This window comes from Anas acuta, chromosome 1, assembly GCF_963932015.1.
Source record: "Anas acuta chromosome 1, bAnaAcu1.1, whole genome shotgun sequence".
Lineage (NCBI taxonomy): Eukaryota > Metazoa > Chordata > Aves > Anseriformes > Anatidae > Anas > Anas acuta.
Genome location: NC_088979.1, coordinates 149673287 through 149817465, shown reverse-complemented (window position 1 = coordinate 149817465; position 144179 = coordinate 149673287). Strand labels below are relative to the sequence as shown.

Genomic DNA, 144179 nt, shown 5'->3' with positions numbered 1-144179 from the left:
TAAATAATCATTCTCCGCTAGAGGGAATTATTGCAATGAGTATTTTGGAATCTGTGCTTACAGCACATACTGTACTATAAATGGAAGGAATGGAAGGGGAAAAAAGACAGTTATAATTGGCCTATGGATTTTGCAGTTGCTCTCTCTCTCTTTTTTAATAAATGTATACAAGTATGCATATATATTGAATGTACTGAATTATTGCTTCTTCATGGCTTCCTCTAGCCCCTTCCAACACTAGAGAGAAAGAGAAATGCTGTGAGCTCAGGGTATCTTGATTTTAGGAAAGCCATGGGAGAATCCCAGGCTTACACATACACTCTTTAGTTTCAGCATCCTACATAGCTCTTCTTCAGGTAATGGAAATGGTGTAGGTGTAGTGCCACTGCTTTTGGAGTGAGCTCCATAACTGTGTTTGATGTTAGAATAAAGTTGGTGTTGATGGGTTACACTTCATCTGCATCCAGAAGGTGCACTCTGCATCTGTGCAATTCTGTTATTCACCACTCATTCCCAAAGCAAAAGAAATTAGGGTTATTTTTTTGATAGCTGACCTAGAAACTCAAGGTCAAGTTCTGCTGCTTCTTTGTAGGATGTTACATCACATCCATTACTGTAGCCTCCAAGCAATTTTTCATGTCAAAAAAAAACGAAGTCACTAATCTCTTATAGAGTTTATGGGGCATCTGACAATTTACTTTTTTGGGGTCATCACTCTTTAGGGATAGTTGTTCTGTTTGGAGGGAGAGGGAGTGAAGGAATGAGGTAGGAAGAATAAAGATTTTTGTATTGTTGGGATCAGTGATGGCAGTAAAGTCCCCTCTAAGGCAAGCATACTAACATCCCTTAGAGGCCTCCAGAGTGGGAGTGCACTTGCTCCCCACTTGAACAATTTCCACAGAGACTTCCCTTTGATCAGAGCTGTTTTGTTGTCAGTTCTCAGAGGCATCAGCTCAGAAGAGCCCAGCTGTCACCAGGGGTCACAGATTGAAATTTGGTCTTTCACGGAGCAGGGATTCAATCCTTCAGCTTCTTTGAAAAATAAGACTTTGAATTGATGTCAGAGGCTATCCGTGAGCTAAGGAAGGGACTAGAGCAGAAGCTTTGCATGTTTGCTGCAGCTTCAGACATAAAAAAAGCAGCATTTTATATGAGCTGGAATTGAGTGGCATCCTTAAACTGAGGTCCAGATATGGTTTATTCTAATAATCCATGCTGATGCTGATAAATGCATATATTGTGTTAGCCATATCCTACCCCTGGGAGGAAGAGAGAAAGTTGCCTTGCAAGCTGAAGATGAAAAACATGCATTTTTAGAAATTAATGTAAGTCAGTTGCCCAGGCTTAGTGAAGAAAATTGGCTGGGCTCTGGAGCTTTGCACCATCCTTGACAAATGGACTTCATCAATGGAGCCACCCTCAAAGCACATTTGGCCCTGAAATGCCAGCAGGCGGGGCATTTTATTTCAAAGCTGTATCAATTCAGTGAAACCTTCTGTCTCCAGCCTGGCTTGAACTCTGCAGGTTACAAATGCTCCAGCTGTGGCAGTGGATATATTACTGGAGAAGCAGCTTATGTGGGTTGGATATAAAAAGGGGAAGAACTACTCTGGTAAATAGAGAGTGGGAGGGGTGGTGGGAATGACTGCTGTGCCTTGGGGTGCTGTACTGTCAGACTGCACCATACGTTAGGTGTTGCTGGGCATGGAGAAAACACATCAGAAGGCAAACATTCATATACTGGTTAGGTGCTTCTGGCTCAACAAGTGATCTCTGTTTAGGAACCAGCAATCAGTCCATGCATTGAGGGGTGTTTGGATGCAGTCATGAGTACCAGGATAGCTGGGGTGGGGTGGTTTGGAGGAAACAGACCAGACAGCTTCTAAGATTTTAAAGGCTCGGTGGAGAAAATATTTCCATTATTATAACTTATGCGTGTGGTTACACAGGGGCAATTCTGTAAGGAGCTAAGTGGTGAAGTATCACAGTGTGGTGTGGGGAAAATGACAGCAGATGTCCAAGGAGAGGATGGCAATCAGGAACAGCTAAAGGCTGGGCAATCCAAGACCTCTTCTCAGCACTGGCTGTGGAAAAGGCTGCAGAAAATCTAGTAAAGGGAATGTGAGAAAGTGGTGATATTGGTGTGGGTCTTTGTGCAGAAGAGGTGCTGAGGGAAGACAGATGCGAGATGAAAGAAGAGCTCCAAACAGATCTGATCTCTTGTTCAACACAAGACATAGGTTTTCATGGGGAGACTTCTTGTGGAGTCTGGCATCTCATGTTGAAAGCAGCTTTTACAGAAAGGCATTCAACCTGACTACCATTTCCCTGGGTATTTTGTTCCAGTGATTAATCATCTGTGCTCCTAAGAAGCTGTGCCCCATTACTGCATTGGATTTTCTGGGCTTCACCTTTGGGTAATTAGTTCTTGTTATGTCTCTCTCTGCTAGATTAAAGATCCCTTTTGTAGCCAGTATTTTCTCCCCATGTGGGTAATTATACCCTGTAGCCACACCACTTCTCAATCTTAGTTTTGATTAACTAAAACAGATTGAGCTCCTTGAGTCTTTCCCTGAAAGGCAGCAGGCTCTTCTGTTCTTTCTTCACCTGCAGTCCTTGAATTATATTGGATGACTTTTCTCTCTTTCTATATCTTTCTAAAAAATGGATGGCAGAACATGACTCAGTGTTCTTCTATCAGCAGTACTCATTGTGGGACATCAGCCATGCCATAACTTTTTTTTTTTTTTTTTTTTTAAATCAAAACCAGGAAGAAGCAAGCAAACAAAAAACAACCACCTTGAACTCTGAACTCCTGCAGAAGCTCAGATATAAGTTGTGTTTGTCCCAAACAAATCATGTTCAGTCTTTGTCTGTTATGAATATTAGTACTTTGGGGGATTTATTCCATGGCTGACACAAACTTTGTAAGTGTCACAGGAAAAAAACAAAGGTGCTTTTTATTGTTGTTGTTTTGTTGTGTTTTAAGTAGTCCAGAAATCCAGATTATTACTTTCTTAACTGTCAATAATTTAGTCTTCAGGTTGTGATATGAATTGCTTAAGCATCAGACAAAAAATAAGTTTGCTCCACAATATTAACTGGAACAATTCAAACACATCGACTGTTTTCTATTCCACATTCATTTGTTATACATAAGATGTCGTCTTATTGCTTTTGTTAATACATTATCATCAAATAGAGGTTGTCTAGGTGCAGATGAGCTGCTCTTACAGACACATCATTATTTTTCAGGATCCATTGCCTTTGGAGTACTGGATTTCAAGACTTTAATGTTGTATAAACTGAAAGGCTTATGCTGAGGTATGAAATCACAGGCATCACAGTGCATGTTCTTCAGGTAAACCTAATCTAAAGCAGCAATCACCTAATTCTGATATAATTAAAAATAGACAGACAGGAAGATAGAGACAGAAAAATATTCTAACAGAATAATATCTGTTGTTGATGACACACTGAAGGAAACATCAGAATAAACAGATTTAAGCATGGTTAGGAGCTTAGATCATATATTATTTCTTTCTGTTTATCACACAAAAGGAAAGGCTTTTTCTGCCAAGCTTGTCTGATTGCTTGTGATGAGATTTGGAGGGCTGCCTTTTGAACAAATGGAGGTTTTTCTCTTCAGTGATCCCAGTCTGGGTGCCTAAACTGGGCATCAGTGAAATGTGACACAAAGCTTCCTTGATCACTGAGCGGGCTTGTGGAGGAAGGTGAGATGAACGGTTTTTGAGAACGAGTGTGAGAGGCACTTTTGCATGAAACAACAACAAAAACGCTGTCCTGTGCTGTACACTAACTGCCCCATATATGCCATAAAAAAATCAGGAGTTGGGAATTTTTTTTCCAATGTCACTCTCCATGGAGGGGCACAGAGAGATGGGAGCCTGCTGCAAGGCACTCAGCGTGAGCCATCTCTGTGCTGACCCACGTGAGCACAGCTCACAGCTGGAGGTAATACCTGCTCCTAAAGGGTGCCTGCAGAAAGATGGAGCAAGCAAATGACACCCCCATTGTACAGATGGCGAGCTGACACACAGATGGCAGTGGCTGAAAAAAAAAAGACATAATGGCACACAAGAAATGTATGGTTGAGCAGGGACTTAAGCATGGTGGGTCTTCTAGGTCCCATGCAGGGGCTGCTGCAGGGGTGGGAATGGCGTGATGGTAGCAGGGACGGGGGACTGTCAGGAGCAGGGTCAGTGTCTCAAATCAACCCCAGGAGTTAAAACAAAGTCAGCAGTGGGTAGGGACTTAAGCTGGACCACCAATAACACACAGACCAAAGCAGTGCTGTACTTAATCAGTTTAGATGCTGCCTTTGCCACAAGCCAGCACCAGGGTATGTGAGACTCATATGCTCCTACCCGCCAGCCTCATGAGTGCTTTTATGACCAGTCAACTCCCCTAGGCCGTCAGACACAGTTGTCTAGAATAATCAGACAGTGGAGGGTACAGGAAAAGAAAGAGAAAGAAAAGAAAACAAGGTAAAGAAAGGAAATGAGAAAGCGCTTTGATCAAAGCCTTTTATGGATAGGATTTATTATTATTATTCTAATACCTTTTACCACAGCAGTATGCCTTTTTCAGGCAGAAGATGCCAGCTGGGACAAAACAGGTGCAAAGCTGGTTCACTTTACAACGTGGATCCTTGCCTAATAGGGGCTGAACTCCAGCCATCAAATGCATTTCAATTAGATGCTCGTTTTTGTCCCTGAAATATCAGACAACTCCATGATTCAGCCAGCTAGGCACATCTTCCAAGCGCAGCCTTTTACACTGCTATAGGTCTAAGCAGGCTGTGCCAGGACCCACTCCCTTCCTTTGGCTAGTTCATTGCTCCCATAGGAAACAGATTTGGGGAGGGAAGTACAAACACTACAGGGTTTCTGCAGAATAGCTTTGGAAGAAGTCCATGCCAACCCCTATCTCCCCAGCCACTTCACTCCAACACAAGGAGCACTGGCATATAAGAATTTGCATACTTCATCCTAGCGAGGTGAGAAACAAACCTGAGTTTCTAGGGCATGCTCCAAAGACCAAAACTGAGCATCAGCAGTTTCCTTGGAGTCTAGAGAGGGTCATTACTGAGAGGCGTATTCCTGGAAACTGAATTGGATTTTGCCAGCTCAAGCTATCTCAGAGCACAGGGAATACTGTCAATAATAGTTCTTCATCTGGAGCCTGGTATCTGGAGAGACTGTTGCCTCAACTGTTTTCCAACAGGCAGTAAAGTGATTGTCAACTATACCAACATCAGGTGTGAAACAGCAGAGTCCAGGATGTAAGGAAACAGCATCTGTGTGTCGTGGTGACTAAAAGAGAAGTACTTTTTGGCAGGATTCAAGTGACCCTGCAGAGTCAAGGGCAAGACTATCAGGCAAAAGCTAGTGGACAATGGCAGCAATATCATCAAAACAGTTTCTTATCAGCAGACCTTACCTTCCTTTCTGCATTGTCTCTCCTAGCTGAGTGATGCTTTTCCATCAAATGAGGCCAGGAGAAGGAAAGAGTGCAGAAATGGCCAGGACTGCACACTGCACCTGACTCAGAGTTTTCCAAGCTAAAATGTCACATTTGCTTCTGGGTAGAAATGGGTATTATTATCCTTCTTTTGCAAATGATAAATTTCAATAGCTTTTTCTAAGTCACAGAGCAAACTCTGGCCACAGCTGAAGCAAGCTGAAGCTTACATTCACTTTAATTGCACATTTTAACTGTTATTAATAAATAATACTATTAAGGGGAAACCTAGATGTCCTGGCTGCAACAAGAGATTTGTTATGGTTCATTGCAAGCTAAGTTTACAACAGATCTGTAATCATTGTAGAGCCAAGTAGACAAGATGGAAAAAAGGGTATTTTCTTATTAAGACCTAACGAAGGAGTGTCCTGCCTAAAAGCAGTTTTTGCGTAACTGAAATTTTGCCATGACAAATTTCAAGTTTGACAACAAATTCCTCTTTTCCACTGAGAAAATGGAAATGACAGCTCTAGAGCTGCCCGCCTGGCAGGCGTTTGTCAACTTTGTTTTCTGTCTTCAGGGAGGCAATGGAATCAACAAGAGCCCTTCTGACAGGCAGAAAGTCAGCAAGCCAAAAAATAAAGTAATAAATTCTGTTTTAACTTTTCTAAAGTGTGTGTGTGTGTAGGGGGTGGTGGTGGGGGGTGACATTTGACCCTGGAATTTCACTTCTATGGAAAGCATTTGTATTTACTTCCTCCCTTCCAAGTATTTGGGGAGAACAAGAGCTTTGTGGGTGGTGCAACAGCTGAAGTGCCAAGGCACATAACAGATTGCAAGCCAGGATTTCCTCAGTGATTGTGGCTGCTGAGCCTGACCCAAGCTTTCATAAGAGTTTTTGAGCCTTTACCTGAACACTAAAATAGCTAGTGGCATTTTAAAAATCAAAATTATAAAATAATTGAGTAATTTAGATCAGAAAGGACACTTCGGAGTCACCTTGTCCAAATCCCTACTCAGAGCAGGCCTGACATCAAAATTAGATCAGGTTGCTCAGGACCTTATCCACCTGAGCTCTGAAAACCTCTCAGATTGCACAGCCCCTCTGGGCCACTGTTCTCTAGTGCTTAACCCCTCTCACGGTGAAAAGTTTTCCTTATAAGAAATTGAAATTTCTGTTGCAAACTGTGACCTCTGCCTCTTGCACTTGTGCTGTACATCCCTTTTAGTAGCAGAAGACAGCAGTTAGATCCCTTTAACCTTATCTTCTCCAGACTGAAAACAAACAAACAAACAAAACAAAACAAAACAACAAACAAACAAACAAAAAACAAAAACAGGTCCTTCAGCCTCTCCCTGTGTGGCTCCCAACCATGTAGGTGGTCCTCCATGAGACTCTCTCCAATTTGTCTCTATTTTTCTGGCCCCAAATTGGATGTAGCTCTCCAAATGCAGCATTGAGGTCGTCAAGTAGAGAGGAATAACCAGTTCCCTGGACTTACTGAGGCAGGGCTGTTGGATATACAGAAGTGGCTGGAATGGCTCATGCCTTTTAAAAGGGATGTGGATGGGTGTGCAGGGACCAGGAAAACAAGCCTGATTCCAAGACAGTGCTCAAAAGAGAAGTCCTTATACTGCTATAAAAGGCCTTATATTGCTATGATATGCAGAATGGAATTGCAAAGGCAGCAGCAGAAGCTGCATTGCTCTGGATGTTTTCAAAAGAAATAATTCAGGCAAAATTGGTGGGGTTAAATATTGGCTCAAGTACCAGACATTCAGAAATAGTTGTAGAAATGAAACCTTCCCTTCTGGTACAGAATGCTACTTTAGTGCAGTATACTGTGTAACCAAACATGGTTTATGATGGTTGCCCCATTCCAGCTAATCTTAACCTGATTTAAAGGTGTGTAATGTAACAGGGAGTGTAAAAGTAGCATCACTTACCAAGTCTATCATTCCCTGGTAGGTTAGCAGACACTACTCACCACAGCTTATGTTCCCCGCTCTTTAGTTCAAAGGAAGTTCTTCACAGTGTGGGTTAAGTCTATGAACTGTAAATCTCCTTATGGTATGCATTTTTGGCCAAAGCTATACAAAAATACCTTGGTGGTTTGCTAGGGCTGAGTGCATTAGCCTTTTCTCAGTAGCCAACCACTGACTTACCAGCGTGTCCAACAACAACAAAGGAAGTGAAGAAAAAAAAAAAAAAAAAAAAAGTAGAGGATTGTCAAAGCTGTTGTGTCAATGTGGCAATGATCAGAGCCAAGGTAAGTTTCAGTATGTGGAAGGATCTGCAAGGTGAGGGTGATAACTAGCATAAGGGCAGTGAAGGCGAATGTCCTCAAGACAGCAATGTGATCAGGGCCATGTATGCAACATACTGTGCTCTCACTCTCTCTTTCTCTTTCCCCTTTCCTTCTTCCCCCCTCTCCCCAGAGAAAGACAAATCTAGCTAAGTGTTTTCATAGGAGCACTGCCAGTAGAGACCCTGGAAGGACAAGCCAAACCAGCACGTCCCTGGAGTACCCTGAATATTCACACACTGCTTTTTGCTAGGCTGAGCAATGAGAAAGAGAGAGCAATCCATTACTTAATCTTGCTGCCACTCTGAGATTGTTCCCTGCAGTATATTTTACAATGCTTTGTCCAGGCTGGTTTTAAAACATCCAAGTGATGAGACTTCCACCAGTTTACTTGGGGGAGCTGTTTTACAGGCTAACAGACATCACCATTAGCACTATTTCTTGTCACATGCATCAGCAGCTCTCCCATAAATAACTGCTAACACTACAGCTGCTCTACGGGTCCAGGGAAGGTAAAGGAATGCAACTGCAACCAGATGGAGACAATTTTCAGATAAATAAAGGAAAAAAGGAAAAAAAAAAAAAAAAAACTCTGGCTCCTCCAGGAAGGTATGAGGAAAGTACGGTTTTTAGTTGGGTTATAGGCGCTTGAAAAGGTGTCAGTGAAATAACTGGTTACCTCCGTGCTCATCCCTGAACAAAGGTGGCGTAATCTGGCAAGGCTTATTCACAGAGGGTTGCTGAGTTCAGCTGTGCCAGGATCTTGTAGAGCTGGCTGGACTCCTCCATTCCCCTGTGAGCCCACCCTAAACTAAATTACCTCATGTATATCATAGGGTAGGAGTCTAACTAAGAAAGTTACTGAAGAGCAGCTTAGAGTCTTCCCTGTTATTGCCATTTCACCTATGAAAATGGATATATGACCGAGAGAGTAATGTCTTTTTTAATGTATCTTACACTATTCTATTGAAAAATCATTTTCTGTGCAAATTCTCCTTCTGCAGAAGTTGGCACCAGACACAATGGGTGAAAGCTTACAGTCCTGCATGCAACAAGGTCTGCAGTGTACTGCAGGAAGGAAAAAAATACATCCTTCCTGGTGCCTACTGGCACATCAACACCTTTGGTAAGCCACAGTGTATTCAATACTGATAGTGGCTGTGGCATCAGCAGGTGATTTTCAAAATTCCTTGCTGCAAGGTTTCAGTCAAGGCCTCCACTTGTGCCCTTTTGCAAGTAACTCAGTAGTTTCACCAGGGCACTGCCACCTCTGCTTCCTTTGTTCCTTGTTTGTCCACATATCTCTGAATGCCTCCTGCAGATGGTATTTCTCTTAGAATATAGCCTCTTAGTGAAACTATTAGCAGGCTGGTGCATACAGCACCAGTGATAATCTCACTGAATAACAGACCCAACAGCTTTAAAGACAAGGTGATGCCTCCCTCACAACAGCAGCATGCTCTGTGGGGAGAATTCAGCAATACAGAGCAGCCCACAGTCTATGGCTTGAGAGAGAGACCCCATCTGACCTCAGGAGTCTGTTCCCTCATCTCACCCATGCAGAATGGTTCATTAACTCTTTTCATGTAACGGGACCAGTATAGTTGAAGCAGTCCTGGAGCAATGCTTCCCTGGGGGTATTACTCCACATCCTACTAGAAAGGAAGAAGTTTTTTTCTTAACATTCAAACTTCAGAAGTTTGTCTTCTCTAAAGTTCATCCTATTATGCAACGCCCCATTGTACTAAGCCTGCACGAAGTCTTCCCCTCTTGGGATTTTCCTTGAATTTATTTAGAAGTGATTATCATATCTCCTCTTAGTTGTTGCTTTGCCAAGATGTACATAGCTTGCTCTTTTAATCTTTCCATATCAATCAAGCCTTCCTGCTACCTAATAATAATTGTGCCTCCTCTCTGAACTCCCTCCAGCTTTTCAATATCTTTCCAGCTATATGGTGCTCATAACAGCACACTAGATGCCAGCTGCATTTGCAGCTGTGTAGAGAAGGCGCTTCGTTCATCTGCTGTGTTGCAGAGCATCTCAAACTAGATTGCCCACCTGTCCTACTGTCTTTCATTGCCACACTTTCAAGAGCCAAGGAAAAACAGGCTTCACTGCTGGAGACCTGTCAAACCAGTGGAAAGTCTCTCTGGATGTGTTATGCCATGATTCCCCCTAAGAATTGGTACTACACTCTTCAAGGAGCATGCGCTGCCTATTTCTCAGGGGGTGCTGACAACACCATTCTGAATATGGATTAGTTGCTGCTCTCTGTTTTGGTCAGGCTTTTTGTAGCAGCACCATCAGAGCTACAAGCTCTGCTTGAAGCAATGGTGCAGAGCATCTACAGAGAAAACAAAAATTGTTTTGACTTTTTAAAAAGCTGTATGCCACACTTCAAAATCTTTTCTAGTTTACTTATTTACCGCTTATTCTAATAAGAAATGTCTGTGATTTATGCTAAGTCAGAGCATTCAATTACAAAGCCTAATTCTAAAAAACATAAGTGTGTGCCCAGGTTTCCATCAAAATGTTTTTGGTATGATGCAAAGAACTACCACTGAGAATATAAAAAAATGCATTGTGTATACTTGTACTACTATTTAGGGAGCAGTTCTGAATTAGGGTTGAGAGAACAGCAGATGTCTTTGGCTTCTTCAAGCATTGCAATCTATCAAATAATTGGTCTGTCAGAGAAGTGAAATCTTTGTCACTAATTGTAGGTCATGTTAGAAAATCATAAACAGAGTTGTAGGCAAAAGAGAAACAGAAGAGAAAAATGAGACAATGACAAAGAAAAGATGGGAAGAGCTTTCTGGTTTGCTAGCATCTAAGCATGAATAAAGGGGGAGATAAAAGAAAAGTATGAAACCTGAGATAACAGAACAGAACAGAATAGAATGGTTCAGTTGGAAGGAACCTACAAAGATCATAAAGTCCAAATGCCTGAGCACTTCAGGACTAACCAAATGTAAAAGCCTATAAAGGGCAATATCCTAATGTCTCTTGAACACTGTCAGGCATACTCATGCTAAAGAAATTTTTCCCAATCTCCAGTCTGAACATCATGATGCAGCTTTGTTGCCTTTCCCATGTATCCCATCATTGGTTACCTCCCTTTCCTTTTGATATCTTTGAAGAAGCACAGACAATGTTTAAAGATGGTTTAAGAGTTGTCCATCTTCACAGTATTGGAACCACCAGAAGAAGACTGTTGCCACAACATGGGTAATAAAATACTTTGTCTTATGCCAGATTACACAGTGTGATAGTCATAATCAACAATTTCTGCTGGGTCACTTTGCTTTTTTAGGCTTCCTTTAAAACTGTTAACAAACAGTTAGCATTCATCACTTGAGGTCTGTAATTAAGACTGGATGCATTTCTGAGAGATAAATTCTTGCAGAAGTTAGAATACCTGGCTTCTTGGACGAATCAATTTATTTGGCCTGTATTGTGAACGGAATGAAACTAAATGAACAATATAGTCTTTTCTGGCTTTAAGGTCCCAAACAGATCTTTCTCATTATTTTTCCTGAAAATATTCCAATAAATATTTAGAAGTTGCATAACTTCATTTTATTTTATTTTTTTTTAAGAATAGTTTTCAGCCTTTGCTCCTCACTTTTCTCTAAACGTTTCTTCCTTTTTATTCACCCCTTCTAGTATTTGAAATCCCCCCTTCCTCCCAGCATTGAATGTGAATTTCATTAATGCGCTGTTTATTTTTCTTCCAGACCAATTAATGAGGGTGATAAATGAGATAGGACATAACACCAATCCCTGTGGCACCCCAGTAGTTACCTCCCCCAAATTAAAACACTGCCATTTATCATTACCATTTGCTAATGTTCTTTCCGCCAATTTGTAGACCCTGTGGCAGTACTCCTACTGAAGCCGATCTGAATTAATTATTCAAGTACATTCATGGGAGATGCAATATCAAATACTTTATGGAAAATGAAAATGCAGTATACCAACTGAATTTCCAGTAGGCACTACTACTTTAATTCTACTAAAACCTTTTATATCTCTTTGTGAAGATTTATTATTTTACTGTTTGTATTTTAGTGGTGCCTGAAGGACCCAACTGGGCTGAGGACCCACTGTCGTATTTGTTACTAAAATTTTATCACCAGTCATTTAGTGACTCTCTTTCCTCCTCCCCTCTTTCATATTTGCTTCATTTTAACCCCAAGGATAGAATTTAAATTAATGGAACTGTAATTTCCAGGATTACTCACAATTTCTTTTTTTGGAAGTCAGGTACCTATTCTGTGTTTTGCATATTTGCTGCTTCCACTTAGTCTCTCTCAAAAAACACTTTATTATGAGTCATGTTTGCATGAAAACAGGCTCCTCTCTCTTTCTCTAGCATGCATCTGCTCCTGCTGTGCATTCCTCACTAGAGACCATATCACTGATAATCCTGTGCCTGAGAAGTCTCAGTAACTTTCATGGAGATGACTGATGTTGCACCTGGAGGATTAAGTAGGGAATAAGCAGCAGGAGCACATCATCTCTCAAAAAACTGAGACCCCATCTTGTCTGTGCAAGAAAATGTCAGAGACTTATTTAAAAAAAAATTGTAGCGGTGCTTCTTGATACAAGAAAGAAAGCCTCTACATGTCAAATGACAATGCACTGATTTAAAAGGAGAGGAAGAAGAATGGATATTTGAAAAGCCCAGTCACATCCTGAGCCCAGGGACAGGCAAGCTGTGTGAACAAACCTCATATGCCAGCTTTGGTTTTTGGAAGATTCACAAGGGGACTCTGCCTGTAAATTTACAAATTTCTTACTTTATGTTTTTATTTAAAATAAAAGGGGGCTACCTTCTTTACAGTGTTCCCTGTGTTGCCTTCCCTGGGACAACCAAGTAGCAGTGTCTGACAGAGAGCCCATCTTCCCTCTGATGCAGAAGAGAGTGCACCCCAGGCTAGATAATATTTCAAGGAAACACTGTGGAATCCTTTCCTTGGTCAAAGTGCAGAACTTGGAGGAATTATTTTCCACAGCTCCCTAAAACTGCAGGATCTACCTGACTAACCTAATCCTTCCCATTCCAAGCAGTCTCAAATTAGCTGCATTCTTATTTTTGTAAGATTCTTTATCTTTCACAGGACAAGGAACAAAGGTTGCCAGTCTCACTGTGTTCCTACAGGTGATGTGGAGCAATTTCCTTCAGTTAGGTACTTCACGCTCTGATGGCATCATCCTTCTCCTCCTCTCCTCCTTGAGGAAACAGTTGTTCAATAGCCTCTTGCCTGTGTTAGAGCTCTGGACTCATGCTAGGCGGGGATCCAGATCTCAGATCTAGCCCATTCTGCAACTGCCTATTACTGACTGTTGTTACTCCTCCAATATAAAGGGAAATATTTAGCCCCTCTCTCCCTAATAGTATTAATTTTAATCAAAAGATGCTTTGTTTCCCCCTGCACTGAAGATTATGTACAAGCTACTGATCAAAGTAGGCCATTTTTTAAGCTTTATACCCAGTCAGTAGATTTGTGCTTCTGTATCTAAAACTTTGTATTTGTACCACTCCATCTCAGCAAAGTTCCCCCCTCTGCCCAGCAAATGTTAGTATGTCCTTATTCCTTCCATTTTGGCCAATGCCATGATGATTTTAGAGAAAATCTGAAGCTTACAGTGTCATTAGTGTAATATGTATATTGTACCTTTCCAGCTTGATGGCTTTCATCCCTATCAATGGGGCTCTAAGAGTCACAGGGAGAGGAAACAACTACAAAATGAAATCTGAATGCATACTTGGTGTAAGGAGTATAGTGTACAACTACTTAGTTATAGTGTACATACCTTCAGTCAGGTATGTCCAATAAATCTTTACCACCATTTATTTTGTGGTTATGTAGAAGCAGCCATCCTGTGTCATCCTACATCCTAGTGTGTCTGCTGTCCCTCCTCCAAAACTTTGTGTTCCCTTAGATAATATTTTCCCTGTGGTGGAAGGACTCAGCTTTGTAGAGTGGGGACCATGACTTGTACTCTATTGCAAGGGGATGAGTTTTATATTTCATTAATTAACTCTGAAATAATCCCTGTACTTCAGTTCAGATTTGTTTTCTGCAGAAGCAACTCAAAAGAGGGATGTCTGAGTGTGAGTTGCAGTTGAGAAAAGCACTTAACTTTTTCCCACCTACAGCACACAGAGTAAAACCATTTCTTTTGATGATGTAATCAGGCCGTTAACCCAGAAGGGTTCAAAGCTAGTTTCTACCTGCTTCTCCTTAATCCTTGTATTATTCAAGAGTCGATATTCCACTCAAAACAATGCAGTGACAATGAGGTAGAATTGTTTTAATGGTATTTACTTGTTCTAAATGATGTGCTGTATCCCTGTCTCCCTGTTACATACAGAATCAGATAAAGAAGGGAGAAACTAAACAGCAATGCAGACAGTGAAATCAAAGAAGAGACACTCCTGTTGAGATGAAAGAGAGATTCCAGCCAGCTTCTGAAAACTCACAAATACAGAATTTTTATGGCCACCTCTCCACCAACAAGGACCTAACCATAAAACCAAAGAAAAAATCCCAAGTTGAGAGTAGTTCAGAACCCTTTTCAATACAACCATTCTACCCCCTAAAGAAAGTTTTTGGCCAAAACAAGATAATTTTCTTCTTCCTCTCACTTTTTCCTCATTGTTTCCAGATTTCATATTCCCAAATGTGGCATTTTTCCCCCTTTCAGTCAAAGAAAATTACTGAAAAGGGAATGCACTTATGTTCATTGCCTCAGGGGAGCAGGTAAAGCAGGGAAGGGGTAGAAAATTCCTGTCTACCCAGATTTATGGGAGTCTTGAAATTATGCCGTTACAAACAGATCAGTAAGGCACATGAACCCAGCTGCAGTGACAGGGCCCAGGATGTCCTCACTGCCCCACCATATGTCTCCCCTCCAAGGGTGTGAGGAGAGGCAGAATAATTCCAGTTTTGAATCTCTGCTTTCCTACTTGGGCCAGCTCTCAAAAATGACTGAAAATGATTTAGTGCAAGATGCTCTTCTACCTTTCCCTTTCTTCAAGCATGTTGTGTTGATATTATGTCCACATGGTGTAACAACAGCCCACGAGGTACCCTGCTATCTCAAACTTGTGGCCAACCATGATGATTTACATTGATGCTTCTCCATTTTCATGTTCTGTTAACTCCTTGTCTGTGATTGCTCTATATGCTTATTTGGGTCACAAAAACTTAATCCTGAAGGGGAAGCAGGTGTGGTGTTGAGGATTTTTGTAAGGAGGGTGAGATTATAAGAAACTGCCTGAATATGAGAGACTGGAATGTGTGGCTTTGTTTGGTTGCTGGTTATGAAACGTGGTTATCTGGGCTTGGGTTTACAGCAAAGGCTGTTTGCTACTATGCCCACTAGTTGAGCAGCAGCAGGTCTCACATTTTTGGTTGGCTCCTGGGAACTGTTGGGAAAGACCTGGTGACCACTGTCCCTATGAATGCCAGTGATGTAGGGAAATAAGTTTTGGAGACAAAATACCAGGATCTCTATGGCAGCTTTCCCTCAGACCATCCTGGTGATGTGTGCTGGCTAGACACATGTGGAAAGGTAATGCTGTTGGGAAAATTATGTAAAAGAGTTCAAAACCATCAAGGCAAGGTAGATGTCTGGAAAGAAGGCAACCTGTCCACGCAGTTCAAGCCACCAGTGCTGCTCAGGAGGATGCTCACATGAGGGTGTTTATGAGTACAGGGCTTTGGAGGACACATTCAGATATTACAAGATCTCTGTATCCTCAGGTAAAGCACAGGACAAACAAATGCATGATGGTGCAGAGAAGAAGAAAATGAAAAGCAATTTTATGCATACATCTACCTTTTTACTGGAAGCCTAAGAAACATGATGGGAAATAGGGATATTTAGATTTAAATGAATATACAGACATAGAAGATATATTGAAAATTCGGTGGAAGAAAAAGAAGATGGACAACATGATACCACTTTGCAAAATTATACTGGAAAGACAAAATAGGCTGTATAGATGGAGGGATGATACCATAGCCTAAAGGAAGCTTTAAGTCAAATCAGATTAACTATCAAGCAAACCTTGCCAACAAGTAATAGATACACTATGAATGAAACTCCAGTTCCATGTAGGAAAAATACAGCAATAAGACTGCATTACTGACTACCTGATGAGGACAGTGATAGAGACTGACACACTGAGGGAGATCAAGGAATTCAGAAATGAACAGAAAAGAAGACTACAATTGCCCTCACATACTGGGTAAACTCCTTTGGGGGGAGAAGTGTGCACTGAACTTTCAGAAATTGCTTGCAATCTTTATTTTAGGCAGGGAATTCAAAAGAGGCAAAGTTTTGACCAATGTACAGGACTCGGTGACTGTCACTGAGATGCTGGGAACAGTGCTGTATTTAAGCCCAGCACCCTTATTCCTCCAGCAAGAGCCAAAAGGCCCACTACTGTAGCCATGAACTTTTAAAAAGGCAAACTACAGAAAAATGGAGGAGGGGTTTTGTTAAAAGAAACTGAAATGTGTGGTTAACATATCTTAATTTTTGGACAGCACTGAGACAGTTCAAAGATACCATGTTGGATGCTTAAAGAAGATGTATATTACTTGTCAACAGTTGCTTAAGGAAGACTGAAAGCTAACAGGCCTACCTTAACAGAAGCATGAGGGAGTTTTGTTAGGAACAAGAAGGTGTTCTTCCAAAAAAAAACTTGTTTGTCCTGCTAAAAACAAAACAAACCAAAGGAACAGTAAGCTAAGAATGCTGAAATGTGGTAAGAGAGAGGACAAAAAAAAAAAAAATGTGCTTCAGCTTGTGAAAAAGCACAACCACTAATTATAAATCATGTTGCTGCATCTTAAAGACCAAGAGGCAAGAGGCTTCTAGAGTTCTAGAGTGCCTGTAAGGCCAAAGGAAGGTCAAGGACAGGAGGGATCAAAGACAACAAAATCATAGCAGAAAAACTTATATCTGTCTGACTGCACTAAACAAGAACTTGGACAAGTTCCCACACCAAAACCTTTTTTAGGGGTTCATCCTTCCATGTTGGTATGTGGAATAGTTGATATCCAGTGGCAATAGCTCACGTACACTTCTGAAAGGTGTTCTACAAGGTCCTCAGTTATAGTTCTTAAAATCTTAGCCTATCATGGGATAAAAGCGAATATCCTTATGTGGATATATAACTGGTCAAAAGATAGGAAAGAGAAGGTATGAGTAAACAGTACTTTTTTATAGACAGGTTGGTTGTCAGTGCAGCTTCTCACAGATCTGTGTTTAGACCTATGCTGCTCATGAGTGCATAAGTGATCTGGAAAAAAAAAAAAGAACATTAAGTAAGATGTTTGCTAATGCTAAATTATGTTCGGTAACCAGACATGACTTTGAAAAAGTGTAAAAGCCTCTCAATGTAGCAAGCAACTGGGCATAAAGTAACACAATGGGTAAATCTGAAGCAATGTATACTGGGAAAAACACTAATTTTATATGTATAATGATGGGTTCTGAGCTGGCCATTACCATCAGGAATGAGATCTTCAGGTAATAATAGATAGCACTACAAAAATGTCAGTTCAGGGTGCAGCAGTAGCCAAAAGCAATCAAAATGTTAGAAATTTTGAGGAAGGGATAGCAATCACAACAGGAAATGTCTTTATGCCACTAGAAAATCCATTGTGCACCTGCACTTTGGAGACTGAGTGCAATCTGGTCCCTTGGTTTCAGAAAGAACATAGCAGAATCAGAAGAGGTGCTACAAGAGAGCAAAATAATCAAAGACAAGGAATGGCTTTCCTAAAGAGCAACAATAAAATATACAAGGACTCTTCAACCTAGAGAAAAGATCATGGTAAAAAAGCATAATATAGGTCTATTAAACACAAGTGGCATGGAGAAGTCCTGGACATTTATGGACAATGTGGTTATATACTATAGAAAACAAAAAAGTACTACACACTATGATGCAGTTTTTCCAAACTTGGTGCATATCAGGTGTTTACTGAAATTATGAAAATATCCAATAATATATCTGTAAAGATAGAATAACCATTAATTTTTATAGAACTTCTTAAAACTAAAACACACTCTATATGCCTGTATACCATGATTTTATATCATAAAAAGTGAAAACTGAAATGACTAAGTAGGTTTCCAAACATGTCTATATACTCAGTAAACTGGACTGCCCACCAAAAAGTTAGCTTGTGGAGAATTACATGCTGAAATAGCATTCAAGTGATATTGTAGGAGGAGCTAATATGCTGCAATGATTTAGTTGATAGACCGAATCACTGAAAGTCCAACTGGCCTGAGCTGAAAGCATCCCAGATTGTCAGCTTGGCACATAATGGTAACAGGTTCAATATTACTTTGCATAACAGAGTTGCCCATTGCTCTGTAAGTTGAGACAAGGTATTAGACACCTGTTCATTTCTGTGCATGGTTTCACAGGTGCACAACTTGAAATGGACTCTTCTAATACTAAAAATTAGAAATCCATCAACTGTACTTGTTTATATGGATTGACACTGTAATTAAAGTTTGCACAGAGAAGTAAGTCCCTACACACATGCAGGCACACACATATGCATACAGTCAGAAGGATGGCAGTTTTTCTGGTTACTTGGATGAAATCGCTGTAATATCTCTTGTGCTCAAATAGCAGGTAGGATATACAGGGCATATGGAAAAATGAGAAATGCAGTTCCAGCCGAACTAAATATTTTAAAGTACTTGGAAATATGAGTGATATCTATGAGAACATTTACAGTGGCTTAAGGCAAGGGAGCTGGAGTTGTGAGCCTACAAAACCTAGGGATGGAGAGACCAGGGTCTGCCTGTCCTAAAGCAGTGACTCTCACAAAGTAGCTCTTACTAGAATCCATGTTTTAAACCTACCATTTTATAGATTCAGGAATACATGCAGGGGAAAGCCATTCTCCTGCTGCTGGTAGCAACTGCAGTTACTTAGGCCAATGGGATTGACTTTGTACCCTGCAGCAAAAAAATGGCTCTAGGGTCCATGGTTCTAGCGTTGCATGTGGACTTTCTGTTTGTGCTGGAAGGACTTGGCTACAAGCTTGTCACCCCTTCCCAAAACATGAGTCATGGCTGCTCCACATTCTCCCATCTGTAATTGCCTGTTCAGCCCTCTGGAAATATCTATAAATCCAGAGCAGGAGTTGTGATTACCACATCATGTGCCTCTTCCATCTTTATGCTTTGTCTTTCTGTGTGACATATCCAACTGAGCCTGATACAGAACACATTCCTTCTCCAAGTCCGTCTCAATTATTCAGTACCAGCTGGGCTGAATGCATGTGCAACCCCAACTGCTAAAGAGGCAATCCTTCTATGTGCAGATGTGTATAAAGAAGTTTCCAGTGCTTAAACAGTGTGTGTGAAACAAAATATGATCTTCAGTTTAGGCAACTGTCCTACTGATCTTTAGGGTGCCATCTAACTTGAGGCATGGGCTCATACTGGAACCTAAACTCGACTGATAATATTTACTTACAGACTGGAGCATGGCAACTTGATCTGTAGGTAAGAAAAAGCAGGCAAAGCTTGAGTGCTCCAGCCCTTCATCATCACATATTCACATCCAATACTGACCAAGACATTTAGCTGCACACAACTCTCAAAGCTTAAAAAAGTCACCCTGCCCTTTCCTTTACATAGCTGCTCCTAAGGTTGAAGTCTTATGCTGGTGGTCATAGGTGGGTGACTAAAGTAAATAAAAATTGTCTTGGAAGATGCTGAAGAGTCAGCTCAGAAAAACAAGAATAACCTGTGAATACCATCTTTTCACATGGCAATGCCTTACAGTCCTAGGAAAGGACGGCTACTTGCCCCCTTGAGTATATATATATATATATATACAAGAGGTTTTGCAGATAATTGAGAAAAGAAGGAATTTTAGCTTCATTTTTACATGATACAACTTTTAATGAGATTATTATGGAGAGAACACTTGAATAAAACACTAAGGTCATACATCCAAAGGTATCTGAGCCAGAATAGTGAAGGCTACAAGTAAGAACCGTGTGTTTAATACACTATAATTATAACTGCAAATTGTACTTCAGCCCAAGGCTTTACAGCAAAGCTGTAAAAAGTAAAATCAATTTTAATCTTTAAGGGCACTTTGCTACATTCTTCTTCTTCAAGGCTAAACCCAACTAGGTCAGTCTAGGTAGGAGTTGAAAAAATATGAGCTCTTTCTCCCTGAGCAATAAATATTATCTTCAGTATCAAAAGCTGGATTGCTACCAAGTATACTGCATGGCTCCTTGGGGAAGCTCAGCCCTGGGTCTGAGCATCTATCAGAGATGAACAAAGGCATCCAGGGCAGGGAGAAAGTGCACTAGATCAACAGAGAAGAAAATTTCTCACCCATGACCTTTGGTGATTACCAGGTAGCAGGAACAGATGTTGTTTCATTGGCTTTAATGTGGGTCCATTTACTATTGCTGTGAACGTACCCTTGGGTAGGAGGGTTGCTTATGTGAAACTTTTGTCTTGGGGTTCCCTTATTTCATATCCTGATTGAGGAATGTTCCTTTGACTTGAACGGGTACTAATCCTGCACTTACACACTACCGAACTTCTAGCCCTGGCAAAAAAAAAAAAAAACACCCTGTGGTGGATTACTTGTTCCAGTGTCATAAAGCTGAGCTCAGAGTTCAGCACTTCCTCAGTGCTTGATTTACACTGGAGATGAGGGAACAAGAACATGGACATAATTAAGTTACTTAAGTGAGCTTGTCTTCCTGAACTGCTTCTTGTGTGGTAACTCTAATCTCATCTGAAAATGACCATGTTGCTATGGTTTAAGAAATTAGGAATGGGTATCTTTATTCTCTTCTTCTACAGCTTCTGTCTCTTTTTACTCTATTGAAAAGTGAAAATGCGTTCTTGAGGTAGAATGATCATATTTCAACACAATAAGTATTTTATTAGAGATAAGCAAAATTTTTCCCCAGAAAGATCAGCCATGCTTGTTTGGACCTCCAGTGGCCATTTAAGAGTGCACTAGCTGGTAATTCAGTATTATTAGATTTGGTTGAATAATATTCAATGGATAATTTATTTGACAAATGTTACTTTTTTTTTTTTCTTCTTTTTTTTTTTTTTTTTTTTTAAATTACTCATCTAGTTTAAAAATATTATTCACAAAGATATAGGACAGAGTGAGTTATTAAATATATTCATCAAATAAGTTGCTCAACAAGTTTTTCAATATATCTAAATAAATTATTCAGCTTATTCATTATTCACTGAGTTCTAATTATTATTTTAAGCACTTACATAGCAATATTAGTGTGCTGGTGTAAGTGATCAGTGACAAAAATGACAAGTCTTCTGATGGGTCTATGATATAACTAAGGCTGGACTAAGTCACAGGAAAATGGGCCTCACACATATTCAGTGGGGAGATTGCTAATAATCTGATGAATTTGTATTAGAGATAACAGACTTGTGCTTATGATTCTAGCTCCTAGAATCAAAGAACTCCAGAAATATATATATTTAAAATTCTTTTCCCTGTATAGCCTGGGATAAACACCTTGAAATGAAAACTTGATTTAGTAATGTCAGCATGAATCTAACAGCAGCCTAAAAGAACAGCTTGAAGGACTTTGAGTCTGGAGCTATTGGAGTGTAACTCCAGACATACAGCTCTAGGAATAGATGGGAAGAACTTTATTCATCTTTACCAGGAGACATTACTACAAATCAGATCTCCCTGTAATACATTAATTACATATAAGGGATGGAACTGACAGGTTTTAGCCGTGTACTGCATAGCCTGAGGGGTCACAAAGTGATAAGGTGACCTATTCCATGCCTTTGGCTAGCATTGAAGTCTCAATGGTGTGTTGAGCATCTGACTCCACAAAACACTCAGAAAATAGTAGTGGGTGCTACTGGAGCCCACCTCCTTGTCCAAAAAAAGTCAAAGTTTATTTTTTGGAAGGAAAATTCTTCGAAGAGCTGATGAGTAATGCTTTTCTGTGAAGTTCTGTTTCTTCAGTTCTTTTCCACTACTTGAGTAGTGGAAACCAATTCAACAGAAAAGGAGAAACCAGAAAGTGCTATGCTGTTCCCCGTAAATGAGGCTTTATCACAGAGAGGACAAAATTCTTCCCAAAGCTTGTCTTTGAAACCAACACTAGAAAAGATCTGATGGCTCTTCTCAGCTTTCTGCAAAGAGGGTCAGTTATTCTGAAAGACAATTAAATTCAAAAACTGGTGAATTTGAGTGAAATAGACAAAAACTAATGTTCTGAATTGTTCTAATGTTCTAAATCAACTAATTTGGCAAATGCCAAAACTTCTTTTTCAAGTAAATATACGTTTTCCTTATTTTTCTCTAACACTGTCAGAACTGGTCTTCTCTAACTTTCTCTGTTAGAAACTAGTACACATATGCATGTGTGTACATTTTCTCCTTTTTTCAGTCTTCCCCATCTTTCACTTTTGCAGTTAATTGAGTATCAAGACTTGTGAAAAAGCATCTGATGTTACTGAACTGAGAAAGTTTATGGCACAAAGCAGGCTTTTTTTTTTTTTTTTAAATTATGTGGTACATAGCTGAAAAGTCCAAATTGTCATTTTTGTATAATTCCTTGTGGAATAATTTGTACTAGATGGAACTAGCTTCACAGTCTAGCATGTCTCTGCGGTATTCCAGTTGGTGTAAGTTTTATTATCACTTAGAATACAGGAGACAATTTACTTGAGACTAGACTGGAACCTTATAAATGCATCAGGGAGGTGAGTTGCATCCAGGAAATGCAAATTCTGCACCATCAGAAGGAAAGACTCACCCCCACCCCTCTCATTTATTTATATATTGGCCTGAAAGCTTCTTGCCAAACATGAAAGCAATCTTTGAGCACTGAACTGTAACTCTGCTGGGCTGCCTTCTCACTGATAAAACTTGAAGAAGCAATTCATTCTCTTGGGTCTATTTAAGAATTTACAGTGGAGAAAGGGGAAGGGTAGAAAGATGAGCCACATCGTACTACCTCTCTCAGATTCCTGCCTGTTTTTTTCAATAAATGTGGTGGAAATATTGATGGGTGAATGACCCATGGAGTGACAGTGTTTCTCTTCCTCCTGAATTGTCATCTTGCCACCTATTTTAGAGGATCACTTTCCACCATTGCTTTGCTTTCTGAGAGGAGAGACAGGGCTAACATCAAAGCCTCCTGAGGACTCTTCAAAGCTGTGAGCTTTAAGCTCTCAAAGACAAACCCCTTTACCCCACTTTCCTCCCCTCACATGCTTGCATACACACACAACAAATGTTTGCAACAAATTGTTTGCAAATGGTAGCACACAATCTTGCAAGTGCTTTTATTTACACAAGCTCCAGTATTTTTCAGGAGAATTATTACAATAGCTTGGCTGTCAATCTATGCCCTGAGGTAAGGAAGAAAACAGAATATGTGAGGATGGGCATTTTTTACGAGGATGGGCATAAGATGCGAGGATGGCCTGAGGGCTGCAGAGGAGTGGATTCCATTTTTTTAAAAGTTCTTTATACTAGAAGGAACTGAAAAGCATTAGCTTTTAGCTGAAAAGCAAAAGCTTTTTCAAAACTATAGCTCTGCTATGCAGAGCGAGCATGGGTGCACAAGAGTGCCACCCAACAGGGTTGGATTTGTGGTCAGAAAGGGGCCCTTCTGTGCTGCTCAAATGGCTGGTGCTTTTAACCAGAAGCACAAAAGAATGCCTCACACACAAACGTGGAGTGTCTTCTTGGCTGCTCAAGGGATATACTCCCCTCTTTCCTTCCCAGTTCCCTGAAACAGCAGTGCCACTACTCCCAACTTACTGTTGGGGCAGAGGTTTCCTAGCATGAACTAGTACTAGGACAATTACACACACTTTTCTCAATTGTTATGTGATTTGCTCAGGCTGGAATTTAATTTTTTGCTCCCACATGAGGACCCAGGATTTGGGTAAATACATTGGCCTTGATTCAGGTGAAATTATAGATACTTCATACATTGTATCAGGTGCTACTGTGTACTAAAGTTGGTGTATTCACATTCTAAAGTAACTCCACTGCATAAGATGACTCTAGACAGGTAAGACTGGCATTTTAAGGGAATCTCCAGACACTGCCACTTATGCCAGGGACCAGAAAGACTTGTTCTCTGTTCCCTGAGCCAACAACTCTGCTCCTGTTTGGTCATCATGGACAGCCTGGCCAACCAATCTGCTTTTATTCTAGACACTTGATTTTCCCAGAGAGGCTTCTCTGCACACCCAAGAGATATATGTTCAAGCTGCAGCTCACCCAAGAATTAACCTTGCCTTTTGCAGACAGTCTGGTTTCATGTGCAGATGGTGGGAAGTGGGACAGAGGGGCTGAACTGATGTAGATGTACATGTTAGATGACATGTACATGTTAGATGTACATGTTAGATGTAGAGCTTAGGGATATGGTTTAGTGGGGACTGTTAGTGTTAGGTCAGAGGTTGGACTCGATGATCTTGAGGTCTCTTCCAACCTAGAAATTCTGTGATTCTGTGATTCTGTGTGAACTGGTGTGAGATGATGAGAATTGGCAGGACTGCAGATGGAGAGCCAGCCTGTAGGGGGAACAGTGATTCATGGCTGTTGTACACTGAGTGCATCTTTAAGATTTACTTTTTAATATCATTTGCATCCAGAATATTGAAAAAAAATGGAAACACTGAAAGCCTGAGAAAGATTCATTGAGTGGCATAAAACAACCATGCAGCTTAGAAGGAAATGTCACAAGTGCTCTTTAATCCTTTCCATTCACTTGTTTTTTTTTTTTTTTGCTGATTTAGGAGTGGTGATGGAGAAGGAACTTTTCCTGTGCTATATGAACCCTACAGAAGTATCTGTCCTGGATGGGATAAAGATATCCCTGCAGTGTTCCTTTAGAACCTTAGTTTTAAAATCAAAGCAAAAATCAAGCCCCACAGCAATGACATCAATACAAAACCCTTGTGATTTATAGAGCTAATCTCAAATGGCATCAGATTGGGTCTGCCACCTGAGTCACAAGGTCTTGGCTTGCATTTATACTCTGTGCTCATTGTGTGTGAGCAGGCTGGAGGAAATGCTCTGGGATGTGTCCTTCATGAGACTCCAGCCTGTGGTCCCTTTCTCTTCTAGCAGACCTGCCTGAAGCCTAATACACTGAGGTACATTCCAAGGACAAGAAATAAATGGTCTGGCCTGTATCTCTTCCCCTTGTGATACAAGCTTGAAAAGTTCCATGAGAGAAGTTGCTTACTGGCAACAGTAACTGTGTGATCGCTCTTGGAAGTGCTTTGAAGAGAACTCAGGGAAAAAGAAAAGACTAAAGAAAACTAAATTATTTTCTTGCGTCTCAGCCTTCCCAAGTAAGATGGATGCTGTTTATTACAAAGCGTTGCTCAATGCTGGCAGGCTCCACGCCAAGGAGTACATGTACAAGAGGCTGTTTTGTAAGCCAAAAGCATTCCTTATATATTTTGGGATAAGGGACTCTGTCTGGAGTCAATCTGGATGCCTGGTCGTTTGAGATGAAGTGGCAGTTAAGTAATGGCAGATGAGTTATGGCAACGAAAAGGAAAGGGTAACCTAAAAAAAGAAATGGATCAAGAGGAGCTTGCTACTGGAGGTGATCTCCAGCTTCACTTTCTCACCTTCCTGAGCTTGACAAGCTCTGCTTGATCCACAGGGTCTGAGCTCCAACTCTTATTAATTCCTCCTGCCACAGCATCCTCTTAGACCTTGGCACCTAATTGCTCCTATGTTGCACTGCACTCACAGCCTTCCTCCTCTGCTGCATGCTGCTCTCTGTATGATTTAGCTTGGGAGCTTTATATACCCTCCAGCCCCAAACTAAATATCATGGAGACTCTTCAAGCTCTCCTCCCACTGAGATTTCAGCATATCTGGTCTGCTGCCAGGTCACTTTTCTTTCCTTCTACTGGCATTATCTCTGCCTCAGCTGGGATATGGACACATGCTGTTACAGGACCAGCATGGCTTAAAATTGCTTCTTTGTCCATTATGTCAGCAATTCACAAGTCATTCCATGTTTATTTTGGCCCAATGAACCTCAAATATAATTGGGTGCTAAAAGAAACATTTTATTTCTTTGAAATACTGACTAGGAACGTCCCTGAAAAAAAAAACCAAAAACATACCACCATAAACAACAAGAAAACAACAACAAACAACAAAAACAACATGCAAAACGAGATGAGCCAAAGCAAAACTGTCAAACAAAAAACATAAAAATTACTGCTGAGCATTCACATTAAAATCATGAACAACGGGAAATGTGATGGTTTGGTTGAAACAAGGTTTTCAAGCAACAGCCAGACCAGGAAAGTGCAGGAGGATATGCCAGCTTGTGATTGACTTCTACTGAGAAGTAAAATGCTCAGAGATGACAGCTGCTCATATCTGAACACAAATTAGCAGCACCAGTGCTGAAAATAGTAGCAAGGAAAAGTGCTCCTAACCTTCCTTTTCAATTCCACTGTTCCCTCCATTTCTTACTTCTTGGATGAAAAACTTTCCATGCTTACACCGACACCCTGTGCAGGATCTGATGAACATGCCACGCAACATGTCACACTCCACTTACCAAATGACAAGCACACATGTTCATGCATGCCATGTCTGACTATTAACTTTTCCTATCTCATCTAGGGCCAGAGCATTTGTGAATCTTGCTGTAGTTGGTCTTCCTTGTCTGATCAGATTTGCAAAACTCAAAGCATACTCCTGAATTAGATGAAGCATGAATCTAGAGGCCAGAATGACACAGTTTCTGGAAAAGCAGCCAGAGTTATAATTTCTAGGAAGTCTTTATCCTGATGCTGCCCAGAATTTGGATGTTTCCTGGACAGTCTTATTTCCAAGAAATACTTTATGACAAGTTACATCACTTTTTGTATAACTGCTAGGAGAGAATATGTATATTGGTCACTCCCTTGCTTTGTGCTAATACTGAGACATCTGTAGGTGTTGTTGGATCCTAAAGCATTTTTGGGAAGTCTAAATATACTGCATAGACATATTCTTTTAAAGGTTGTGGCTCACACGGATAAATGATTCACCAGTTAAAATGAAGTGATGAACTTTAGCCTTTTTGCAAAGAAGTAGTCTAGTTTTCAGAGACTTTCTTATTATTAATCTATATCAGATGATCATCCCTAACATATTTGTGTCTAAGGGCTAATCACAAAGGAGTGTGTGCAACATTGGCTGACCATGGTCAACACGCGTGAGAAGGAAATACTCTGAAAGCAACGTTATGCTTTGCTTTTCCAGTCAAATTGTCTTCAGCATCACCCAGTGACATCTTTCCTGTGTAAGGGTGGGTCTCAGGCTTTGTAATAATTGCAACTTGGTGGCCATGGCAGTTGATTCAGAGTATTCAGTAAATATATTGAACTTCCTGAGACAGAAAGTCTTGTTTTCTTACATAACTTAGCACAAAAATAAGGAACTTGAAGCTCTGCATGTTCCATTTTCTATGGGTGAAAAGATTGCATAAAAATGAGTGATCTTCTATCTCAATCTGAAGCTTCTCACTGACTGCACAATTTTTTATTATTTTTTTTATGGATGAAAGAGAAGAGAAAGCCATTCATTCTATGGATTTTAGGACAGGAAATCATTAGAGAATGACAGAGAATTTTTACCCTCTGTTTAAAAATCTTAATTTTCTGTGTGAAAAGAAACAAAGGGTTAAATGAAGAAAGAAACATTCAAACCCTAGGTTACCCACAAGCTCCACTTCTTGTAGAGGAGTTCAGGTTTCTGTCCAGTTTACTTCATCAGAGTGTTGAAGCTGTATTAAATCCCAGGTAAATGCCCAATTAATAAGATTATTGGGCTGCTCTGCATTTGAATAGACCCATCTACTTGACTAATATGGCTTTAATACTGGATTGAAGTCTTTCCAGGAGAAGTATTGTCAAAATCAATACATTTCCTCAAAGTTTAGTTTCCGCAAATCAGAATTTGCAAGCGAAAAAGCAACAAAATATTTTGCAAGGTGGCTGTTGGAACAAACAAGGAATCTTCCATGCTAACATTTGGTATTGACATGCAGTTCAGTGAATAAGGTAGTAAAAATATCAAGTACTTGAATAGGAAGATCCTATGAATAACTACAGAGAAAATTTGCATTTTTGTTTAGGGCTGTCTTTGCAACTGTTCTTGATATAATTCAGTCAGCTCAAATCACCTCTCTAAAGAGAGCCTCCTCTGTCAACCACAGCAGAGAGAAGCGGTTAGATAATTTTATGTGACTGTGCTATTGAACTCAGCTTCACACTGATGTTAGGATGTCCAAAAAAAAAAAAAAAAAATTAGAAAGCAGAAATAAAAATAAAGTGGAAGGCAGGGATGGCAAAATAACTGCACACATGGAAGCAAAAGGACTGCAAAACAACTTCAAGGAGACACCAGTAGTGTGGCATGCAGGGGGTTAAAATGAATAAATAAGAAAAGCCACACAGCAAAAGGCAGTGCACGTAGAAATGAAATTCAGTGCTTTTCTGCATGCCCCCCAGACACTGGATGGGGGGGGTTCACGGGGTACACATGCTGAACTTCAAGATTATGCACAGCAGTCCAGTAGCATATTTGCTCTGCTGCCTGCTGGTTTGGATCACAACCTGATGATGTGAGTTTCCAGCCCTAACATCACCCATGCATTTGCCATGGCTTGTATGCCTGATATTTCTTTCCAATAATAACTTCCCTTTAGGCACGGTTATTAAGACCTCCATCACTGTGAAATAGCTTGTGTTCAGTGAGGCAGTCTTTTAATGGGATGTGATGCTGTATAGTGGAGTTTCATCTACTACATTCAAGAAGGTAAATGATAGATTGTTTACTCCCCTAATCCATCTAATTATGGCAGCTTACAGAAAATTGGAGAAAAAGAATTTGTGCTGTAGGTGATGCTGAGAGAGATCTGAGAGCATGTTGATTTAAAAGGCCATAAAGGCATTGTCTAAAATATATACAGAGTAGCGTGCTGATCTCACTATAAGAGACAGCACTGATAATTCAATCCCCACCGGGAGACGGTCTGTTACAAGAGACCATAAAATTTTCTAGCCTCTTTTGTCTTCCTTTGAAGGGTGGGAAACTCGAGAGGGAAGCTGTAGGGCTGTCCTTATAGAGAGACATCCCAGTTTGGAGAATGTGTGTGGAAGGGGAGTTACAGCAATGAAGAGTTGTGGGTTTGAGGGGTGTGATTTCCACCTGCTGCCATGTAAGCCTGCTCCCATGCCCCCTGACCCAGTAGCAGCCCCACAACAGTGCAATACCTGTGTGGGTAGAACAAGGCTTTTGATGTCCCCCTGATGTCTCCTATTCATGCTGCACTTCACAGAGCAGAGGTGAGACAAAGCATCTGATGTTGCTTCATAGAGAAGGCACAATGGAACAGCAAAACCTCACTGAATTTGCAGGGCTGAGATTTTGAAACCAGTAAGCTTGTGAGTGTCCAATGTATCAAGTTCTCCCTGAAATGTCTTGTCAAGATCTGGCTGTGTGTCCATGGCCAAAGATATACGTGTTGTGTCCATCTCTGCCAGGAGAGGAAAAAGGAGTGCTCAGAAAGTGATGGATCCTTGATGCAGCTGTCATTGGGTCTGACAAGCCAGGGTGTAGGGTAGGAACATCTAACATCAAGATGCGGTGCTAGTGCTTCTTTCCTCACTGGCAGCTACTGTGAGCAAAGAGAATGATTTGCTCTGAGAGCAGTGGTACAAGTAAGGTATAACTTCTGTAAGGATATCTTTCCTTGGTCACTGCTTGTGGTCTTTAAGGAAGTACTAAATCTATCTGAAACATTTTATCAGGTGTCCCAAGAAGATCCTCTGTGTGGATTGACTGAGGCCTTGGCTCAAAGGACACAAAAGTGTGTCTGCTTCACACTCAAAGGGAGTCTTTTTCATTGAAACTGGTTGGCACCTCCAACATACTGGGATAAAATTCATCACTGTGTTCCAAATTTACTGGGGAGTGGGAGAGGTGAGGATACTAACACAAAGCACGGCTATGTAAACCTCTTCTAACAAGAAACCAGACCAAAATGCATTCTTGTTTTAGCTTGCTAAGTGAACTGTCAATATTTAGTACAAGCATAATTTTTCTAGAAGGCTGTCTATTCTGCAGCCTTTTTAGTTTATATACTAACTACCATTAGCAAATCTGCTAATTTGTAGGTTTGCTTTCCTACTGTTACTGCTTTTTTGCTTCCTTCAACATTTAAAAAGGCTTCTTTTTTCTCTCTACCCCCTCACATTGCCCCCACTTGCCATTATTAAGTGATGTCAGGTGCTTTTAGAGCTCATTACATCTAATTATCTACCAAATAATTAACATTTCTAATAGAAGCTGCCTGTGTTGGATCTCATTGGGGGTGCAGGAGAGCAACAAGTAAAATGTTTGACAATTAAAGCTACATTATTATGTTCTTCCTTTTACATTATCTGTTTAATAAATCCTTCACTGCTGAAATGGATAGACCAGAGCTCATTTCAGATGAACGTTGTGAAGAGCTCCAGATTCCTTTTTCATCTGTTTGCTGTTTTTGATGAAGGGATGAAAAAAGAAGCCAATTTGAAAAATTAAAGCAAGGAGTAATATAGAAAATATTCTTTCTTACTGCAACCTGCCTGCCAGATGGTCTGCCAGACACTGATACCAGGCTGAGAGAGAAAATCATTATATCTTGTAAATCAGAAATCAAAAATATGTAGTCTGTGAAGTGTGTGTAAGAGATGCCATTTTAGTTAACGGGGAATGAAACAAGGGTTTCCACAAATACAAGCAGGAAGTGCTCCAGCACGCCTTGTCATGACATGTGGCTCTCAAATCATAAAAACTCCTGCCAAGTCTGTAGCAAGTGGAATGTCTCTCTTATTATGAGGTTGCAAGAGACCAACATAGCATTGCAAAGCTTTCAAGGGAGTTTCAGTGCTTCCCTGTACTTGTGAGGAGGGTTGGGGTGCAGGAAAGTTTTGTTTTTAGGCAGAGCTATGAACTGGGTTGGGAAGCTAGGTATATGAGGGAAGATGTAGTCGTTTACATCTATGGATGATCTGAATCCTTCCAAACATGGGAAGTAAGGACTTTCCAGGCATAGATTTCACACACAACATGATTATATCAATATCATAGCACTGGAAGAGGCCAGGCATTGTGTTACCCTATGTGTTATGGCTATAGACAAAATCCATGTTTAAGTCTGGGCTTAGTTAAATTTGAAGAATGTGATAGTCTGTCCTCCCTTCACCTCTTTCTCCCAGACAGTTAAAGATGTTTGTGTGTTCTACAAGGCCTCAGTTCAGGAGGCACTCATCCTGCAGATAGAAAGTCCCATAGATCCTTGTCTTGGTGGCAAAGTATCTTGTAATCCCCTTTGACCTGAAGGCCTTGTCCTTTTAGCCATAAACTGACAGTTGTGTTAGGAAAAAGGGAGGAAGAGGAAATAAAGAGAGTCATTAAAGTTGTGTTACACAAGGATTTAGATTTCTAAAGGTAGGCTATGTGATTATGGGCCTTGGTATCCTCGATTCCAAATAAATCTTCATGTCTAGTATTTGGAAAAGACAGGCTCCACTGAAGAGATGTTTAAGGGGCTTAAATGAAAATGCTGAGCGGGAACTTGTCTAGAGGTTGTCTAGAGAAGATAACAGCCAAAGGTGTTGATGAAATTCAGCCTGTATGCACGTGTTTCAGTGACCTGCCATCTGATTTTCCTTCTAGAATGGTAAACGTGGAAAGGAGGAAAATGGAGACACTCATAAGAAAAAGAGCATTTTCTTTTGAAACATGCTTCTTTGAACAACATGAGATACAGATAGTTCAACTGGAGGTGAAGGGGAAGGTAGGAGGAAAGCAAATGCAGTGATGGAAGAGCCCACTGTCCTCTACACATCCCAGATGTTCACAGTCTTCTTTTCCTCTAGCTCCTGAGCATTAAAAAACAAACACAGTACAAATCAGCAGCTGAGACTTTTTTTTTTTCTTTTACCAAAAGGAAACGGCACCAAGCAGAATTCTTCCTTCCATATTTTATAATTTATCTGAAGGCTACAGACATCTGTTCAGATGGCCAGGGGAAAAAAAAGCATGAGGGATTTGGGCTAAATTCAGCACCACTTAGGAAAGATGCACCTGGCCTGCCATTTGTTATGTTCTCTCCTCTCTGCTTTATGATTTATATTTTATAAAACCCGTCCATTGTGTCTACCCCCACTTCTCTCCTTCTGTTCCAGTTTGATCAGATTGTAGAGGTTCAAAGAGTACTCCAGTTACTTTAATTAAACTCATTTCCCTCTGCCCTCCCTGATAGAACAGATGTATTGGAAATCCCCAGGCACCTTCTCTGTGGGCAAAATTGGACACAAAAACATATAACTGCATTAAGACAAATTTCTTGTGCTAATTGCTTTTCTCTATGTAGCAGGGATGTGCTGGAGAGAGAATGCTTCTCTGTGCTAGCAGGTCTATTTTACCACTTGCGAAGAGTTTATAGTGGTTCCCTGAATTCCTTCTCACACCACTTGCCAAAAAAGATCAAGATAACAAAAGCTTCAAGACATATCTGGCATGGCTTTGTACTTTCATTCCGTCTCCCACCCATAACCTGGTGATCCCATATCACTGGCTGGTTCACTGAATGTACCACTCCATGTCCAGTGGAGAATTGTTCCTGGTGCATGGCAGATTAGCTAGGTGACATTATCCCCCAGTTAGGTTTAAGGTTGACAATATGGACAGAGGTAAAACCAGACTTGCAGTATTAAGCCATAAGATGGGAAAGGAAAATACATTTTATAATTATGCTCAACAGGAAAGCTCCAGCTCTTGGATTTTAGCCAGCTTGTAAAGTAGCTAATTAGCCTATATGAGCCTGTCTTGGAGAGCATTTAGACCTACATCTTCCCTGCTATTGGACTTAGCTGCCACTCCGGGCTCTTAGTTGCATCCTTAACGTTCTCCTTCTCCTCCGCCTTGCTTAATGGAGATTTATTCTCCATATGTTGTTTATAATCCTGAGTTCAGGTTTGATGCTAATTTTCCTCTCTTGCAGCTTCTTTAAAACACTGCAGATATTATACTGTATGTACCTTTCCTGCCTGAAAGGAGAGCCCTTCCAGGAGAAAAATCTGCACCTCTACAGAGAATAACTTCATCCTCACTAGAAAATGCCAGAAGGTCTAAGCACAAACACCAACCCACACAGCAAAACAGCTGTGTGGCCAGTCAGATGACTTTAGCCAATCTAAGCATCATTGGCAGTCTGTGGAGGAAAGCACAGAGCTAAGAATAGAGTGGCATGGAGTACAGAGTGCTGTTGGTGTTGAGAGAGTAAAGCCCGGGTATGTGCAGAGGTTAAAAGGGGAGTAAGAGATCAAAGACTTTGTCCTTGAGTGAAGATGTGTTGTGTGCACTATGTCTATGCTGGCCTGTCCCAGACCACTGACCTTGCTCCCCAGGCAATACTCCCAACCTGTAACACACTCTGTGACTCTGCATGCATGCCAGGCAATATGTTAGTGAAACCTCAGGAATGTCCAGCCTTAGCTTCAGCCTCTGGCAAACTCTGTGCTTTATGTGCAGGTAGAGCTAGTTCGAACTTTGTAATAGTAATTTCATTATAAATATAGTGAAAACTCCTAACGTACATGGCAAAAGAAAATGAACCCAAATGGGAAATGATGACCACCTAATGGATAGACATTAAACGGGATTCCAAAGACAAACACAAAACATGCCTTTTAAAAGAATTCAAAGATGGAACATAAGAAGAGATACCCTTAAGTGTGATTTTTTCATTAAAAATTTTTCAAGCTAGAAGTGTTATACACTTCACTCTTGCCAAAAATTCCATGACTATCCATTGTGACACCAGTGACTCCAGGTCGCTAACATCAGGCCTTGAAACCTCATTGTTTGAAAGGGGTTTGTGGCTGTGTGTTATTTTTAAATCTAGAAAATATCTGCAAGCAAATTTTAATTTTCTTTTCAAGCCAATTTTCATTCTAGAGTAAGGACAACATACTAAAAATGTGCGTGTTTAACAGAGAAGGGGATACAGATGGGGGCATGTTCTGGAGCAAGCACTGTTGACAGATTTACAGGATAACTGATGAGGTTTTGGAAAGCAGGTTGCACAGGATACAAAGGACACCTTGTGCCTGTGAGGACTGTGAGCAGTGATGCGTATGCTGACAAGGTTTGCACAGCTTGCTTGTGTGTACATTTGCCTTTGCACACTACACTGGAGGTGAGAAAAGCCTGAGCTGGCATGAAGACATGCAGCTTAAACATGACACAAAAAAGAGTTAGTGATCATATATTTGCTGAAGGATTCTACAGGCTTTAGGCATTTCTGGTGCATTACAAGATAATTGCTACTTCTTACAAATTTGCTTCTTGTAAATTTATTATTTTTTTTATGCTTGGTCACAGAAATATGGTTATTATTATTATTTATGTATTTATTTAAGTTAAAAACAAGCATAATAACTTGGAGACCTCTGAGTAATGAAAGTATCTTGGGGCAGTGTTTGATGAAAAGGAAAGGAAATCCTAGTGGGGAGAGTAAGAAAAGATTCACTTGTACAAGTGTGTGGATACACTGGACACCCACAACTTTGTTACTATTCCCCAAACCCTCCCCATTTTTTTTAGAGATTTGCTATCTTTTGGAGTGCCTGCTTGGTATTGTACATGTAAATACGACATGGAATCACTGAAAACTGTGCTTTCTATTCTAAAGCAAGTACCATAAAAGTGAATGATAGCCTGGCTCCCAGAGCTGAGGGAATATCTGCCTTGAGAAAGACAAAACTGACTACATCTATCAGCACCAGCATGAATAATGCCAAATCTCTCGCACACCTGTGGGATTCTATGTGGATTCTTTGCTGTCTCTTATATCAGCTTCAGGAGCAGACTTCAACAGAGCTGTGAAATTCCTTACGTCTCTTCCTCATGCAGACAGCTTAGACTCCAGCAATGGGTGATGCTATTATTATCTTTCCGGTAACCATTACTCTTTCCTTTGCCCAGTTGCCTCTTTCAACAAAACTTAATGGAAGGTAAGACATCTAAAGACTGCTACTACTTTCATACCTGGCAGAAACTGAACAATAGCTTTTTTGATCCTGCTGATTTCTCCCAGAGATTCCTGAAGGGCGGTGTGTGTCATTTTGGGGAGGATCAGCAATGATGGGCAGAGGCAGACCTGCTCCTGCAAACTGAGCAGTTGCTGGTGCTAGTGGCAGCAGGAGTCCCAGGTCCCCTGGGCTCTCTTCTCATTAGCACTGCTCCTTCCAGTCTTTCCTCCCCATGCAGAGGAACCTAGATCACAACATCTCAGCTGTTGTAAAATTCAGATTTTCCTGCACTGCTGAAAGCTACCTAACTAACTCTTTGGCTGCCCTGTATGCAAAGCATATTTGCTGTTTTCTCCTTTACTGTGACGGAAGTGTTGTGAGCATGTGTCTGAATCTGAGGTAGCAGAAGATAGTTTTCCCAATCACAGCACCTTGCCCTCCTGCTATTAACCCTAAACATTCCCTAGAAAAGTTGGTTTTCCTTTTCAGAGATCTTACAATGCTGTGTGCACTTAAAACAATTTAATTTTAGAAGTACTCAGTCATGATGCCTTGTTTCAGGCTTTCATGTGGGAAGGAACAGTTAGAACCCACAAAGTGAAGTCCAGAGAGTGCTGTGTTTACCCAGGGAAGATACTGAGAGAATTCACTAAACAGAAGGAGACCCACTTAACTCCTTTGAGGATAATGATTTAGTTATGCTTTTGCACTTCACCAGGGTACAAACATCAACTGAACTGTAATAAATGAGGACAGGATATTTATGGCTCTGGGGACTCTCAAGATTTTGCAGCTATTTTGTGGATACAGATTGGATAGTGCTCCTAAAGCCCATAGGTGATTTTTGGAAAAGATGATCTTTATCCTTTCGTGATTAGTGTGCATACAAATAGCTCCTTCTGGAATTCACATAGTCCGTACTTATTTTTTTTTGACAAATGAGTAGGGAAAAGAAGAGGTTAGCTGTGCCTCAGAAGTGCAAATCCTGTTTCTTTCTTATCATACTTCGCACATTCTTTGAGGCAGGGGACCATGCTTTTCTTGCATGCTTACTCAGTGTGATCACCCCATTGCTTTTCTATGTCAAGTGCTACTGGTTATACAAGCAGTAAGAATAGCAATGGAAACCAAGGCTCTGATGGAAATAAGTCCATTGGAAAACCATTTCTGTCCCAGTTAGCAAAAGTAGTTTCTCCAGGTTAGCTCTCACTGACAGCACAGAAATTTAGCTGTGATTTTCCAGGTGCTGTGATACAGTGTTACTTCAGAGTATTTCACCAGAGGCAATTATAGATGAACCAGTGAAACTAGGCTACCTTTTAATCCATTCATCAAAATGTCAGATTGTCCCATATAGAGGCAAGAAAAAACATATATACATTGCATCTAGATGGGCTGTTCTGTTAGAAATATACTATGCAGTATATAAACCTTCCTGACTAAAGAACTGATCAAGTATCTGTTGCTTATTACATTGGGAAGAGCAAAGTATAAGAAACGTCCTCTTCAGTGGTTTAACTTAGCCTGTGGGCTTGCAGTTGCTTGGTAGCTCTATTTGTATGGTGTGTCTCTCTCTGGTCCTGGACTAGATGGTTAAACCATTCTAAAAAGAAATGTATTAAACGGGGATTTAAATCATTCTAAAAAGTAGTATATTAAATGGGGATGACCACATTTCGTTAAAGTGTTTTCTTGTTGTCTGAGAAATATCTATGCAGAACTTATAGACATTCTTGACCTACACCAATATCTTCAGTTTCAGAAGATTACTAAATGTTTACAGACAAATGAGTGCGATGGCTCTACAAATCACGGTGCACTAGATTTACACAATACTCTTACTCAATTTTACTCATTAACACATTCTCCTTTTGTTTCTTTTTTTTTATATTTTTTTTTATTTGTAAAAGTTGGTGACTGATCATCTCTGATGGACACTAGAAAGAAGAAAGAATGCTTATCCCAATGAACTTTATTAGACATTGAGCCCCTTATTTGATCTTTGACTTTTCCCCAGTTCTCCAGGCCAGCACAGCTCATATGAGAAACACAGCAAAAAAAAACTTTTATAAGAAAGCCTGTGGGCACTTGTGATTTGCTCTGTTGTAGAGGGAGCTGAAGGAAGTAGCTGATATTGCACGAGGAGCAGTGGGAGTCTCATCTGTTCCTCTCGGATTTTTCTAGTAGAAAGGAACTTGGACAGAAAGGAGACACTTAGATTATTTTGTCTAGGCTGCTTCCATCACTTTCAAACAGGCCATGGATCCTTTTTATAAACTGACTGGTCAAGTACTATCATCTTTGTTAAGCATTTATTTTTTTCCCCCCTAACACATTGTTGATTAGGTACCGTCCTCTGAATCCATTTGGTCTGGCACTGACATCTTGTAGATTAAGCTGACAGTAGCCTCCCTTCCCATGATGTTTATCACCATGATGTATTGCTATGCAGCCATTAAATTCTCTCTCAGACCTCAATAAGAGCTAAGTAAGCCAAGCTAGGTTCCTCTCTTACCCAGGGGAAGGCTCAGCATTTCCCTTGTGTTTTAGCCATCCTTTTCTGTGCTTATTCTAATTTACATTAATTCATCCTCAGCATGGCTAACCAGAACTGGACACTCTGCCAAGTTGCAGTAGTTGGTATTACTGTTGCCTCAGTACATTTGGAATCACAGATCTTTATTCCTCTCACACTGGTGTGCCATAGGCAGCCTGTATTTTTCAGTCATCTGCAAGACTTTCTTTAATTTGAACTGTTGATTTTAGTGTGTGACTTTCTATCTTACACTATTCTTCTCAGTGAAAAGACTTTAACAAGTTCTCTTATGCTCTCATCTTTATTCTTTGAGTTTATTTCATGCAGTGTTTCCCTACTTTTCCTTTTATATCTGTCCTATACAAAATACATCCCTCAGGACAAGCAACAATGGGGAGCTAAGGGGTAGAGATAAGAAAATCAAGACATAGGCTCTCTGGGCCCCTTTAGCATCATAAAGGATCTATATCCTTCCCTGGAAGACAAATCAGAGCCAATTTGTTTCCTTTTGCTAACTCTCATTTGTTTCAACACATGATTTATCACCAGGGTCTCGTCTTGCATCTCTGAAAAAAACACCAGATGCTTTCCACTCTTGCTTATTTCTCCAGCCACTTCAGATTCAGCCAGCATCAATTCCAATATCTCAGGGAGGGCCATGTTTGTGCAGCCTGACAATAAAATCTATATCTTTATTCACAGCATTTAGTGAATTCATAAAATGGGGTCGATGGCATCCTAATGGTTATTTCATCTCTTGGTCAATTTTAGGCAAATCCTCAGAATACAGATGCATACAAGCACTAGGGAAGCAAAGACCCCCATCACTGTGATGGCACAGTGAAGAAATGGCATGTAAATTAGCAAACTGGGATGGAAGCTGATCCCTAACCAAACAGTGTGCAAGCACTGATTCTGACTTTTCACCACAAAGAGGTGGAGAGAGAAAAAGAGCTCAGAAGCTTCTCCTCCCAGTTTTTGCTGTATCAAGGTGAAAGGCAGAATTTTGGATATGGTATTGGGAGACAAGTGTTGGAGTGAACTGGGATGGGGCTTAGAGGTGCAGTCAATTTGAATATCCACAAAGGGAGCAGACACATCTGTGATTTTGTCTTTGAACTACCTCCCTTCCCTTGGATGGAGCATGGTAAAGTGTGCATTGTTTAGGAGGAACTGGGAGTTTGTAGCTCACTTTTGAGTGGTGTTCTCTCCAGAACACGTCATGAAGGTGTGCCTGTGATGCCATATAGTCAAATTGGATTCACAGATTTCTCCATGCCCAAGTCCCAAAGCATTATTTGTTAGCTGCAGGACTACTACTGCTGCTGGAGCAGGGCCCCTTTCACAGCCACCACTTCAGTAGCTGTGAGTAGCACAGCCTCTGCCAGACCTCCTGATCACTTTTGCACTGAAATATGTGGGTTTGAGGTGAAAAGAAAGAAAAGAACACCAGAGAAAAATATTGTATCCTAGGGGTGAGGGCAAATGCATAAAGGTGATTTCTGTTGTATAAAGACTCCTCATGACTATTCCTGCATGCTTCCTTTGTGTGATGGATCTGATGGCACATCTTATGTTTGTTTTTCACAAAACAAAACAAAACCAAACAAAACAAACAGCAAAAATCCATCAAATATAGCACATAGCATTGATTCTTGGAGCTAAAATAGCAAATGTCAATACATTAAAGCAGACGGTCATTCCTGAAGGAAAGATCTCTAGGAGGCGAGTGTCAGACAAGTTTTTACTTTGCCCACAGTTTTGGACTGTGGGTCCCCTGTGACAACATCACTAATTTATCCCACCTTTTCATCTTGGGAGATGACAATCCATGAAACTACAGGCTAGGAATGGGTGCAGGGTGCAAGGTGCAAGGCAACAAGTAGGGAACTTCTAGTAGGGTGCCTAAAGCTCAGTCTCTGCTGTTCCACATCTGCTTAGCTAGCCTACAGTTTTCTCTAGGACACTGGTCCAACTTTTGGCCATTCTCATGTATTTTTTTTTTCCTATTATCTAATTTGAGTTTCCTTTATTGCAACTTGCCTGTTGCCTTGCAAAGGCTGAATACAGAAGAAAAATCACTTCTCTTGACATGCAGGCTACACTCTTGCTAATGCAGTCCAATGTGATGTCGGTCTTTCCAAAAACGAGCACTGCTGACTTTTGCTCAAATCGTTGTCCGCTGAGATGCCCACAGCTCCCTCCTGACACCAGAAATGGATTTCTTAAAGAAAGAAAAACTTATCACTTGGGGTGCCAATGTCTTTTATATAAACAATGAAAGATGAAGGAGGTGATAAACACTTCTTTCAAGTATGCTGTACAGATTTGAACCCAAACCCCAAAAGAAAAGAGTTCCTATTGAGCTCTGTTGCATGCCATTTTGAAATCTTTCAAGAATGTTTGTTTGTTATACTTCTCTTCCAGATCTCCAGGATTAATAGTTTTAAATGCTTGGATGCAAGGGTAAAGAAAAATAAATATAATTAGCATATTTTTGAAGAAATTGGAGTGCTTTTTCATCTCCATTACTGAGAAATTGAGTCTTCTTTACTTTATATAGATTTTGTCTCTGAGAGCTTTTGTTCAAATGGTATTTGCTACGTAACAAAACTTGATTTAGTGAGGGGATATGCTTAGAAGAGATGGAAGGAAAGTATTAGCATTTCAGTGGAAATTTTAATATACACATTAAATGGCACCAACACTCAGACAACTTGATGCTTTTATTAACTTAGACTCTTAGTCGTTAAATGTTTTTCTTCTACTGTTGCTCCTTCTTTTCCTGCTTATTACTCTGGTGCTACACAACACATCATTTTCTCACGTCAGATCTCCAAATGGTATAGTCTGCCTGTTTTTTTCCACAGTATGTATACTGGACTTGTGGACAACATGATGTCTATTAAAAATGAAGGGCAAATAACAATGTCAACCTCGAAGCACAAAGTAGATAAGCCTTTTCGACATGGCTATGATAGGACAGTGTGCACTAGACTGATGAAATGTGACATTGCCACTCAGTCAAGGTAAGTTCTGTTACTTGCACTTCTGCAATTAGACCTTCATCCAGTCCTGTTGGTCCTGACTTGCAATAAGTATACTAGCCAAAGGCCTGGTCCAGTTTCATATGTAGAAAGACTAACCCAGGACCACCTCCCTATGGCAAAGAGCACAATGCATTGCAAAGCCAAAAATGATTTGTCTGAATAGGTTTTGAAACATTACTGAAGCAATGATGATAAATACATAATAATAATAAACTTTTCATTCCCTATTCTGATCATCATTTTAATCTTGGTGAACATAACTTGTTTTTAGCCTGAGAGATTATATAAATTCTGTTCTTTTGTACAGTGAAGCAACAATATCATGCCAATACTAACAGGGAGCAGATTCATAGATCACAAATCAATATGAATTTGGATTCATATGGACTCCCAGAGTCTCTGGGAGTCACCAAGTCTGACAACCTACTGGAGATGAAGAACTTCGCTGAGCAGATCCTTCCTGAAGAGAGGAAAAAGGTTAGAGCTTTATTTAAAAATTGTCAGAAGTGAAGAAATCACCATCACTACTGGTGAATGCTCCAAGTTGATAATGATCCTTAATATTCCAAACTATCACCTTATTTTCAATTTGATCGTATCCACTCCTTGCTTCCTAGTCATTAGAATTTGATACTGGGGAAGAAGTCTTTATGCTCTTTTTCTCTCAAAACCAAATTCACTGGTTCTCTGTTTCAAGCTTCTAGGAAGAAACACATCATTTGACTTGAACAACAACAACAAAAAAAGCCCTTTGGTCTGTATTATTTCTTTTAAAATTATTTCTTGCTGGTCTGCCAAGACACAAGATAAGTTATCCATTGACTGCACCCTTCATATTCTGGTCTTTAAAACAGACATACCTGGAATCTGTTGCTGTTACTAGTAAGCAGTCACACAACCAAATAACACATTTACACCATTGATGCAACTCAGCTCAGTAGCTGTTCCTGAGGGAGACAGTGATTCAGGTCTTGATACAATGGAGGAGGATATTCTAAATGCAAATAGTTTCCAGCTGTTCATTTAGTTGTGTATGCTAAACTCTACTAAAACTGAAAAGATGCTGAAACGTAAAAGACAAAGAAGTTTAAAAACAATTACTGAAATTAAAAAAAAAAAAAAAAGTGAAAATAGAATAAAAAAGAATCAAGACTATGGTTACACATTTTTGCAAAAGAGCTGCTTGTCTAAGAAGAAAAGAAAAAAAAAAAAGCACACCAAACAAAATATGAGGAAGTCTGAAACAAAGAGTTAACGGGTTCAGATCAATTCTCCAGCATGGTATAATTCTCCATCACTCACTATCACTATGTTTACACCTCCCACATAGCCTTTCCCTTGCCTCTTGTTTTATGCTGTAATGGAAATGCACTGTTGGACTTCTACTGTTGACTTTATATGTTGTTTATTAAGTGTGTAGAACATATTTTGAAAGAAATATGTCCCAGGGTACATCAAGCTATGTCAGGCTGATAGGCTTTCTCATACTGTGGTAAGTTGTTGAAGCAGAATTTGCTCATGGTGAGGGCTAGAATGATTGATCTGTTTGGTTGCTTGAAATCTGTTGATTATAGGGTGTTGTAGCTTATGTAGGTGTGTGGGCAGTTTTCTAGTTTGTATTTCATTGTATTGTATAGTAGCTAGCATAAGCAAGAGGGATATTTTTAACATGTATTCTAACGCATGTTTGAACTTTAGCATATTGAAATCCCTTATTTCCTGTTTAAGGGATATATTTCTAATCACGCAGCAATAACCTCTTTTGATGCCCATAGACCTTTTAGAAGAAAATTTAACAATTAATACATGATAATTGTATTTCTGAGGTGAAGTAAAAATCAGGCTGGAAATAAGGCATTTTTAAGGCATTGTGAAATGAAGGTAATTAACTATAAACTATTTTTCACTTAATCAATTAACTACTTACCCCTAAAATATTTATAAAATAAACATTGTGCATTATCTGAAGATTGTCAGTGAGACTGCAGATCTTTTGAGTGTACACTCAAAAGCCTTCCTATGAAGTACCCTCCAGATAATCAAGTATCTGTGGACTTTGTATAGGAATTGCAAGGGGAAATTTCATAGCTAAGTAGGAGATCAAACAACATTCTCTGTACTTATATTATTTAGAGCTTTCACAGAATTAAAGAACTTTCTTCACTAGCTCTCCAAGCACTTGAAAGAAGAATATATTAGACTTAACCATGGAAACATCACCCTTTCCTTTCTCAGCTGGGGAAACTAAGGCACCATGAACTTATATGGCTGGTATTTTTTAAAGTGGGCTGGAATTTCAGGTGCCATCTCTTTGGGGTGTTCAGCCTTTGATGCACAAAGGGTGGTTAGACTAGTTATAGTAATCTGTCTGAGGTCCTGTTCCTAGCCTGCACAGTAGAATAATGGCAAAAGGAGAGCATGACATTCCCACATCATTCTTTTGCCTTTTATTGTTTTCCTACAGTGATACAAAGCTTAGCACAGTCCTCTATGCATTAGCCACTATGATTCTAGATGACTGAATGGTTCTGCCGATGTGCTTCACAGTCCTGAGGAAAAGACAGACTCTGTGTTCAATGGGTGGATCAAAGGTCCACCCTGTAGACTGAGAAAAGAGTTGGAGTCATGAAATGCAATATTTCATTGTGAGGTACCAAGAATGTTGGTACTGCTGCCAAAAGCTAAGACAATCTGTACCTTCTTCCCCCTGTCTTTTACACAACAGTATGTCACATATCTGTAACACCATGCTGTAGCAATCATTAACCGGCAACCTCTAGAAACATAGGAAAAAGAAAGGTTAGTAACATAATCACATGGAGCCCTCTCTATTCCTACCCTTCAGCCTCTTAGCCTGTCTCACAGTGCTGTCCCCAGACAGACAGACAGATATGGGCTGCTGGCTGTTCTTTGAAGGACTGTAGACATTGAGAGCTGCAACAGGTTATGTACTCCATGGTCTCCTATTTGTCCATGTATCCTACTACCAAAACCTCCTGGAAATTCCCAAGAGTCAGCATTTGTCTCCTCGTTTCTTGGAAGGGTGGTAATCAAACTCGGTAAGGGATCTGTTCTTTATCATTACATTAGGACATTTTGAGAGTAATCCAGACCCATTTCATGTTATCATACTCTTCTTGAATGTGCTAGACAATTCTTTCTCTGATAATACTTAATAGTTGCAAATATAGAGGAAGCAAGAGTTTTTGTTTATTTATATTGGGCAGCAGCAACTGTTACGTGCTAGTGGCCCATTATGCAGGGAGTTGTACAAACATCACTCACAATAAGCTTGTAGACATTTATTATATCCCTCAGGCAATTGGCATCTTACTCTTTAAGTGGAGGAAACTTTGAAGGCAGATCAAATTAATCCATGTTATAATTCATACATTTAGATCATTTTGATTAGCTTGCATATTAAGGAAGTTCCAGAGCATCCCCATGGAAACAGACACTGAATTTACTTGTCTGTATCCATCTCATAAGATGTTCAGAACAGTAGCCAGTACTCCCAGTGAACTCTTTCAGCATCACCTTGCTGCTGGGGGGCTGCTAGTTCTGGCCTGTGATGGAGCATCTCCATTTTTGCTGCCCAGAGTCTGTACAGGTCTTTTCAGATATTAGAAAATGAGATTTGAGTTTGTATTTCAAAGAATGGGTGCAGATCTAATGAGCATACTGTACTGAATTGAGATAGCCTCTCTCTTCTCATACCCACTGGAAATTGTAAACCTGTGACAAGTGCACTACATGACCACACTGTTTACATCAGTATGTTGTCATTTGCCGTTGATCTTTGTTTTCAGTTCCAACATTTTGTTCTTTTTCAAATCAGTTGGAATCAGTTTCATGGATAAGCTTTCCAAAAGCATCATAACAAACATCATGAAAAGCAAGGAAGTGTACTCGATATTAGTGTGGTTCATTTCGTCACATAGAGGATCGTAGGATCATAGAATGACTTGGGTTGGAAGGGACCTTAAAGACCATATAATCCCATCCCTCTGCCATGATCAGGGACACCGCCCCGCAACCCAGGCTGCCCAAATCTCATCCAGCCTGGGCTTAAGTGCTGCCACCCACAGTGGCACCCACAGCTTCTCTGGGCAGCTTGTGCCAGTGCCTCACCACTGCCCAGGATATGGTTGGCTTTCTGGGCTGCAAGAACACACTGCTGGCTCATGTCAAGCTTCTTCTCCACCAGCACCCCAAAGTCCTTCTCATCAGGGCTGCTCTCAATCACCCATCTGCAAAACAGGAATGTAATGCAAAACAGAGTGAGAATCCCTGCTGTAGAATTAACTGAATTGGATGCAAACTATACTATTTTTATCTGCATAAAGCACCTAGTTTTTTTGTTTGTTTGTTTTTGTGATCCATCTGTATTATACTTAGCAGCAACGTGTTATCCAAAGGTAGATTAAGTTAAATTTCTTCTCCTCCTAAGTGACCATTCTTTATAACTAGAAAACAATCCCTAACTTAAGGAAATTGTATATAAAATTTACTGCTAACATTTAGAACATAGTTTTAACTTTTGTGCAAGCAATAACAGATAATGATTCAATGGGAGAACTGGAACGTACATTTAGTGCAAAGAGAAACTTCCATTTTAAAGGGGAAAAACTGTCTTTAAAGACAACTTTTTTAAACAAAGTTTATTGGCCCACATTTAAAAGTAGGCTGCCAAAAGAAATTTAAACAGCTATAACATTGCAATTATCAGAGTATGTAAGTAACAACAGTATGTAAGAGCTCAAATAGTGCCTATAATCTTGTTCCAGAGATGGTAAAAGAAAAACAAACAAACAAATAAACAAATGGAGATGCTCTCTTTCTGAAATACAAACTTTTGTGAATTTATCTGATGGTGTACCTCATTAATGATTTGAGACACTTTATAATGATCTCGTTGGTTGCTTAAGCTAGAGTTAAGTTTGGTGTTTTAATATTTTTGTGTAACAACCATTGGTCTTTTCCCACATGAACTCCTAGGCCAAACTCCTGTTTCCACCAGGAGAAACAGGGAGGTGGCCTATACTTAGCAGTTATTGAAACAGGAACGATACCTCAGAGGTGAAACAGCAAAGCCGTCAGCCAATGCCTTACGTCAGTTAGAAAACTGCTTTTGAGATTTGCATTTCTGGTCTAGAGGGGAGAAACTAAGAACTCTCAGACCTTGGGAAATTTTTGTTCTCCTAACTCTGATGTTTCAGCTATTTCCTTTAAAACTGTTTTTAGCCATGCATGTATACTAATATCTTAACAGGGTTCCAGCTGTAATCCAGGCTCGTGTTATTCCTGTCCTTTTAAAAAACTACTGTGTTAAATATTTGTTAAATATTTACCTCTAAATAACTGAAATTTCTGTCAGTTCTTTTGCAACAAAATACCTCTCTTTTATGCTTTTTTTTTTTTTTTTTTCTTTGCTATGCACACTTTTTCCTAGCTTGTCTGTTTGATGCTTAGGTCACTTTTGCTGTCAAAATCTATTTATTGAATAAAACTGTTTTGTGTTTTTTTCTTTTTTTTTTTTCTTCTCAAGATACAGTGAAAAATGTGCAAGAGCTCCCAGTACAGGGATGTTGGTTACTAGGAAACAAAGTCCCCAGAGACCAGAGTAGGAGCACAAGCCTTGGACCACAAAGATTTATTTTGAAGAGGACCCTACAAGGGTCAGAATTAAAATAATAATAATCTAAAAAAAAGTGCTTCTGCTGAAGGACAAATTTAAAAACTGAATTGGGTGTGTATAAAACAGTTTTAAAAGAGTCTTCACTTGTCCTGAGAAGATGTTTTATATAATAAATAGACTCTTGGGGTTTCTCTCAAGAAAGGAACTGAAAACATTCTTTAGTAGAAGAAAAAAGATCTGCAGAAACCACTGAGGTTTTTTCTTTTCCTTGGTAGGAAAAAAAACTCTTGCTTAGATCTATACACAGTCATGACGTGTGTGAGACCTCTGTCTCTACATGGGCTTATACTGGTTAATACCTTCAACCTCAAATACTGAATGAATCCTTGAATATGGCTTTCGAATATGGTCTTTGTCAATATTTGTGATTTTCCTCATTACTGTCAGCTAATTGGCAAAATAATACCTTCAGGCTAAAATCCTATCCAAGAACGGTCTTCTCTACATTTGTCTAATGTTTGCATTTTATGCCCATTCAGAAAAGGAAATAGGTGGAAAATTCAGGTGGAGCCTTCTGGGAGGAGGGACAACACCTCTTGAGGAAGTGATGCCCTAGGCTAAAGTGTTTGGCAGGAAAAGAAAATGAGAATTATAGGAAAGAGTTTGTGGAGAGACTGTGAGGCAGCTCAGAGGAACATGGAGAGACCCACATCCAGGCCTTGCACTTAATGGAAAGGGACACTTCCCAGGAATCAGAAAGGACTGTGGAATCAGCTACAAATCAGTATGCTATTGCACATGTTGAAACCAAGAATCAAAGCAGGTGTCTGTCTGCAAAAACACAGTGATCACAGGAACACTTGTGTATAAGCATTGTTCCTACATTATTTTTACTCAGTTAACAAGTTAATAGTTTTAGTTAATAGCCTAAAAAAAATCCAACTTCATTGAGTTTAAAAACTTTTTGATCTTCCTTGGATGGCTTCCTATGAGATATGAGAAGAACTGGACACCATGATACCAACCTGACTAGGAGTCCTGTCACAATTATGTTCGAGATATATTATCCAAAGGTTGTTGTTGTTGTTGTTGTTTTGGTTTTGTTTTCTTTTTCCTCTGTCTCCCAGATGGCTCCCTGGATCTCTTATGAGAAAGCCCATAACTAGACTAAACATATAATATATATATATATATATATGTTTATATATAACAATATATAAACATATAACATAGACTAAAATTCTTCAGTGTGGCCTGGAAAATAAACTATGTAAGAAGTAAACCATCCAGGAGTCAATGAAGACAAATTTCATCCAAATCATTTACAGTACTGAAACAAGGCACAATGTATCGATGTTTCAGTGGTACTTATTTTAGGGAATGAATTGCAGGGTAAAGGCTTCTGTTTCAGCCCTCTGTAGATTCAACCATCCATCATCCAAAGGCATATTGTAGGTCCCAAAGTGATTTGAAACAGATGAAGAGTCCTATGCTCAAGAGTCACGAATACCACTGAAGGAGTAAGAAAATCCCTCTTGGGCCATTTCTAGAGGACTGTCAGTTGATAACCTTTTATATCTGGTCTGCAAGGACCAAGTAAGCAAAGTATTGCCTTTGGCTATTTGTCTTAGATTATTAGTCTTAGATTATTTTATTTTTTATTAGATTATTTTATTATTTATTATTTTATTAGATTATTTTATTATTTAATAATCTATTTTATTAGATTATTTGTCTTAGATTATTTGTCTTAGATAATTAGTGTGTGTGGGATTCTCTCATGTTTGAAAACAGAGAAAGGAGGTAACTGCAAGAGCCAGCTGGAGCCTGGCCCTACGAAGTTGATGCCAGGCAGTTTGAAACAAACACTAGTCTTTCCCACCCAGCAGTTTGAAGTGCTAAATACATCAAAGGCGGGCAGCCAGAAGCACTCATGGAGATATGCACATATGACGTGCTAGATACCAGAAGAGGAGCTACTCTTAATCTTTCTGAGGTGAATAGAAGAATACCAAGATCTCTTTGTTTCAAAAAATATGAAGAAGGTAGCGGGGAAAAAAAATAAGACGGCAAAGATACCTTCTACGTCTTTTAGCACCAAGATAACAGTTCTAAAAATGTTCATGGCCCCTCTGAATTGGTAATAGAGTCTTGAAACTTAAAGACCTAGGAAGGCCTCATACACACCTTAGTGTGTAAAAGGCTGAAATGCCTCTAGATGAACAAGAACTACTCCGAACTACTCCCAGACTGACCTCAAAGGAGGATGTCTGGAACCTATTTAATTCATTCATTTTCAGGTTCGAATTTGAGGGTGAGGATTGCAAATTTGGAGAGAGCAAAATTATCTCATTTGAATTTTGCTCATGGCATGACCGTGCTAAATAACTCTTAGGACAATAAATCAATAACAACAACTTAGCAGAATAGTTTTTTTGAACTGTCTAAAGATCCAAACAAATAAATGTTATGTTTTACATGAACTCATTCACAGAAAATGGCTATGAAATAGCTGGGCAACTGGTACTAAAATTGCTTAATGTGGTTGATCTCAAGGAAGCCTGGGAAAAATCTAGGAGCAGTGGCTGATCCATAGTTCAGACCTAAACTAAAATAGGTGGGTACCTCTTAGTGGACACTTGGTCCTGTAGAACTGGAAGAGATCCTTTTAAATAATTCTGGAAGCTTGAACTGCTGCCTATGAACAGCTCTACATTCATGTGCTTGGCAGGACATGTGAATGTGAAAAAAGATCTTCTTAGGCGTTAAAATACAAAGGAAGATTGAGGAAAGGTGCTACCAGCTTGTTCTTGTAACAAGTCATTTCAATTGACTGTCATGGTTTGTGGCCTTTGAGCAGCATGTTGGCTGGTCTCTGTGAAGGTCCGGCATTTGCATGGTGCACTCACTCCTGCATCCTGTGGGACATGGAGAAAATAGAAGGAAGGTGAGAATACTCATGGATGAAGATGAAGACAGTTTAATAGGTGGAGCAAAAGCTGCATGTACAAGCAAAGCAAAGGAAGAATGTATTTATTACTTCCCATCATCAGGCAAATGTTTAGCTGCTTCCTGGAAAGCAGGGGCTTCAGCATGCTAATGTTTGGGAAGACAAATACTGTACAAACATTCTCCCCTTCCTCCTCTTTTCCTCGAGCTTTTATTGCTGAGTATAATGTCATATGGTATGGAACAGCCCTTTGTTAGGTTGGGTCAGATGTCCTGCCTGTATCTCCTCCCAATTTATTGCCCACCCCGTCTACTGCAGTGGGAAAAATACAAAGTCTTGCTGCTGTGCATGAGAGCAAATTCATTGCCATAGTAGCAGGAGAAGTTTTGAAATTGCAAGAATTTAACACCAAAGTCTTACTGACCTTGTCAATCACCTGATTTGGCTTCCCAGGAGGAATCAGAGTAAGGTGGCATGAGTCCAAGAACAAACTACTTTTAAAACTTTGTTCAAGTCAAGGACAAGTTGCCAGATTGTTCAGCTGGAGGTGTCTGCTGTACTGCACAGACATTTGACATTTCATCAAGTGTAGGAAAAGTAAAAATGAAGCATATTATTTTAAATAATGCACTAATTTCTCTGGCTTGATTTTAGTTTCCTTTTCCCTACTTCATCTATCTTCTCTGTACCCAAGATATTTATATGTTTATTACTTTGCTACCTTCCTTTCATGGGATGCTCCTGCCGCTTGAATAGGCTACTAAGATGTCCACCAGAACTTGTCAGTTCCGGTGGATAGATTGTCAGGGAATTTCTTCCTACAGTCCCATGGAAATTTTCCCATGTAGGGTTTATGAACAGCCTGAGTGGCTCCCTCAACATTACTGTCCCTATCAACTACCCATGGACAATGAAGTGGCTTCTCCCTTTTGGCTTCACACACCAGCAAAACCTTGGCTTAGTCCTTTAATCCTAGTTTTAATCCTCTGCAACATTTTTTTTTTTTCTTATGTACCCAAGATGTTCCCAGGAAAACTCCACAGGACCTCAAGACCTAAGACAGCTCACTATCAGAGTTTTACCTAAGCTTCAGTGTTAATGACAATAATGTTATATAATGTTATATAATACCCAGTTTTCAAGAAAAACTTTGACAAACCTTGGAGAAGCTTCCACTTATCAGTAGAAGGACTATTTTGGAAGAAGAGACTAAAGACAGTTTATAATTAATTTACAGAAGGAGTGACCTTAAAAGAATGAAATAAGTATAAAATCTGAGAAAATATTCTGACACTGAGATGGTAGCTAGGTGTAGGTAAATGATCAACAAACATTTATGTTAATTATATGTGACCAAGGCATGAAAACACGAGAAATGGACCCATTTAAAGTAGTTGACATGAACCTCATGTCTTTTCAGCATGCTCTGCATTCCTCTAGATTTTTAAAAGGCATCTGGGCTGCTCACTTCCGAATCATCATAATTGTTCATGCATATATCCTGCCCTGTAGCAAATGTGAGTTAATATAAGACCTCTCATGCACTAAAGCATGGCTCAACTTATCTTTAATTTGCTGCAGGCAAACTATGCACACAGATCATGGCAAAGGATCATCTGATGCTATTACCTTGTTCATGAAACTGAACCTTGTACCCAGGCACTTAAAAATACAGGAAAGCTGACAGCTGTCAGTAGTCATTTGTAACTACTTTTTCAGGGATAATGATGAGAAAGAGAAGTCAGATGTCACCGTAGTAAAGTCTCAAGTGAGGCTTAGATAAATCATCAGAAATGGATCAAGACTATGTGTTTCAAAATGACCAGTTTACAGATACCTGAATCTATGAAGCTCATTGTCAGTTCCCAGACTTAAAAGTACTTTGAACTTTGAAAAAAGGTTGCTGATTATTCCAGGGGGCTCCAAACCTCCCAAATAATAGATTACCACAGTCTCCGCCTGTATCCTCAACAGTCATGCAAAGAAAAGGCAAAGGTTAAGACAATGTTACCTGTTTGAATGTTTTCTGAATTGTGTAAGCTTCTAGTGAATCCAGGACAGGGTAAGGCATTGGCCCCTCAGATCTCTTACAGGCTAATAAACCTGCGTCATTAAACAGTGATAGATTGATCACACCATGAAGATTGCTTTAAACTCTGCCTGGTGAGACCATTAGCAAACACCAGCTGAGTCCTTAAGATGTACCATTACTTTCTCCTTCTAAGGAGTGGACATGGATGATGCTCTGCCAAGTAGGGTCCAGTCCTGTTTCATTGCTATTGAATATCTTGGACACTTCATAGGCAAGGCTGAAGAATGTTTTGCGTAAGCTCATAATTGCAGAATAGCCCTTCTAAGCACTTATTCATGCTCCTTTTTTGCTATGCTAGTCTGCTCCAGGGAAGTGTGATGTCTTGGTGGGACAGATCGTGGATAACAATTATGCAGTTGTTCATTATTCGATGCGAGGCATGTGGAGTATAGCTGCCCTGTGTATTGCCAATCACTGGCTATTCCAAGGGCACTCTGATTGCTGCAGGATGACAGAGGGTCCATTTTAATTTACACTTATGAGGAGCTGGCTGTACCCACACACTGGTTAATGCGTAGGAAAGAGGTCATTCTTGATTTCTCCACCTTCCTTCACAATCTGCTCCTTGCCTCCAACACACAGTCATGCAGACAGGGTCCCTCTCTCTGGGTGAAAATCTGTAGGGACAGGCTGTAAGCGCATACATCATCAAGCAAGCATAACATGACATGGAGAACCATTTCTCCTCAAAAAAAAAAAAAAAAATCTGTGTGTTTGTGTGTTGGTTCCAAGAAGAACACATCTGAAATGGACAACCTCTTCTGCTCCATAAATCTATGCAGGAGAAGCCATAAACTTTCCTTTCCCTAGCAACCCCATCTTTCTGATGGCAACAATGAATCACTAAGGAAATTGATCTCCTAAGCATTGTCCTTTTGCACATGTTAATCATTCTCCATGAGTCCTTTTGCTGTTTGTTTCAGCCAGCAATCCTAACCAGGGCTTGGGTTCTGCTTCGAATATAGTTAGGAAGTTTTCATCAAGGGCAAGGACTCTGGCAGGTGATTTATTTTTCTTCATGTTCTGTTTTCACCTAAGCGTTACTACAAGTGCAGCCTACACATCTATGAGACAATGGTTTAAGCCTCCTCAGCTGACTTAAATGGCAGAAGGGCTTACAGTGTTGACCATAACAGGGGGACTTTTGAGGGCCATTGGAGTTAGAGAAATCTTCAGATTGCAATGCTGTTGCTTTGTTCTGCATGGCTGTCTCCTGCTGCACAAGACACAAGAAGGCTCACATGCAAGAAAACAACACAGAGCCACTTTTCCCAAAAGATTAAAGCAAAACATAGCTGTTTTCCTGGAGATCCCCCTTGCTCAGTCGTAAAAGGTGCCAAGATAACTTAAGAAGTTTTCTTCAGGTGGCACTTCCACAGCTATATCAGAGAGCATGAATAGTAAACTGGATAGTTGTCACTGGGGTCCCCTAAGTTAAGAACACATTTGCATGGGACCTTGGAGCTCAGTGGGAACTCCAATGAGTGCAGCAACAGGAACAACAGCTGTAGGCTCTGTCTCTTTTCTGGAATTGGGAATGAGTTGATAGAGCTTTAAAGGAAGGCACCCTCCAAGCAGTTTCATTTTTTGCCATTTATGAGGACATGTTTAGAAGAGGTGCTCAAACAGCTTTGAGATTGCCTCTCTAAATTTCAGGTGACTTAGAGGAGGCACAAACTCAGTCTACTTCAGAGCAATTTTAACTTCTTTCAAACTTCTTTCCCAGCATCCCTTGCCCAAATTACTTGGGACAAACCAGTTGGAAGCAGTTTATGTGTTTATTTTAGTGCAAATATATTGCTTTGTCCAGTCTCTGGAGGGTCCTAATGCTGTGTGACAATTACTCTGAAAAATTGAAATTTTTCGGTTTTATTTTCTTATGAAAGAAGCATATGCACTTATAGGAACATGACTTTGAAGAAATGCAGTCTTAGTATTGTAGTCTGCCAGCCTTAGTGTAATATTATTGTACAGATCTCACTTATTTAAAGCATCAAGGTAAACAAGGGTTCATCAGTTTCAAGTGTTTCTTCTACATCTGCAAGAGCAAGTCATTCCTGTGTGCTTACTTAGGACAAAAATAATCCAAAGCAATTCATTTCTCTGAATTTCATCTCTTCTCCAGACTTTATCACAGAAAACTGAGATCAACTACATGAAGGAATTTAAAGGATGCAGTCAGTCCCTTTTTCTCAAGGACACTATATAGCAATGGCCCAAATAACAACAGTTTCACCATATACAATTACAAGGCAAAACCCATACAAAGCTACATACCTGGTAATTGGAGCATGGCACAAACAGAAACTTTTTTTTTTTTTTTTTTTTTTTTTTTTTTTTACTGCTAAAGAATAACCTTACATATCAGCACAAGGCCAGTGAAGTCAGGGAAAGTACACTGATTTATACTGGCAGAAAAACCAGTGTTGGTGCAAACTTTAAAAATCTGTGAGGCTTTTAAGCACTGATGCAATGCTCTTTATGCTTTAGTTAGATTGCCTCCTCAGTATCAGTGAACCCTAACCAATTTAACTACTGGATCTTTTACTTCACAAAAACAGATTTATGCCTGTGCTGTGGTACAAAGCTAATTTAGATGAAAACAATGTGTCTAACTTGAATGGGGAATCATTTAAAACCAATTAATAAGTTATGCGATCTTCAGTCTGCTTAAATCATCCGTGTTGGGAACATGGCCAGGGGAAAGAGATAAACCACCTTTGTACCAAAGGATCCCTTGGTTGCTGGGGAGAACAGTCACAAGAGTTTTGCTGAGCAGGATAAAGACTAAGGAGAGCTCCAAAGATGATCAAAGGCACAGAAGTGCTTTTCATTTCCATTTACTAATGACAAAGAAAGAAAGTTTCACAAATATCTTAAAACAGAGGAGGCTGGCAGTGGCTTCATTGTGTCAGCAAGCCTGACACAGAAGGATATCCTACAACAAGCAAGGGCATCTGCCACACAGCAGCTATGCAATGCTTTCCTCACTGAACCACCTCTGTGCTTCAGAAGAAGGAACTGCATTTTAAAAAGGCATCAGTATCAATTCTGCATCAATACAGGATTCCCCAGAAGAGGAGAAATGTCTATTAAAGGAAATTCAGATTATTTTGTTATTGTTTTTTTGTTTTTTTTTTTTTTTTTTTTTTTGGAACAAGCAAGAAATCTGGTCCAAAGAGCCTAAATTTCTAATAAAACACCAGAGTAAAACTAGTCTTTGGCAAGAAAAATGCACTCCTTACCTTAGCTGTTTGTTAATTAACCAAGCCTTTTACTTTAGGAAATAAAATATTGCCCTTTGCTGTTTGCAGCACTTTCTGCTAACCCATTCTCTTTGTATATCCTGAACCTGTTGAGCAACCAACGCTTTAAATTGACTGCTAATTCTGTGTTGGTCAAATTAATTTTGAAACCAGATTAATTAAAGCAGATGAAGCTTTGTTTATCCATTATTCATGAAGCTCATTGGAACAGGAGAGAGTGCATTAGCTTTATTTAGGATATTACTTTGCTTTAATGAACTCTCTCTCTCTTTTTTTTTTTTCTTTCTCCTCTTAATGCTCCTTTTGAGAAAGAGCTCAGCTTTGTGTTGTTGGCTTTTTTTTTTTTTTTTTTTTTTACTTTGGTGGTCTACTGCAAACAATGCAATTAGCAGATTTTGTTGCTCCAGCAGTGACTGCCTCTCACAATAATTCAGGAGAGGGGGAGAAGAGCACATGTGCATGCTGAGCAAGGATCTCCTGTTCATCCTGTTCTGCTGTCTTTAGGGGCTGTAGGAAGGGGTGAGTGTGCTCACACAGCATAACAGCCAGAAAAGCCACAGAGAATCAGAAGAGGCTCCTGGATAAATAAACTAGAACCACCTAACTGCAAGCATTTCAGCATCAGTGTAGATGATGCAATGAAGAATTATTTTCCCTACAGATCAGTGATTTATAAAAGCCAACCTAGACATTAGGGAGTGTGACGTATGGGTTAGACAATATTACTGGAGCTATTACGGTGCTATATGCACAAATGGTGTATCCCCTCAGGATGTGGTTTAGTTCTAGTAGCTCTGTCTAAAATGATGTGTTGAGACCTGAGATACTACTTGTCTCAAAAATGAATGGCATTTATGTGCAAGTGGTAGACTGGGACTCCTTGGAGCAAAGAAAACAAAAATAGAGCTTTGCTCAAAACTTGCAGTAAGATTGGATTTGTAAATAAAATTAGCTAAGCAAACATAATTTTAAACAAAGGAAAGGTTGTCTTCACTAAGTAGGTTGGACTAAATTAAACAAAATACCAAGATGCCAATTAAGTTACAAAGGCAGGTTTGTATACAAAGATAAAAAGATAGTTTGCAAATTTGGAAAGCAAAACATTTACCACTGCAAAACAGAAAAAAAAAAAAAAGAAAAAAAAAAAAAAGAGTGGCAGAACTCACTGCTACAGAATATTAATGAAAAATGATTAAATTAAAGATAGGTTACACATATGGCTTAGAAAAATGTCCAGATACAATAGAGAGAACACAGTAAGGGATCGGAATTTATATTTCAGGTTGTGAAGCAACAACAAAAACTAAGATGAAGCTCTCATAGAAAAAAATATTTATTTCCTCTTATGTATCATGCCTGAAGAATGTGATAATAGCCACTGAAAAACAAACAAAAATAACAACAGGAAAATAAATCACCTATAGCAAATTCTTGATTCTCTAAACAGTGTTATCTGAAAGTCTCATGATCTCCATATATTCATGCTCATAATCCACGTATGGATGTGGGAAACTTATTACTGTTTTAAAAATGAGGAACTGAGGCGCAAAGAAACAAAGGCTGTGATGTCCAGAACTGTTTAGGCACTTAGCTACTGTGGTTTCACACAAAGCCTATGAGAATAAGGAGCTGATCTTTGTGTCCAAGGTCTATTCCTCTAGTCACTGCTTTGTGCACTTTTTAAGATTAGGTGGTCCAAATTGGCTATTATAACATTTTTTGTGTGCCTATCAACAAGGAGAGTATTTTTTTTCTCCACTTGCTTCTGAAGAGAGGGATGGTTGCTAAGCAAAAGAGTACCCAGCAAGGGAAATGTGAAGTGGTTATATAGATCAAGGCAAGAAGCTGGAATGATGAAGTGAGAACTTATGTTCCCTTTATTCACAGCACTTTTATTAGTGCTGTATTTTTAGACAGCTGAAGTGTTGTTGTAACATCACCACAGCAAGTACCAGGACCTGGAGAAGAGGCAGGGAAGGACAAAAGGCTGTAAAGTACTGAAGAGGGAGGATAAAACTTACACTAAAACTGCTAGATAGACTTGTGGATGTTGAAGACTAAACCTCGTTTAATGGGGACGTATATCTGCTTTAGTTATTGTTATGGTCAATGTTATCCAATAAACTTCTATTAAGTAGATTAGTACCAGAGGGTATGCTTCCTGCTTATGAGCTGGTAATTACCACATCTTGAGCTAAATAAACTTGGAACCTGAAAGGCTGGCACTTTTGCAGGAAATAAATTCCTTTAGCCTTGGTGTTTTTAGTGGATGTGGCAAATCCGAGCTAAACAGGGAACACCAGAGTAAATATACAAAGATACAGAAGGGCTCTGCTCTCTCCGTCACACTGTATCCAGCCACTGGGACAAAGCAAGATGGAGTCAAGTTACCTTTGGCATCTACACATTTGTTTTAGGAAGTTTAGTTTTTTTTTTTTTAGGAAGTGTTTTGCCCTCCCCTCTGCACAAGTTGCAACAATATATATATATATATTTATCTGACAGAATAGGATTTAAAGAGTTCGGTCCTTAGCTCAGCTCAGTTTGTCTATCCCTGCATGGACACTGGAAGGGGTGATGAGGATGAAGCCTATTTGACTGCTCAGTGCTGGACTGATTTTAATGAGTTTTAAAGCTAGCTGAAAAGAATTAATATTGACAGGACTCGGAGCTACTATATAGGTTCAATAGAAGTAGGCCAAAGCACTGACTAAAAGGCCTAAATTTCATCCATCTCGTGGCCCATTTTGGTCAAACCGTATAGTATCACCTAAGAGCAGGGTGAACCTTTGGGTAAAGTGTTGATTTTTCTCAAATCAGGAGGAATTTCACAGCTGCTTTTAATGGATGTGAGGGTTAATTCTGTGTGTCTGCTTGGGAGAATTACAATTAAGCAGAGGAAGGTCTGGTTGTCACAGCCAGTCTACAAGTCCAGAATAAACAGATTTTTCACAATAGTTAAAAGTAACTGCACTGTTTCTATGTAAATCCCTGCACTTGGATTGGCTATTTGGCTGTAAATAGCCAATTAGGCCGCATATGTTGGCAGATTAATAAATGGCCATTTCGCTGTGGCTAAGCTGCATAGCAGTCTGCAGTGTGGCTCGCTGAGAGCATTCCACCGCTGCTGACTTTAATTGTTATTAGTTTGCATTATATGTTAAATAGGGGAATATTTTAATGTAATAGCTATAAGCACTAAAGCTGAGTGAATAATTCATAGCAAATTATTTATTCAATAAATTTAGCCTCCTTTACTCTTCAATTTTTCAGGAACAAGTTTATTATTTTCTCAAAAGAGTGATTATTATCTAGAATTAGTTTCTAATCAGTTTATCAGTGTTACTTGCTCTGCAGATCCTCTGGGTAGAGACTATTTTTGACTAAATCAGTAAGCTATATGGCATCATTGTCTCCCTTGGTAAGATGTGTGTTAGCCTTCAGCACAAATTTCTGTTGGAGATGTAGGTTTAAGCCAAACTGATTCTGCTCCTCCTGTTGCTATTTTCCCGTGATGTGAGGGGGATGATGCCAAAATACTTCTGCCTTGTTTGGGGGCTGGCTTACTAAAAGAGGTCAAAGAGGTTCAGGCAAGTTCAGCACTGAGAATTTCTATGTTACTGTGATAAGAACCCCGCACCTTTCAGAAAATGGGCAGAGAGCATGAGAGATGCAGGACGGATTGCTTCAAAATCCAGAACTGTTATGAAAAAAAGTGCTTGCTGATAAATGATATCTGTCTCACTAATCGCCAGAAAGCACCAAGCACATGCTTTTGTTATTTGTTCATTTTTTTTAAATCTCTCTCTCTTTTTTTTTATTAATATATATATATATATTTATGTATATATTACATATATATATAGTTATATATAACAAACAGGAGCAAACAATTCCCCTCTCCTGCATGTAGCTGTAGCTGTGTACCTCTCCTGACTCTGCACTTCAGAGGTGACAGGATTACAGCTTTACTCTTTACCCTCATCTGGCTTCTCCCAAGCCTGTTCATGCCATTGCTTCGGTAGTTTTGTTGCAGCCCTTCGTGCCTCAGATATGTACCTCGGGCTAGGTGTCTGCCTCAGGTATTTACACTTGTACATGACATCTGATAAAAGTAGAGCTCACCAATGACCCTTGGTGGTTAATAAGCCTTGCAATTTCTTAGCAATTTGCACTGCCCCCTTGTCATCCCCCAGGTTTCCCAGAGGCTGCTCCTGTTCCTCTTGGTGAGGTGCCTTCTGCCTGAAGGGCTCTGGCACAGAGCAGCCTCTCTGTTACTCACAGATCTGCAGGGCAGCACCATGTCCCTCATCTTCCCAAATGCCTAGTGGCCATCAGCATAATCTATTCTTCATCAGCACAGAGGGGGTCAACTGTTTACCAAAGATCAAGTGAGAAAGCAAATAGTTTGGGTAAGCTTGGCTGACAGTCGAGTACAGCTTTATTTAGTAGGATTTGTTTCATACAAATGGCATCCCAAGGTACTTATCAAAGTTAAATAATACATAATAGCAGAGGGAGAGAGAAATTAAGAGGCACAGGCATGGGAGCAGAGATGTTTTCAGATGAGATTTGAAAGTAGATGGAGAAGCGGTGAGGCAGAAAGAAACAACAAGAAAAAAGGACTGTTCCAGATGGTGGGAGATATGAGGAGAAAAAGCTTTCAGAACAACCATGGTTTGAACATAATTAGGTGCAGAGAGATGACCAGTGCCATTTAGAGGAAAAGGAGACAGACTGGGAAAAGGTCACAGAAAGCAAATAAAGAAATGAGATGGGAGCTGTGGGAGTTTCTTCCATAAATGTCATGGCAGCGATTTGGAAAGCCAATGCACCAGCTAAAAGACTGGTGTGTTCAGCATGGCTGGAGGATGTTGACATGGAGAATTCAAGCAGAAGGGAAAGTCAGATACTGCTGTATCTGTAGGAAAAAATCCTACAGACAGCTGCTTCTGCTTAGCTTCTTGCAGTGGATTCAGACCCAAAAGTTCATATCCAAGTAGGTTTATATGTAAGCTGTTGACTTCTCCCTTCCTTCCTGCCAAAGACTTCATTTTTCTCCTTCCTGGGTTGCAAGAAGCAATTCCATTGCAAAGTTGCTGCATGTTCTTTAGACCAAACTAATTTATTTTTATTTATTTATATATTTATTTTTTAAATCCAATAACCTATGAGAAGGATCCAAGGTGCTGCTAGAGATATAGTGGATTATAGTGGCAGTCAAAGGAATGATTTGTATTTCTATTTTCTATGACCTGAAGTTTTCTTTATTTTGATGGGTAGAAGAAATATCAGTTCAAGGCACACTTCTCTAATGCCAGCATGCAAAAGGAAATAATGCAGGAAGACAGTCTGGTAACCAGGCTGCTTCTGTCTGAAAATGCTATGTGGACCAACCTCTCTCTCTCTCTCTCTCTCTTTTTTTTTTTTTTTTTAGTACAGAATTCCTGGTAAAGGGATAATCTTGTATATAAATATTACCAGAACAACTTACATATATATATATATATATTTATTTATTTTTTTTTCATAGGTGAAGGGACTTCTAGAGATATTAATATTTAGGACAAGCCATTTTTATAATAATTTATCTATCCAAAATTTACCTCATTATTTCTTTCAATCTGCTGGTCTACAGTGTTATCATATAATACGCAAGAACTAAGAAGAACATTTATTTATTTATTTATTGTTCTACTTTCAGATGCTCCCAGCTGATCTCAGGTGCTTTAGCTAATATTGGACAATATCTTCTCAAGCCATATCACTGGCCACCTTGTTAGGGTGAGGCACAAACCATAGAGAATGGAGAAAGGTCCAGTTAACTCAGAGTGGTTAAAACCTCTCTATTCTTAGATGTTTTAGTGGTGATCAGACTGTCAGCTTCCTTGCTCAGGGCAAGGGTATGAATGTCATGTGTTAAAGGGAAACATATGAGAAATCCTTTTTTCCCCAGATCCATGATAAAAGAGGAATTTGTCTCTCTCTTTTTGAATGGCTGTGATTCTGGCATTAAAAAAAAAAGTACTCCTGGTGCAAAATGCTTATGTGCCAATAAGCCAATTTCTGTAATTATGAGGGCAGCACACTTTGCTAGTAGGTATTCATATTTTATTTAAAATTTTTTCTAAACAGTTTGCATTATGATTACCTTATTAAACAGCATCAACAAAAAGCCTCATTGCTTATTCAACAATGCTGTTATTCAAGACAAGAAAAAGTTGTGCAGTTTGACTTTTATGCCCGCAAACATTAAACAATTCTTAATTTACTTTTTACCAAGCCGTAACAGATGCCACTTGCCTATATGCTCTCTTACATTAAGGTCCTTTCACCTGCTAACACACTTCCCTGCTGCCAAGAGGGAAGCTGAGATGGTGCTACTAAATCCCAGCAACTCCAATGATTACACAGACATGAAATGAAACTATTCCATGATTTCCACTCCTGTGTGCAAGACAGACATACCGGTGCCTGTCCAATCTTCACCAGTCACTGAGTCCTATGCTTTTGCCAGTGCTTGTACACCTCTGCTGAGACTTCCCACCAGTAACATTCCACAACAAAAAGTGGCACCTGGAAACTGGCAAATTACTCCCCTGTCCATCCATGACAGCAGAAGCTACCCACAGAAATGGTGAGTTGTGTTGGATATATGAAAGTCTTATCTTGTAAATTTTTGCGAGTTTATTCTTGTTGGCCATTCTTATGCTGTTGATATGTAGGGATACTTCCTTAGTTATGGTCCTGTCAACTTCAGTGACACTGGGAGGTGATGCAAGGTCAAGATGAAATTTGATTATCTGCTTACTGTACCATACCATGAAGATCTCCATAGCATTTTGTCACACAGCTCCTGGTAGCTCAGGACACTCTTGGGTTAGGGGTCAGTGTTATAAAAATATTTGCCATGGCCTCAGAGGCACTTTACTATTTGTGTTACTGAAGAGCTGGAGAGAGGAGGATAGTGCAGAGTCTCAGTCCTGGGTGAGGAGCAGATGAACCAGGAATGACAGATGAGACACACTATGAAGAAAGGATTGGGCCAGACACAACTACCACATTCCCAGAGGGTTCCTCAAAGCCTCTGCAACACGGACACATGGCACAGCATGACACAGCAGAGAAATTCATGTATTTTCTAAGAGTAGTTTAAACAGATTATTACTGGACTGCGTGGCACTTTTAGGGATGGATATTTGTTCAATGGGACTGCTATCCTGTTCACTAAAGGGCAAGCATTGTATCTTCATGGCACTACATGGGCAAACCTCAAATAGGAAGAAAGGGACAGGTAGTCCCCATGGATTACACAAAGAAGAAATGGGACATGATCCTTTCTCTTCCCCCCCCCCCCTTTTTTTAGTAATTAGTAATTAGTGCCTCGTTTGATGACTTTATTATTTTTTAACCTTCCTGTCACCAGCTGATCCCATCTCCTTCTGCCCCATGAAGTCTTTTCTTAGCATGATTCAGCCATGAGTACTATCTCCAATCTTTTCTTTGTCCTTCCAATGGTAAGAGAGAATCAAGAGCTTTGTCATTTATCTCTGTTTGTATGTTTTGCCACTGCTTTATTTTGCTTCAGTCAAAATCCTCCTTAAAACTACAAGCACCACTGCCTTTCCATTTAGGTGCAGGAGGCAGCAGCTGCCTGGCCCTGGGCACAATTACACTCCAATAGCTGAGGATGGGAGTCAGTGGCAACCTCATTTCCCCCTCAGACTTCATAAGGAAAAATTCATTTAGCATCTCAGCATGGAGGGCTCTGCATAGCCTCCCCTTTCCCCATGAAGAAAGAAGCGTTTGAAATGGCAGCAGGCAGAATATGCAGATTCATCAGATTCATTTCAGTTGTTTCCTCCTTTTGTTGCTTGTTGCTGCTGAGTTTTTCCAGTGCCTCTGCAAACAAATTATTCCCCCTGTCTGTGTGTACTCCCACCACACTCAGGTGGCTAGCACAGAAAGAGACACCCATTTTGTTCTGTTTGTTAAGCACTTTTTTTTTTTTTTTCTTCTGTTTTCTAGGAGGGACTGGGTAATCAAGAGACTGGTACTGTGTGAATGAGCTAATCAGCTTCCTGCTCTCCAGAGAACACGTTGTTCAGTGATCACCCACAGCCAGAGAAACCAACCAAGTCTGATGCATCAAACTGCTTCAAATTAAAGACTCAAGTAGATTGTTCCATCATCTGTTCAAATATATGGCTTGCTGAAACATACTCTTCCAACCAAACCTAGCTGTCAGTCAAGTGGTAAAGTAATATAGTAGGACTTTTTGACCACACTAACCACTGAAGCTCAGATGCCTTCCTTCATGGCACCCTGTATGCTCACTGGGGCCTGGGATTCTCCCAAGACATAACTGCTGCATAACAGCTGCCGCTACCATTAGCTGCATTTGTTATTACATTTGCTGTAGCTGCTTGGTTTATAGGTCCCTTTTGCCCCAAGCTAAGTGCTTCATACTGCCCTCCTATCCAGAATGGGGAGAAGTACCTTTTTTCTTTCTTTTTTCTTTTTTTTTTATTTTTCTCTTTTTCTTTTTCATTTGTGTGTGTTTCTGGGATGGAATGACAATCTTCTACAAATACAGAAGAGACACCTTCTACTCTCACTCCCGTTTGGGACAGATGTTTGCTGTAGTGAATATACATGACACCTTTATGAAACATTTATGTCAAGGATTCCATATCATGCTAAGCTTCTTGTACTATTTAACCCATCTGTCATTAAAAGTATCTTTGAAACATAGTTTGATAGAAGTCTAAAAAATATAATGCCTGGATTTTTAGAAACCAAAATTTACCATGTAATAGTCCACAGTATCAAGTGCACTTTTGTAATCTGAAAATTAAATACATTTCTTTGTCAGCCTTTAAATAGAATATTATTTTGACATGTTTTTCTACCACCTTACCTTGTTGGAAATAAGCAGAAGTCATGTACTTATGTACATAATAAACAGAATAAAAATAAACAGAAGTCAGTACTACATGGCAGTATTGTGCTTCAGTGAAAACAATGTAAGTTCATGCTCCTGAACAGTGGTTCCCCATCAAATTACTACAACAGGTATGCCATGTTAGAGAGAATAAACCAGGATCCTCTTCCATCTCTTGCCGTCCCAAAAGGTGGACTGAATAATGCTGCATGGAGTGTACCTAGAAGATAGTGTTTATCATCTCTGGGGCATACCACAAACCACCCCTCCACCCTGAACTGGCACAGGACAACTGTTTTGAGAATGGTGGAGCTTTCTGTTAGTACCAAGTGGGCGCTTGAGCAGATGCTCAGATGCTTTTATTTCTGCAAAGGTGAAGAGCTTTAGCTGGAGAGATTTGGGCAACACTCTCTGCAAAGAGAAAACAATGATAGGGTTAGAAAGTGGGCTTTGCTGAACATATTGTGTGACCAATATGAAGATGTCTGAGACTGGGAACATTGCCTGCTGGGCCTGAGCCTGCTGTCTGGATTGGGGATAGAGAACTGGAGATGTGCATGTTCAGAGGGGGTGAGTTGCCAGTACACTTTTATCTAGGCCTTGGCAATCTTGGAGATCATCAGTACAAAATAAATGGCTGGACTCTCAACCATGCACCGCAGACAGACTCCAGGAGCCTGGTGCAAATGACGCAGGTGAGGTTTTTATTGCAGGGATCATATGCATGATGGGCCAAGTCCTTTGAGGAAAGAGTCTTACCACATATTTGTATATTGTTGAGCTCTAATATTGTCTGGGACTTCTAGGAGCATTGATAACCACGCTGACAAGTGCCTTCCAGATTTTCTCACACTGCACAGTTGCCTATAATGTGACCTTAGAGAAAGCCTTATGGATATCTGCTAGCAAGGAGGGGACTGAAAAGCAGCTTGGGTCTCCTAAGCTAAACCTAAACTTAAAGGAGGCAGAAAGTTTAAAAATATGTCTACATTTTTATTTCTTCCTTTTTTTTTTTTTTAAAGTGCAATTTTGTCAGATTGTTATGCTAAAAACTCATCTGGGTGAAGGGAAAGGAGAAAACAGGACATATCCTGTTTTCTGACTGAAATTTTTATCTGATTGGAGCTTCTGAAAGATAACGATGTAATGGACAAAACAAACACACAATCTTTTTAGGCCACGGACATCAATCATGTGGTCTCTCAGAGCATTTGTACTGACAGGTAAGATATCCACTGTCAGTCATGAGGGGCTGCGTGGTGCAGCAGTGTTGCAGCAGAGGGGTGATTGGTCCCACTAGCAGGTTTATGCTGTAGACTGGGAATAAGATGGACAAGCAGTGCCCTTATCAGGCCTGTAATAAAGAACCCTCCCTGGTCCCTGGAGGCTGCTATGAAATGGTTTTCCTCATGTTATCAGGGAGCAGATAATACATGAAGTGCTGAAGTGTTTCTCCTGCTTATTTGAGGAGATATAATAGTACTTTAAGCACTTCAGTAGTCCTCTGTTCAATGCACAGTGACAATGACAAAGATTGAAGAATGCAGCTCAATGGAGGAGAGACGGTGAGTGCAAGTCCATTTTTTTTGCGTACAGACTACTTCTACTGGCATTACAGTCTGTGAAACCATAAGCACTTCCCAACACTAAGGGACATGAGGTAAAACTGAAAGCCACACACACAGCACTTCAGGCCAGTCCATTGTGCAGGCTTCCATATATTGTGTCTAATGTTGGCATCCATGTTTACTTTCAGTTTTTTTTTTTTTTTTTTTTTTTTCTGGCCTGGACAAGCATCTCAATTTTCTGTTTATGGTGCTGGAAGCAGGGTGGATGGCCATATCTCCACATGAAACAATTCAGCTCACTTATAGCTTCCTCAGGCAGATAAGCACAGGACGGGCTGAGAAAGCACAGGCTGAGAAAAGACTCCTTTGCTTCTTTCTTGGCTCTTCTTCACAAGTGCTACATGTATTATCCTGGAGAAAAGGAGGCTCAGGGGCGACCTTATTGCTCTCTACAAGTACCTTAAAGGAGGCTGTAGTGAGGTGGGGGTTGGCCTGTTCTCCCACATGCCTGGTGACAGGACGAGGGGGAATGGGCTTAAGTTGCGCCAGGGGAGTTTTAGGTTGGATCTTAGGAAGAAATTCTTTACCGAAAGGGTTGTTAGACATTGGAACAGGCTGCCCAGGGAGGTGGTGGAGTCACCATCCCTGGAAGTCTTTAAAAGACGTTTAGATGTAGAGCATAGGTATATGGTTTAGTGGAGGACTTGTTAGTGTTAGGTCAGAGGTTGGACTTGATGATCTTGAGGTCTCTTCCAACCTAGAAATTCTGTGATTCTGTGAGTCTGTGATTCTGTGTATTAGAACCCTTTCACTGGTTGTGAAAGCTACCACAACATACCTCCTCCCATACAAAAAGCCCATTCTGTGTAAACAGAAAGGAGTTGTTCCTACAAATCAGGTCTGAAAAGTACAGGTGCATATGCAAGAAAGGATGCCAGCCACCTGGTATTATGTTTTCATCATGTCCCTGCAAGAGCTGATGATGATGATGATGGTGATGAGCTGAGGTAGCAAGAGATGGCTATGAAGGGACACTATGGCATTATGGACACAGTCCTGCTCAACCTTCTGCCCTCCAGCAATTCTGTTGTCATTTCATCTCACATCTTACTGTTTTTGATAAGGTCTGTTTAGACTAGTTGTGGTCCTGGCCGGACTGGCAGTGCATATACAGATGGAATTAAACACAGCATAAGATAGGCAAGACACTGTTGTATGCATTATGTACATGGCATATCAAAAAACTGGAGTGCCAATGCGTTTCTAAGCACACATATCTGCAGATCTTCATGGAGCCCCTTATGAAACAGACATCCCACATATTCCAGTGTTGTGGGGATGTGGATATTTGGATAATATAAAGTCTTTTTTTTTTAAAAAAAAATAAACATTTTCACATCCTGGAGTGTGTAAAAGAGTAATAAATGTCTACATTTACAGGTACAAATTTCACCTTATCAAACAGTTTACAGGAAGACTTACTGGGAACTTTGTAGTCTCCACAGGGTGTACTATAAATACAGTATATTTACAGCAAAGAATATACAGAAAGATATCTAAGGGAGACACATTTTGCAGTGAAATTTCTAGTTGTTTTGTGACTAAATGTAATACAATAAAACTGAGCTCTTTGATTATGATCTTCCTTGTATAGGAACACAATGCTACCTGGAATGGCAAAGACTAGATCTCACAAATCAAATGCTTGCAAAACAGCTACAATAAATTTAACATTTTTTTCAAAGAAATTCTAAACCTGAAGTATTGTTTTGTACGTAGTTTTAGTACAAGGTCCTGCAAAGCTGCAAAATCCCTTTTATCCTGCTGAAATGAGCAGACTAGCTGTATCACAAAGTCCAGATGTTAAGTCCACAGTTCAAGGATAAACTTTTTTGAGTCTTTCATACTTGTAGGCTATTAATATTAGAATAGAAGCATCTTTTGACTTGAATGACCAGTCTTTCAGCCTCTTATCATAAATGCTCATGTATGGGATGTAACCACATGCATACTCCATCCAGCCCTCCACTTCCCATACCCATCGAGTCTATATTTAATTATGAGGGAACTTCTGATTGGATATGCTATCCAAACTGTCTCCAACTTCTATCCGCCTTAAAGTTGTACCTTTGTTGTTATTGTTTTTCCAAATATCCATTTAAGAGTATGGTCATCCACCTCTAGCTATTTGTTACCTGCCATTTTATCTAGACACAAGAACACATCACTTGAGAAAGTCCTTCTTTCTGTTCTCTTCTAGAGAGCTGAGGAAAGGAGTCTAGTATTGAAAAGCCTCTTCAAGCTGTGCAGGTTGGCAGTTCAAACTCAATATTCCAGTCTTTCATAAAGACAGACTTATGTTAAAGCAAATGCTATGCCTCTTAAAAGGAAAAAGGCAATCTTCCCCATTCAACCTTATGTCTATGCATGTTTGATTTGCCTTCTGACTGCACTAAAACCATCTTTAAACAGTGTATAATGAGCACAGTGTGGCTCTGCTGTCTTGTAATGCACGATTAGTTTGCTAACAACTTGTTTGAGTAGGCATGTGTGTTGCTTCATGTCTTTAAGATTATGCCTGAGCAGGAATAAAAAAAATCACAATTCTCCTCCTGTTACTCCTACTCTAGCCTTCCTCTGGAGCTTTCTCTCTCTCTTATGCCTGTCTTAATTAGATCATGCCAGTCCTAATTTAAGAATGTGGATTTTAAGCAGGGAGAAAAGAAGGAAACAAAGAGAAAATATACTAATTTTAGACAGAGAAAAATGTGTCTTTTTCCATTAGGAAGAGGGAAGAGAGAAAATAAACTAATAATAATAGTAATAATAGTAATAGTAATAATAATAATAAAAAGAGCAAAACCTGCAGACAAAAATTGCACTATGCAGCCGAAGTGACAATTCTATCAAAGAGTGCTAGGGAATTGATCTGTAGAGAGGTCTACAGGTGAGTCATTGCTCTGTTACCAGACCTAATGACTCTCTGACTCTTCTGGCTCAAGATATACTACAGAATAGCATTGCCCATTTCCATTTAAACACACCCAAAACATTTTTATAACACTCAGAAACTAGAAGAGAAAACAGTATATATTTAGACTCTGTATGTTCTCCCTTGCTGATCAATACTAAACCTTGACTTTACCTGTGGCAATTGTCCTCTACAGGATTTCTCCAGAGCAAAAAGCTACAGGTGTGTCTTTGGGACAACCACAAAGTTCAGGTCTCCAGACTGTGGAGATTCTTTTCTGTATGTGTGGATGGCATCCCTGCCTATAACTGGGGACTTGGGACTAGATGGTCTTTAAGGTCCCTTCCAACCCAGGCCATTCTATGATTTTATGATTTAAAACATAATGTTTAGTACATGCTGTATATAAACAACAATGCCACACCAAAAAGACTTTTGTTATAACTTGTATGGGGAAAAAAAATACTTAGAGTGATAAATAAGAATCTGTACCAGGTCATTAAATGGTTTTGAATAAATATATTCTGTGGCTATGTGCGTAAAGAAGGATATTTAAGACGTGCACTGATCTTTGTTTATTACTGTAAATTATTTATTTCTTCCTTTCTGTGGTTGTCTCCTTGTATTGATGTAAATTATTCACATATGAAATTCAGATCTGAGAAATACACAAACAAAGGGGATTATAGTTTTGTCCCCCAAATTATCCCTCCTTCAGATTCACCTTGCATTCTTTTACCTCATCTCACCACAGAATTATCAGCTCTGAGCCAGGATATTCTATGCTGATAAACCCAGGCGAATGTCTGGAGATGAAGTTACTGTCCAGCTTATTAATAAGAGATGACATTTGGGAACATTTGTAAAAGTCCGTTTTTGCAGGCTACCTGTACAGAATAAAGCAGTGTGTGGGTGGTGTGATCCTCATTCCTCAGGCTAAGTTTCTTTTCTTGGTCTCAAATCCTGCCCAACTGCATGTCTTGAGAAAGTAAATTACAAAATTTCAGACTATATCTGGACATTGCTCTCCATGCATTTCAAGAGACTGTTTATGCTTACAAATTGATCTTGCTGCTTCCCCTCCCATTGCAGGAAAACAAGTCCATCTGCCAGGGAATCTTCTCTGCAGAAAGTGACTGGGTCCCAGCACGCATATCAGACTGTGATGTTCCTGTAGCTAGAGTCTGTGCTGGGGTGGGAGAACAAGGCAATTTTAACCATCAGACCCAAAAGTAAATCTGGAAAAACACAAATCTGGCCCCCTGAGCCCCAGGTTCCTTTACTGCATTGCAGGGACCAGTGTGGGTTGGGACAGAGGCTGTATGACACCTAATTTCAAATTTAGGTGATCTGGCTTGACATCCCTTATTTCTGATGACAGCCTTTGTCCACTTGTACAGATGTATTCTATCACCTAGTATGATGTATTGAGCAGAAGCTTTTGACCAGGTCAAAGAGGAAGCCACACAGGAGAATCTACCTGGTCCAAACAGCAAATTCAGAGCTGTCATAAGCTCTAGAAGTAGTCACAGTAGGGGTGGGTAGTGCCTCATCATGGGAGTGACCAATAAAGTGCAATGTGGGTCTTTTATAAAATGCTTTGGCATGGTCACCTGGCAACACAGTCCAACAAGAGGCAGAATGGGTAGAGATGGGTACTATGCAGTGTGACTGAAGCCAGTCCACTCCAGATGGAGCTAGCCCTCAGTAGCATGAGCATAGGCCACCTAGCACGTCTTGGCTTTATGCCAGGAATCCTTCTTTGCTGTGGATGCAAATGGGAAGACAGATGTAATTTAAGAAAAAAGGTACAGTAGGAATAGTGCCTTCTGTAGACCAACAGGTCCTAGGTTTCTCTGTTTCTCTCTTTTTTTTTTTTTGTTTATTTATTTATTTATTTTATTCTTCCCCAGCTGAGCTCACACAGTGATGAGACAATGGAATAAAAGTGACCTGCATGCTAATTCACAAAAATTCAACCCATGGTTAAAACATCCTGCCAAGGACTCAGTGGGCAATTCTCTGGAGAATTCCCCATTGCAGCCAGTTGTAGGTGGGTCACAGCAGGTCTTGCAGTGCTGGCAAATCTCTTTTTCTTTGGGGAGGTAGTACAATTAGACTTCTTTTCAGCTTCTGGAGTTTTGTGCAAGGGCTAGAGCAGAAAACTTCTCAGAGGTGCTCGCCTGGCTTTTCTGATACTTCAATCTGTAGTTTAGCTGACTCAGCAGATTCAAAGGTAGCAATATTTTCTTGTGCCGTCATAAGAAGTGGGGCAGACCTTGTCACTCATACCCTTAATACAGCCTGAGAGTAGACCCTCTGTACTCTCTGCATGGGAGTTCACCTCTGAGGTCATTCCCAAACATAAGTTGCCTGCTCATTAAATAACGGTGTTCGCAGATGGCATATTACAACAATAGAGGTCAGAACCTCAAACATAAAGCCATGTCCCAGTGCTCCCTCTGCTTCCTGTGGGTTTTGCAGTCTTCTCTGTTGCAAGGTTGCTATGTGTCAAGCAAGGAACAAGATCAATTTTAGCAAAATTCATAATATATTATGTTTATACACCAGACAATTCAAAAAGGGAGGAAAGAAGAAGGAGAAGGAGAGGAGAGGAGAGGAGGGAGGACAAGAAGAGAAGTAGGGCATAAAGGGGAAGAAAGTATCTATGTTTTTCTCCTTTTTTTTTTTTTCTCTCTTTTTTTTTTTAAGTTTTCAGCCAACTTCATTTGCAAACTTTTGTGATTTTTCTTACATCATGATATCGTTTTTCTTCATACTCAGATAACAATGTCTCTTAAGCAGAAAGCTTTCCCTGTCTATAAAAGAACAGTGGGCAGGAACTATCTTCTCAAAATATCACAGAGGGCTTGAACTAAACAAATCAGCTGTGTGCAGTCTCTCAGGTATGCAGAATCAAAAGAAGAGAACTCAAAGAGAAAATGGAGGAAGACATTAGAAAATAGTAGAACAGAAGAGGATCCAGGCAGTGTGTTATAGACACTGACAAAAAAATAAAGTAAAAAAGAGCACTACAGAGAACAGACATGGTCTGTTTTGACCTGAGTGTCCTGATCTCTAGATTCTGTCCAGAATCAGCTAGAAGTCATTACTTCACTGTGTGGACAGTTCCTGACTATAACCTTAGACAAAATTATAAGATGGTATCTACAAGTAAATGATCTGATGTTTACCCTCAGTTCCCATCCAAACATGGAAGGAATACTCCTTTGAGTATTTAATCTGAATTCTGAAATAATCAGAAATATAACTTTGTCTTCTCAAACTGGGTTAGAAAAAAAGCCCAAATATAACATCTTTCTAAAATGCATCTAATCTGATTGGAGAGATCCTAAACAAAGAGATTCCCCCTTCTTTCCTGGTAAATTATTTTAATGTTTAGCTGACCTCATTGCTAGAAATGGCAAGGTTACCTTCAACCTCCAAAGTTAATCTACTTCAGATGGTATTTTCTATTTATCTCCATCAAGAAACCTTTCTGTACATGAACACCCTTACATAGTGATCCTAAGAATATGTCATTGACTAGCCTACACTGACTCACTGTCATCCCTGAAAGAAAGTGGCGGATAAACCATCATCCTTCCCCTGGTATATCACCTCAATTTTGGGCAACAAGATATGCAGACATTTCCCAGGTGGGAAGCTGCTTCTGGATTATTTTATTTATTTTATTTTATTTTATTTTATTTTATTTTATTTTATTTTATTTTATTTTATTTTATTTTATTTTATTTTTTTATTTTATTTTATTTTATTTTATTTATTTTATTTTATTTTATTTTATTTTATTTTATTTTATTTTATTTTATTTTATTATTATTTTTTTTGAATAAAACAGAGTTGTTTGACTCCTTAAGGTTCACACTGTTTTTTGTTTTGTTTTGTTTTATTTCCTGACACTGAATTGTTTCTGTGGCTTTCTTCAAGTGCCTTTTGACATTTAGAGTGTCCTTTCATGAAATGCATGCACAAAGGCAACGCTATTCCAGCATGAAATAATCTTGGAAAAATGGAAGGAAGCTCTATGGCAGGCTGCAAAAATACTCTTTCTATCCCCTAAGCTAAAACTATGTCAGTGATGAGGCACTGGGACTCAAACTCTCCTGACTAAAAATCAAGAGCAATGCTGGTGTCCTGGGGATTCTCAAAAGGAAAGTGAAATTTGTTAACTTTCTGGGCCTGCCAGTTCCTTTGCTTGGACTATGTAAGCACTACAAAAGACTTGACGACTTCTGCCAGTTTAACTTCCAACAGGTAACTTCTATAAGAGAATTGGACTCACAGTGGGTTTACTGACTTCTGTTATAGGTGCTATTAGGTGGGCTGTATTTCCCCATGACCTAGCTAGGCCCACGTTTTAAACCTGTTAAAGCTAGTTATCCCTCTCATGCTTTTCATATTGCCTTGTACTTTTGGCTTAAAGCAAGTGTGCTAAATCAAACAAAACAAAACTCACCAAGCAAGACTGCACTATTGCCTTTGTTTTCCTTCCAAAGCTGAAAAGCGTCCTTGCATTGTCTGCGTTCTATCCTCCTCTGCCCTCTTCATCAGGAAAAAGCTGCAGATGAGCTTCAGACTTTTTTCCTTTGAGCTGTGCTGAAATCTGGCTCTGTTAACGAGCAGCCTTTTGATTCTTCTGAACACACCGCAGCTTGGACCCTGTTTTCCTTGACACTCTGCCAAGCCTATTACACATGTCTGAGCAGCCAGGGAAATAGAAGAATTACGATTTCCATTTGGCTTTTACTACTGCTTAGTCTAATTTTTGCTGGCTTTGAAATACAGCAATGGCTTTTATTTTATTTTATTTTTCCCTGTCATTTTGCCATTTTCCTTTTTTTTTTTTTTTTTTTTTTTTTTTTTCTCAGAAAAAGAAAGGAAAACAACAATAAAAAGTTGATAAAGTGAAATCCTCTTTCCCTTCACTGCTTTATCAAAAAATACTTTTTTGTTCCAGAACAAGATTTCATTATCTGAAAATTTTTGTTGCAGGAAGAAGAGTGTTAATGAGGTCATATGTAATCAGAACATATGGAATTGCCTTACCATTATCTGTTTCAACTGCTTTAGAAAGAGAGTGACAGAGAGGTATGTGTGTGTGAAGAGAGGCAGTTGCCATAGCTAATAGAGCATTCATTTGCCAAGTGAGTAGGAGAGCATGTATCTAAGAAGCACAAGCAGTTGTTGGTAGAGGATACTTAGAGATGGCCATTGAAATGAATGACTTCCCCATCACCCTCTCCCCTTGAGATCTCACTGCTCTTAGTCTTACAGTGGACAAAAGGCTGGTTATCTCAGCAAGACTAGAGCACTGCCTACAGGAAAGTGAGGTTCATATAGTGGCAGATAAAACCTGCAGGTAAGAGGAGGAGGTGGCATTATGCAAGGCCAGGACTAAGGGTGTGGGTTAGATTCCCACATTCCTCTTGAGAAAGCAATGTGAGAGGGAGGCTCCATCTCAAATGCTTGTACAAAAACAAGTGCAGTATAGAGAAAAAGAAGCAGGAAGAGATGTGAGTGTGAACAGTTGCAGTGCAATGGTGTTGCTAGGATCAGACAGGAGTAGTGAGATAACACATGACAACTGTGGTGCAATGAAGACTTTCTAGAGAGAAGAGAGAGGTGAGGCAAGAGCACATGCACAAAGCAAAAGTTGAAATACACAGAGATCTGATGTAGAACAGGCAACAGGCAACTTCAATAGCCTTCTGTTAATGAGTGAAATACTGCAGGGGTCTGTCCTAGGATCTGTCATTTTTAACATCTTTTCAGTGACCTGGAGAAGCCAAGACAATGCACTCCTATGAAGTCTGCAGATGCCACCGGGTTTGGGGGAAGAGTCAGTACACTTGAGAGCTGTGCTGCCATTCAGGAGGGTCTATGTAGGCTCAAGAAATAAGCCAACAAGAGCCTTATGAAATTAAATAAAAACAAATTCAAATTCCTGAACACAGAATGGAATAACCTTTAGGAACAGTACAGTCTAGGGACTGACTAGCTGGGGAGCAGTTCAACATGTGCTAGGAGGAGAAATCAGCTCAGTACAAGTGATCCAGGAACTCTCCAGAATAGCTAGGATTAAGTAAGTGTGGCAGGAGGTTGGCCTGGCTTCAGTGAGAATTTCTGACTGAGACCAAACAAGAAAGGAAACATATGGCAAGTGAAAATGGAGACCAAAAAAAAAAAACACAAACAAGCAAGCAAGCAAGTAAACAAGTGAAAACAAAACCAGGTAGGATATAGAAGAGCAGCATGCAGGGAGACTTAGGAGGGCCAACACTTGCCTGAAGTTGAAACCGTCAACTGAAATATCTGAAGAGCCTCAGTTTGCTGGCAGATTCTTCTCTGAGGCTTCCCATAGAGTGGTGCCTCAGGGCAGACTCTGGAAAGGAAGGGGGAGGGAGGTGGGGTAAGGACCACTTACAGAAAGTAAACATACACAGCATGTGGGTCCTGATGGGGTACATCCAATGTTGGTGAGCAAGTTGACTGATGCCGTTGCAAGGCTACTCTCTGTCATCTTTGAAAAGCTATGGTGATCAGAGTAATTCTTTATGACTGCAAAAATTCAAGCAGCACAGCTGCTTTTATTTATTTATTTATTTATTTTAAGAAAAGAGGAAAAAAGATTCTGGGAACCACAGGCCTGTCCCACCTGTCTGGAAAGATTACAGAGTGAACCATTCTGGAAGCCATGTCCAGGCATTGCAAGGTGACTGAGAACAGCCAGTGTGGATTTAACAAGGACAAGTCATCACAACAAAACTGATTGCTTTCTCTGATGATATACGACTGGCTACAGATGAAGGGAGAGCACTAGGTGTTACTCACCTTGACTTAGTGAGGCTTTTGACAGTTTCCAATAACATCTTTATGGAGAGATATGGTTTGGCTGGCTGGCTGAAAACCATGTGAAAACCTGGACTGCTGAGTTCAGTTTAGGTGTCAGCTGCTCAACAACTAGCTGACAGCCAGCTACTAGCTATGATATTTGAGGGTCAATAATGGGGCAGATGTTGTGTAGTATTTTCATTAATGACCTCAGCAATGGGTCAGAATGAACTCTTGCTGAGTTTGCAGATGATGGTAGTTTGCGTAGAGCACTTGAAACACTGGACAGCAGTGTTTTCGTACAGAAGAACCTTGGTGAACTGGAGGAAATGGGCAGACAGAAGCTTCCTGAAGTTCAATAAAGGCAAACACCACATCCTGCATTTGGAACAGAACAGCCACATGAAACAGCACTGGCTGGGGACTGACTGGCTTTGTGTTTACCCTGCAGAAAAGGACTTGGTCCTGGTGGGCAGCAAGGACAAGGTGAGTCAGTAGCACATGGTAGTGAAAGCTAACAGCGTACCGAAGTTTATAAACAAGATTGTAGCTTCCAGGTTAAGTGATTAGACTCCAGGTCAATGTCAGCCAGCAAAAAGCATGAGTCCTATAGGAGACAAAGGATTTGAATCTCACCTGATGACTTCTGGCTGGATGCTCATAGCTTTGTCAAATGTGCCAGGTACTCTGCAGCAATAAGGAACATACACAGGAGGACTAACATAACATGGACTAATCTTGTGCCCCAAGGTCCATGTGATAACACTCAGCTGTAGTGCAGACAAGCCCTGCTTGGGATTCCCAACTTTCTGATGTTAGTCAAGGGTCAAACCACATTCTGGGATGTGCTGCTTTCCTGAGTGCCCAATTTGGTGTTGATGTGCAGAGGTAGTATTAATGGAAACCTATTGGATATGAGGGAGTGTTTTGTAGCTTTGGCAAATACATTTTTATCAACAGGGGAGTGTGTGTGATCCTCAATATATTCACTTAGTGTCCTCAAGAAGTGAAGACTCACTTGACTGTTACAGGGAAGTATTGTGTCTAGCACTGTCTTTGAGGGCCTGTAACCACCAGCACTTAAAATCAATACTGTATACCCACCATAATATTAGAAACTAAAGTAAAAACAACAAAAAAAATCTAGGTGTGATGGTATTATATGGAATTAGAAAGTAATGGGGGAAAAGGAGCAACCAGACAGGCAATCTCCCCTAGAAAGTAAGCTTCTGGTCAGCTACACTGCTCCTGTTATTAGCGTGATACATATATGGAGCTGGTGGCTGCTTTACTGGGGAGAAGTTGCTGTGCAACATGAAAAACTTGCTACAAATAAATATTCACCAACTTGTGTGAAAAGAAGAGGGAAAAAGCAACCTGTTCTCTTAAGAGTTTTTTTTTTTTTTTTTTTTTTTTTTTTTTTTTTTCCTGTTAAATTTATCCTAAGATCTTAGGCAATTAACTTCTTGTAAGAAGAGACCTATTTTGCTCTACAGGGAAAAAAATCTATGCTGCAAAGATATGGTGAAGGTTGAACGAAATTGAGCTGAATTCACAAGAAAAAAAAAAAAAGTCAAGTAAAGGGGTCAAATGAAATTGCTCCATAAAGTGTTCATTTCTATCCTATCTGCAGAGCTTCAACTAGCACAGCAAAAACTCTGATGCCCCATTACCCTTATTTCAAATTCTCTCTTCTCAGCAGCTCAGTTCCTACACTGGTCACAGGAAGCTTTACTTGACTATTAGGAAAAAAAAAATATGAAAAAAAAGAAAAATAAAGGGGGAGGACAAAGATCAAATCCCTAAACTTGCCCACTTCAATCCAACCTATCCAAGGACAAACAAAACCAAGTTTGTTTCTGTTTCTCACTTGCAGAAAGCACCATTTTGGGACTAAATATTTTCTCTTAAAACAAAACTAAACAAAAATGTATTAGATACTCCAGTTTCTTTCTTTCTCTCTCTCTTTTTTTTTTTTTATCCTTGTTTTTTTAAAGCGAAGTTAGACTGACACAGCTGCTCTTCCTATATATCATAGAAAAACCCTTCCAAGATAAGCAGCCCTTCTCATAGCTGAGCAAATATCATTTAACTGCCTACAATCCAAACAGCAGAATCAAGGCTGAAGCTGTAAATAAGGCCTTGAAATCCTTTCTGCCCTAAAAGAGGGGTCATTTTTTGATTGTAGGAGTGGAGTTCCTGATGTCCAATATGTAGAACTGTTGAGGATCAGAAGAGATCAACCTGAAATGAGTCAATACCTCTCTACCTGGAAAGCTGAGGACTTACATATTTGTGATTTCTTCCAACAGTGACCTATCTGCCGACAGTCATCTAGTAGCTGATTAGTCAAAGACTGCATCTAACAGTGTTATACATTTGGATTAAAGTTGTGAAAATACTGTAGTTCACATTTGTGTCTATGGATATTCACTTTTCTCACAAAGCTCCCTTCGCTCCATAGAATAAATTTATCAGCAAGCACAAATAAATTATTCATGTAGAAAATGTTGTGGTCAACAGAATAAGTAAGGCCTAGGAAAACTATTTTGTCAAGGGTAGTAATTCAAGACAAAATTATGAAGCAGGGATGAGCTGCCTGCAACAAGGGAGATTAGAGCTGACTAGAGTAACCTTCTTAGACCCATGAAAGTAAAAACTTCAGGCAGTGCATAAGAAGACTTTAGCCATGGCATTACATTTTAACCGCAGCAGATTCATTTATTGTTTTGGATATGTCCAGAAGGACCTGCAGAACAGGTTTATTTCTATTTATTGCAAGATTTGTGCTATATAGACCTGTTAGTTAATTCTTTTATTTAATTGTGTGAGGGTCACAAAGACTTGCACTTGCACATTATTACCTCTGTGCCTATTATTACCTTACATGCTGACAAAAAGATGGTATGGCCATCCCTAAATATACCCAGCCACGGGTCCTTCAATGGCAGCATGCTGAATGGCCCAGCAAGGCAGAGCTGGACTCAACCATACATATGACACAGTCACTGACAGGATGTCCCATGTATGTAGAAGAGTTGTGGTGGGTCAGCTCAGGCAACAAGGGAGTTCATCTAACACCACTCTTGCTGAAGGCACCAGCCACTGTATGTAACAATTCATGTGGCTTCACAGAAGAAGCTTTCTTCACTGTTTGGTGACAATGCCCTGTGTTTCCTTTGTCTGGTCTGAAGACTATCAGTTAACAGAGAAATGTCCTCAGGCCTGATTTGTGGATCAAAGAATGCATTAACACACACATCTGCTTCCTTCCAGGCAGCCCTGTGCGGTGACACCAGCTCCAAAGGATTCCTACATCCCTCACATATATCTGTAGCTCTTGCTATATACAGAACAGCTACCTGAATGCTAGCCAAAGCTGGAAGACTTTTAGATAACAACATGAAAAACAAAAACAAAACAAAACAAAACAAAAAAACATCAAGAAACAAACAAACACAGAAAGTGGCTAACTCAGAAGAAGAGAAAATACTGTGTAAAACAGAGAACAGATTTGAAGAGTTTTCTTCTTCCAGAGCATAACAAAACACAGTTTACCAACATGCATCTCCTTTTCATGTAAAAAAAAAAAAAAAAAAAGTTTATTGTCTCGTTTATAAATATTATAAATATGAAAGTGTGCATGGCAAAGTCTAATGGTGAAGAGACTAAAAAGAAAATGGATAGTTATCTTGTTTGAACTGGTACAGTACCTGCAACACCTAGGTGTTAACAGCAAAACGCTGAATGTTAATACTTGGCTTACAATTCATGAACACAGGAACACAGCTCATGAACAGAGGCTTTGTGTGTGTGTGTATCTGTGTGGACTGACCAGACTCACAGAGATAGAACAAAAGACAAAGTTCAAAAGCTGCAAAACTCTCATTTAAGTTCATTCCAGTTCCAGAAGGTGGAAGCTGGGTTGCAACATGCAGACCCACTGTGTAATTAAAGTTAATACAACCATGGAATAATTTACATTTGAAGGAACTTCTGGAGGTCATCTGGCCCAATCCCCACTTCAAGTAGGGCCACCTCTGATCAGGTTTCTAAAGGCCCTGCCCAATAAAGCTCAAAGTACTTCCAAGGGAGTGTAAGAAAGGAAAGAAAGAGCAATGCTGGGGGATATCTGAATTAGCATTTCAGAAACTGTATTTAGGAGAGTAGTTGAAGGAATAGAGGGTATGAGCAAGAAAAAAACAAATAGTTTTGATAAAATAATTGCTTGATACACGTGAGAGAGGTTGATTTTGTTTGTTGAATGGGGATACAGCTTTCTGAAATATGGGAAACCACATTTTGTGGTATATAGCACATAAATAAGCATAAACAAAGAATAGGGTTTGTACAGTCAACTCTTGCCATCTCTTCCTTATATAATTTTCTAAGAGAAAGGAAAAAAATGGATAAAATTTTGGATAAAATGATAGATTTTGAATTCTTTCTACGTCTTGCCTATTGAACTGATTACTGGTGTAATCTGTTGGAGCCATGGGAGTTTCGTAGAAGGTACGGTTTTCAAATAGTCTCTACCAGAAAAGTCTAAACTTAGAGTAGAAAGCAGAGTTATATCATAAGTCTTCATTATGGTCCTGCAATGTTTTTCTTATGACTCCAGTGTTCATGACATAAGGGTTGGTGACACTGAAGATTCAACTTCTTTATTGACATGCCTTTGCAAGAAGCATTAGATAGGATACTAAATTTATTAACAGAATAACTCAAACAATGGGAAGCAGCAGAGGTAGGGTGGAGTATCTATCTAGAAATCTGCTAAAATTGTCATTTACATTGTTTCATCAAAAAGGCAACATTTTATTTATTTATTTTTTTTCTACAGGCAACGTTATGAATTAGAATGATCCACGTTAATTCATTTACAATTCAACTGGGATGCAAAAAACATCCCTGGTTTTTCGGAGTTAGCTGGGTTACTACAACTGTAGCTACTGAATAAAAAGCATTAAAGAGAGGGTTAAATTCAGAGGAGATTTGTCATGGAAAGGGAGCTTTTCCTTGCAAGTGATCTCATTTATTATCAATAAAATCATTAGTTCTAACTGTCCAGATTTCAATACAGGAATGGGCTTAAATGTTCGCTACAGTTTGTCTTCCAGTATGCAACCATCTCCCATCTTCTCCTATAATTGAACAAAAATCAAACTTTAGCATCATTGAAAGACTAACTCTAAAACATTGTCCTTTTTTCTTTCAAGTATTTAACAGAAGCTGAAATGATTGTGAGTTTATATTTCAGCAGTAGGTTCTCCAATCTCCCATTAAGTCATTCATCTTCAGTCTATTCCTCCAGCAAGTGTTTACTACTCAGATGATCCATGTATGCCATTGTGCTTATTTGCTGTGTGCCTTGTAAGGCATTTGTCTCTGCTTGCAAACAACAGGTCTTCTAGCATTTCAAGAAATAGACATTAGGAAAACTGAGGGCAGAAGCTCAGAATGCAACCACTGAATGTGTTGCTTCAGAGCTTAAAAAGAGACATCAAACCACACATCACAAAAGTGATCTTTGACAAAAATAGACAAAAACAAGAGTTACAAGTTCATAAATGTTTGTCTAAAAATCAAACTCACAGCTCTTTTCTGCTTTAATACTTTTTTTCCAAAGTAAATGCCAGAAGTAACTAGCAAGTGTTGAAAACTGCCTTCCACTTTTTATTTCCACCACCTGCCAGTGGAAGCTGGTCCACATTTCTGTCAGTGGTTACTTGTAATCCTTTCAAGATGCAAGAGACACAAAGAAGGAATGGGTATAGAAAGAAGGCATAATAGTAAAAAGCTTACTTGGCCCACCTTGGCTTTACAAAATTAACTTTTCCCTAATCATAGCATGAAATGAACTCACTGTTTTCTTATGCCAGCTGCACAACCAGAGGGACTGTATAGCTTTATCCAGACCTTATTCATACCCTATGGTTGTGGTGGATTTGTCATTTCAATTATGCATGCTCTGAGAGTAGAAAGCTGAATTCATAATGAAGTTCCAATGCCATCAAGGAGAAAATCAACTTCACATGCTGAAGTACTATACAGAGTATTTTTGCCTTATACCTGCCTACAAAACCATTTCCAAAGACAGCAGGAGGGAAATAAGTCTCATGTATAGAAAAACAACAGTACACTTACTGAGTCTCAGACCCATCCATTGTTGCAAATTGACTCTATAAAATGCACTCCTCCACTTTGCTGAATAGCCAACTCAGCCTTCTCTTCCTTCTCACTGGGTAATGTAACCAACTCCCCCACTTCTTCACCCTGTGTCTCTTAATTGTGATGACCTAGTAGCTCCAAAATTCACTCTAGACATACACATCACTTCCAGAACATGATACTCAAATTTGTCTAGTCGAAAATATTCATTTTAGCCTGCAGATAAGACTGAAAATTTTCAAAATATTGGAATTCATCTTCTAATTATGCATCCTCCTCTTAAAGCTCCACTTTTGCTCCAGTATGCTTTCCCCTATTCCTCTTATTCACTGTCAATGGCAAGCATAAATCCAGTTCCTCCACTGCAGTAGAATTGAATAAGTGATGGAGAAGCATAACGTTAACTGTATCAGGTCAAAGTCAAATCTTAGGTTATTTCATTTTCCAGACAAAAATCTATTTTCATGACTGAGGTTATTGACAACATACAGGATCTACCAGAGAAATGAATGTAGAAACCAGAATAAACTAGGTAAATCCTTGCAGCCATATCTTTTGCAATAGCCACATTTAAGGTGTAAACTTGTACACAACTACCATCATATATTCAAAATATGTTTCATATTTGTCCAAGAGTATTGTTTATTTGGTGGAGAAGGGAGGAGGAAGAGGGGGAAAAAAGAATTTCAAAATGCTTTCCATTTGGCTGGACACCTCTCTTACTGTTATTCATTTAGCAAGCCTTACAGTGCTTTCTTTCTTTTACCTTGGAAAAACAAACTCATCACTTCTTATTTTTCTCTGGTAATTTTATTGGCCAGAAATGTGACAGCTTCACGAGGCACACGGGCAGTCATTTTGCTGATGTCAGTTGAAAATAGTAACAGTACCTTCTAGCAATGAAGTATGAAAATGATGTGCACTAATTAGCTAGTTTTAATTCTTACTACATACTCTTTGGTTTGATGAGTACCTTCCTTATCTCCCCATCTTAAAGATAAAGAAGCAGCAGCCCCAAGTAAGTGAAACCTTCTGAATCTAAGTTGTAACAGATTTGAAATGCATCTTGAATTTGAACCCAGGACTCTGATGTAGCCACCAGGCTTCCAAACATGTAATTCCTCTAGGGGAAGGAATTAAACAAAAATAGTCAAGTCACTCAGCCACTGAGATTCAGCTAAAAGGCTTCCTAGCACCATAAAAAGAAGACTGAATAGCAACATGTTCATAAAGCCTTCAGTTTTCATTGAATTATAGAATCATTGAATGGTTTGGATTGGAAGAGACATTACAGATCATCCAGTTCCAACCCACCTGCCATGGGCAGGGATGCCAACCACTAGATCACGTTGTCCAGGGCCCCATCCAACCTAACCTTAAACAACTCTCTAGGATGGAGCATCCACAGATTCTCTGGGCAACCTGTTCCAGTGCCTCACCACCCTCTGAATGAAGAAATTCCTCTTAATATCTAATTTAAATCACTCCTCTTTTAGTTTAAAGCCATTGTTCCTTGTCCCATCATTATCTTTCCACATAAAATCTCTCTCTCCATTTTTCTTATAAGCTCCCTTTAAGTACTGAAATGCCACAGTGAGGTGTCCCTAGAGCCTCTTCTTCTCCAGGCCAAGCATCGTTAGCTCTCTTAGTCTTTCTTCATAGGAGAGGTGCTCCAGACCTCTGATCATCTTCATGGCCCTCCTCTGGACACACTGTGATTCATATATTTCTTGCACTGGAGGCCCCAGAACTGGACACAGTACTTCAAGTGGGGCCTCACAAGGGCAAAGTAGAGGGGAACAATCACCTTCCTTGACCTGCTGGCCATGTCTCTGTAGATGTATGCCAAGATGCAGTTGGTCACCTGGGCTGCAAGCATGCACTACTAGCTTCTGTCAAGCTTTTTGTACACCAGAACCCCCAAGTCCTTCTCCGCAGGGCTGCTTTCAATGAGTTCTTGTCAGTCTGTACTCATGTCTGAGATTGCTCTGAACCAGGTGCAACACCTTGCACTTGGACATGTTGAACCTTAGGTTCACTTGGGCCCACTTCTCAAGCTTATTCAGGTGCTTCTGGATGGCATCCCTTCCTTCTGTTGTTGTCAACTGCATCACTCATCTTGGTGTCACCTGCAAACTTGCTGAGGCTGCACTCAGTTCCATAGTCTCTGTCATTGATGATATTAAACAGTGCTGGTATTAAGATAGACCCCAGAGAGACACCACTCATCACCAGCCTCCTTCTGGACATAAAGACATTGACCACAAGTCTCTGGCTGCAGCCATCCAGCCAATTCCTTATCCACTGAACAGTCCACCCTTCAAATCCATCTCTCTCCAGTTTAGAGATAAGGATATTGTATGGGATCATGACAAAAGCTTTACAGAATTCCAGGTAGATGACATCAGTCAGTCTTACGTTGTCAGCTGATGCAGTCACTCCATCATAGAAGACCACCAGATCTGTCAGGCCTAATTTGCCCTTGATGAAGCAATACCAGTTGTCTCAGATCACCTCCCAGTTTTGCAAGTCCCATAACATTGCTTCAAGGAGGATCTGTTCCATTCCCAGGCACAGAGGTGAAACATTGTAAGCTTTGATTCTTAACTTGGTCAGTCTGATCGCAAGCAAAAGACTGTTTATCTTTAACAGTTGCTGGGTGGCCTACACAAAACAATTTGGCTGTTATCTTGATCTTACAAAGAATAGAAATTGAACAAGATAACCATTACAGCTACAAGAATAATTTAGAGTGATTTATACACACAGTGAATCAAAGAGTTTTATTCCTTGCAAAAAAGTCAAGGCTTTCACTGAAGAGGGATCCCTCCTCTGGAATAGAATGCAGGTAATTACTTCCAAAATACAAATCTTTTTTTGGGAAGTGTGGGAAGATTTATGCTCACATGATGCATTATAAGCATAAGCCATGCAAGTTTCATATGTCTTTGATAATGAACTTGATAGCCACTTGAGACGAGAGCAATGAGCTTATATTAATTCCAATACAGTCTGGAACTAGGCATGCAACAAGAATTATTTTGAAGGTGTTGATCTTCATTATGTCATGACTGATCAAAGACGTCAAAAGGATAAAGGGAGTCTCCCTCTGAAGATCTGTGGGTAAGTTTTGTTCCTTCAAGATCATAACACTAAGGCATCAAGTGGCAGGTGTTTACTTTTTACCCAAAAGTTATGCAAAAAATCTTGAAATATTAGCCCTTCCTTCTAACCATAGCTAAAATAAGCTTCCAAATTTTGAAGTGGATTTTCCAACCTCTGGAGGGCTTTAGAGCACAATCCATTTTTTTGTACTATAAAGAGAGGATGCCTGTGTCAATCCATTTTAACAGCTGTGATTAGCTGTGTTTCTTGATTCAACAAATAGAACTCATTTTATTTGGAAGAAAGAAACAAGAAAAAGTGAAGAACTTTGGCTAAGAAGCTTTAAGCCTTTCATGGGACATATGGAACTTGCTTCAGCACAGCTTTTGGTCTTTCAGTAACTCAATTTTCTATAGGTGGAATGAAAGTGCTCAATATCTTCTTGCCCTATACCCCAAAGGACAAATTGCATGTGGAAATACATGTAGGTTCCAGTGTACAAGAGGTGCTAACTTTTCCCTTTTTTTGTCTGTTGAAGGAATCCTGTCTTCAGTTATATTAATGCTGCACCTATAGTAGTCTGCTCAAATATGTCCAGAAACATTCAAGATCTTGATGTCTATGATAATAAACGGTCAAACAGGTTATTTCTTGGCAAACCTTTGCCTTTGCAGTGAATTTCCAAGCATGGTTGATCTGACTCCAGCTGGGTCCCTTGCAAGGAACATAAAAAATGGAAGTAATGTTCTGGGAAGGCTGAATGTCTCATCTTTTGGTGAAGAGGATAGAGATGCTTCAGACTAGGACACCAACAGTTCCTTTGTGTGTTTTCATGAACCCTGAATGTAGAAAGAGTTAGTCAATTGTTATTTTCAAAGATGGTAAAGCCTAATAGTTTAAACCAGTAGATTAAATACATATTTTTTCCAATAATAAGTGTTAAGTTAATTGCTCTTACTAGATTTCATTTTTGCTCTTTTGACTTAATATTTTCTAAGTGGAATTCAATAAATATGTGAATAAAATGAAGTCTTGACACTTTTCTTAAAGTGGTCAGACTGTGATTTTAACACAAAGTTGATAACTTCTTTTGAACAATGATTGCAGTGATGTGAGATATTCAGGTCAAAGAAAATAAAGACTGAAATCACCAGCCCTGTTTCTTTTATCTTAGAGAGAATGAGAAGAAATTCAAAATGTACCAAAAGTTGTTAATTTTTGTATCCTTGTCCATCCAAAGAGAAAACATCTGTCGATTAGCCAAATGTATTATTTCTTTATCAGTCATCAGCACAATGAAAAAAGGATGAAAGAATTTGTCTGTCAATGCCAACATACTGAGGCCTCAGGCACATGGAATACAACCCAAGGTGAAGTCCCAGGATTAGTGATGTAAAGAGTTAGCAATCACTACATGCCACTTCCATTATTTAAGAAAGATGTAGTGACTACCTGTTGACAAACTGGAGAGGATTCAGAGAAAATATTCTAGTCGATACCAATGAGAGGATATGTGGCCTTCTAGTGAATGGCTTAAATATATTAATTGGGTTATGAAAAGGGTTACTAGATCATGACCTAAAACTATCCACCGGGGGAGTGAGAAAAGATTCTGAAAGTAAGAAAAGAATCTGACAGTCCCGAAATGTCCAGATAACTGACTAAAGCTAGGCAAAGTCAGATTCAAAATGAGGTATATTGTCAGAGCATTGTCATTATTCAGGAGGACAATTTAATGAAGAATGTATGGATAATCTATCAGTTAAAGTTAAGATGATGTAGCCTGAGAAATATGTGCTGGGTCAGTCAGAATAATAAAATAAAATAAAATAAAATAAAATAAAATAAAATAAAATAAAATAAAATAAAATAAAATAAAATAAAATAAAATAAAATAAAATCTGATGCATAAATTTCTAGATGTACATCTGTGCCATAGCAATCATAAGATTAGGATCAAAAGTACACTTGTAAATGACAGAGTAAAGCCAAATCTCTTATTCCTCATCAAAATGCACATGCTGACTACTATTGGAATTTTCATGCCTAAGTAGCTGTAATCAGAAGTTCAGAGACCCATAAAGTATGACCCACCCGACAAAACAGAGGTTTCTAATATCATGTTAACCAATATCATTGTGAGAATTTCTTCTGTCATTGTTGACAAGAGTGGCAATTACGAAATATGCAATGACTGGAAAAAAAATCCTCCCTCTGTTAAAAAAAAAAAAAAAAAAAAGGTAAGAAAAAGGGAACTACAGGTCAGTAAGCCTCCTTTTAGTTCCTAGAGAGATTAATGTAAAAATCCTTTTGGAAGGAGGCATTTGAAGGGCAAGAAGGTGATTGGAACCAGCCAACATGGATTTACTATGGGGACAAATCACCCTGAACAATCCAGTTGCCTTCTTTGATGAAATGACTGGCTCTGTGGATAAAGGAAGAGTTATTCACTCTGACTTTAACATATTTTTTTTTGCCACAAGGTCCCCTGGTATCCTAATAGATAAACTGTAGATATCTGCATGGGATGGATTACAAAACATGTGAAATACTATTTGGACTACAGATCTCAAAGGACAGTGTTAAGAATACCATACCTTACAGAACTTCTCCATACCTAAAATGGCCTTATTTTTATTTTTCCATGGACGTGGTGTTCCATGTGGTTCTTTGCTGAGGGAAAAAATATTTTCTTACAGTGCCTTTTTTTCTCTCCCCCACCACCTCTCTCCCCAACCCTCCCCTCCCCCCCCCTTTTTTTTTTTTGCACAGATATGAATAGAAATCACTATATTTATGAGATGAAAGTGTGTAGAGAAGCACTGGGGAGAGCAGGCAAGAAGTATACTTGTTAATTGCACTGAGTTGTGTGCATCATGTACAAGTTATCCTGCTGAAAGCATCTTTGAACTGAATCACTAGGTACACATGCATTGTTCTTCCATACAAAATATGCCTTGGAGCAACTGGGAGAATGAATTCCTTAGAAAAGCTTCAGGCTTCTTTGGGAAGACATACTGCTTATACAGGAATAGGTAACTTTGGGCTAGATGACTCATACCTGTAAAAATAGCTGAAATGCAGATGAAGAGAAATTTAATCCAAACTGGAATAGAGTGACTTGCTCTGATAAGGCTTCATGCTAAGAATCATGGTGCAGCTCAGTCCCTTATAGACTTCTGACTTCACCAGTGTTTAATCAATTGCCATATTTGAATATATGATATACAGAAAGGTAATAGTCACCAGGTTAGCTGTGTTTGGAAGGAGCAGTTCCCAAACTGCAAGTGTTCTGGCTTCACCATTGGCAGTAAAGTCTACAGCAATTCCTTGCTGGCCATACCCACATATAGAAAAGCCTTTGGAAAATTATTCAGACATCTGTGTCCTACTTTGAAGTAGGTTGTGTATAGCTCTGCACACATCTATTTATGAACCTCATCTAAAGGCATTTCTATCTTTTCCTGTTAATTAGAGAAAGAAAAATCTCTTCTTAAATGCTTTCTCTTTTCAGCTTTCTTGTAGTTTCCTCTGTTTCCCTTAATATTAATTTGTCTACAGCACAATACTGTGTCATGGATATATTATTTTTTCTGAAATAAAATATGCAAGGCAATTACTAGTCTTTTTGATTTACTTGAAGAAAACTTGCAACGTATTTTCTTTCTTCAACTGACACATTCTGAATTGTTAAAAATAATGGAGCTCTTTGAACTGTGTTTGAGGTCAAGGAAATGTAGAAATAAAAAAAAAATAATAAAATAAAGTATTTGCCTGCACCACTTTGGTGATGTCAAATCAACAGATGCTTAGCACCTGAACAGAAATCTTTTTCTTGGAATTTGAGAATTTATGATCATAGCAGGTTAAAGATGTAAAGGAGTGTTTCATGTCAGTGTTGACTACTCCAGTGCCCATTTTTTGAGCTCTGAAAAGAAGTAGGTACAGTCATACTGATCCCAGTTTACTGATGCACTTCACTAGGAAACCAATCTAATGAGAATTTCTGCAGTCAGACTTTTCTTTAGATGCAGGCAGCCATCATTTCTGCCTTCGACAACTGCTGCACTTGCATTGCAATCTGTCTAGCAGGCAGAACGGAGCTCCAAGACCAACCACATACACAACTAGAACTAAAGTAGCCTAATCACTATGGGAGGAAAATACATGCATCACTAAATGCAACTTCAGCTCTTCCATCAGCAGCACTGACTTTGATACATATGTCATAGACCCCGAAACATCAATTGCATCTTAATATTTAGCTCAACTGTGGTGCTAAATGGCCATCACTCAGTCTACAAGACAGCTGAAAAAATAAATTGGAATTAAGCTACTAGTAGCAATTGGTCACAGATAGATACTAGGTTTACAATTCTTTAATTTTCTTCTAAGTCAAAAAACTTCAGTCCATCTACTGACTACTCCTGCAGTAGGTTCCATATTATGAAGAATGAAAAATCTGAAGCTATAAGGGAATAAATAAATAAATTGCATTTAACTTCAAAGCAAATTCAAGGGCTACTGCACAATGTGTATTATTCATTTTCATATTTAATTCATTAAACTCCATCTTTTTTTAAAATTTAAATAAACCTTACACTATCTATTTTGCTCACTGCCCCAGAGCATTGCAGGTATTCCAGATGTCTCAGAAAACTTACACCTGCTTTGCTACTCCATACACAGGCACTTGAAAAGTCACATACAACTTCTTATACACATAAGCATGAAATATGCATATTTTCATGCATTTTAGAGAAAGCAATGAAAAAAGACTGTCCCTTTATTACTTTTAATATTGCTTTTCTCATTTTATTCTTTCTACCTTCCTAGACTTTCTTCCCCACTGTCAACTTCTGTATCTCCTGTTTTTTCCCAACTACCTTTATCTCCTTTACTTTTTTCTATACCTAATACAGATTAGAGATTTGCCAGGCTCTAGAGTGTAATACCGTCCCCCCTCCTCCCTTTCTCCCTGGAAGAATAAGTGCTCAGCTTCACACCCCCTAAAGATTCCACCTTTACTTTCTTTTCTCCTCTTTCATAAACCCTTTCCTGAGTTTTCCCATTTGCTTCTTCCTCACCACAATTGCCCTTGATTCTTTTTCAGTAATAAAGCTTAAATCTCTAAGCCTCTTCCAGTGCAATTTAAAAAAAAAAAAAAAAAAAAAAAAAAAAAAAAGCTGCTGTCATTACCTTGGTATATAAGGTGTCAGCACTAAAAATAGCATTACTTGATTAAAGAAAAGATAACTGAGATTCTCATCCATAGGATTAGTGTCTCAAGAGTAGGCAGGATCAATATAAGGTAGACAATAATCCATCTCTGAGTTTCAGTATTACTATTGCAGAAAATATGATAAAGTGAGAATATATTGTGTCCCTTGTGACAGGAAAATCAAAAAAGAGTAAGATCTGTGAGGGGAATGACCATCTTGGAAGGTAAGGGGCACATGCTATACTTTTTCTCTAGCATGTGGATTGAAAGAGGTAGGTTGCCTTATGTAACATCTGCATGGCATATTAGGAAGATGGACACCCATGTGGATTCAGTTATCCTCTCTATTGTACTGCCTATCCTAGGAGAGGCAAATCCCCACTAGCACAGTAGAAAGCTGGGAAAGTGCTGAAAATGTCCATGATGCCTGGTTCAAATCCATGATGTAGTTCAGAATTTTTTAGGAATTTCTCACAGCTCTTTCTTCTGTGGGGTGCTATCGAAATGGCTTCCCTCACACAGAAGGCCATGCAATCAAGGTCTTCTCACCTCACCTGCAAGAATACAGAACAGCTTTGTCCTCCCTTTCAAAAGTGGTTTAACAATGTTACTATATCTGTACATCCTGGTTATGATGAAAAACAGAAGTCAAAAACCCTTCCAGTTTTAAAATGAGTGACTGACATGTAAGCAGGTGGTTGCCAATTGGACTACACCCCAAGTGAATAACAGGCTAGAAATGAACCACTGTCTGCCTTGGGATCAGTGGGCGATCTGGATGAACCTGAGGTATTGAATATACCTTCATTTCCCACCAGCCCAAAAAGCCCTAGCTCTGAAACTATTATGAGAGCATTATGTAGGTAAGTCAACCACTTCAAGATAGGTCTAATGGCAAGGACTCTGGAATAACAGGTTCAGCTTCATACAGTTCCCACAAATCTACACACCAAACAAAACAGATTTTCTTGTTGCTTTAGGGGAAGATGTCCAAGGAAGAGTGGAAGAGGAAGAGGAAAGAGTCATGAACACCCCTTTAAAGAACAGCTATGGAAGGAAGAATGAGAAGACAAGCATTTGAGTCCGGCAGTGTACTGTGTAGTACATAACAAGTGCTTTTAAAGAGAACTGACAGACACAAAGTGCCACCTCTTGCTTCCCCAATGATGGCAGTTTAGTGGAACAGGCCTCTTCAGTACTCTGAACAGTTATGCACTGGATTGCAAGCATACTCCAATATGGGAAAAAAAAAAAAATATTACCTTGAATAAAACTTTTTTTTTTTTTTTCTTTTTCCTAGCTCTCAGTTTCAGTCAAGCTTGCAAACAGCCATTAACACATTTTGGCTAATATCATCCAAATAAGCACAGTGATCAATGACCTTTACCAAATGCTTTCTAAAAGTAAAATTACCACTATTTCTGACCCTTGCAATGACATGCAAGCCTTGCAATAAGCAACAAACACTTTTCACTGTAGTATCCATTGCAACTCATGTGAAAAAGAAGAATCACATGAAAGGGCTGAGGACTAGATAATGAGGGGGAGCCTTCCATAAGTCACAAGGGGAGAGTTAGGAGCAGCTGTATGTTTCACTACCTTTTTGTTTTCTACTGACTTTGATAAGGACAGGTGTTTTGCAATTGTGATTTTGGAAAACTCCAGACAGGAGGTATCAGATAGACAAGCTCCTCTTGCTTTAGAGAGGTATGGAATTACAATAGAATTACAGTTCCCCCTCTCCTCAGTCAGGCAACTTAGCAGGTGTTTCTCTTTACGAATGATAAGCGAAGAACTGTCATTTTGCAAGCTCAGGATTTTTCACCACTTATTTTTTTCTTCATGTTTATAACTCAGTGACAAAACCATGAATTACAATTGAAATTTTACAATTGGGAAATTAAGATCCATCCCACAGCACTTCTGAGGCTAGGTGATGTCTGACCTCCCAGCCTTCCTGCACTGAAGAATTTTCCAGAGTCTGCTGTAAGCAAGCTTATTTACAAAAAAATGATGGGGAGCTAGCACTTTGTGACATCTGGACCTATAAAAGTTGGTGACAGCTGTCAACATCATACCAGAATTACTGAGTAGGGACACACCTGAAAGCATAGTCCAATGTGAGCCCTCAAATCTAATCCTAAGAACAAACCAGACCTAAAAACAAACCAAAGAAGAGAGCAGTCATACAGCTATAATTCCTATCCTTTTTATTTTTCATGTTTCTTCTTTCACCACAACACAAAACACTCTGAACTGAGTACGGTACATTTATTTACAATATCTTTTTCAGCTTCTGATTGCTCATGAGCTGCATATTGCTCAAGAGCTGAATCCCACCTAGAGACATGAATGTAAGCCATTTGCTTGTATCTTTAGTTTATCAGAGGAAAAATAAATAAAAACTGCTATGAAAGTCTCACAGCAGGTGTTCAGGATTCTAGTTATCAACCATAGGCATCTCATCTTTCACTTCCTCATAAATCATCTAGCTTACTTGGTAGTACACTAGAAATATTTTTTCTCTCATTTGTTCTCTCATTCATTTCTCTCTTCAGTTCTCATTGACTCTTGAATGGACTACAGAAGAACAGAAATAAGAGCTACTCTAGAATTCGCTTAGAAGTTAAAATATAGGACAGTTTCCCCCACTCCAACAGAGAATTATCATTGCTTTGGAACCTCTTTAGACATATGAAAATTAACATCAGTGGCTGCCTACACCATTTCGCTTTCCAGCTACCTTTTCAGAAGTGGTCCCAACTTAAAAGAAACAACTAACAAATAGGAAAAAGCTCCGAGAGCTTACTTTTTCTGCCATCCATAGACTTACCTACATGGTCCCTCATGCAACACACCATGCTGTTGTGGCTTTTGTTTACCTGAACATGAACAAAACATTTGGATACTGTTTCCCATAGCATTCTCCTGGAGACTGGTTGTTCATGGCTTGGATGGATATACTGTTCAGTGGGTTAAAAAGTGTCTGGATGGCTGTGCCCAAAGGGTCATTGTGAATGGAGTTAGATCTGGTTGGCTGCTTGGCACAGGTTGATTTCCCCAGGGCTCGGTATTGGGGCGAGCTTTGTTTAATATTTTTATCAATGACCTTGATGGGAGGATGGAGTGCATCCTCGGTGCAATTGTAAATGACACCAGGTTAGGTGGCAGTGTTGATCTGCTTGAGGGTGTGAATGGTCGCCTGGATGGACTAGATCAATTGCTTGTGTTCGGTTGTATGGCAATCAGCAAGGCTAAGTGCCATGTGCTGCACTTCGGTCATGACAACCCCATCCAGTGGTGTGGGTTTGGGGGAGAGGAGCTGGAATGTTTCCTGGAGGAGGGGAACCTGTGACTGTTGGTCAACAGCTTGCTGGACATGGGCCAGCAGTGTGCACAGGTGGCCAGGAAGGCCAGTAGTGTCCTGACTTATATTGGAGGTGGTGTGGCTGTCAGGACTAGGGAAGTAATGGGAGCTCTGTACTTGGCACTGGTGAGACCACGTATTGCGTACTGTGTTCGGTTTTGGGCCTCTCATTATAAAAAAAAAATATTGAGTTTCTGGAACATGTTCAGATAGCAGCAGTGAAGCTGGTGAAGGGACTAAAATCTGAGACATATAAGGGATGTATAAGCTGTGGGAACTTGGGTTTATTAAGTCTGGAGAAGAGGAGGCTGAGGGGAGACCTCATTACTCTCTGAAAGGAGGTTGTAGTAAAGTGGTCTCTGTTCTCAGGTGGCAAGTGACAGTACTTGAGGAGGCAGCCTCAAGTTGCACCAAGGGAGGTTTGCACTGGGCGTTATGAGAAATTTCTTCACAAAAAGGAAATTGGAACAGGGTGCCTAGGAAAGTGGAGTTGCTGTCCCTTGAGGTGTTTGATAGACTTGTGGATATAGTGCTTGAGGACATGGGTTAGTGGTGGACTTGGTAGTGTTGATGGTTGGACTTTATGATCCTAGATGTCTTTTCCAATTAAATGATTCCATGATTCTATGATTCTATGATAAAGGAATGCTTGAGGGCAAGAAGCTGCTTTTATGGTGTGTCTTGGTGTTACTGATTAGGCTTTCTAACTTCACCTGGTTTGTGACACAGATATCTATGGCTGCAGGAAACATCAGCAGAGACATAACACTTTGTCTGCTGAATCTTCTGCTGGTCTTTTGAAACAACTATCTCTCACTGGGATATTTTTTACTATGGCTTTTTCTTCAGCATGCTCACAAGAGTATCCTAATCAGATGCAATCCTGAACAACAAATTATTTTTAAAAAACAAAAGTAACATGTTATGGTACAGATTACACCAGACTATCTGATGAATTTAGTGAAATTAATGTAAGTAAAGTTTAGCCCAGGGCATTGGATGGGAAATCCAAATTATTTTTCTCAGTTCTGGCCTAGTAAATGAATTTGTACGTTTCACCTCTGTGCCTCAGTTTCCCCATAGATAAAATAGCAGTGAGTTAATAACTCACTTATGAAGTACTTTTAAAGTATTAGTGAAGAAGTCTAGCATGCAAAAAGTTTGGTATTACTGAAGCAAAGGGATTTTTAAAAATGTACAGGCCTGTATTTAAAGACTTCTAAAGAACTTAAAGACACTAAAATTCCTTCCACTTGCATGGATCTCATTTGCCAGAAGATGAAAGAAAGAGACAAAGGAGCAATCAGGCACATGCAGTAGGTTGGGCTGTGTAAGTGGTGGGGGCCAGGTGTCTGCATTGTGTTTCCAGTTGTATGAGTATTATGAGCAAACGTTGACAAGTATCAAGCTTTCTAAGCAGAGTAAAATGTAGTGAATTTCTTTTAGCTGACATGATCACCAATCAACTGTGTGCTATACTTCATTCCAAACTCAAATCCTCACTGTATTCATGCACATTAAAATATGCAGTACAACCTAACGGTGTTCTCAAAAGGACAAATGAAGTGTGTACTTCTCACTGAAATCACACATTTTAGGTGCTGTACAAAACCCTAGCAAGTGTCTATCTTCACCTGCAAGCTTTAAAAATGTGGAAGTGAGTCTAAATCCCATCCAATCATCAAGAGTATAGAGGCCATATTCAGAGTGCCTAAAGTAATGTCAAAAATGGATTGAGATGCCTGCTCCTGGGTTTTAGCTTGAAGGTGTGGAGCAGGGGCAATTCCCAGACCTCTCACCACAAGAGCCTGATATTATGGCCATGACTGCTTTCATCCATTCACCACATACCCAGGGATTCAAAGGTCTCAGAGCTGTGGATAGCCTGGGGCTGTCTCACTGATCACTGTCATGGTTAGGAGTGCAGCAGGCAAACTGCCTGTATCTGACATGCAAGCACCTCCGAACAAGGGGCATGGGACTTGTCTACCTGTGCACCTTCCTTAGCCTATTCTTGGCATCATTAATTTGCTGTTCTGGCATGATTGTACATCTGTGGGAAAGTGTCCTGCTCCAGCTCTGCATAGACATGTTCCTGTGGAGGTTCACTGAATCTCTGTTATCACTTAGGCACTTCTGGAGGCATTATGAATGCAGGATGCACTTGGACTGGTCATCTTTTCCTCATGTGCCTTTTCACAGACAGATTTGTCCTTTCCACCCCCTGTCCTCCCACCGCCTTTGATTTCCCTCCACCAGTCCCGTGAATTGCATTGTAGAATTTAGGAATGTGTTAGAAACAAAAAGCTGTTTTTCTAAATTCCAGTGGTGTGTGCAGCTGAAATCAGCGTCCATTCAGAGCGTGTTTATGAAGAATTTTGGTTTGATTTGTAGCTTGTGTAAGCACGCATCAGCCTTGCAAAATAGAAAAGATTGGTTATTGTTCTACATGCATAGAGCAAGACTGCAAGACAACTTCATCCTGTGCATGTACAAAAAATATATATATGGGTCCAATTAATTTTCTTTCATTCTGTTATTATCTAGTCCTTGTGTTATGCTGTTTTTGAAATTAAAGTAAGCAGTTTCCAGGCCCTTTCCAGAAGATTTAATCTCTATTCCAGTCTGTTTGTGCTGTTTGTTTATTTTTGACAGTTTTCTCTGGTGGGACAATGAGAATACACTTGGCAGTTTCAAGTTTAATTTATAAATCATTAAGGAACTTTCCTATGCAATCTAACAGGAAATGGTAATTTTTCTGCATGTCTTGGGACATGCCCTGTAGAAGATGTTAATGCATAGCTGCTCTGCTGTGATAGATTTATTCCATTGGATGACTGAAACAACTTGCAGAAAAAAAAGAAAAAAAAAAAAGGCCTGTATCTTTGACATAGCTACTGAATCAATGAAAATTGAGCTTTAAGACATTTTTTCAGTTCCCTGATTCTTGCGACATTCTGTTGCTTGGAAAGTTCCTATTGGAAGTTAACATTTCAACTGCCTAGCCTAATAGCATCAGCCTCTCATCCTCTCTTTCTTTGGGTAAAAAAATAAAATAGCAGGTGACAACTGGTTCTTCACAGAATGTGTAAGTAAGCAGGAGAGCTGCTTATAATGGATGTTTAAAATTTAGGTGGACTGGGAAAGCACCAAGATCCTAGAAACTGGGAGCATTTCCTGAGGAAATGTTTTTATGTGCTTAGCCTGCTGCTACAATCCTCCCTTAGGACCTGTTATTGGTTGTTTTTTGAAAGAAAGAAAGAAAGAAAGAAAGAAAGAAAGAAAGAAAGAAAGAAAGAAAGAAAGAAAGAAAGAAAGAAAGAAAGAAAGAAAGAAAGAAAGAAAGAAAGAAAGAAAGAAAGAAAGAAAGAAAGAAAGAAAGAAAGAAAGAAAAGAGAAAAAATATGGGCTATGTTAATTTTCAGACTGCATGTAAAATTGATCAGAAGTTAGCAGCTGAAACCTGTCAGATGTTTACAGGTCCAGACAATGGTTTAAATTTTTTATTCATTTGCTATAGGGATGATATTTTGATGTGAATATCTTATACAAATCCTTACACATCCTTCAGGAGAAGTTAAACGGTAGCAGAATTATGAGTCTCAGATAATCTTTGAATACTTAAGGACATCTGTTAAAAGCTTTGTGTTGCCCTATGTCACCCCAGAATCTATCTAACAGGACTGGTTTGGTTCACAGAGATGTATCCTGGTGTGAAAGAAGTCAAGGCATTCACATCTTAGACTATTCATCTCAGAAACTTTCCTTTAATATGCATAGTTTAACTGTTGTATATTAAAGTCTTATCTAATTATGAGTGCTGGCTCAGACTACATAGTAACTAAAATTTATGATGTTTGGATTTAAGAAATATAGTAATTGTCTGTTACTGAGATTAAAAATTATTGTCACTGATTTTTTAAAATCTCTTCATGCTCTTTTACTGGCTCTATTTTTTTACATGCGTTTCTTAGCTGTGAGCTGTCTGGGATAGATAATATATTTTGTTATTGTTGTCAAAAGAGTTGCCCACTGAGCAATTTGTGTATGCCAGAGGGGAGCTGTGGTGTACAACCATGAAATCTCTGGGGAAGTTAGTATGGACATTAGCCACATTTTGGGAACATCTCCTCTTCTGTGGTCATGTAACCACTTGTTCACTTGGACACAGTCATGTGCTCAGACAGCAGAAGTCTCGGAAGCATGCTAGCTAGCCAGAAAGTACTGCACCCTGTCTTTGGCAACTATTAACCATACCTGTCCCCTGTTCTGGAAACCACAGCATTACAAGAACTGTGTCCGTCTTGGTTCAGGACTGACTGCTGCACAATGAGTCAAGCTTTCACAAAACCAGAGAGGAGGGGAACAAAGAAAGCACGCAGTGGTAAACATGAACTAGTTGTCGGTCAGTCTGACTGGCCCTGTGCTGAAGCAGTGGAATTGTCTTGATTTTGGGATGGGGCAATTTTGCTTTCTTAAGACCCCAGGAAAAAGACAGAAACTGTCACCAACTGCAGGGATGCTGTAACTAACTCCATTATGTCCTTAAATTCCATATGGTTTGCTTCATAAGGAGGGGCAAAATCTGTAGCCATCCTTTGTCTACCACAATGAAGAGCACACCAATCAGGAGTCTGCATCAGCCTTGCAGTCAGTTTTTCTCTGTGTCCCTGTGCTTGCCAGCAATGTCAGTCCAGCAGAAACCCAAGACTATTCCCAGGCTCTCCTAGCACTGACATTCTCTGTTTGCAGTTGTGGTCTCTGACATTGTCTCTGGTCAAGCTACAAAGAGATCTTGTAGAGAGGAATTCAGGAATTTCTTCTCAAACATAAGGTCTCTGAACAGTTTGAAACCACAGGAAAAAATCTTATGCAACCTAGTTTACCACTAAGTTTCTGAAACCTGGCATTTTCATTTCTCAAGCACAGTGTAACTCAGATCAAACTTCATCCATGCTACTACTGGCAGCAGGGCCAGAATTAGATCAGTCATGTGTTACTAGTGCAGACATGGCCCCTGATGCAGAGGTGGAGGAAGCAAAAAGTAGCATACTGAGTGTCACTAAGACCTAGGAACTGCAGGAAAGAGGGATGCCATGCCTGAAGAACATCACACAAAAATCCTGGGGCCACAGGGAAATACCTTCACACCCTATGAGAGTCTGGTTCAACCTGCAGCCCTCCAAGCACAGCTAGTTCTTCTGATACAGTCCCCCTTATCATCTTATGTGATCCCTGCTCCTTCTACTTTCAGGTACTGGTCTCCTCTTAGCTCTTAGCTTTCACAAGTTCTTGCCGTGGCTACCACTGTGCTCATTCTTCTGCAAGAGTCTCCCACAACTGCAGTGCACACCCCCAGACTTTGCCTGAAACAAATGTATTGGTGTCGATGGAAAGGACTTGTTCACTTGCATAAGCTTTGGGGAAGACCAATATTGTGTTGTTCTTGAGCTCTTTAGATAGTTTCAGTCATTGCAAAGTGATGGAGTCTGATCACCTGCCTAATACTGCCCAGAATTAATTAATGTTTGAGTTAGAACATGTCTTCTAGAAGACATCAGTTTTCATTTAGAAGTAGGATCCTACCAGCCCACAACATGTTGCCAAAGGAGGATATTAGCTCCAAAGGGGAAGGACTATTATGGAGCGGAATAAAAATGTTCCCATATAATGTACACATCATCAAGTAATGTAAATCAGGTCAGCATCTCTGAAGCCAAAAGAACTGTATTAACTTAATGTCTTTGTAGGAATCTGAGTACAGACATTTTCTTTGCTTGTTTTAAAGGAAAGCTTTGGACTTCATTGTAATGCTACTGTTGAGAGAAGAGGTGGGGGATTACGTTTGTTCAGCTATGATGAAGTGTGCTGTACTTTGTACCTGATAAGAATAATGTGTTTATCTATTAGGTGGGTAGTAGGGAAGATTTATGTCTTTAATGATGTATTTGCCTTGCTTTTATGTATTTGGTGTTTTGCAAATGACAACTTGGTAACTAATGAAACTTTGCTTAATTGCATCCCATTTTCTTCAAAATCAGTAGGGAAATGAATTTTCAAGGGGACTTCCCTTAAAGAAAAACCTGAAGGAATAAAAATGATCTGCTACATAGCTAAAAGAACAAAGAAATAATAGTAAAAACAAATTGGATGGATGCTAGATTTTAAGTCATTTGCTGTTTTTGCCATGGATCATTTTCCCTCAATAATTTTGAAGAAATAACGATTAATAAAATTTTTATAATTACTATATTATTTATTTAAAAATTCAGTTAACAATTCAAAGATATTAGACAAAGTACAAATTACTAATTTGGATTTTTTTTTTTTTCTGTAGCATTTATGGTATGCCAGACTTTCAGAACTTGAATAGACAGTGTAGAAGCACTAAACAAGCTGGCTAGTTGGGTTTGAGTATCCATCTGACTGCTGTGATACAGGTATCACCACAGACATACTAGGAACATCTGGGACCCAGGGTAAAGTTTGTCAGGTGAAAAACATGCTTTACTGTTCAGATATATAAAGTAGTTGCTTAAAAACAATCCTAACTGTCTCCTTAGCACTGGCTCAGAGGCTGTAATCACAGAGAAAGCAGCCTCCCTGAGAAGCTGACAGTCCAAGGATGCAAAGGAAAAATATGCAAGGACACATAAGGGAAATCTGAGTTATGTTCAAGTAAACCTGATTCACTGTAAATGTCATTGCAGATGAAGCTTTTCAAGAAGGGTGCAAGAGCAGACAGGACCTGGAGGATGAGCTCTGTGCAGGCAGGATGCATCATCTGAAGAAACCTATTGTAAAGATTTTAACTGATGCTCATTTTTCAGATCAGTTGGTGACCTGTTGGCAAGACAGATAGGTCCTGTGGATTCCTTACAGTGAAGGAAGTGTTTTTACCCACTTGGAGCATAAAATTCATCCATAAAGCCACAGACAACATATGCAAGTGTTAATTTTTTTGTTCTCTTTCCCTCTTCTGGCAGAAACAGTTAGGAGTCATTTTTCTTGACATTACTCTTTGTCAAGAATAAAAAAGCCCAATGGAAAACACTCTGTAACATTTTGGACATTGAAGTACAGCAACAAGGGTTGATCGACAGAAAAACAACAACCAGTACATGACCGAATTATTACAATCAATCATGTTACAGGATCTGAGACAGTGAGCTCTTATCTGAGGCATCTCAGTACAGCTCTGTTTGAGCAGTGTTTTATTAACACAAAGATCCTCCTTCCTGGCAGTGTCAAGCAGCAGAGCATTAGCAACATAAGGAGGTCTACACAGAATTTGGGTCTCTGTTTCTCTGTCAGAGGTGATCTTTTGCTCCTGGCTGGAGAGGCTCATAAATTTTCTGTGACGGTTTTCATTAACAAACAAACAAACAAAACAAACAAACAAAAACAAACAAACAAAAACAACACACAATTCTACAACCAACCAACCAAAAAAAAAAACAAACAACCACACACCAAAAACCAACAACTTGTCTGAGCTGTGATTGTGTTCCTGAAATTCACTTGTCATACTGTTTTCCATGCTTTGTCTCTGACCAAAGAGAAATCTTTAGCTGATGTCTGAAGTGTGTTACAGAATTCTCAAATCTACAGTTCATTTAATCAACATTAAAGATATATTTGGTTACTTTAATTAAAAACTGTTGTTATGTAGCACTCAGGTATTTAGCTAGAGCACTTTACTTCATCATGCTGGAGTGATTACTCGCAGTTTTCATCCAGGGTGTCTAGGGCAGGTATTGTATTATTCATATTATAGCTAATCACCTTCTGGCAAGTAAAAAACCTTGCATTTGCTAGCACTGTGATGTTAGCACTCAGTCCACAAGAACTTTCTACCAGACACTTTCCCTGTGACTATGAAATTCTCAGGGGTCTCAAGGGAAAACAAGAGAGTGAGGTTTTGTCTAGACTACTGTGTAGGCAGACACTGACATTTGTCCATACGCTGAACTAGGAAGATGCACAGCAGCTGTGATTCAAGAACCACAAGTGCGTTACCAGGGGCCCAGACCCAACATGATACTGCAGGCCTCTTTCTAAGATGTCATAGTTTGAGCGTGACAGCCTGCTAAGCTGCTGTGCTTATCAGTGCTTTAATCTAACACCACCTCTGAGCAATGAGGTCACCCTGATCCTTTAAAATCAGGAGTGGCACAGGCAAGGTTGGATTATGCAAGTAAAGTGTGCAGCGCTTTTGGATGGGTTGTCATCTTGCAAAAGTTCTCAGCGGGAATAAGTAAAGGAAAGTGTGAACAACACCAGGGAGTTTTTGTTACCTACCTGGGAACCTTCTCAGACCCTGAGGGAATTGTTGATACACCTGTGTGCTCCTGGGGAGCCCCGTGTCAGACTTAGGGCTTTGGTTAGCAGTCAGGCACTGTTGCCCGAGAATGAAAAATCCATGTGAGGCACATAGAGGAAAAGCTAATGTAATATTAAAACTAGAAATATCCATTCTGTCAAATGAAATGCCCTGCTGTTTGATCCCATTTACTGGAGTAAGGCTTTATATCAAGGCATCTAGGGTTTTAAATTACATGTCAGATGTAATTTTGCACTGCAGACATGAAATGTGGGATTGTCCTTTAAAGGAAGGAAAAAGCTCAGCTCAGAGTGGCTAATAGTGAGCTCCCTGGTGTAACGGCTCCAAATCTGGCAGCTGGCCACATCTGTGAATGGGGGTTTGGAAGGTGGCCATAGACATTGACAGCAAAGTCCAGTGCTGACTTGGGTGTCTCTGTCTCCCTTGGAAGGCATCCCTGCTTTGCAGTGGATTATGTCAGGAAGATCCAGAAAGGAGAACACCATCACACTCTCTTTAGGGTTGCATGATGGTACCTGAGCTCGTTTCAGGGAGGAACTGCAGCATTTTTGTATGACAGGACTTCTGCACATCTCATGCAGATAGAAATTAAGTAACCATGCATCATCGTGGGTTTTCTAAGTTCCTTCAAAAGTCACCAGTCTGTGAGCATAATAGCACAAAAGCATATTTCTTTTCCTTTCCTTTCTTGTGGAATAGCATTTCTGAATACATATTCAAACTTACTTCAAGAGGTTTTCTTCCTCTTACAAGACATTCATCTACCTGGATTTATTATCCAGTCTTATTGTATCCATGCTAACAGTGTGCCTGTTGGGATTTGAAGATAGCATTAGAGCCTGTGTTTCTATTGTTGTACTTTCTGTGTCTCTGTGCCTGAATTTTCATGCTAGAGGGAATTTTAAGGGTCATTATCTACTTCACTGATGTGATGGGAAGATTCAGCCATCCTATTCTTTACATTAAAAGCCTTGAACACCTAGAGTAGAAGGCAGTCCCCATGGGCAATTTTAATTAGTTTTTTCTCTCATCAGCTATTGTCCATACTACACTTACATCTAGAGGTCTGAACACAGATCTGGGCTGCATTGTGCAAGGTTCTGTGTGAATCTAGGGAAAGGAATCCACTTCAGCTGATTTTAGCTATCTGAATGTGAAGCACATAAACTGAAGTGGTTGAAAGGGTTCTCTCTATACTATAGAAAGACAAGAGCAAGGGGATGACCCAGCCCATTCTAGAAAGGAAATCTAGAAATGTTTCAGAAAGGTGGGATGAGTCTTCTGGGAGTTTCTCTGTCTGTCCATTGACTGTAGCAACCTAAACAGTAAGTTCATTTTCTGTCTTGCTCTCAGGAGGCTCGGGTGAGAATCACCCCTGGTGCACGCCCTTTTTCACCCCAGAAAAAGACAGCCCTTACACAGATAAATTCCAGTTTCTGTCACAAACGATTTGGCAAGTGGGCCACTAGAAAAGGTACCAAGTGATGAAATGATGTGGTTGCAAAGTAGAGAGGAAGGCAGTGCTCAGACCTCCTGCCCCCTTAGCCTAGTCACCAGGTCACCAGGTAACACCAAGCACTTCAACAGTTTTAAAGGATGGAGATTCAAACAATAGCTCCCTGTCTCCATGAAGATGAAAGCTGATTTGCACAGGCTGAGGCTGGATACAAAAGGCCACTCTTTGCAAAGATTTCTTACACCACCGCATCTTACTTTCCCCATGGAGGAGGCAGAACCTGATCTTTGCTTTTTACAGATCTTTGCTAAATCTCCGATTCTCTCCCTACAGGAAGCTCTTCACATCAGAATTACTTTTTAGCATGTTGCTTTCCATGTGATTGTCCAAATGAAGCTGTTGATTTGTCACAGTCTGATATCTGCACCAGGTACTCCATCCTCAAGAGCCTGTCCTTGACGGCTTTTTAATCAGATGAATGGTCAATTACAGAGTTGGATTGAGTGAGTTAAGCACAATAGATTTTTTTCCCCCCCGTTTTTACTCTCTCTTTCTGTTTACAGACTGTCTGGATTGAGGATTTCCTCAAATGTATTTGTTATTTGAAATGATTCATACGTTTTGCTAGCAAATAATTCTTAGCCTGTAGACTGTTCACAAGCAATTTGTTGAGGATATTTGGAATGCATGCAATGTTGGTTAGATACATAATTCTCTTCATATTGTTACTGTGCCCTGATTGTATAATTTATATAACAAAATACAGGGCAAATTATGAATTTTACAATTGCTTGCACAATGAGAAATTTACTCTCAGTGAATATTTGCAGATTCAGTCTCAACATTCATTTTTCATGAGCATTCATTCTGGCAAAACTGCTTTGCTATAATATTTCTGATCTTAAACACAGACAAAAGGCAGGGAAAACAAGTCAGCATTCAATGGAAAGTGCTTGCTGAATTCACCCAGGACTGCTGCTGTGCTGTTTTGCCCAGCCCTTGATTTCATTGCTGGTCTGAAGACTGAAAGTGGCTTTCAGTGGAAACAGAAGAGAGTGAGAAAAAAATGGATGTCTGTGCGAGTCCGTTGCTGGCTCAGTGATTCAGGACTCTAAGTTGTGCATGGCCAGCACACGCCACACTGCCAGTTGTAGCCCTGCACTGACAGCTTTGGAGCATTCCCTTGAGAAATCACAGGCTGTTGGCCTTTTTTTATTTTTTCTTTTTTTTTTTTTAAATTCCCTTGCAGTTGAGCTCTATGAAGTCACTCAAGCAAAGTATGTCAAAGCTTGAAAGCCCTGACGGCATTATTTATTTATTTTTACAAATTCTACAATAAGTCACTTTAGATGTTTTGAGGTAGTTTTATAATCTTGGAGACCTTTTTTCTTTTTTTTCTGCTCCTATTAGCTGGAGTGTCCTTTGATTTTTAGTCTCAGAGTAGACTAGGTAACTTGGTGGTAAAAAAAACCCTACTACTCACTTGAGAGTGAAGAGAGCACTGAGTAGTGCTGTCGCCTGCTACTGGTCTTCTGCTGACCTTTGGAGAGGCAGTGAGTAGAAATGCTGGCAGAGCTTTTTTACTGAACATTTCGTAAAATGGAACCAAAATTTTCAATAAACCTTCACTGTGCATATCCATGTATGGCTATGAAAAGCACTGGCGTGATGCTGAGCAACCAGGCAATTTCCCTGAAATCAGCAGTCCATATCCTTCATTTATGGTTAAACCCTATTGTCACTAATTCTGAGTACAATTTTACAAGCCACTTGTTAATGAGCAGGGACACACGGTCCTGCCCCACTGCTTCCCCTGGCACCAGGTTGACTTTCTGGACTTTTTTCTCCTTCAAAGCTGGTGTTATGAATTCAAACAATGTTTACTGTGAGCAGTGGAGCCTTATTTGGCACCATCTTCTGAGATGTTCTGGGCTAAATTCTCCCTTTTGGTGTAACAATACTGACACTGGGGGAATTGCCACAACACTGAAATTAGCCATATCTGTACATCTTGATAATTAGTAGTTATATCATGTGCCTTAACAGGCTTGCAGCCATGCACAAGGATTACCTGAAGCTTCATACATGCATTGCACATGTCCTTGCATCAATGATATCCACTCTGTGGCGGAGTACATGCCTCCCTTGATGGGGTCGCTGGCCCAGAAACAGATTGCCTCCTCCTTAATGGGGGTATATGAACACGTCTGCTCTTGACATGGAAGTGCAAGAGGACAAATTTTCATTTGCTAGCCTGCACGGAGCAGCAGCAGCCTCTCTGTGCTGTGGCTGCTCTCTCTGTACACGCCCGGCTGCAGACTTTAATTAACTTCCCTGACTGAGCAGGGCCGTTGCTAATGAAGCGGCTAATTTTGAGAGCGGGGGGCATGTTCCATCATTTAGTGCACTCATGTGATTCCAGTATCCCATAATACCCTGCTTTTTTTCATCATCTAGTTGCTTTTATTTTCTTTATTCTTTTTATTTTTTATTTATATTTCTAATACTGTCTCCTTTCCCACATGGGTGTCTGTACTCTGGCTTCAATTACATTTCTGCAAAAATCTATTTGAGCCGGATACAAAGCTCCAGTTCAAGATTTACCAATATCTAATCTCAGGAGAAAAGTGCCATGTGAGGTAGAAAACCCCAAACTGGATTTATGTGCTCGCTTGGAATTAACAGAAGTCTCTGAACGAGATTTCTCTCTTTCCTCAGAATGGATTCTGTCCATAACTACTCTGAAGAAAGTAAAATAAACTAGTTTTTGTTATTGTTGTTCACCATTTGCTATTTTCAAGACACTAAGATTTTTGCCAGGGAGCAAAGGTGGCACATCTGATTGGAGTTTTAATATCTGACACAGCCTCTGGCTGGGTCTCCATATAGGTGTAAACCTCACTGATGTGGCATCCTGAAAGGTTTTTTTCAATTGCTTTGTAGTTTATCATGTTTTTTTATTATTTATTTTATTTTATTTTATTTTATTTTATTTTATTTTATTTTATTTTATTTTATTTTATAACTGCATCCTATCCTCAAGCCGACTTGTTCTAGAAACTTCAGATGAAGTTTAGTTGAAAGGTCTTGGAATCAATTTTGAGAGAAGGAAAAGCTCAGAGGGACCGTACTTCTTGGAAACTCAAAAACTTCAAAATGACACAATCTCCAGAAGATATTGAAAGACTGAGCAGGGCTTGAAGGATGCCTACTTTTCCAGCTGAAAAGACAAATACAACTACAGTCCTTTCTAGAGTTGAGCTTAAAAATCTTAACATGTAAGAAGACAGGTTTTCCATAGCTGTTTTTTACCCAAAGAGGAACAATAATACTGCCAGGCAATTCCATTACCTCCTTTTCTGCTTATTTCTCTCTGTCACTCCCAGGCTTCTCTCAGGCAGCTTCCAGAAGCTCCTCACAGTCATTGATGAGGTGGGAACATCTATCCCAATGTCCAGCTCTTGGGAGCTCTGTTGAAAAGGAGGATCTTCCCACTTTGTCTGCTCAGGTATCAGAGACAAAAGAGACAGCAGAGACCAAGTTAGGAGTGGTGATTACAGGTCTCAGCACCCCGCAGTAAGCATCAGGTAACCTGTTGGAAACCACATGACTGTGAAACCTCTTGTAATAACTCTATGGGCCATGGTCTGGAGAAAAAGATCTGCAGACCTCTCACATACTTCCTTATCACTGTCATCCCTTTCAGCCAGGGAAGAGAGAAAAGAGATAAAAGCTGAAGCTGCTGCTGAGATGATAAAATGTTTGGGTCAGCAAAGGAATGGGCTGAGAAAAGCTGCAGTTAGTTGTGAGGAAGGAACAATCCCAAGGTAAGGAAAAATGGAAAGCCAGAGTCAGAGGTCAACCACAGGCAGCAGGAAGGGAGGCTGTATTAGTGGTAACTATTTGCTCAATTAATTATAATTCATTTAATTTATAATAAGAAATGAAAATGTTTTCTTGTGTTTCATTCAGAGGAAATTTCCTGAGGTGTGGAGTGCAGTTTTCTAAAATGAAAGATGGTATCTTGTGATTGGAATGTGCTCTGTGCAGACGGAGTAGTTATGGAAAAATCACAGCCTAGAAGTTCATTTCTCTGCTCTTAAATTGTATGCACCTAGCCTCCCATGTCATACACACTGCTGGATGGGAGCTACCTGGAGAAGCTGCCATGCCATTTGGCAGGTAGAGTGAGAATGACATCCCCAAGCTTTCTCAAATAATGCCCCAATTATCCTTGATTTGTAAAGGTGAAGATGTTGCATGAGAGGGTGGGAAAGAAAGGAAAACTGAGAAATGTGAGAAAGGAGCAAACAGAAGGTGAAGCAGCCAAGGCTACATAAGGGAACAGCTCCACTGTGCCAGAAGCAGAAGAGAGGGCAAGATCTCTGTCCATCAGAGTAGCCAGACAGAGATGGAGGCTTTTGTGAATATCAAGGAGTTGATGACATATTGCTATCTGGAATCATTGCTCAGATAAAGAATCAACAGAGGTACAGGACAAGAAAGTCCAAAAATATGATTTGAGGTACGTCTTTTATATGTTCTGATTTAGGGCTCAATGTCACTATTATTAATTATTATTATTATTATTATTATTATTATTATTGCTAAGAAAAAGTAGAACAACAACAACAGCAACAAAGGAAGAACTAATTCAGGAGATTTTAGTGATCTTTTATTGAGAATTGAGGGACCCCTAAGAAGAAAAAGAAAAATTATGAAAATATCCAGCACAGTCCTCTCAGCTGATGTAGTCAAAAGAAAGATCTGGGAGATGGTCTGCCACCGGTCAGCCAAGTAAGGCTGAGTCACTCACTTGTGCACTCTGAGGGTTCCTCTCCACTCCTCATCTCTGTGAGGCAAAGTGTCTCCCACTATAAACCCTCACAATAGCCAGAATGACAGATCCTGATTCAGGTCTTGGTTTAAAGTTTAGTAATGCTAAAGAATCACAAATAAAAATACCAATAATGAAGTAAAAATAAACAAGACATACAGTGTCATCTTATTAACCATTACGAAAGCTATAATATTTTACCTTTAGCTGTGTATTGACTATATTGATTCAAGCCTTTAAAGTAGTGCTTGATTCAAAGACACTCATGTACTTTAACAATTTCTCATTAGAAGGGAACATACTGACAGCAAATATTGCCTCCAGTATAGAGAAGTTAAAAAGTATGCTGGAAGCTTGTGTTTTTGTCCTGCACATTTTAATGCAGAGGAGGAAGTATTGCTGCTAAACCAAAAACAGGAGGTATTTTTAGCTGCTCAACATTAATGAATCAGTGAGCTTCCTATCTTTCATGAAAGTGTGGAGAATATAAAAATATCAGGCTGTATTAAGAAGGAGTTATCTGTTAAAAACAGCTGTAGGGATAGAAAACAATAACAAACTCTACATCATTTGAGCTTCAGCTTCATCTCACTTGTAGACCAGGGATGTTCATGAGTTGGGTCTCACAGAGAGCCCTCCAGTGACAGAATAATATACTGCAAATATGGTTAGGTCCTGTAGGGTTTCAGAACCATTTCTGATTGAAAAGGAGGAAGGTTATCCTTATTATAAAAGAAAGAGACTAGTCTGTAACATTCAGAAATGGACTGACCTTCTTAGGCACAATTGTGAGTGCCCATTTTCTCCTTGGGATAAGGAGCTGTTTGATGGCAAGATAGTCTTGCACTACATTGCTCTAGCCAGAAACATTTGCTCATCATTAGCACCTAGACAGAACAATTTTTTTACCCCCATTTTAAATAAATTTAGCACAGAATCAGAAACTATGCAGGAGAAGGGCAGAGACAAGCTGAATTCGTTATCGTTTACTATTTACATCATTGCACTTCAAAGTTGTAGTAAATTGAGAGATCAGGGTTTCATCCAGCTAGGCAATGTACACAGAAAACAAAAACAAAAACAAAACAAACAAAAACAAAAACAAAAACAAACAAACAAAACAAAACAAAACAAAACAAAACAAACAAACAAAAAAACAACCAATGTATTACTTTGTTGTTGTTTTTCCTCTCTTGTCACTCATTCTGGGAAATGCAATAACCAGAGTAGCCATTAGTGCACCTGCATTACACAGGGGAGGCACGGACCCATTCCTGTTCATATTCCACCTCCTTAGCAAGCTCTCCTACCAGGAAAAGTCTCCACTTTTTGGTAGTACTTGCTTCATCTGAAAACTTTTCTTAACACCCAAGATAAATGAGAGAAAATAAAGCTCTGCTTTTATGGCACTTTTCATGCAAAATGGATCCTTAAGCACTTTACTGACTTAAATCACACAGAGAATTAAATAATGTAAATTTAATTTTTTTTCAGCTTTAATGTATTACTACTTGTTTTATTGCTACTGTCCAAACTGAATAATTTTTTTCCTTCTCTTTCAGTGCTATTATTTAATATTTATATAACAGTGCTGATCTGAGGCCTCAGTAAGACTGGTCTAGGCGATATCCTGGCTGAACTGTTGCACGTCGTGTTCCCCATGAGCAGATGCTTGAGAGATGAATTTTGCTTTCCCTGAGGCCAGTGGCAAAACTTTCATCAGTTTCACAGAGGTCATTAGAGAGACCTGATCCAAGAATGGATACCCGATAACTCTGTGATCCCTAGTCTGACTGTAATTGGGATATTTTGCAATTTTAAAGAGCTCAAGATCATTTTGTGGATGCTTGACTCCTGAAGTTGTAGCAATCAGCTCAGCTCATACTCAAGTCACAAGCATGACAGCTAGGTCTTCAGTGTGCACCTTGCAGAAAGTCAGCTCAGGATGATGTGTGAAGGATTTTTAAAAACTGGGATTTGGTGGATGCAGAGCCCTGGCAGAAAGCTCTGTTGAGGTAAATAATGAGCACTGAAATGCTCAGCCTCTGTGTAGCCAAGTGGCCAGAGGCGTAGACGAATGCGCGGATCTATTTGATAGAGGATTGGGCACAAGCTTGTGGTGGAAAGGAGTGACTAGCTCTGGTTCAGACATGAGACTTGCTGGAGCCACAGGGCTCACATGTACAAGCCTCAGTGCAAAAATTAAGTCCATGCTTTATTTCCATGATTATTTCTGGAGTGATAACTTCTGGCTCCCTGCAGTTTTCCAGCGGAGCTGCAGATTCCCGAAAAATTGCTTTGAGTGTACTGACCTTTCTATTCTGGGACACCTTTCACTTGTCCCTTAGAAACAGCAGCAAGCCCCAGGGGACCACAGCCTGCAGGCTGCAAACTGCTGTCCTAGATACTCCTCAGGCTGTTCTGAAGCACCAGCTTCCCCAAGGATACAGAAAACCTGACCTTAGCACAACCTTTGTGGAGAGGTGGACCCAGACAGAAAAAAAAAATAATAAAAAATGTAATGCCTCCAGTGAAGTAATCCTTCATGGGCAGTTGCCTACAGCTAAGTATACAGACCACAAGAGTCTTTTTCTTTTAGTGTAAGCAACTCTCTATTAATTTTGTATTATCACATGTTGGATAATAGCCAAGTCCAATGCCCAGTGGCCTTTCATGGCCCTTATGTACACCTCTTCTTTCTCGTGTCCTTCACCAAAATCTGCCAGAACTTTTTCAGTGGAAGATTTTATTTTTGTTTTTGTCAATCCAATGAAATAAAACCATGTCAGGAGACTGTATTGATTTTCTAACACAGTCTGAGGGAAAACAGGTTTCCTGTCAACTTCCTTTTCTCCAGGCTGCCCACCCATGAAATGCTGCACAGCCAAGTGGTTGCTAGCTCTGGGAATTTCAGAGGAAAAGCACTCAGAGCAGTCAGAGAGCAGGCACTTCAAAATCCTACTGCCAGTGAGGAGATGCCAGGCCTCCAGGTGACTCAGGATGCACTACAGATTTTATGAATAAAGATTGCAATACAGTAAAATTTTGGGAGGCTTTTCACAGAACAGTCTTGGAGCTTGATCTTAATGGATTGCCCTATCTTGTTAAACACCCATCAATGGTCACATACTGTCTGGTCCTTTGTGTGACAGAATTGGACTCATTTTTAATAGCCTTCCACAGCTCACTCCCATTTTAGATGGGAAGAGTTCCTTCCTCCCCACCTGTCTAGCCAGTGTTTCACCAAAGCCCTCTCAGATTCAGGAAACTCTTGTCCAAAAGATTTGTACCAAATTAAGACTTTTAAAGAACTTATTTCCCCACTTTGCTCCTGACAAACATGTGAAACACACAAAGATGCTGTAGAGAAGCAGAGAGCAGAATATGTGTTTTCCTTGTGAAAGCTCTCACCCTTGCATTTCCCTGCAGATCATTGTTGCCGTCTATAGCATTTCCCTGGAGGCTGCTGTCTGAATGGCAAACAAGCAAGGGACAAGATGTCTCTGAAAAGAACAAAAGCCCAGAGACAACCCTGAAGGGTCTTTCTATTCCTGCAGAGAATTACCCTCAAGGAGTCAAAAGGAAACCTCCAAACATCCAAAGAGAAGAGTCCTCAGAGGCTTTCAAATCAAGAAAAGCTTTCCTTAAATTTAAGGCTTCCTTCCACCCCCACTTGATTTGGAGTGCCCAGCTGGAGGTTTTTCTGTACTCTAGCCACCAGAAGATAATTTAGAAACATGTGGAATGGGGAAATACAGGGAGACCTTTCTCAGCCATCCCACGTGATTTTATCCATAGGGCCCTTTTTTCAACTGACTTTGATTGTTTCAGGTCCTAGCTCAACACAACACTTAAACATGGTGTCAACACTTTCATGTGTATTGAAGCTCTGCAGCACCCAGAAGAGCAGTTGTTCAGTTGTTCAGTTCAGACAGTCATGGCTATGCAACACTGGTACATGATTGGTTTTACAAAGATCCATACTTGGTTGTGACCAAACAGAGTTTTCTGAGGTTGCAGTCACACTCTGAAGTTCTGTATGTTTCAAACAACCAAACAGTGGCAACAACAACAACAATAGCTCTATAAATCAAATTTCAAAATCCAACAAGTAAATGAAAGTCTTAGTTGTTTTTGATTAATTGCTCAGGTTTTCACTTCTTGCCCGGGAAAATATTTTATGGCAATCTTGTAGCTCTAGAGATACATTTCTCCAATACCTCACTCTTTATATTTTTGAATCTTCAGTTCTCATACATGTTTTGTTTGTTTGTTTGTTTGTTTGTTTGTTTTTTAAGTTCTCATACACATCTGCAAGGAAGCCTCTGAAGATGATCAAGGCAGTGTCGCAGACTGCTCTACCATACGCAAGAGGTTATCACAACCCCTTGAGCTCTTACAAATGAGTACTTTCTCAACTTTTGACTCACAAAGACCTAAATACAGTGTTGAATCTGGTCATTTTTATGAGAACAGCCCACACCACCACGCCACTCTTGCACAGGATGATCTTCAGCAGGGCTCCTTTGAAGCTCCTGCCCTGTGGTGTGGTCCAGCAGTGCAGTGCTGTAGGTTCTCTGCCACTATGAGACCCCACATATTGTGGCTACACCTGCCAGTCCTAGTGAGAAAAAGGCCAAGACAGTGTAAAAATGATGCTAACTGTGCAAATTGTGACATGGCATTTGTGGCTTGGCAGAGCTTCAGAGTCGGGGAAACACACTGATGGTAGCAAATGCCAGCTTGTCCTGATGGCTCTATTCCCTCCTGGACCACAAATTCGTTACAAACTTCTCAGGAGATGAGGAGAAACTCAGATGTACTCTTTCTAGAATTTCAAGCTCTTCAGCTGATGATGTTGTTCTGACTGTTAAGTCAAGAGATGTCTTTATATCTAATTTCCTTTCCATTATAACCTATAATAGGGCAATATCATGGTTCCTTCTGCCACACTCTCAAGCATATGTAGTCTCTGGTGTGTGGGCAATAAAGACAAAATGCCATCTCTGACTTGGTTGTCTTCTCTCCTTAATATTTTAATAGATGGCTAATGTATCTTTTATGTTCAGAAAGAGTTCATTAGTTTACCAATTAGCAGCCTGAAGTGAATTTTGCTACTACTGTGTGACTTTCGGTTTCTAGCAATATGTTTGTTTGAATTTTTATCTTTTAGGATTAGTGTTTATGAATTATAAGTGAGATGAATCACTCAGCTACATAAATTTTTGAGAAATCCACGATCGCATCCTCTTATTGTCTGTTCTTGCACCCACACCTCCTGCCACTTCCAACTCAAAACCCACCCCACCATTTTCCTTGCTGCCAGAAGAAAATGTTGTATCTTTGCATCTGATTCAGCAAGGCAGATTAAGGAAGTCAGATGAGCTTGAATTAAAAATCTGATGATGACTCTGCACAGTTCACTTTGAGACCAGCTCAGCAGCTGCATCTAAAGACTGAGTAATTGCTAATGACCTTAGGTGACTTGCAAGGTGTGAGGCTAAAAGATCAATGTCTAGAGCCTCCTCAGGTGTGAAAAAATACGATAAAAATGAAATCCCAGGAAAACAAAACAAAACAAACAAACAAAAATAATAAAAGAAGTAGATTTAATTTAAAAACTAACTAACAAAAAAAAAAAAAAAAAAAAAAAAAAAACAAACCAAAACAAAAAACAACACTAAAAACAGTTTATGATACAAATCAATGCATTTGCCTGGTAATAGACAGCAGTTTGATATCACTGACAGCCTATCCAGCCTATCTCTACTTTCTGTTCATGTGCAAAGAGTTTAATTACTGTTACAAACTCCATCCCTACCAATATTGGAAGCTCTCAGGTAAGGATGACTAGGAACACAAAAATGCTCTGTGAAAAGAAATGGGAAAATTCTACTGAATTTCAGCAACTTGTTCATACTGTATTCTTTTTATTTTCCTTCCATTTTTGGGGGGATGGGGCTAGGGTGGGGAATGCTTAATGTGATGAAGTAAATGAGGTGGAAGAATTATCCAAGGCAGCAAAGGGTTGAGAGAAAGGTTAAACATATTCCCAGGCCACTCCTGCTGCCAGGCCACCCCATGTCAGCAGCTTGCTGCAACAAAACCCGTTGGAACCATGAACCCCCAATACATCAGCAGTGAACATTCCTTCTAAACATATAGTGTGGCAGATGCCAACCTTGTGTGAGCATTGGCATTGGAAATGCTTGAGGGAGATGCAGTGTAAAAATCTCCCAGAGGTTTTTGTCTAATTAAAATGACTGCTCTCTCACACCTGCCAAACCTCCTTTCTCTTCTGGCCTCAGTGGATCAAATTCTCTCTCAGACAGTTTCTGCAGCACAGCCAACTTCTTTTGCTGGCTTGAACAGCAACAAAAAATATACTCCCTCCCCAGGTCTAGAGATACAGCAAGTAATAACGTCCCTCTGGTGAGGGGGAATGAGACTTCGTGGCACATGTTCTCCATCTTGGGAGGTTGATGCTGTGCATTTCCAGCTCCACCTAATGTACTTTGGCAATCCTGGGAAGAGGAAGAGACTAAGTGAACATTTTGGATGCCCAGGGATTGATCTCACCTATGTTGAGCCATCTGAAAGGCATGTAGTTCCAGCTCATTGCCTTGGATCTCCCATCATCAGCAGGGAGAGATCAGCACCTCTGATCATCTGCCAGATGCTCTCTGAGCCCTCCACAGCTGTTGTAGTCAGGCAAGAACTGCCCTCAGAAAATCGGGGCACTGTAATGCACAGTCAGAGGGGCTCAGGTGACTTCATGAAACAGCAGAAGTATGTGCACAGGGGGGAACCACGAAGAAACAGCTTTTTAATTAATCTGAATTATTTCTGTGGTTGAAATATGTAGAAGATGCTACAAGCATTACAGTGCCAGGAAATCCCTCACAGAAAGCTGTAGTGAAGTCCTGCTCTGTTTTTAGGCTCTACAACTCTGTTGATGCCACTGAAGGTAGCCTTGGACGACAGACTAGTTAAAGCTATAACAGCTCAAATAAATTCTAGGTTTTTGTTTTGTTTTGTCTTTCAAAAAAAAAACCCTGCTGCCTCTGAAAAAAAAAAATCCAAACTGATAAGCCTCAAAATCATACAAAATGGTCATTTCACCTGTACATATTTAGAGAATTTGCCCCAGCCTCTGCTGAAATGTGCATGAGTGTGACTTTGTAGGTCTGCATGCTTCATGGATGTTGCAGGCAGGAAATGGAAGATGACGTGCTTTCATCTGAGTAACTGTCCCCTGGAAATACACAGTTTATTAAAGCTTATTGCTTCAGGATAGCAAAAGAGAGGTTGTTTGCTTGTTCTTTCTGTTCAAAAGTCAGAGCGTAGAGGTGGCACAAGACATCAGTTAGATATTACTCCGTTCTCAGTGGTAGGCATTTCAATGGGTAGTCCCTGAGTTTGAAATAGTCAGTAGATGAAATAGTACCAGGCAAAGTAACAGTATAGCCGTCCTGCTCTGAAGCTCTCCCTGATATCCACTTCTTTTCTGTATCACAGATATCATACATACTAAATGGACCTTTGATCTAACAACCAAATAAAAGCCATCTCCAGTCTGGCTATACCACCACCTCTCAGGAGAGCTTCTAAGCTTGGATTCAGAAGCTCATTAATGTAGCTATACAGCTTTTTAATCAGGCCTGTGTTATATTCAACCAAACTAAATTGAGCATACATGTGACTGCATATATCACTATAGATATACCCTAAAATTATCAACATTAACATTCTGGGCTTCTTTTACCTAGAAACTTTATTCAGAATAGAACATAAAACACTAAAGAAATGTGGAATACACTAAATATTAGGAAACATTTTCTAACAGTAAAGCCAGTAGTGCTAAGGAGTAGTCAAATAGAAACCAAGATGTTGCCTTTTGAGACTATGCAGTACTCTTAACTGGACATTTTGAAAGCAGACTAGACATGCTCTAAAAGAAATGGTTTAAACCCTATGAACAATTTAGAGGCCCCTCCTAATGTTGCTTTCTCTGGACATATGGTATAAATTGTTGCTTTATAAATTATTTAGTTGCTATAAAGTGGTTGAGTGATTCTACTCTGTGGTTGGTCAGGCTCTACTCCAAACATTCATTAATAACTGGGATGCAGCAATAATCAAATAGCTTGCCTAGAAATTTTCTCATGTTCTCACAGTGCATTAAAGCATCTTTGTTTGCTGAGAATATGTTGCGAAGGGTCTCTAAATTTCCATTTAGGAAGTTTAATTATCATTCAGGATCCTGGAAATACTGAACCTATCTTTTCTCTCTGCTGCTGACTCCTTGGGATCTCCGAAGGGGATGAGGGTGAGATGGTGGCAGTCAGGAGGAGACAGGTCTATGGTATCCACAGCTGACCCCTCACCCACTACAAAGATAAGAAAAAGAGATGGAGGGTTTCAATCTCTCATCCTGCCTCAAAAGATAAGTTGTCTCCACTTTCAGCACTGGCCAGAGGGGTGAACTCTCAAGGGCTTCCTGTACACAGTTCAGGGGAAACTCTCTTAATGTGACACAGCAACAATAGGGTAGCTATTTAAATGGGGTGCATATGTACTATGAACAAATTTTAAAAATGGTGAAGCCTTACAAGAAAGGCCCATTGTTCAGGATGCTCAGGAAGTCCAGGCTGACTATTAATTCTCAAAGGTTTACCAGGCATGCATCATGACATCAGTTGTTGTGAGCTGATGCCTTACTCTTGGGTGATTTGCACAATACCTCTCAGTATGTATGTTTTGCCCTCTGATCTGTTCGTCCCTGCTGACTGTTTTCCTATGCAAACCTGTTGATTCCTACAAAGCCAATTCATGCAAATCTGCAGGAGCAGGCCTTCATGGAGAACAAGTTACTCTAAGACAGAAAGGGAATGCATTTTGATATAAATTTTCACATGGCATAAGGAAGTCTGCTGGTTTCTCTGAGTAAATATAATCTAGAAACATTTTTAGGTGAAGATAACGTTGTTTGGCCTGAAATCAGTAAACGGATAGTGCAGAATATCCATTTTAATTGTAATTACTCCTTGTATGAAAATACTTACGCCTGTCATCTGCCTAGATATTTTTTAATTTTTATTTTATTTTATTTTATTTTATTTTATTTTATTTTATTTTATTTTATTTTATTTTATTTTATTTTATTTTATTTTTCCTCAGGGGCAGAACAGATAATGTAGGAGAAATGTGGAGCAAAACCTTTCTTAACTCTTTTTACTCATCCTGGTAGCTAAACAGAGTTCTCAGATCTGCCCAGGTATTTCTCTTTCACCAGAGATTTAATTATTGCCTCCTCCATGTGACTCTAGTAGTGACATATCTTAGTCATAGCATCTAATCAGTTGCTGAAATGCAGCTGCCTTTGTGAAAGATGTAGCTGACACTATCCAGCTTTTACTCAAACTCCAATCTCATGCTTGAACACTGCATATCATGCACAAAGCAGAACTTACTTTTAAATAGGGCCTTCAGCCACAGACTTCTTGCAGAGCTCAACAGTAATAAAATCCCTTTGTGACTTAGTGTAGAAACGTATCAAAGCTTTTAAGATTGGATAAGGCTTAAAAGTGACAAAGATCAAAGCCCAAGGGGCAAAAATTTCTGCTTGGAAAGCCAGGATGTTTGTCTAAGTTCTGGGAAAGATTTTGCGCCAAGAAGAAACTCACATACAACTGTTATTTGCTGACACTTCAGGAAGACTTTAGAAATGTTATTAGATAAAAAAAAGAAACAAGAAATACAGAGGAAAGCAATGTTTACAGCAGTAAACAACAACAGCAAAAATCAATAACATTATGTTATTTAATCTGTGGTGTTTTCAAACAGGGGCTGTGTAGTTCAGACATTAACTAGTTCCCTATAGTTCCCCAGATCCAAAAGAATACCTCATTTAAAATAGGAAACATTTAAATATGCCATTTTAGGGGCATTGAAATCTTAACTCATCTTCTTTAAGTTTATTATTTTTAAGTCCATAGAAGAAAGATGAATGTTATAGCTGGCAGGTTTTGTGGCTTGTAGAAATAGTGCCAGCAGATGATCTCACAACTAAGTGAAGTTGCAGGTTCAGGCGGTTAAATTAGCTTGACTGTACATGGGTAACTCAGCACATAACATCAGCACCTAGCCTGCTTCCCTGCCTGAGAGTGGGAAGTACCCTGCCACTGGAACTGCTGCTTTTAGGATGCAGATGAAAGCATGAAGAAGAACTGAACTGAACGCAGGAATATCACATGAGTATGTGAGAAAAAATGTGTATGCATGTTTATTGGAAATGGTGGACATCTTCATTTCACTCCCAAGGCTTCCAAGATTTGAAGTAGTGCTTGGATACCTGACATCAATACACCCCCAAAAGCCATTTTAATATGAACCTTGATGCTAAAACTTTGCAGCAGTCGTGAGCCAATTCGTTTGCAATGTCCCAGTGAATCTACCTCTTCCCACTTCAAGATTAGCTGTGGCAGTCAGAATCTGCTGCATCACAGAGCACTTTTGCTTCAATCAGCATGTAGGGAAGGAGCTGAGACCGAGCCAGCAGAGCTGGTCCCATGCCTGGCAGAAGAAAACTCTTATTCCCTGGAACAGGAAAGGAATGGAGATGACTGCCTCTCTGCACCATCTGTGGTTAGTAACATCACATGTTGGTTTGAGAGATGTGCAAGTTACTTGGAGCCCTGCAAGTTTATTTTTCAGAGGAGCTGGTAGTATGAGTCAGACACCTTCCCTGCTACAATCCTGTTTACTACAAGTGTACACACAGTCTTATTTTAACGAAAGCAAAAGAAGCACACAAGCAGCTCATTTGCTCACAGCTCCCAGATCTGCCTCTCCATTCAAGACCCAGATGCTCAGAGGTCTTCTTTCTCCCTTCTCCTGTGACCAGGCTGACAACTGCTTCTCTCCTAACCACTGTGTTGACCAAACAAACATGCTGTATGTGTTTGCTGCTGCAACTGAGGAATACACCACACAGGAAGGTGTTTTTACTGCTCAAAGACAGGAGGGCATCCCTAAAGTCTCCCACTAGCTTATCACCTTAAAGGGCTTGGGCCTCCTTCTCCCCACTCTGAGCATGATGTGCTAGGGCCACATCCAGGTGTGATGCTGCACGAGAGCGAGTCTTTGGCTTGGGATCTGGAGACACTGGGCTGCTCCTTGTGCTCCTGGTTATCTGCTTCAGGTCACACCTAGGTATCTTCACTTAGTGTGGCATCACACCAGGTAGACTTATCCCAGAAAGGGTGATTTAATTTCCCAGTTGGCTGTAGCTGTGTTTGTCACCTGTATGTCAAAGGCTGACATGTGATAGTCATTAAATGCTTCCTGAAAATACAGTCACACCTTCTGCTTTTTAAATAGCACCATTCTGATGTGAATCTAAATGTGCTCATGACAGGGTGAAAACTCTCAGCCCTTTGCCAGGCAGGTAGCGTTAGTTCTGCTGTATGGAGACACAAGAGCAAAGGCAAATGAAAAGCCAGATCTTCAGAGGCACCAGGGTGTCTAAAGAGCACTTAAGTACCTTTTCTCATTTGAGACTCTGAGAGATAGGTGTGAAAATCCCAGTGCCTATTGATTACCCTTAGACACCTTGACACCTGTGAAAGCCCAGCTCTTGACTTCCAAGTGACTTTACAAATTCACACATAATGTAAATGGTGACTCCAGGCATGACAGGGTGACAACCTGTGTGGTTCTTGAGCTCCAATCCTTTGTAGCACTCTCTCTTTAAAGATATGAATAACAATTTGCCCACAGCAATGGTGTTCTTTAGGCCTGGTGTCCTGTCCAAGGTTCACCTTGGGGAAATTACATTCTGTGCAGTCAGAATACTCTCCCTCTTCTTTAACAAATGGATGCAGTATTGTTATGTTGTTATTATATACTGATTTATAAAGCACCTTTCACATATATCACAGTACTGTATGATCTAATTACAAAACACCTGAGGCTGAATAAGAAGTATCAGGGAAAGAAAATTGCTCAAAACTTAACCTCTAATGCACTAAAAGAGCCAGAGCTATGGCATGAAGAGGGGACCCAAGATGAAGAAATCCATCAATCCTGACTGTATATACGATCAAAAGCCTAGGTACAACTAAAGCTGAACAATTAGGAAGTGGCCAAGTGGAAGAATTATGAATAAAATGGAGAAGCCTTCATTAATCATTGCCTTTTCTCCATACCTCAAAGACTGTGGAAATCAAAAAGAGAGTGATGCTTTTGACTTTGCTGGGCTCTTTGATGCCCCTAAACCCAATAGGAGGGATTACTGATACCAGAGTCCTGCTGTGTCACACCCCAAATTCAGTGTCTTACAATGATTGCTATCCATATTCTTCTGCAATCAGATAGAGGAAAAACCTAAAGTATAATTAAAGTATTTTTTTTCCTTTCTGGATGGATTTTTATTTCTGTCTTAATTCGGAAAATTACAGTTTGCTTTCCCGAAATCATTTGCTCTATCTATAATTAAATTTCATTTAGATATTTTGGTCTATTTTGTGGACTAATTACAGTGACTTATAGTTGAGAAGGTACTTTTGTCTTTAGCATCTATTTGCTGGTGCCTAGAACATTTAGAAAATAATATCCTTTGGGCTTAAAACTCATGTTAGAAGAGATCAAAGGAGACCTGGGAATGGAAAACAATGGTGTAGAAGGCCTTTTTCACCTTTTCTGACACATACAAAGATATGAAAAGGTAATCTTCCTCCTGTTTCTTACTTTATTGCCTTCAGAAATTATTGGGACTATATGCCTTTGTTTCTACCAATGTTCAGGGAAGGCTCCTCAAAAGACTGAAGGGGTAAGGAGGAATATATCTCATCAATAATAAATGTCCTGTGTCTTTTGGCATTTTGATGCAGCTATTCTTTGCTCAGAGTTTGAGGTTTTAAATAATAACAAACAAGTATCAAAATAAAAAAGAAAATTTTATTCAGAATGGCTGGAAGGTCTCTCTTCACCACCACAAAGGTTTCATCATTTGGGGTTTGGTCAAAGATTGTTAATCCTATGGACATTTTCTTTTTTACTCGATTTCAACAGGCCTCAGATCCTATGTAACGAATGAGCTGCTTAATCTGAATTCTGTGTGAATAGAAAGAGGTGCAGTCCTCCGTCTTTGTGGGTCACAATAACAGTTCAAAGACATGTTTTTATTAGTTATTCATTTTTAGAGAGGTCTCCAACAAAAGTAAAGACTTTCATGAAGGATTCTTCTCAGGCTAAAAAACAAATGAAGTCCTATGCCTTGCAGGATTTGCTGCCATCCTGTCTTCTCTGATGGTGATCCCATCATCTGATGGTGTCTAGCACAAGGACCTACCTCACTGACTTTATACTACTGCATATAGAAAATAGCTCAGTGTGTCCACAGGATGAAAGCTGCTGGAAAACTGATGGGGATGTATGTGGTTTAACTTCCAAGGGGGTTCAGCAAACACTTTATAGGCCAGTGAAACAAACTTATGGTTTCTGTTCAGGCCCTCTGAAAGACCTCTGTTCAGATCCAGAGCCTGAGCCACAGCCTCAGAGGCGGTTATCCCACATGTCTCACCAATTGCCTTCACTCCCCAGAAAGAGTGGATTTCTGAGCAACAGGTGATTTATAACAGTGCCTCTTTTTTCTGGCCCCCAAACTCTGTAGCATCTCAGCCAAAATGAGGAACTGCCTTGGGTATCTTCCGTTATTGCTTGAGCTGCCTGACCTAGCCTTACATGTCCCTTTTAATTAAATAACACTCCACTTGGTTTAGTAGAGGTAATAAAAAAGGATGAGGATAGTACAAGGTCCCTTTACCTTGCCTGGCTGACCTGGGGAAGCTGCAAACCCAATCTGTGTGTCTAGAAAACACTTTTGTTCTGGGGCTGGAGGGGAAAAGCCATACTTGTCTTTCCTAACATTCTCCTCCAGGGCAAATTAAAGGTATCTGGGGGTTTCTTTCTTCTCCCTCTGCCATCCTACCCTTCACTTTCAGGCTTCTTTAACTTCCAATCTCCTTTAAATTGCATTAAAGGAATAGGAAAAAACATTGCTTTTCTCTTTTCGCCTTGGAGCTAAAAGCTTTCTCTTTTCTTCACAGTGCTTGTTAAATGCGATAGACAGAGTGAAAGCTTCATAAATCATAAACAAGCAGAGGACCTAGATAAAAGTCACTGAAAACTGAGGAAAAGAGAGGCCCCAGCACATGCATTAGGGTAAGCATCAAGCATGCAGTGCTTATTTTGAACGAAACTAGCAGGAGGCAGAGGGCATGCCTCTTTTGTGCCTAAGCCATGAACCAAAAAAAGAGTCAGTGGGACATGAAAAATCAGTCAGGAAACAGCTCTTCGTTACACAGCCACAGATAGATGCAGATCTCCTCTTTCCAGTTTCACCCATCACTCTACAATGGCCACCTGCTTTTGTCTCAGTGCCTCTTTCTGGCATGGGAAGGCTCCTCCATTTGCCACCAAGGGGCAACTTTCTCTGCTGCTCTAGGGACAGCAGCAGCAGCAACAAAAACATTCAGAGCACTACAGCAGTGAGAAACAACAGGGCATGAAGCTTGTAGATCAGTCTGTGCTTGGGGTTGTTATGTATGAATGAGTGACCTGACAGGGAAAAAAAAATTAAAAAAAAAAAAAAGAAAGAAAGAAAGCAGTTCATATTACCTCAATGGAAAATGTTCACAGGAGATAAACAGGAATCAGAAAAACCTGTTCCCAGTCGGTTCCTCTCCTCCCCACTGGTGGGGTCCAGCCTTCCCCTGCTCACTTTCTGCTTGTACATAGTCTTTAAACCTATAATGGAAGTTTTCTTTTCACTGTATGTTGAATTGCTCTCCTGGGAGCATTTTTATCAGTTTTGAGGGAATACTTCACCTCTTTTTACCAATTTGCCATTATCTATGATATTGTTGATTCTTATATAGCATTCTAGCACACTCACCAGGATGGATTTGCACTGGCAGTAGTCACACTGCTTTGTTTCTACCATTCTCGTTAAGGCATATTTATGTTTTTAGCTTTAATAATTAAGCTCCTGTCTACTGTACTAAGACACATCTGCATAAAATTTATTAGATCCCATTCATTTGTTTCAAAAAGACAAAATCTACAACAAAATTTGAGCATATATCTCTGATGATACTCCAGGAGTTCAGGAAATTGTTGTTTTAAAGAAATGGTACTTAAGCAGTGTTTGAAACAAGTTCTATAAAGTTCATTTAGTGCAATTTAAAATCTTGGTAGGGAATGTTTCTCTCTTTTTTTTTTTTTTTTTTTTTTTTGTGTGTGTGTTTCTTTTCCTGATAACATTTTCTGCTAGTGCCTTGTTTTTACCACCTAAACAGACAAACCATGGAGCAGCTCCCTTTTCCCAACACATCCTGGGGCAACCATGGGAAAAGAGACGTTTGGTCCTTTGCAGCAAGTTTCTCTTTGCCTTTCTGCTTCAACCTTTTGCAATTTTAACAAACCCAGTTTCTCCCCCACAGGCTGCCTATTTCAGATACACTCTGGAAATTTCGTGTTTTGATTTTTCTCCTAGAAGCCCTGACAAATGCTGTTCCTTCCTTGAATCCAGTACAACCTTTAATAACTGACAATAGGGGTTAACCTTTGGTCTGGGGAAGTACAAAGCGGTGAATCCATTGCTGTTCTAAAGGGATGAGTTCGCATCAGGTGTTTCAATTTTTTCCTTTAAGAAAAAAAAAAAAAAAAAAAAAAAAGAACAGATAATCTAATACAGCTGTGGCTGGAAGGAAACAAGACATTTGTAACAGCTTTTAAAGCATTATAAAGAAAGCATGCCAGGAACAAATACTGCGCTTGTGTTCTGAGGCTAAAACATGACAGTTCTGAAAGAAGAGATTTACTGAATCAAGTTTGATGCCTTAAAATAATGAGAGGGTAGAAACTTCCAGGGGAGGAGGGGGAACAGAGCTGGGGTATGTGGCCTCGTTTAGAGAAAACATAAATGTGCACAGAGCAGAAAAGAATTGAATGTTTAAGCCTTAGTTTATTTTCACAGAGCAAAAAGCTCTGTAATGTTAAACATTTATCAGGAAGGCTCTTACTGCTGTGGTCATGCTGAGCCCAGAAGTTGCTTGGGTTCAGTGGTTTCAGTCACACAGCAGGATGCTGGATGGTCCCTGTAACATCAGTGAACACATCCTCCTGGGAAAGGGCTGGAGGGACATCAGCACAGGGTGGAGGAGGAATAGGGGGTCTGAATGCTTGATGACACTAAGGGGAGAGGTGCTAGCTGGGGTTTGGACTGGAGTCAGGATCACTGTACTAAATCCGTTTCTGTGTCTCAGATCATGCAGTGCAGCCAGGCTAGGGAAAGCTTCTGTCCCAGCCTTTAGACCATTCATCCCTTTCTATCTGAAATGTCTTGGCAAATGCCCAGAGCCAAGGCAATTGTGTCCTCAGCTTCTTAGAGATCCCTGCCAGCAAACTGGGATCAGAAGCAGGCATGTCTTTGCATGAATGAACATGTATCTGACCTCAGTTTTCCTGGAAACAACGAAAAACTTGTGATTTTTTTTTTTTTTTTAATGGGTTTGGATTATTCTTTTTTCAACTTCTAAATAATTACCATTTAATTGATCTGCACTACCCATAAGCACCAATGGCCCTGCATAGAAATTAAATAATAACATTTACCTGTATCTCTTTTGGTGCTCTCTGTTTGTTTTTTTTTTTTTTTTTTTTCTTTCTTTCTTTTGTTTTGTTTTGTTTTGTTTTGTTTTTGTGTGTGTTTTGTTTTGTTTTGTTTTGCCTTGCCTAGTAGCGATATCTGGGGAGGTGAGGGGAGGTAAAGTTTTCCAAGACAGTTGTTCAGATGTCCCAGTTCAGTCTTGGCACACATGATGTTCTCACTTTTTTCATAAGGCCACAAAAAGCTGTGGTTTGTTTGGGAAGAGAAATTGCTAAAAGGAATGGTGGATGAGCAGAGTGACTCTGGTTTTCCAAAATCAAAGAGTCATTCAGCCATAAATAATGACCACAGCACAGATGACAAGATAAACACAGTATATGAGATTGAAGTAGGCACACAGCATTTAAAAGCATCAGCCCAACAATGCCAGCTGCTAAATTCATTCATTAAACAGTGATGAAAATGCTATATAAGGAGGGCAAAAAGCAAATTGGAGCCAAATGGATGCATAAAACTTCCTCATGTATCCACGTGCAATCATATGTGCTGCTACATTTATACTTATTAACACATATGTTATTCACTACTGTAGTCTTGATCAGATAAAAACATGTTTTATGTACACACACACACACATTCTCCCACAGACCTTAATTCAACACTGTAATGCACAGAGCACACAGAGCCTATAATCTTGAAGGTTCTGGGAGAAACTGAGGCAGCAGGAACTGAATTCACAAGGGTAAACTACATAAATGCATTGAATAGTTTAATGCAAATTGTATTCCTAGAGCCAGAGGTGATCCAACTAAGCTAGGAAAGTCCTGTGACTGTAGACACTTCAGGCAAACTTTTTAGTATCTACTATCAAGTCAATGTTCATTGACTGTCTGAAAAATGTCCTGGAGGAGTTGCATTCCTCTCCTATTCTGGAAGTAGCCAACTTGTTGTGTTCATATAAACACTGCATATTTCTCACCCTTGGTGTAGTCATGCAATTCATATTCTGTCTCTGAAAAATATATTTTTTGTTTCTTCAGATGGAATATGCCAAGATAGCCTACACAAAGCCCCTTTCAAAAAACATACTGGACCCTCAATTTAGTATCTTCAGCCAAAAATGTTTGTTCGTCTTAAGTCCTTGTTGTAAGCTAGATACATAAACAGTCTGATGATGATAAAAAGATGACTTCTGTCAACTAACTATATTGAATAGCCCTAAACCTATGGTCTAGTTTTGGAGCAGCTTTGCCTGGATTAGGACAACTAATTTGGCCTTCCACTGTTAATACTCAAGTGATGATATCAGAATGGAGGATAGCCTGGACAGCTAGGCATTCATCACAGCCTGTCCCAGGGCTTGGGCAGTATTAGCCCTCTGAAGAAAAGAACAGCTCCAGAACAAAATCTTGAGGAGGTGGGGAAAGTATCAATGGATGAGTTAAAAATCAGCAGCATTCCTCCATCTGATATCAAGAGAAGAATTTAGATGCCAAGCAATCTGAATATAGCTCAAAGTTTGCTAGAGAGATGAAAGATTCAGCCTGCCTGTTATCCAAAGCTACTAAGCTCTACCCAGTCAGCGGAGAGCAGCTGGGATTTTATTCCACTGTGACACCTCTGCTAGGTGCCTACAGCCCTTTGCCATTTGTATTGTATGGCTGCATATTACCTCAGTGAAAACTGTTGCAGTCCAGCTGGAAGCTATTGGATTTAATAACATTTACTTCACTACAATAAAAACAAGGTAAAATCCTATTTGTTTGTGTGGTGGTTGTAGGTTAAAGATGATTTGCCATATTTGTTCATCTGGATGAGTGCTCCTAGAAGAATGCCAGGACTTGCAAAACCAGGATATGCAGGTCTTCTAATACCATCCACGTCAGAACATACAAGTCCTCATCAGACAGTGACAACTTTGTCCATGTTGTGCTTTAACCTGGCAGGCAGCTAAGCACCACACAGCCATTTGTGCACTCCCCTCCAGTGGGATGGGGAGAGAATCAGAAAAAAAAAAGGTAAAACTTGTGGTAAAACCACCCATGAGTCAGTCTCCAAGCAGCAGCTGACCTCCCAACCAACCCTTCCAGTTTTATTGCTCCATATGATATCATATGGTATGGAATATCTCTTTGGCCAGTCTGGATCAGCTGTCCTCCTTACATCACCTTCCAGCTTCTTGAGCACCCTGAGCATCCTTGCTGGCAGGGCTGCATGAGAAGCTGACAAGTCATTTTCTCTGTGTAAGCACTGCTCAACAAACACCTAAAACATTGGCCTGGTGTCAGAATTATTTTTTTCTTAAATAAAAAATATGGCAACATATCATCCACTATGAAGAAAATTAACTCCATCTTTCCCAAAAGCAGGACATCCTATCAGGAGAATGCATTAACACATACAGTATGTATGCCCAATCTTTCTGGGGAGCCATTCTGTCTTAGCTGGATATAGGATTTCAAGAAATCATGAAGATATTGTGTCTATTTCTTTGGATGAACATTCCAAGGAAAAGAAAACCACAACAAAGGTGCCTTTTCACAGGACTATATGATAATTCAGGTTGGAAAGGTTCCTCAGGAGGCTTTTGGTCCAACCTCCTGCTCAGAGCATGGTCAGCTGTAAGGTCAAACCAGCTCGCTTATGGCTACACTCATATGGGTCTTCAAAACCTCAAAGGAGAGGGAATTGGAGGCACAGTGCCTCTAGACAGCCTGTTCCACTGCTCGGCTGTCCTCAAACTGAAAAATTTGTCACTAAATCCAGTCTGAAATTCTCTTATTTTAATTTATGTCCACTGTGTCTCATCCTCGTTCCATGTACCACCAAAAGGAGCCTTGTTCTGTCTTCTTAGGTAGTAGGAATGGAGACTTAGGGCTATTTTTTATTTTCCCTGGTAGACATAAATAAGCAGAGAATGAATCTGAGCTGTGAAAATACCATCAAAATACTTTGATGCTTTTTGTATGGATTGTAGATAATGTTATTAGGTGCAACTGTGGGCATAAGAATAATTTCAGCTGTTGCCTCTTAAGAAAATGATATATACTTATATTACCCATCAAACCTATGTCATGAGCTCATGAGCTTCACGCAAGGTAAGAGGGATGATGCAGCCATATGTATTCCAGGGCATAAAGACTCCATTACCGCATTAATTGTCAATTAAGAAAAAAACATGGTGTGCTTTTTTTTTTTTTTTTTTTTTTTTTTTGAGAGAGAGAGAGAGAATATGGGTACTTTAAATATTTTGCTTGCTTAGAAATCTGTCCTGCCAAGGACAATTGAGAAATTGAGATCAGTGTTAATCCAATGGAAAGTAGAGTTGAATGTCCTATCATACATGCTATTATTTTAAGTGCAGTAGGTGTACACAATATTTTGTCAGATCCCAAGGGCAGAGAATGCATTGTTACCTAGCTATGAGACATACTGCAACATAGAAGGGGATATCAAGAGCAAAATGGGCCTGAGTCTTCCTAGCCTTGGGCATTGGTGTTGGAAAGGTTCCTGAATGAAGGACATTTTTGAGAGAAATACCTGGAGCTACTCACTGAGAAAAGCTTACTGCCTCTAAGACGTGATTTGGAAGATCTAAGGAAGATACAGAGGAGAGCAGCCTAAAGGCAGCTAAACAAAGCACTAGTTGCAGGACCTGAGTGAACATATTAACTCATCTGCATGCAGCCTTCTATCTATATTTGTCCATTCAAATGAGTGGCTTGAGGAGTAAATTATTTTTGTATGAACAACATTTATGTTCATACAAAAAAAAAAAAAGCCCCCTGAGGTAAAGTACATACCTTAATCGCAGTGTTTTGTGCCAGCTAGAAGGAAACAAGGGGAGGGATAAACAGTGTCTTTTGGAGCTGCTTGACAGACAAGTTCCATGTCCTCTAATTGCTGTTTGCAGCACTACAGACACCTGAGGCGGCTGGGGAAAATCACAAGGGTGAGAAAGGCTTTTATGCTGTAGAAGGGCATTCAGAGAAGCATTCAGCTTGTGTTTTTAAGAGCAAAGTATATAATAAATAAGAACTTTATTTTGAAGACTATAACGTGTGCACAATGACTCTGAAGGAGGAGCTGTAATTTCCAGTCTGTCTGTTACTGACAGCTCTGGTGAGGTCCAAACACTCAGTCCAGGCAAGTGTCCTCTACACAACGATGTGACACAGAACAGATTTTCAACATCCACAACAAAGACAATGTATGCTCACTCTGTTTTCTTCTTAACACAGCCTGAACAACTGTCCTGGTAGCTTGAACAGGGAAAATAAATTTCTTTACTCAGATCAGCACTAATTCTTTTGCATTTTCACCAGTTCCCAGATTAGGGGTGGAGTAAATGTAGTTCACTTCTTTGCTCTGGGTAATGCTGGGACAAACCACTAAACTCCTCTGTGCCTCAGTTTCTCTGTCTATAAAATGCGGACAGGGATCCTGAGTGAAGTCTGTGAAGAAAGTGAGCTATATAGAAGGCAAGTTTTATTACTTAGTTTTGCAATGCATTATGTTGTCCTTATTTTCTTTCTTTATTTTATATGACACTCAGGTTTTAACAGAAACAGAGCTGTTCAGTGCCTTCATGAGCTGAATGGATGAAAGTCTGCTGATTTACTCAGCTCTTGTCCTGCACATCTACAGGAATCTCCAACGACTGCTTAGAAAAGAAAGATAAGTGATTTCTATACACATCTTCCATTCTCCAGAAGGCTGGACTGGGCCTCATTCAATAGACAGCGTGAGCTGGGATCTCCAGGACATATACGTATTTTTTTCCCATTTATTTCAGCAGAAGGTGGAGAGATATAACACCTGCCACTTAGGAAGACCCCTGCATAAATGGTAGAAAATTTTAGCTTGGAAAATACATCTGATTGTGATGAGTTACTTTGGAATGGTATATACCTAGCCTCCTCCAAATTTGTCTTCTTTCCATACACTTCCTATTTTCTGCTGGTCCATAGTCCTGTCCTGTCTCCTCTCACACCAACACAGAAATGAAGTTTCTGCTCTTCTTTCTCATCTACTCTTCTTTCCCAGGTTCTTGACACAACCAATTTTTACAAATATTTGATTTGTGACATATTTTTTCAGTGTTTTCAAAGCATTCATTTATAAGACTGGAAATCCATTCAGTTTTCAATGGCCATATGCCAGAGATTTTCAAGTTTTTAATTTGGTAATTTGCAACCAGAGGAGCAGGATAGATAGGAAATGATCAGCTGAGCAGAGGACCAGTGCTGTAATATACTTGAACATCCACAGAGAAGAAAGTTCAGCTAGGGTTGTCACAGTCCAGACAAGTTGGAATGAGTGAGAACTCTGGCAGGAAAAGAAAAAAATACCTCATATACATTTGATCATTTGCACTCACCCATACATCATCTTTCAGTCTGCTGAAAATTTCAGTCAATTCCCAAATCAACTATGTCAGCTTTGCCTTTCAATATGCTATTTTTCTTACGTGACCAAGGCTTGATTTAAAAACAAAACGTAACAAAACAAACATCTATCTTCCCTTTACTAAGATGGAGTTTCAAAGATAAAAGGATTTGTGTATGGGTGCAGAGTTCTTGCACTTAAGGGTTAACGGAGGACTTAATGCTGCGACAGCCAGAAATCTGGAGTCAAAGAAACAATAAAATTAGGAAAATCACATGTGTATGGTAACAGAGTATATTAAAGTACATGCCACTTGAACTTAATCAGGAAATCCATTTGATGGGGACATCTCTTGGAGCAAACCTAATTTAAGCCTAATGATATTTAATAGTGATAGCTATGGCTTGGTGCGGATGGTAATTCCATTTAATTGGGATGCCTCCAGGTGATGCACTGGTGCTTGTGTGTGTGTGTGTGTGTGTGTGTGTGTTTTGCTGGTTCTGACTGTTTAGTTATCTGAGTGTTTAGTTATCCAGCAGCAGCTTTCACTCTCTGTCTAACTGTCAAACATGAAGTCAGCCCAAGAAAAAGAGTATGAAAATCCTTCACTGCAGCTTGAATTTGGCAGAAACCATAACATATTCACTCCACACCAGCAATTCTACTTGGTCTATTAGCTTCTGCCTCCATGTCTGGCCCTTCAGAAGGACTCTTTCTGCCCTCCTTCACAGCATCCTCACCAAACTTTCCAGAACCCATACCATGAACATACTCTGCAGGAAGCTGTATAGTGAGCTTGAATATTGCAATGGTATCTGCTGTCAGATGGAAATTCAGACTCATGGGGATGAAGGCCGTCCACAAGGGTGTCCAAAGAAGTGAGGCAGATTGTCAGCAGTCTCCCCTTTAGTAACAGAGACTCTAACATCCATAGCTCTGTTGGAGCTGTTGCTGTTCAATTAAAAGTCTTTGTGTGTGTTTATTCAGACTCTGTAGCACCAGCATCTAGCTTATTACTGAAAAGCTCTTTGAAATACCTTGAATAGGAAAGTGTCCAGGAAAGCCAAATTTCAACATTTTGGAACTCCTTTCTCAGTCTCAGTGAGCTGTGACTGTGAGAAAAAAATAAATAAAAAATTGATCATTTCAGTTCCCTCTGTACGACTCACTACATCCACAAAGCTTAACACTCAGATCTTGTATGCATGCAAAAGTGACATTGATTTAAATAATCAGGTTTAAAATGAATTTAACTGAACTGGTGCAACCTTTTACATGGACTTCAAGTCAATTTAAAAGAGCCTTTTATCCTTATTGCTCAAGGGTAGAGTCAGATAATCATAAGTGATTGAGTTAAAGTGTGCCAAGAAGTTATCGTCTCTTCAGAAGAAGGCTACTGTTCTGTCTGTTGGAAACTAACCACTTGCCTCAGCTGGAATTTAGCTCCTCACACCATTGCACCCCTCAAGACTTTGCAGGTGTTCTAAGTTCACTGTATTGCAATTGAAAAGGAAAAGTGATGGTTCTTCCACCATTGAATCCCTGCCTTCACTTTGAAGCAACATCAAAAAAGAGCAGGAGAAAGGGTTTCAGTCCAGAAAGTCTGGAGGGCAGCAGTAGGAAGAGGAACACTCTCAAAAAAAAAAAAAAAAAAAAAAAAAGAGTGTATATACACATGTATGTATCTCAAATTCTCTGTCAGTATAGATTACAATGAACTTCCAACCGTTTGGATTCATAGAGAATTTGATACTGAAGTCTTCAACATGGTACACATAAAGTACATAGATAGGATGAAGCAAAGAAAAATGTGCAAAACCCAAAGTGTATGTGCACATTCTGTGGCTCTTTTCTTTCCTGAAAACATTCAGTTCCTTTTCAGATGGATTATAATGCTTATGTCCTTGAAATACATCTGAAAATATCATTGCATAACTTCTGCAGAGAGGAAGAAACCCAAAAGGTAGAAGAATACTGTGGTTAGAGAGCCATCATGGTGCCGAGTAAGGGAGGGATTTTAACAACCTGATGAAAACTGTTAAAACTACTTAAGAAGAATCCCATCTCAAGTGAGATAGATGATGTTTTTCACATGTTCAGTTGGAAGGGTGAACTGGTCTCTTCTGAAAATTTCAAAATAATACATTTTTAAATAGATCTGCTAATTTTTCCTATTTTTAGACTCAAATTTGCTTTCTATTCCAAAAGGAAAGATCATCTTGACCTCGTAAATAAAACATTTTAATTGAAAAGAAGCTGACATAATGCCAAAGAAAAATACCAGAGAAGTTAGCCCTGATCTACAAAAAAGTTCATTTTAATGAATCAGCATCTACTGACAACAACTTTTCAGCTCCAGACCTGGTCCTTTAATGTAGTTTCTTGAAAGTCAATACAGCATGTCATATCCAGCTAGCTGGATGTATTTGGCTGATGGCTAACTGTGCGCTCCTGTGATAAGTCACATAAAAATGGCTTGTGCAACCTGTCACACAGCTGGACATGTATCCAAAATATGAGAGGAGATATGAGTTTGGTCACCTAAAGAGTTCAGAAGTGGCTATATGACGGAAAAAAAAATGGAACAAAATAGTTCTACAGACCTCTGTTGCCAGCTGGGGGGCACCTCTGCTTAAAGTTTTCAAACAGCACATTTGCAAATTGAGAAACTGTAACCCTGCAAATATACATATACATGTATGCATCCATGTGGATGTATATGAATGGATTGGGCAGTCTCTGGATTTGTCACTGTTAGTACAGTCTCTACAAGAATAATGAAACTACCTCCATTTTTTCTCTAATATACCTGAAGAAAAGAAACAACAGCATTCCCACCCCAGGTTAGGAGACACCAGAACACGTTTCTCCCAGCCTTTAAAGAAGAACCTGCAAACCCTGAGGAATTTCTCAGAGGATGTGATCTCCCCTACGCTCAGTGGCTTTGTCAGAGCAATTTTTCATTGCTATATTATTATGCATGGAAGTGCACACTCAAGCCATTTCTGTTGATTCAGAATAGTGTTTACTGAAATATGCTCTGCAGTTTACCGTTCCTTATGGAAGATAATATTGTATATACAAGAGCAAATTGAATATATGCAGTGCAGTAATTGTCATCATGCCCAACAAGTTGATGTGTATGAATATTCAAGATAGATAAGGTTTCTCTAAGGATTACCCCTCAGCATATTCATAAATTTAATTTCTTATTGTTACTTAAAATTTCTTCTAGCATATTACTCATAAAAGAAAAAAAATCTGTGAATACTTTCTTTGAGAAAACTTTGTACGTGTTTCTTACCGTATCCACCCTTGGGGTCTTTGGAAAGCAGTTTTATTTTTCCTCCATACAGTAATGGTTCAGCCACTGAAAAGCAATCCAAGGACGAGATTCTAGGAAGGAGTTTGGGAGTGATGCTGACAATGCAAACTCACACCCTTCATGCACTTTTAATAGCTTGATGTAATTATTCAATATTTGATAACACAGTTATATGCTAAAAACCTGAACCAGTTATCAAATATTGTTGGGAAAGAGTTTTAGCCACAATTTAAATGGTGACATGAAGGAATACCTATGAGAAAGAAAAGGTTTAGGAAAACGTGAGAAGGTGACAGGATGTTGCCTTCAGTGATTCATATGGGATACTAATATAGCATGGCAAGAAACAGAGACTGGAAAAAGGCATAATGAAAAAACATAAGCAAACTTGTCAAAGCAAGGGTCAAGTTTCAGACCTGGTGTGAGAGCACTTGCTATGCATGCACACATACAGATCCCCCTGACCCAGCATCACTTGCTACCTCACTATACTTCCTCAGTGCTCCTCACACTTCTTTAGCACACCACCTCTGCTGATCTTCAATGGTCTCCTTCATGCAGTTCCTAAGTCTCTGGCTTTTCATCTTGCCAGAATCTCAGCGCTGTTGGGATTAGCCTGCCTGAGCCCCAATTCCACTTGGGTTGTGTGCCAGGGAGTTTGCTCTATGAACAAGTATTTAATACAGACTGACATCTATTAAATAAATTTATTTTATTATATTTTATTTTACATTTTTTATTAACGGAAAGCCAGCTGATTACAGCACTGTAAAGTCAGTCATTTAGCAACCCAAAACTGCCAAAATTGTCAAAAACAATACAATATGCCATGTTTTCAACCTTTTTATTTGGAGAGAATGGGAGAAAATCAAACTGCAGATAAAAGACATTAGTCATGTTGTCTGATGGGCCATTTGGAAGCATTTGTAGGAACCTGTATGAACTGGAAAAGCACCAGGGAAGCACCACTTGCTCAATTTTCAGGAGTTCCTTTGTCCCTAGGGTTTTGTCTCCACTGATCCTCACTGTCCTTGCACCACTGCTTTTTTATCAGGAGGTCCAGCTTGAGCCTGTTAAAACAGCAAGCAAGCTTCTCTCTCCAGCCCCCCCTTCCTTTCCTGATTCAAACAAATCTACTTTCATGTTCCCTCTGGTTCTGGCTACTGGCTTTGAAGCCTCCTTCTTCTCTTCCCCCCTCCCTTCTCCCTCCTCCTGAGTATTCCTGACAAGAAAAGCAGAGAAGCAGGATTTTGCGGTAAACAGCAAGAGGATTTTGTGGCACTAATCAGCACTTGCAAATTAAGATTAACAAAAGTGCAAACAAGCCTATGTGATAACTCCACAGCCTGACCTAATCTTAATGAAATCTACAAGATATATTTATATAAATAATAATGCTTTTTTTTGTTGTTGTTGCTTTTTTTGTTTTCAACATGGTATAATTTGCACATGTAGATTACAAGTGACACACACAATTGTTTTGCCTTCATAAGTTCCCCAACTTTAAAGAGCTTACTGACAGCTCCCTGCAAAGTGAAGACATGCAGCTGACAGAGCTGTCTCAACTTTATTCAGCTCCAGCAGGAGGGCTCTCGCTTTTCTTTTAAAAATACATTCCATTTAATTCCTCACTTCCCTGCGGGCATCAGGCAATTCTGAATGCCAAGAGGATGGGATCTCTGAAAGCTGGCCTGGTAGCATGCCTTAGAGTAAGGACAGAGACAGATAATTTTGTTTGAAGGGCTTGGGGTTTCTGCATTGGCAAGTGTGACTTAGGCTCACCATTTTACGAGTAACACTAACTAAGGCTGACCACTGTGCACGTGAAAATGTATATTTAACTTAATAACAATCAGGATTACCACAAAACTGCCATTCTCCATGTTATGGCTTCCAGGACTAGAGAGGTTATGTTGCTCTAGCTGAAAATTAAGATGAAGCCCCGTTCTGGAGAGTTCTCATAATCCCAGTACTGGGTAAAACTGGTGCAAAACCATCAGGCACAGGCAAATGTGGGATGGAAAGCATAACCTCTTCCTGTTTAAAATACCTGCACATCAACAGTCACTTGAAGTTGTCTATTTGTCTAAAACATGTATTACCAGCATCCTTTGGGAGATGTTTAAAAATTGTTTCTGTGTAAATCTACATCATTCATATTAATGAAGAAAGCCAGAAAAAGAAGCCACCATCAACTGTGCTCGGAGAGGAACAAGCTAATAAAGATACACCAACCTGATGAGCCACCAATCTGATGTGTATCTGATGTGTTCTGAAGATCTGTACCTCTGAACAGCCTTAGAGGAAATGATGTTGAACTTCTGCAGACAGGACAATCCTTTCTAAAAGTTATTGTGTTCAAGTACTTACAAATATGCTAGGAAGTGGAAGAAACAAACAGGTCTTGTTAAGAGGAAAAGGAAAAAGAAAAAGGAAAAGGAAAAGGAAAAGGAAAAGGAAAAGGAAAAGGAAAAGGAAAAGGAAAAGGAAAAGGAAAAGGAAAAGGAAAAGGAAAAGGAAAAGGAAAAGGAAAAGGAAAAGGAAAAGGAAAAGGAAAAGGAAAAGAAGAAAAGGAAAAAGAGAATGAAAAAGAAAAAGAATGAGAATGAAAAAGAAAAAAAAAAAAGAAGGCTCTTACTCCTTCCATTCACATATCACAATTGACAGGTACCAGCAAATTAAGTAGGAAAGAGACTGAGAAGTACATAAGGCCATTATAACCTTCTCCAGCAGTTCCTTTTGGCTGCTGACACCTTAATATCTTATGAACTAGCAAATGGAGGTCAAGGGGAAGGAGAGGGTTGTAAGAATACCATGGAAGACAATAATTTCACTGCAGACATTTCAGTAGCTTGCCTGCTGTTCTGCCTGCTCATACGTGGCAGACTTCTTCTAATTTGGTTTGACAATAAACTTTGAAAACTGTCAAGTGCTGACATATCTCTGCGTATCTGCATTCATGTTTGCTTATTGTAACCCGTCAGACAACTTTCCATCCCACAGGTTAAGAGGAAAAGAAGTAGTACTGGATAGTTTTCCAGCAGGTATTGCCCTTGCATCATTTATGATGGGCCTTCATGGCAAATTAAATTTTGAAGAGTCACAAGACATTTACCACTGCATTTGCCCATCTTTCATGAACAGGTACTGCTTATAGCTGTGGGCTGTCCATCTGTTTCTCTGGAGATCTGCCTGCCATATATTTTTGCCATATCTACATCTGGAATATTCATGCTTGCCAATTTTGTGCATTCATTTATACATTTCTATTCTCTCTGCCTATCCTTGTGTATGTGTGTTTATGTAAGGACAGAGCAGCATGTTGCTATCTGTCTTCATACATAAACAAAAACAACTCAGTTACTGAAGATTAAACATTCCAGCATGCATGAAACCTCAGAAAACTCAGTCACACATTAAGCAGACCAACACATTCAGACACTCATTGCAGAGACCAACTACCGCTCTCAGAAGGAGCTAGGCTTCCAGGTGGGATTGTGTGGGATTTGATTACCACAAGGACCTGCTGCAGAATATCTGGGTCTTGCTCTGGAGACACCAGGAACCTTATAGTCTGTGTCAGTGGAAAGAAATGAGAGCACCTGTCTGTGCTGCTCCACGTGAAGGTGCAAGCAAAAGAAGCAGTTAGATAGGGCTATTCCAGTATGCAGGTTGAGGAGGACACACTTGGGTTCAGATCTTTAGCGAAGGGTACTTCATATAATCTTCCTGTGGGAATGACAAAGCAAGAAAAGTGCTAATTTTTGTACTGACATGAATCCAAGGTCAGTGATAAAACTTTTTGTTAACAGCAGGAACAAAAACAAAACAACTCACTGGCAAGGACTTAACTGGTTACCAGCAGCATGAAGGGGCTCTCTCTTCACCAGCTCTGCTGAGTATTAGCATTTCATGTTTATTTGTAGTGATGGCTTTAGTCATGTGCTGGCTATTTCCAGACGTGATAGAGTTCAAGCTTCTGCCTGGAGGCAGACAGTACAAAATATAGGGAAAGGGGAAATCTGAGACCTTTATTTAAATATATCTCTTAGCAGAAGATGACTTTTATGAGGGGCACTAGAAAAGATGATGCCATGGTCCTTTGGAAGAGATAAAAGAGGTTGTTTGGCTGCATCAGCCTCCTTGAAGGATAGTACAGAAAGAAGCAAATCAGATGATAGCTGAAGAAAAAGGAGGAACCATGAGCATCCATCTTGGGTTTTGGTTGCATCCTGAGACAGTTTATCTGAAGCTATTTAGACCTACTGAAGGTATCTTTTACTCGTCTGCTTCCTCAGACACCACAGTTCTCAAACTACATATCTGTGATCCTCTAACCGAATATAGATAAGGCCCCTGTACATGCAATTTAAGACTTGTTTATTCACCTAAAAATAGGCCAAACATCAGAGACTACAGATTGAGAGTTACCATGCAAATACATAGCATATATAATATTCACCATCACTAGTTTGTAGAAACATATGTTAGCACCCCTCCATCCCCCCCAACAACTCTGCAGAGTAAAAAGAAAACATTTAATTCTTGCTTCCAAGAAATGGAAGGTAGATTTAGAAGACATTGTAAGCAGCTATTTCAATGCAAACCCAGAAATCTGTTACAGGAAAATTGCAAGTTACTGCCTAGGGCTCAAGAGTCTGAGATGTCAGTCTCCAGAAATAAAAACTCACTCTTGAAAATTCAGGCTTCTCTGTGTAACATACACAGTGAGATTTTAGCTAAGATTACCAACATATTTTTAAACTTATTGTATAACAGAAATTATCATTTGCCTTGTAAAAGGAATTTGCACTATTTTACTACCAGGTCAGTTCTCACTGGTTTACTTCTATGGATGCTGTTTTGTATCATTTGACACTAAATGGAATAAAAATATGTAATGACAATGTAAAATTAGTGACTAACTGTTCCAAGTAGCACTTACTGCCAATTTCTTCACACAGGGTTGGCTGGCTTTTTATTTAACAATTGGTGTGTAATTTGAGGCTTTGAAAACAAGCCTGCACACCAGCACCTTCACAGAAACACTAAGTGGGACAGAAAAGAACAATAATCTACCTTTCTTTCACTGAACAGAAAAAATAAATAAATAAATAAATAAATCACCAAACAAACAAACAAATAAAAAACTCCAGTTTCCCAATTCGGTTCATTTACTATTTACTGGTAGGTTTTTCAACATCTCCAAATTTCTGGATAGAAGCTTAAAAATTAGTAAGAGATGTTTGATAGTGTTTTGTTTTAGGCTCATAACTCTAGCAAAATGAAAGGCTTTGGAAAACTTCTTTGTGTCTTCTGTCTCTTCTTCATTTAGCTCAAGTTGAAGAGACTTGTTTGCATTCTACACAAGGATTTCTTGTAAAAGTGCAAAGGGGTAAAAATCCTCATGTTTTTCTTTAGGGAAAAAATGGCAAAGGATGAAGTAGTTTGACACAAAACCAAACAATATGATTACTAATACTATTTTTGCCAAGTCTCCTCAGAGTTTTTTGGGGTCTCTGATGTTTTGTTTCTGTACAGCAAGTTGTATGACATCTCTTAGAATGTCTTCATCTCTTACCTAGTGTCTCTAGCTGTGGAAGTGTGGGAACTCTACTTCTACAGACCTCTTTTATGAATAAAATGATGACATAAGAAAACTATTACAGCATGAAATATCATCGCAGACTTCCCAAACAAAATACAAGAGAAGCCAGGTTTAAAGGTACTTCATAGACACATCCAGAAGCAAAAGCAGGCAGTCTTATTGGAGCTCCCCTTTTTCTGTTGGAAATACTTTTTGAGAAACAATTTCTGACCATCAGTTTCAGCCATTAAAATAAGTCATCCCCCTCATACACAGAGATCTATTCGTATTTATATTGAAGAAAGAACAATTTGAAATGTTAATGAGCTGTGATACATGCAACAAGCTTGCATTTACTTTTGTAGGAGGTTATAAAGGATAGAACTAAGGAGACAAAAGCATTATTCTCTAGGGAACCCTAGGTTTATGTTTCCATATTATTTCTCTTTGATTGACTGTTTTATTTTTTTAATGAGTAGGGAGTTAATAAATTTTGCTTTAACACTCTCCTCAGCCCCAGATATATTTAACATGCTTGTTATTATAACATTCACTGTTCAAACTTTCAACATGCATTTACAAAATTAAGCAAATATTATTTCCTGTTAGAATGTACTTATTTTTAATAAACATTGTACAGAATTCACATGTACAGTCTGCAGCATAAATCTCTGTCATTATCTGACATCTAGTTTTCAGATTTTATTGTGTTCTCTTTCTTGCTAAAGCTGCAATCACTTGTTATCACAGCTATGCTGTTTGCTTTGTGCAGTGAGTTCTTTAACCCTGGATGGCATCCAGAGCAATGTGGTGATGGTAGAATTAACATCACAGGGAAAAACTCCTTTCTTTCCCTCCTAAATATTTCTCGAGTACTCCCACAATATTATGAAACTAGAAAGTCAAGAAGAATAAATGATAAAATGACTTTTTGGCTCAGGGCACTGTGGTTTATGGACCTAAGAGCGGGGTCACAGAGAGAAACTCCAAGCACCCTCTTTATACATGGATGAATGTGTGTTGTTTGTGTGGGGTGGTGATAGCAGTAAGAATAGTGCCAATGTAGTAAGATTTGATGACAGTCATCTTTTACTAAAAGAACAGCTGGCTTCAAGGAGACTAGGGCTCCCTCTCCAACCGTAATATAGATTGCTGCTGTCCATTCTTTTATGTCAAGACTTCAGAAGTCTATAATATCAGTGACAATAAGCTATCTCAGATCCCATCAGGCTGCTCTGCTGTTTCCACTTTTCCAGGAGATAGTTTCCAAGTTCACCAACTCTCTCCTTTTATGCAGAGTGGGAAGGATGCGGACCTCTTGAATAAATCATATTTGAAGTTTCTAGGCCAAACCATTCATGAGTTATTGCATGACAGAAGATCAAGAATCATTTCAAATTGTCCCAAATATGATTTACACAAGATTTTTCAAATCTTGTATTTTATTATCTGCTACTCTGCTTTTCTTATAGTGTACCCACAAATAAATTATCCCTCTTCTGCAGACTGCTTAAGTGACAAAATTTTTAGAACATGAAATGAGTGAGACAAACTCAGATATTTCTCAGATATTCTGCCAGTGAGTGCTATGGAGCTGTCTTCATCTTTTATCTAATTAACTGACTTTTACTTTTAAATCAAACCAGCTGAGAATAAATAAGGTTTGGACACAATCTTAATTATGCAGAGGCTACTTCTTTCCACTAATCAAAATCTTGACTGAAGCCGAAGTATTTGGAATAGATCATCATAATCTGAAGCAGTGAGTTGTCACAGGTGGGATGTTAAATTGTCCTTCCTTCATTACATTTAATGAAAATGTGTATACCAAGGAAATTGCTTTGAACAGCAATGAACAATTAAGAGAACCAAACGTATGCAGGGAAGTGGGGTAGGGGGGTGGAATAGTGCTCCTACTGAATGCATTGGATGTGTTTAGGCAGGCTTCCCATTTCAAAGAAAAATTCCTCTGATGCCTCACTTTCTAGACTGTAACCCCAGAGCAAAAGCAACTCTACTGAGCTATGAACCCCTAGGGAGATAGGGATAAGAAAGACATTCCCAAGAGAAAAATAGGAGGAACATGGGGAAAGAGATGCATGCAGCATTCTGCAGGAATAAGAATCAGAGGAGAGGGGCTATCAAAATGTGATGAGAAAGATGGAGGGAAAACAATGACAGAGAGTCATAGGATGACTGCAATTTCAGCTGCTTGGATTGGGAAATTCTTTCTTTATTCTTTTTCTCATGAAAATGTGATGATTATAGTCAGCCTGACTATGTGACTTTGAATCCCTTCCCCCAATGACTGTTGAACCTACTGCCTGATTTCAATCCAACTTAACAGAAAGGAAAAACATATAGAAAGTAATTAAGCTAGTTTTTAACGCAAATAGCTGATTAGAGAGAAGAGACTTTGAGAACCATAGTTGTGAGAAGAACCGCAATAGGAGCCAACGTTTCATTAGAGACTAGAGAATCCACATAGAATACATCCTGGATCAATTTCCCAAACACAAGGATGGCTTCAGTCAGAAGTTACTTTTCCTAAGACTTTGCAGTTGAGCACAATACACAAATCCATGGATATCTGGGCTTAACTGGTTCTGGAGTTCATTTGTTCTTTGTAATCATCGATGAAAGCTCATGTAGCCTCACTGTTGTTTTGAAAATTATATTGACAGAAGGGTTATATTTTTCATTGTTGCAGGCTCAGCAATTAGTATGTAGCCCAGGAATTCTTTGTCAGCCACAGAAATTACTTCCTTATTTTTCGAATGTGATGACTACTTCTGGCAACACACAAAGTCCAACATATTTGAATTTAGGACAGCCGAAGCAAATGTCTACTGAGAAGTATAAAGACTTTGGATATTAAAATAACCCTTGAAGTAACGTACTCATAGATGGCTTGATATAAATAACATGTAGCTTTACACAACTTTATACAGCTTTACAAATTCAGCTCTATTTATTCTTATATACATACACTCCCTGTTAATTCCAACTAAGATGCATTACACATATTTACAATTAAGTTTCTGAATTCTAGTAAACAGGTACCTGATTATAATATGACACAGACCTTGCACTAGTTTGCTGTATGTTGTTAGAAGAGATTTGAGGACTCTGGGTGAGCTTCTCAGGTAGTGAAAACCACTGATTCTCTGTTGATTTTCACTAATGATGCCAATCAACATTAGCTGAAAAACTACCTCTTTTTGATATTTCTCCTTGTGCAGATCAGGGATTTCATTATCCCTCATTGTAGCTCCCTAGTATGGAAACATCCTTTTAAATAATATTCCCTTCATACAAAACAAGAAGAAACCCACACACCCACGAGCTGCATTTCTTTTCCTCTGCCTTCTGTTCCATTTTACTTTTCCAAAAGCAAATAAACTATCAAACCCCATACAGAGTTAGAGCATTCTGCAAAGAAAACACTGCTACAAGCATACTGTACAATTGCTAGATAATTCATATAAACTTTCAAGGCCACAAAAGTATATTGGTCCTTTAGCTACAAAAAAACATAGTTCATCATCCTCTCTTTCCTCAATTTACAATGCCCTTAATCCATTTTTCTACCCTCTATAGGTTTCAAAATATGCTTGTAATTACTATTCAAGTCCTTTTCCTATTTCTGGTATACTGTGTCTACACAAAGACATAAGGGAGTTAGATGCATGACTCTATTAGGCTGCTTCAAAACATCAACTAGTAGCACTAACAGATTATTTATTATGCTGTATGTACATTCATCCCATACAAGTTCATAAACCACATTGTTAAACACAAACTTCCACACACAAACTCTCTCTAGATTATATAATCTACACATTTCATGTCTTCAAATGGATTGATCACTCCAGTGCTAATAGCTAAATTGTTCTTCTGCTTCAACACACAGTTTTAGTACAAGATTTTACTGACCTCTGGCATAATCAAGAGAAGCCTGGGATTACAATCTTTTCAAAGACCTTTACAGCATATTTGAGAAGACTGTATTTACATCTGCAATGTAAGTTCAACGGTGTATTTCTCTCAGAGCCAAACAAAGAGAAAGAAGCTTATAAAGGACACATAAATTAAGAAAATCTAGTGGTGAATAATGGAGGATTAAGTAATGATGGTGAATATGCTGGCACACTAATTATTCATCTTCAGCCTTTCCAACTTTTTTGAGCTATAGAACTTTTGTAAGCTAGGTAGAATAATGGTTTTCTGATCATTAGCTGGACTGTAGCAAAAAGCATTTCAGCCATAACTCTCTTCTAACAAAGCTTTTTGTTTGGGAATAATGCAAATTATCCTCATTACAATCAGATGGGATGGTTGTTAATACCTATGCATAATTACAAGCTATTTTCCTTAAATATAGTTTATGCATGAACTTCCCAAGGAGATCTATCTATTGGAGTAAGACTGAGTCATTTTAATCTGGAGGGACACACTGAAGGTTACACAAGTCACCGTTTAAAATGAGGGTAGTTTTAAAGATGAAACAACTCAAACCTTACATCTAGTAAGAATTATGGTTCCAATCCAGGTATGTGCTAAGAGTGCTTTGCTAAATTCAAGTGCATGAATGGTTCCAAGGACAAACAAGCCTAAATGAATTTCAAGACCATGAATGCTCAGCACCTAGCAGGAATTATGTCCCTTCACTGCAGTATCAAAGGGCTTCCTATGCAAATGAGTTTGCATCAAGAAGTGTCTGATGGAGGCATTTTCTTCTTACTTTGCAGATAAGCCTCCTTTGCCTTAGAATAAATCACTTTTAGGACTAACATTGAAGAATAAGATATTATTGTTGAGAGATTAAACATAAGCACTTTGATCTGACCTTGGTTAAAATATTCCTGTGCCGTGTTTCATATCCTCTCTCATTCCAGAAAAGCCAGTGACACTAAGGTATTTTCAAGTAGCTGTCAATAACTTGCTACCCCTGTTCTGTATTCAGGTAAGGACTAGGACAAGAATTTGTACATTTTGATTCTCCCTTTTGGCTATGACCTGTTACTGTGATTTCTGAGCAGTAAGGAACAGTAGAGTCTTACCTGGAGCCCAAGAAATGCCAAGGTCCAAGGAGAAGATCTATACCTAAACAGATATATCAACTTCAGTGATGTTTTGAGACTCAAGACAGCAGGGAAGAAAGCTTTTGGAGTGAAATTGGACATACAATTGTAATACAAAACAACAAATCCCTTAGCACAGCAATATGGAGAGAGAAACTTTTAAGGAGAATGCATGTACCGGTCAGAAAGTAAGCAGTGACAACAGACAAGGCTAGAGAGATTACAGTTGCCCCTACAACCAGTCTTAAATACTGCAATCAACATTTCTCAACCATACTACCGAGTCCTTTCACAATCTAGACTAAAAAGATGAGTGCATTTTCCATTGTTTTTGCATTTGTTTTGTTATGGCTGTTTTTTTTTTTTTTTTTCTTCTTTTTTTTTTTTTCCTCTTTCTCATACAAATAGCCTTATCTTTCCATCAGACTGTGATTATTGTTATTTTGTAGATGTGCTCACAGCTTGTAAGTAAGTACTGTTAAGGACAAAAGACTGTCTACCATAAGGCAGGAAGATAAAATGAAATGGTGTTCACTGGTCTATAAAATAACAGAATAATCTTGAAATAGGGCTTGAGATTCTCCTTTGAAAGAAGTGGCCCTAAACTGTGAGCCCTAGAAAGAAATGTGTTCTTGGTAAGGGTGAAGAATGCAATGTATACTTGTAAAGGAGGACCAGTCTGTTTTCCACAGAATGCCTTGGATGGCTGGACAGGCTGCTAGAGACAGGTACCAGATGTTAGTTGAAAAGTGACAATTGATCATTTCTGTGAAATTAAGTGTCCTAACTTGAGCCCCAC

At 39.6% G+C, this 144179-nt stretch overlaps 2 long non-coding RNA genes across 4 annotated transcripts in view; one reads left to right on the top strand and one right to left on the bottom strand.

Annotated features, from left to right (window-relative positions):
- The window catches only part of LOC137846853 (uncharacterized), a 158224-nt gene extending 94769 nt beyond the window's left edge, over positions 1 to 63455 (top strand). The window contains exons 3-6 of one of the 3 annotated variants that reach the window (XR_011090661.1): positions 60187 to 60266; positions 60808 to 61119; positions 62511 to 62885; positions 62967 to 63454. This is a non-coding gene — a long non-coding RNA (uncharacterized lncRNA). Of the gene's footprint in view, positions 1 to 60186; positions 60267 to 60807; positions 61120 to 62510 lie in introns of all 3 variants that reach the window. The other 2 variants (XR_011090660.1, XR_011090662.1) reach the window with 2 other exon arrangements.
- Positions 63456 to 73251: 9796 nt separating this feature from the next.
- LOC137850261 (uncharacterized) lies at positions 73252 to 143493 on the bottom strand. The gene is made up of 3 exons (XR_011092410.1): positions 143360 to 143493; positions 105836 to 105984; positions 73252 to 74371 (listed from the first exon to the last, which is right to left on the bottom strand). It is a non-coding gene; the product is annotated as an uncharacterized lncRNA (long non-coding RNA).
- Positions 143494 to 144179: the final 686 nt, after the last annotated feature.